This window comes from Rhinoraja longicauda, chromosome 27, assembly GCF_053455715.1.
Source record: "Rhinoraja longicauda isolate Sanriku21f chromosome 27, sRhiLon1.1, whole genome shotgun sequence".
NCBI lineage: Eukaryota > Metazoa > Chordata > Chondrichthyes > Rajiformes > Arhynchobatidae > Rhinoraja > Rhinoraja longicauda.
The window spans coordinates 27,686,293-27,830,471 of record NC_135979.1 but is presented as its reverse complement, the minus strand read 5'-3'; the positions used below and the strand labels follow the sequence as shown (position 1 = coordinate 27,830,471).

At 45.8% G+C, this 144,179-nt stretch overlaps 2 protein-coding genes, 1 non-coding gene and 1 pseudogene across 4 annotated transcripts; 1 reads left to right on the top strand and 3 right to left on the bottom strand.

Moving 5' to 3' along the window:
- Window positions 1-52,247: 52,247 nt before the first annotated feature.
- On the bottom strand, window positions 52,248-66,715 carry airim (AFG2 interacting ribosome maturation factor). The gene is made up of 5 exons (XM_078422867.1): window positions 66,495-66,715; window positions 59,267-59,557; window positions 57,111-57,290; window positions 55,314-55,432; window positions 52,248-53,494 (listed from the first exon to the last, which is right to left on the bottom strand). The coding sequence occupies exons 2-5, from the start codon at window positions 59,536-59,538 to the stop codon at window positions 53,445-53,447; spliced, it is 621 nt and encodes a 206-aa protein (XP_078278993.1). The 5' UTR covers window positions 59,539-59,557; window positions 66,495-66,715; the 3' UTR covers window positions 52,248-53,444.
- Window positions 66,716-67,439: 724 nt separating this feature from the next.
- LOC144606821 (borealin-like) lies at window positions 67,440-95,383 on the top strand. 2 transcript variants are annotated; one of them, XM_078423221.1, is made up of 12 exons: window positions 67,440-67,478; window positions 73,336-73,441; window positions 75,747-75,875; window positions 80,799-80,839; window positions 83,878-83,965; window positions 86,797-86,876; window positions 89,804-89,877; window positions 91,982-92,068; window positions 92,253-92,352; window positions 93,470-93,556; window positions 95,145-95,196; window positions 95,325-95,383. In XM_078423221.1, exons 2-11 carry the CDS (start codon window positions 73,342-73,344, stop codon window positions 95,178-95,180), a joined length of 822 nt encoding a protein of 273 aa, XP_078279347.1. In that variant the 5' UTR covers window positions 67,440-67,478; window positions 73,336-73,341; the 3' UTR covers window positions 95,181-95,196; window positions 95,325-95,383. The 2 variants fall into 2 exon arrangements, with proteins under 2 accessions (XP_078279347.1, XP_078279346.1); XM_078423220.1 differs by lacking the exon at window positions 67,440-67,478 and adding an exon at window positions 67,497-67,615.
- Window positions 95,384-101,129: 5,746 nt separating this feature from the next.
- Window positions 101,130-101,267, bottom strand: LOC144606952 (U1 spliceosomal RNA; annotated as a pseudogene).
- Window positions 101,268-115,618: 14,351 nt separating this feature from the next.
- On the bottom strand, window positions 115,619-115,782 carry LOC144606962 (U1 spliceosomal RNA). The gene has a single exon (XR_013549024.1). It is a non-coding gene; the product is annotated as a U1 spliceosomal RNA (small nuclear RNA).
- Window positions 115,783-144,179: the final 28,397 nt, after the last annotated feature.

Genomic DNA, 144,179 nt, shown 5'->3' with positions numbered 1-144,179 from the left:
TTTACATTTACCAAGCCAATTAACCAACAAACCTGCACGTCTTTGGAGTGTGCGAGGAAACCGAAGATCTCGGAGAAAACCCACGCAGGTCACGGGGAGAACGTACAAACTTTGTACAGACAGCGCACGTAGTCGGGATCGAACACGGGTCTCCGGTGCTGCATTCGCTGTGAGGCGGCAACTCTACCGCTGCGCCACCGTGCCGCCCTTGTGACGATAATAAACCAATACCACATCAAACATTAAATATTGCTGAGATGCAGTAAAAATTGTGATGCCAATCATGAGAAATAAAGTGAGAGAAATCGGACTTTGGGATAAAACCTTTGTTGCAAGAAGAAACTTGTACGGAGTTTGTACGTTCTACTTGTGACCATGTGGGTTTTCTCCAGGTGCTCCAGTTTTCTTCCACATTCCAAAGACATGCAGGTTTGTAGATTAATTGGCCTTGGTAAAAAAATTTAAATGATCCCTAATGATTCGGATAGTGCTAATGCACGGGGTGATCGCTGGTCGGCCCGGACTCAGGGGGCATAATAGCCTGCTTCCGTGCTGTATCTCTAAAGTCTAAAATCTGAGGAATATTCCTCGTGCGCTATGAATTCAGAGAGAGAACTCTTTACTGAAGAGTGATGAGGGTAGCGTTTGGAATGACTGAGCGGGTTAGCTTAAATGCATTTGGAGGAGAGCTAAATGAAGTAGATAGGAAGAATGGAATAGGTTTTGCAGATAGATTTTAGATGGAGAGCATGGTGCTCAAAAAAATATATTGACATGGATCATTTGGCCTGAGCAATGTGTCCTTGAGGTGTAAAATATCCCTTGTTAGCTGCGGCAACCGTGACTGGCATCATTAAGACTGGGAGAGCTCTCTCGTGTAAAGGAATGTCACGTCAATGTAAAATAAGACACGTCCCCTCCCAAACCTCCCCCCCCCCCCCCGCTACTCCAGATGGAGCTGGCACTGCATGCCAACATGAATCTCAGCCGCGGAGTTTGGTTATTACTGAAATGCAGCTGTTTTAATTACATCTCCCGAAATTTAAGAGGGAAGGGCACAAAGTGTCACTTATGGCACAGACTAATGACAAGTGTTTCACATCAACTTGTTTTCAACTTACTCCCACCCTTACAACTCTTGTAATTTTAAACTCCTTTTCATGTTGTCAGTTGATCGTGAATTTTATAATTGCTTATTAGGCTGCCCTGCCGTGTAATGAGCAATGTTTGATTTTTCTTGCTTTTGCTCATTCTGTTTTCCTCGTCCATTCATCCTTCACTTGCTCGTCTTCTTTACTTTCCCCATTTTTTTTCTTCCTCCATTCCCCTCTTCTATCTTTCTTTCCTTCGTAATTTAGTTTAGAGATATAGGCCCTTCAGCCCACCGAGTCCGCGCCGACCAACGATCCCCGCACACTAACACTATCCTATGCACACTAGGGCCAATTTACACTTATACCAAGCCAATCAACCTACAAACCTGAACCTCTTTTGCAGTGTGGGAGGAAACCGGAGCACACGGAGAAGACCCACGCAGGTCACGTGGAGAACGTACAAACTCCGTACAGACAGGATCGAACCCGGGTCTAGATTTGTTTATTTATTTAATTATTTAGATTTTAGAGATACAGCGTGGAAACAGGCCCTTCGGCCCACGGGGTCCGCGCTGCCCAGCGATCCCCGCACGCTAACACTATCCTACACACACCAGGAACAATTTTTACATTTGCCCAGCCAATTAACCTACAAACCTGTACGTCTTTGGAGTGTGGGAGGAAACCGAAGATCTCAGAGAAAACCCACGCAGGTCACGGGGAGAACGTACAAACTCCGTACAGACGGCGCCCGTAGTCAGGATCGAACCTGAGTCTCCGGCGCTGCATTCGCTGTAAGGCAGCAACTCTACCGCTGCGCCACCGTGCCGCCCTGCGTTTGGTTTTCAGCATTCTCTCTTCTCTTAGTTTCCACCATTCCATGATTTCTTTCTTTCTTTCTCTCCCACTTCTCTTGTCTCTCTCCCTTTTTCCCAACTCAGACTGTGTGACGTGTCCTCCAGAACAACTCCCCTCACACTCACACTTACAGGTGCACTGCAGACGGCTTGATTGCAACCACATGTCGTCTTTTCTTTGACTGGAGAGCACGCAAACACCTCGATACACCTGACAATAATGAATGGAACTAAGCTAAGCTAAACTGAAACTCTGAAGGCTACACCTTAGAGAAGGGATCATTGACATAAAGAGAGAGATACAGCACAGAAGTAGGCCCTTCGGCCCATCGTGCCCTCACTGACTACCAACCACCCATTGACACCAATCCTATTAATCTCATATTTTAAAATCTTCCTATATTCTCATTAGTTTCTATCACTCACCTACACCAGGATTAATTAACCCACCAACCTGCACATTTTGTAGATGTGGGAGGAAACTGAAGCACCTAAAGGAACCCCACATGGAGACAAGGAGAATGTGCAAGAAGGAACTGCAGATGCTGGTTTACACCGAAGATAGACGCAAAATGCTGGAGTAACTCAGCGGGACAGGCAGCATCTCTGGAGAGAAGGAATGGGCGACGTTTCAGGTCGAGACCCTTCTCCAGACCCTTCTTCTGTAGAAAGGTCTCCACCCAAAACATCGACCATTCATTCTCTCTGGAGATGCTGCCTGTCCCGCTGAGTGACTCCAGCATTTTGTGTCTATGGAGGATGTGCAAACTCCACACAGACAGCACCCAAGGTTAGGATTGATTCGGGGACTCTGGAGGCTTCCCCTCATTCCTCCAGCACATCCAGAACATCTGAAATGAGTCATCCTTGCGACACGATGTACCAGGGGTCCTAACTGCTCCTCTAGTCATTCAGTGACAAAGTTGTGAACATCGCCCAGTCCATCATGGGCTCTGACATCCCCTCCATTGAAGTGATTTACCGGAGTCGCTGCCTCAAAAAGGCAGCCAGCATCATCAGAGACCCACACCACCCTCATTTCACCCCTGCCATCGGGAAGAAGGTACAGGAGCCTGAAAACTGTAACGTCCAGGTTCAGGAACAGCTTCTTCCCTATTGCCATCAGGCTGTTAAACACTACAACCTCAAATAAGCTCTGAACTACAATAGACTATTATTGTTATTATTGCACTAATGTTGTTTGTTTGTTTGTTTGTTTGTTATGTGTAGGTATACTTGTGTGTGTATACACACACTGAACTTTTTTTTTCTCGTTTATCATATTGTTTACAGTGTACTGTGTTTACATATTCTGTTGTGCTGCTGCAAGTTAGGATTTCATTGTTCTATCTGGGACGTCTGACAATAAAACACTCTTGGCCCTCTTGATCTCGCCATTGTTCCCTCCCTGCACTTAATGGAAAGTTGCACTCTTGCTCTGCAGAAGCTGTGACAGAAAATCTTTTGACGGGACCGGCAACATTAAAGGAATCAATAGTCCATTTTACTTAAGAGTCCAAGTGTGATGATAATGAGACTGAAGTGTATGGGGCAGCAGGATAACACTGGGCAGAGCTGATCATTTCAAAAACAGGTTATTAATGTTACTTTTTTCATTGCGTTTGTTCAGCTAAGACGTGGACACATTTAAATCTGATGAAATATCTTCTGCCCTGGTATCTATTTATCACTTATATCTTGGCTTGTGTTTTGGCAATGAAGAAATGTTATCGCATTTATTTTTATATTTTTGTAGTTTAAAGATACAGCACAAAAACAGGGCCTTCGGCCCACCGAGTCCGCGCCGACCAGCGATTCCCACACATTAACACGATCCTACATACACTCGGGACAATTTTACATTTATACCAAGCCAACTAACCTACAAGCCTGTACGTCTTTGGAGTGTGGGAGGAAACTGAAGATCTTGGAGAAAACCCCACAAAGGTCATAGAAACATAGAAACATAGAAAATAGGTGCAGGAGAACGCCATTTGGCCCTTTGAGCCAACACCGCCATTCATTGTAATCTATAATCAGTAACCTGTGCCTGTCTCCCCATATCCCTTGATTCCACTAGCCCCCAGAGATCTATCTAACTCTCTTTTAAATTCATCCAGTGAATTGGCCTCCACTGCCCTCTGTGGCAGAAAATTCCACAAATTCACAACTTTCTGGATGAAAAAGTTTCTTCCCACCTCAGTTTTAAATGGCCTCCCCTTTATCTTAGACTGTGTCACCTAGTTCTGAACTCCCCGAACATTGGGAACATTTTTCCTACATCTTGCTTGCCTAGTCCTTTTATAATTTTATATGTCTCTATAAGATCTCCTCCCATCCTTCTAAACCTCAGTGAATACAAGCCCAGCCTATTCTTTTTACGGGGAGAACGTACAAACTCCGTACAGATAGCACCTGTAACGGGGATCGAACCCAGGTCTTCGGTGTTATAAGACAGTAGCTCTACCGCTGTGCCACTGTGCCACCCAGTCTGTTGATCATGTAAAGTGAGATCCCAGACTCTGAGGATATCCATTCTGTTAATAGAAAAAGGTGACATTTCTTGACATCCACTTAGCACCAGGTAGTTCTATGTTAGGAATCAGTCCTCAAGTCACAAGCGCATCACAGACAAAGGAAGTCACTGTATTGTTACAGTCCCTATCTTGACCAAATGGTATATTTTAGACTTCAGATGTCAGAGATACAGTGCAGAAACAGGCCCTTCAGCCCATTGAGTCCGCGCCAACCAGCGATCACCCGGTACACTAAGACTATCCCACACACGGGGGACAATTTTACAATTTTATCAAAACCAACTAACCTACAAACCTAGGCGTCTTTGGAGTGTGGGAGGAAACCGGAACACCCGGAGAAAACCCACGCAGTCACGGGTAGAAAGGTACAAACTCCATACAGGCAGCACCCACAGTCAGGATCTCTGCCACTGTAAGGCTGCAACTCTACCACTGTGCCATCTTATATCCCGGAATATTATATAATGTCGAACATGATGCCATGATAAACTAACCTCATAATTTTATAGACATCTATCAGAACATAGAACAGTACAGCACAGGAACAGGCCCTTCGGCCCACAATGTCTGTGCTGAACATGATGGCCATTTTCCCTATCAGTCACCTTTAAAATATGTATTTGTGATTTGTGCACTGAAGTAGATGGTTGTGCATTTCTCTACCTTGTTTATCACCTTACATGTCCCTGCCGGCTTAGTCAGTCTAGCAGCAACCTCTTGAGGCCTTTGGGTTTTGCATCATCAGCAAACCTTAAAAATATATATATTTGGCCCCCTCAGCCAAAACATTGTATGAATGTTTGCCTTCATGACCATACTGTTGCCATATTGTTGATCCCCATCCACATAGAACATAGAATAGTACAGGAAACACAAGGAACTGCAGATGCTGGTTTATAAAAGATAAGCAAAGAGCTGGAGTCGCTCAGGATCCCTGAGTTCAGAATAAAAGTCAGCTCTTAAGGTATAAGCCCGTCAATCATGTCAGAGTGGTTTACCCATTAAAAACATTGGGTAAATTGGGTAAAGCACGGTGGCGCAGCGGTAGAGTTGCTGCCTTACAGCGCTTGCAGCGCCAGAGATCCGGGTTCGATCCCGACTACAGGCGCTGTCTGTACGGAGTTTGTACGTACTCCCCGTTACCTGCGTGGGTTTTCTCCGAGACTTTTGGTTTCCTCCCATACTCCAAAGACGTACAGGTTTGTAGGTTAATTGGCTTGGTAAATGTAAAAATTGTTCCTAGTGGTTATAGGATAGTGTTAGTGTGTGGGGATCGCTGGTCGGCGCGGACCCTGTGGGTCGAAGGGTCTATTTCCGCGCTGTATCTCTAACCTAAACTAAACTAAAATGAGACCTGTTTTTAATTTGCAAATAGAAGCACTGGAAATGCACAGAGGTTGAGTTGGTGTCTGAAGCAGAGAGTAAATTTAATGAATGTAACTTTACCCAATGGTGTAATCTTTGACTGATCCACTGTGAACCTTCAGGACATTTTCGGTCTTATACCTGGTTTCTAGTGCTCATTATTTTTAGCTCAATATTTCTGATCTATAACAGAGTCTAACAGCATTTGGGATGTTGTGATTCGGAGCAAAGATCAGGACCATAATGGGCGCAAATTTGAACTTACCAGCTGAAGGTTCTGGAAAATGCCAAAAGGGACATTTGGTGATGGTTTGCCTGGATAGCGCAAGACAAAGTTTATCAGAGTATCTCGGGACACGTAACAAGAACAAACCAATACTAATCAAGTGTAAAAACGGAGTGGAGGGCATTGGCAGATTAACAGTAGTCACATCAAATGGCAGACACCAGTCCTACGTCTGTTTCCTTGTGTTCAGCTTTTTTTTTATTATGGAAAGACCCGACAAATTCTTGGGAGGTCGAGCACAGTTGAGCGGAGGCTGACGATGAAGAAGTCACTCAGTTCTTTCAACGTAACTCCAGAAGCAAAGGGAAGTTGAAGCTGAGAAAGCAAAGTGAAGTACTGAGTGGAGCAAAATGAATGGGGGTGTCGCACAACAGAGGGTGGTCATGGAGAACATGAACATGGTGGCAGCATGATGGTAGAGTTGCTGCCTTACAGCGCCAGAGACCCCAGCTCAATCCAGACTATAATGCTGAGAACTATATTCTGCACTCTGTATCCGCCTGTGCTCTACCTATTGTACTTGAGTATGCATGATTGTATTTATGTATAGAGTTTACAGTATTATGTATGATTCAATCATATATACTACTATAAATACTTTAGTATTGTCAGAAGGCCCCAAAAAGGAAAGGATTCAAATGCAAGCTCACTGAGGAGTACTGAAGAAAACCCAAAATCCAGACGCAAATGGAACCGAAAGATATAGACCTGGAACCGACAGAACTCAGAACTGCTAACGAACAGACTAAATGCTGAACGGATTAGTCGGCACCCAATAGGTGATGATCTCAGGTGATAGATACCAAGTGATAGATTAAAGGAGCAGATTAAATGCAGGTGTAACTCCTAATAGCTCTGGGGAGGAGTGTGGATAGAGTCTCAAGTGCCTGGAGGCGTGGCAAGTGTGACAAGTGTGTACAGTACAGTATACCTGATGTATACCTGATGTGATTGGATAGCATGCGAAACAAAGCTTTACACTGTGCCTCGGAAAATAAACCTAAACTTAAACCTTTGAAATAAAATGATGAAGATATTCAACAGGTCAGGTCGCATGGGTTGAAAAACAATGAATGGTCAACAACTTGAAGTGTTAACTCTGTTTTTTTTCTGTCCTTCTGAGAACTTCCAGCATTGTCCATTTCCATTGTGGTACATTTATGACCATTCTATGTACAGAAGATAGCCACAAAATGCTACAGTAACTCAGCGGGTCAGGCAGCATGTCTGGAGAGAAGGAATGGGTGACATTTCGAGTTATTAGACAATAGCCAATAGACAATCGGTGCAGGAGTAAGCCATTCGGCCCTTCAAGCCAGCACTACCATTCAATGTGATCATGGCTGATCATTCCCAATCAGTACCCCGTTCCTGCCTTCTCCCCATACCCCCTGTCTCCACTATCATTAAGAGCTCTATCTAGCTCTCTCTTGAAAGCACTCAGAGAATTGGCCTCCACTGCGTTCTGAGGCAGAGAATTCCACAAATTTCTGACTCTCTGACTGAAAAAGTTTTTCCTTATCTCCGTTCTAAATGGCCTACCCCTTATTCTTAAACTGTGGCCCCTGGTTCTGGAATCCCCCAACATTGGGAACATGTTTCCTGCCTCTAACGTGTCCAACCCCTTGATAATCTTATATGTTTCAATAAGATCCCCTCTCATTCTTCTAAATTCCAGTGTATACAAGCCTAGCCGTTCCAGTCTTTCAACATATGACAGTCCCGCCATTCCGGGAATTAACCTAGTAAACCTACGCTGCATGCCCTCAATAGCAAGAAAATCCTTCCTCAAATTTGGAGACCAAAACTGCACACAGTACTCCAGGTGCGGTCTCACTAGGGCCCTGTACAACTGCAGAAGGACCTCTTTGCTCCTATACTCAACTCCTCTTGTTATGAAGGCCAACATTCCAGTGGCTTTCTTCACTGCCTGCTGTACCTGCATGCTTCCTTTCAGTGACTGATGCACTAGGACACCAAAATCTCGTTGTACGTCCCCTTTTCCTAATTTGACACCATTCCGATAATAATCTGCCTTCCTATTCTTACCACCAAAGTGGATAACCTCACACTTATCCACATTAAACTGCATCTGCCATGCATCCGCCCACTCACACAACCTGTCCAAGTCACCCTGCAACCTCATAGCATCTACCTCGCAGTTCACACTGCCACCCAGCTTTGTGTCATCTGCAAATTTGATAATGTTACTTTTAATCCCTTCATCCAAGTCATTAATGTATATTGCAAATAGCTGCGGTCCCAGCACCGAGTCTTGCGGTACCCCACTAGTCACTGCCTGCCATTCTGAAAGGGACCCATTTATCCCCACTCTTTGCTTTCTGTCTGCCAACTAATTTTCTATCCATGTCAGTACCCTACCCCCAATACCATGTGCTCTAATTTTGCCCACTAATCTCCTATGTGGGACCTTGTCAAAGGCTTTCTGAAAGTCAAGGTACACGACATCCACCGGCTCTCCCCTGTCCATTTTCCTAGTTACATCCTCTAAAAATTCCAGAAGATTAATCACCCTGCATCCTCATAGCATCCTCTTCACACTTCACACTGCCACCCAGCTTTGTGTCATCTGCAGATTTGCTAATGTTACTTTTAATCCCTTCATCTACGTCATTTTTATTGCAAATAGCTGCGGTCCCAGCACTGAGCCTTGCGGTACCCCACTAGTTACTGCCTGCCATTCTGAAAGGGACCCGTTTATCCCTACTCTTTGTTTCCTGTCTTCCAACCAATTTTCTATCCATGTCAGCACCCTACCCCCAATACCATGTGCTCTAATTTTCCCCTTCTTCAGACTCTGAGTCAGGGGAGAGGTCAGGAGAAGAGTCTTGACCCGAAACATCGCCCATACCTTCGTCCAGAGATGCTGCCTCCAACAGTTACTCCAACATTTTGTGTCTATCTTCAATGTAAACCAGCAATTGCAGTTCCTTCCTACAAATTTTGTCTGCTGCACTGCAAAGTCTCCTCAAGGTATGTCTGCTTTGAAGAAGTTCTCTTCTTCTCTCCAATGAGAGTTCTGCAACAGCCTCGCTCGCTGCTCCCCCTCTGTTTCACACCTGACATGCTCTTTGTCTCCTTCCACACCTCTAGTTTCCCTCTCCCCTGACTCTCAGTCTGAAGAAGGGTCTCGACCCGAAACGTCACCTATTCTTTTTCCCCAGAGATGCTGCCTGACCCGTTGAGTTACTCCAGCATTTTTGTGACTATCTTCAGCGTAAACCTGCATCGGCAGTTCCTTCCAACACTGCACAATTTTCTATGGCTTCATCCAGACCAATAAATGCAAAGAAAGTTAATATTTTATGGAGAAAGCTGTCTTGAGACTGCATGCCTTTCTCCGCTCCTTAGGGTGGTTATCGAGGCAGCTTGCTGGCCCTGGAAAATAACTTTCACCACACCTCCCTCATCCCCACCCTAAAAACAATGAGACAAAGGGAATACAAGATGTATTTTACTGAAGGTTAGGATTGATTAATTGCTCCTACTTCATTCTGTCAGTCTGTGTCATGTTGTTCAGCAGACAGGACCACTGTGGTCTATAATTGATCCCTTAGAGAGGTACAAGGGTGACTTGGAGGACACTGCATGGTTCCTGCTGCTCAGATGCCTGTGCAAAACCTCCTGGCTACTCCCCAGTAACAGTCATTAAAGCTTAGACCTTGGACTCAATTTGCAGGCGCTGCACAGACAAACCAATGGGCCTGGGGCGTGCAGTAGAGCAGAGGGATCAAAATTGTCCTTGCCCCATTTTAGGACTTCAACTTTTGGACCAGTCTGATACTTTTCCACAATGAGCATAAGACTGTAATATAAGAAAATAACTGCAGATGCTGGTACAAATCGAGGGTATTTATTCACAAAATGCTGGAGTAACTCAGCAGGTCAGGCAGCATCTCAGGAGAGAAGGAATGGGTGACGTTTCGGGTTGAGACCCTTCTTCAGACTGAAGAAGACTGTAATATGGTCACTGGTCTCAAAGTGCTCCCCCACTAACACTTCAGTCACTGCCTTGCCTTATTTCCTAAAAAGAGACCTCAGAGCCACCTTTCGCTGACTAGGTAAAGAAGAGCAGAGATATTGGTGGGTGGATCAGGCCGAATCAAATCATTTTTCTCACTCAAGTTCCTCTCAGCATTTGTATCCATGTACTCCCTAAGTGCTTTTTCTTCAGTGTTCTGTTAGGAACGTCCTTTTCTCTTGATTGGTAAGTTCAACAGAATTTTGAGGCAAATATAATTAACTGCTGCTTCATGTTCTTTATTGCAAAGGGCACATGTTAAACGAGTTCACAGAGCAAACATTTTTGTTTTGTTTGCCAGAACCATTTCTCTAAAGGTAACTTCCAGAGTGGGAAGAGCCATTTGAAGCAGATATGTATACAGTCTGCCATCTAATGGTCACAGCGCTTCATTGCAGCTGGGGAAAGTCAATGACGATCAAAGTCAATGTCAGGCAGCATCTCAGGACAGAAGGAATGTGTGACGTTTCGGGTCACCCATTCCTTCTCTCCTGAGATGCTGCCTGACCTGCTGAGTTACTCCAGCATTTTGTGAATAAATACCTTCGATTTGTACCAGCATCTGCAGTTATTTTCTTACAAAGTCAATGTTAAGGCTCTTTTTGGTGAAGGTCCAAACTGCCCTTTCACCTATCATCTAGTGCCACAATCATATCAATCTACAATTTTATGGAGGAAATATGTTCCTATTGAGGAACATCAATATTCCACTTGGGTAATTCACAATCTAACAGAGTGAACATTAAATTCTCCAATTTTAGATAACTAACTAACAACACCCCCCCTCCCCTTCCTCACACCTCCCTCACCCCACTTTCTCCTCTCTCTCCTCCCTGTGGCCCATTGGTTACGCACCCATTTCTCCCATTCCCAGTTCCCTCACCCCCTATCCACCCCCCCCCCCCCCCCCCTATCCATCCCCACACCCCATAACGGATAGCGGAGTCAGGGGGTATGGGGAGAAAGCAGGAATGGGGTACTGATTGAGAATGATCAGCCATGATCACATTGAATGGCGGTGCTGCCTCGAAGGACGAATGGCCTTCTCCTGCACCTATTGTCTATTGTTTATTGTCTATCCCACACTTTTTGCCTTTGTCCAGCCATCTGCTAGAAAAAACTGACCTGAATCCACCTATCACTCACCAGGGTTTGTCCCGCCTCCACCTCTCTTCCAGATTTCTCCTACCCACTATAATCAGTCTGAAGAAGGGTACCGCCCTGAAATACCAGCTATCCCTGTTCTCCAGAGGTGGTGCCTGACCTGCTGAGTTACTCCAGCTTTTTGAGTCTATCTTTGGTGTAAACCAGCATCTGCAGTTCCTTCCTAACATAGATAAGAGATGGTCTTGCCATCACGTTCAGCACAGATATTGTGGGCTGAAGGGCCCCTTTCTTGTGCTGCCGTGTTCTATATTCTAGGTCCAATGTGTCTTTTCACCAATCTCCTAGCACCACAATCAAAGCAAGCTATGGTTGTAGAAACAAAGAACTGTAGATGGTGGTTTACACCAAAGATAGACACAAAGTGCTGGAGTAACTCAGTGGGTCAGGCAGCATCTCTGGAGGAAAAGAATAGTTGATGTTTCAGGTCGGGACCCTTCTTCAGACGGAAGGTATCACTAAATGCTGGAGTAACTCAGCGGGTCAGGCAGCATTTCAGGAGAGAAGGAATGGGTGATGTTTCGAGTCGAGTCCCTTCTTCAGACTGATGTCAGGGGAGGGGCGGGTCCCATTCCTTCTCTCCTGAGATGCTGCCTGACCCGCTGAGTTACACCAGCAATTTTGTGATACCTTCGATTTGCACCAGCATCTCTAGTTATTTTCCTACACCTTTCTTCAGACTGATGTATTCAAGAGAGAGTTAGATATAGCTTTTAGGACTAAGGGAATCAAGGGATATGGGGAAAAAGCAGGAACGGGTATTGATTATGGATGATCAGCCATGATCATATTGAATGGCGGTGCTGGCTCGAAGGGCCGACTGGCCTACTCCTGCACTTATTTACTATGTTTCTATGTTTCTGTGAAAGTAGGGGGTGGGGGCGAAAAGCTGGAGGTGCGAAAAGACCAGAACAAATCAAGGTGGGCAACAAATGACCTGAGGCAGGGTGGTGCGTTGGTGGGCCCATTGTTGGCTTGGGAAGGTGTGATCTTAAGAGGGATGCAATGTGGTGAACTGTGGAATTGGTTCAATTACTCGGGTGGAGGAAGGGAGCAAGGAGGGAGGGAAGGGGAGGGGAGGGGAGTGTTAGTCAAAGTTACTTCAAATTAGAAAATTCAACCTTCATACCACAAGCCAAAAAAGAGGTGCTGTTCCTCCAATTTGTGTGTGGCCTCACTCTGCCTCCAGTAGCTTTGAGTTTGGGTTTAGTTTATTGTCAGGTGTACAACAAACTAAACTCAAAGCTACTGGAGTCAGAGTGAAGCCATGTGCCAATTTGAAGGAGCAGCTCCTTATGCCATGGTTTAGGTTGGCAGATGATACAGGCAATTAGTGTTGGGTGGCAGCAGAGCTTCAGCTCATTGTTTGCTTTGGCCAGCAACACTTGTCACTTTGATTTCCCTGATCCTCATGCCCCAGGCTGTTGGTTCAGTCCCACGGTGAAACTCAAGTGTTGAATTTATGCATTAGGAAGAAAATGCTCATGCCAGTGTTTTTCTGCAACGTGGCCAGTCTGCCTTTGTCTCACGCCTGCTGCTAAAACACAACTTGAGCCGGACCCTCTGGTACGTTGGTGACATGAGCAGGGTGTCAGAGGCTTTGGAGCGAACTACGGGTCAGTCCAAGAACAAAAGCCCAACCAATGAGCCTGTACAGACCCAGCAGACTGTACAGAAATGACAACAATGCCTCTGTTTGCTGGCTGTGTTGAGTTGCTCATAGACCTCACCTTAAAACACAGAACATAGAACAGTCCCTTCCCACCACTCGGCAAGCCCCTGTCTAACCTTCAGTAAGGTTTAGGTTTATTATTGCCACGTGTACCGATGTACAGTGCGAAGCTTTGTTTTGCATGCTATCCAAACGGATAGTGGGGTCAGGGGGTATGGGGAAAGGGCAGGAACGGGGTACTGATGGTGAATGATCAGCCATGATCACATTGACTGGCGGTGCTGGCACAGAGGGCCGAATAGCTTCCTCCTGCACCTATTGTCTATTGTCTATTGGATCAGTTAATACAATACATAAATTTTAGCGCAACAGTTCCAGAGATTAATTCTAACGTCTTCAATGAGGTAGAGGAGAATCAGACTGTACCCTAACTTATTTATGGACCATTCAGGATCCCGATAACAGAGGGGTGGAAGATGTTCCTGGTGGTGCTGGCTTTCAATCCTCTGTATCCTCTGCCTAATGACAGCAGGGAGAAGGAAAGACCGGGAGTGGGAAGTGTCTTGGTTGCTTTTCCGAGGCAGCATGATGTAGATGGGAGTCAATGGTAGGGAGGTTGGTCTGTGTGATGGACTGGGCTACATCCACAACTCTCTGGCTGAGCAACAACCTGATATTTTAGGGTCTCACCGTGCTGATGAGTCGAGAGACACCCCACATTAACAGCGCTGCATGGCTCTTGGGGGAGTTTCAGTGTTGGCTGTCCCCGAGGTTTTAACAATCTTTCAGATGTTTCGTCTTTCGGGAGAAGGAGTCGGGGGCGGCACAGTGGCTCAGCGGTAGAGTTGCTGCCTTACAGCGCCAGAGACCCGGGTTCAATCCTGACCTCCGGTGTTCTCTGTGAGAAATGTGCACGTTCTCCCTGTGACCGCGTGGGTTTCCCTAGGATGTTCCCAAAGACATGTAGGTTGTAGGTTAATTGGCCTCTGCAAATTGCTCCAGGTGTGTGTTGTACTTCGTGGTCCGGTATCTGTTATACCTTTGTTATGACTCTGGACGGACCACAAGTACACATGTTTAAAAGGTTAGAATGCTGGAGCTTAAATCCAGGCTGTTTATTCCACGGCCACCTGGAACCAGAGTGACCACCAAATCACCTCATTCTCTTATATACACGTTACTACACGGGCAAACAAAGTAGTCCTTGTGATACAACAAAGTAGTCCTTGCAATATCACAACAGTGTGTAGGGAGTGGATGAGAAAGTGGGATAAGGAAGAACTGTGAACAAGTTATCTGTCGGTTTGGACTCATTGGGCCAAATGGCCTGTTTCCATGCTGTATCTATCAATCAACCAAAACTGTCTTGGGATAACAACTGCACTGCCATTTAGAGGTCAGGCTGCTTGTTACCTCATTGTTCCCTCAACAGGTCTCTCTGTCCAAGAATGGTCATTGTTGCTCTGATCTTTCACCTTCAACCTTATCTTGCATTTTTTTTGCAGAATTGATCCTCTTCACCCAAACTAATCAAAACTCATGAAAATGGACACGCTTTATCTTCAATCATTAATATTTTAAAAAGTGCTAGAAATACTCAGCATGATAGGTAACATCAGGAGTGGAGAATGTTTAATTGCCACATGCACTGATAAAGGAACAGTGAAATTCTTACTTGCAGTAGCATAACAGGCCTGTAAATAAAATACGCATGTATAATGTATTATTAAAAATAAGTTAATATAATAATAACCACAATTCTAGTGCAAGACAAAACCCAAGCATCTTTAGAGCAACTAAAGACAGTCCATAGAAGTTCATAGATGAGAGGCTTAGTTTGGTTTAGTTCAGTTTAATTTAGAAATACAATGCAAAAACAGGCCATTCGGCCCACCGAGTCCACGCCGACCAGGTGATCCTCGTACACCAGCGCTATCCTACACACTAAGGACAATTTACAATTTTACCAAAGCCAATTAACCTACAAACCTGCCCATCTTTGGAGCGTGGGAGGAAACCAGAGCACCCAGTAAAACCCACACGGTCACGGGGAAAACGTACAAACTCCGTACAGTCAGCACCCATAGTCAAGATCGAACCCGGGTCTCTGGCGTTGTAAGGCAGCAACTCTACCGCTGCGCCACCATGCCCTGTTAGCGCGCACCATTTGCATCGTGTTGTGTAGTGTTGTGTCATGTTCAAGAGCCTGATGGTTGTTGGGAAGTAGCAATACTTGAAACTGGAGGTCATGGTTTTCTGTAACCTTCCTCCCAATTTTTGGAGTGATATGAGAAATATCTGTGAATACTCAAACAGAATGAATGTTTCAGGACAAAACCCGTTTTGTAATCTGTATTTATGATACCATCTTTGTTTATTTGTTTCAACAAATTACTCTGATAGTTTTTAACTCTTCTGGAACAAGCGACATTTTAAATGGTACGTTTCAACTCATGTTAACCTTTTATATCCCACTTTACATTCAACATTGCCTATCTTTTATAATTATATTATTTACTCATTCCTCCTGTGCTCATCTCCTACCATTTCTGCTCTCCGACCCTCTGCATTTCCCTTGGGATCCGCATCACACAGCTTTCATTGCTAAGATATATATTGTTAGAAGAATTAAAGATATGAGATCATGCATCAAGGTATTTATTCACAAAATGCTGGAGTAACTCAGCAGGTCAGGCAACTTCTCAGGAGAGAAGGAATGGGCGACGTTTCGGGTCGAGACCCTTCTTCAGACTGCAGAAGGGTCTCGACCTGAAACGTCACCCATTCCTTCTCTCCTGAGATGCTGCCTGACCTGCTGAGTTACTCCAGCATTTTGTGAATAAATACCTTCGATTTGTACCAGCATCTGCAGTTATTTTCTTACAATTCATGCATCAAAGTCATTCATCAGCCTCTGTTGGTAGTCAAGGATGGAGAGAGTCAAAAGTGTTTAATTGTAATATATACTGACAGCAGAAGGGGGTGGTGCAGTGATGCAGTGGTAGAGTTGCTTTCATACAGCACCAGAGACCCTGATTCAATCCTGACCGCGGGTGCTGTCTGTACGGAGTTTGTACCTTCTCCCCGTGAGTTTTCTCCGGATGCTCCAGTTTCCTCCCATACTCCAAAGACGTGCAGGTTTGTAGGTTAATTGGCTTCAGTAAAATTGTCCCTAGTGTGTTGGATAGTGCTAGCCCTCTGAAGAAGGGTCTGAAGAAGAGTCTCGACCCGAAACATTACCCATTCATTCTCTCCTCGATGCTGCCTGACCTGCTAAGTTACTCCAACATTTTGCGATACCAGGATACTGCTAACGATTGCTGGTCGGCGCAGACTCAGTGGGCCGAAGGGCCTGTTTCCATGCTGTATCTCTAAAGCCTAAAGTAAAGTAAAGGAACAGACAATGTTTTGGGTCTGCCACTCGACTTCAGAAGTGATAAAGACGCAAGTCAGTGTTCAGCAGGAGTGACGATGGGGAAGGATACGTAGCACAATGGGAATACCTTTGTGAGGATGTTAAAGTAGCATTAGTTGCCAACATGTCACAGTCCTTGGCCGCTGTAATGGGCTGAGCATGGTAAGGTGGTATAAATCCATTATGCCTGCCAGAATAGGCAGTGGAATCCTGCCTGATAATAATTCTAAATAACCCTCAATAATCCTGAAGAAAGAAGAAGAACGAAGGTCTGAAGAAGGGTCTCGACCCGCCACGTGATCTTTTCCCTTGCTCCAGAGATGCTGCCTGAACCGCTGAGTTGCTCCATCAGTTTGTGTCTATTTTCAATAATCCACGGAGATGGGTGCAAACTCCCTCATGGTAGTTTGGGAATTTTGGAATTAAACTTCATGATTGAAAATACAACTAGAAATAAGAGCATCTTGCGGAGCATCCTGGACAATAGAGCTCACCCCCTCCGTGACACACTGGTCAACCTGAGGACCACCTTCAGCAACAGACACAATGTGTTTAAGGGGGAGGTCATGGGGGGGGGGGAGGTGGTGTACACACGACAAGGGTGGGGGTTGGGGTCGGAGGAAGGCAGGTGGGTATATGGAGGCCGAGGCGATGTCTGGTGGAGGGATGGTGGGTGTTCAGAGAGGAGTTTTAAGGGGTCTCGACCTGAAAATCAGTCTGAAGAAGGGTCTCGACCTGAAACGTCACCCATTCCTTCTCTCCAGAGATGCTGCCTGTCCCGCTGAGTTACTCCAGCATTTTGTATCTACCTTCAGCAACAGACTGGTTCCACCAAGATGCAGGACGGAATGTCACAGGAGATCCTTTTTCCCTGTGGCTATCAAAGTGTGCAATTCCTCCCCCTTCTGTCCTGGGGTAGACTGACTCCCCACCCCCTCCCAGCGCCCCCCCCCCCCCTCCCCCTCGTCCCCAATCCTGGACTTTCCACCTGTCACTTTAATTTCAAGTATCATGCATCTTGTTGTGTTTTATGACTGTTGGCTGACCAACTTCCCTCCTGGGATAAATTAAGTTCTATCGTGTCGTATTGTCGCGTAAGGACTATCACAAATTATGAACTGGTTTAATGATGTTGTGCACAAACCACATAGTGCTGGAGGAGCTCAGCCAACAATAAGTGTACAGTAACTGTGAGTGTAATCTGGGATGAAGCTGGCTAACCAATGCCAAGTTTATTATAAAAATTTGCTTCCGTCAGGACCTGACAAAATCACATCAGATCACACCAGCTGAAGCCTGATAAACAATATCCCAAGGATATATACGTAAATGATCCCTTATAAAATTATTCTCCATCACGGCATTTGAACATAATGCATTATAATTGCCCGGTGACTGTGCTAAATACATTTATTAAATAGACACCAGTCAGAGGCTGCACTGTGATATGCCGGTTGCTTTATTATTAATGCAGCAGTTGGCAGAGTCTTTTGATCCACAGATGTTGCAAACTGGGCCTGACTGGGTGACAGTGCAGAGCTGGCAAATGTATCTAAGAGGCTGGCAAAAACAGCCGGCACATCCTCACTTTCACCATCATTGTTCTCGACTTGGCCTCTCATTAACAAGACAAGGCCTAGTTTAGCTTAGGAAAGAGGCAAGATGCTGGCGTAACTCAGCGGGGCAGTGAACATGGATAGCTGACGCTTTGGGATGGGACCTTTCTTCGAGTCTGGCTGAAGGAGGATACCGCCCTGAAACGTCACCTATGCATGTTGTCCAGGGATGCAGCTGACCTGCTGAGTTACGCCAGCACTCTGTGTCTTTCCTCGGTAAACCAGCATTTGCAGCTCCTTCTTTTGACATTTTCCAGTTTACTGACATTACAAGCTACCCCAGCCCCCACAATTAAAACACGTTACAAGCTGGGCGGCTAATGCAAGGGACTCATTGTTTTTGCTCACGTGCAGTCACGGACAAAGTCTGACTGAGGAATTAGTTAGGTGATTAACTGTGTGACCTCTTGCTGAAGAAAAAACAGTGCTTGGATGAATAATGGGTAATGATAAGTCAGAGTACAGGAGGGTGAGTGAAAATCTGATTGAATAATGCCAGGACACCAATCTTGATCTCAATGTGCAGGAAAGAACTGCAGATTATGGCGAGTCTGGAGGCTTGTACTTTGTTAAAGAAGTTTATTGCAGCAGCAATATTCAATTACAAAGGATAACAAACGAGATTACAGACAACCATTAACTCAAACTGTTCACATCGAAGTTCTCTTCCCACTGACTGGTTTTGGGCGCCAAAACCACCACGTGACCCTGCTGGCCAATCGGCGGGTTCGACTCTCAGGACCAATCTCTATGGTCGCATCACCATGTGACCTTGCTGGCCAATCCGAGGGTTCGACTCTCAGGACCAATCCCTATGGTCGCTACAAGATGCTGATTTAAATTGAAGATGGACACAATATGCTGGAGTAACCCAGCAGGACAGGCAGCATCTCTGGAGAGACGAAATGGGTGATGTTTCGGGTCGAGACCCTTCTTTAGACTGATGTCAGGGGAGTGGGCGGTACTGAGATAAAATGTAGGCAGAGACAGTAAGACTGGTGGGAGAACTGGGAAGGGGGAGGGGATGGAGAAAAAGGGAAAGCAAGGGCTACTTGAAGTTATAGAAGTCAATGTTCATACCGCTGGGGTGTAAGCTACCCAAGCGAAAGAAGGGCGGCACGGTGGCGCAGCGGTGGAGTTGCTGCCTTACAGCAGATGCAGCGCCGGAGACCCGGGTTCAATCCTGACTACGGACGCCGTCTGTACGGAGTTTGTACGTTCTCCCTGTGACCTGCGTGGGTTTTCTCCGAGATCTTCGGTTTCCTCCCACACTCCAAAGACGTACAGGTTTGTAGGTTAATTGGCTTAGCAAATGTAAAAATTGTCCCTAGTGGGTGTAGGATGGTGTTAGTGTGCGGGGATCGCTGGTCGGCACAGACCTGGTGGGCCGAAGGGCCTGTTTCCGCACTGTATCTCAAAAATAAATTAAAATGAGGTGCTGTTCCTCCAATGTGCGTCAGAAAGGTCAGTGTGGGAATGGGAGGGGGAGCTAAAGTATAGAGCAACCGGGTAATCTTGATCTTAACATTGGGAAGAAGGTACAGGAGCTTGAAAACTATGACCACCTGGTTCAAGATAGCTTCTTCCCAACATCATCAGCGCTTTGAACACCACATAACACTAATCTTAGCAAATATGAACTTCTATGTACTGCCTTTGGTTGCACTATGGAATTTGGTCTTTGCACTCATAATCCCATTGTTAATTTATTGAATTAAAAAATATATATTATATATTATCATTCATGTATTGCATTTATGGGCCATTTATGTCAACCATTGCTTTGTTTGTGTCATTGGGGAGCAAGTCTGCTGTACTATACATGACTCCAAACCAACATCTAAGCAGTTTAGTTTAGTTTAGTTTAGAGATAGAGTGCGGAAGCAGGCCCTTCGGCCCAACAAGTCCGTGATCCCCGCACATTAACACTACCCTACACACACTAGGGAGAATTTAATTTTTTATATACCAAGCCAATTAACCTACAAACTTGTATGTCTTTGGAGTGTGGGAGGAAACCGAAGATCTCGGAGAAAACACACGCAGGTCAAGGGGAGAACAATAGACAATAGACAATAGGTGCAGGAGGAGGCCATTCAGCCCTTCGAGCCAGCACCGCCATTCAATGTGATCATGGCTGATCATTCTCAATCAGTACCCCGTTCCTGCCTTCTCCCCATACCCCCTGAATCCGCTATCCTTGAGAGCTCTATCTAGCTCTCTCTTGAATGCATTCAGAGAATTGGCCTTCACTGCCAGCGAATTCCACAGATTCACAACTGAAAAAGTATTTCCTCATCTCAGTTCTAAATGGCCTACCCCTTATTCTTAAACTGTGGCCCCTTGTTCTGGACTCCCCCAACATAGGGAACATGTTTCCTGCCTCTAACGTGTCCAACCTTTTAATAATTTTATATGTTTCGATAAGATCTCCTCTCATCCTTTTAAATTCCAGTGTATACAAGCCTAGTCGCTCCAGTCTTTCAACACATGACAGTCCCGCCATTCCAGGAATTAACCTAGTAAACCTACGTTGCACGCCCTCAATAGCAAGAATATCCTTCCTCAAATTTGGAGAGCAAAACTGCACACGGTACTCCAGGTGCAATCTCACTAGGGCCCTGTACAACTGCAGAAGGACCTCTTTGCTCCTATACTCAACGTGCAAACTCTGCTTGGCTCTCAACTTCCATGCTCTGACAGCAGACCTGGCTCGCCCGCCATAGAAACGGGTGAGGGAAGCCAGGCTCCTGCTTGACCTCGAAGACCGGGACCCAGAGGGGAGATGGCGAGAGTCGGCGACAGCGGCGGATGCTGGACAAGGACGGTAAGAAGAACCGAGGGTCTTACTCTCTGCGCCCTCAAGGTCGGCTGTGGGAGGCACTCCTGGGACATGAAGGTCTGAAGAAGGATCTCGACCCGAAACATCATCAATTTCTTCTCTCCGGAGATGCTGCCTGTCCCACTGAGTTACACCAGCTTTTTGTGTCTATCATGAAGGTTGAAGATGGCCGGGCGAGGAGAGGGACGACGGTTCACGGGACAACCGTCAGAAGGCGATGGCTGCAATGGCCTTTATGGCCAGCTGCAGCTGGGAAATGGCACCGAAACCTGGCGACTCTTGCAGATAGACTCAGTGGACTGGTTCCATGCATTATGACTTAATCGGAGATTGTACTAATGCAAGGCAATAACCCTATTGATTTTAATGCAAAAATAAGAATTTCACTGTACCTTGGTGCACATGATTATAATTAAACCATTGGTAGACACAAAATGCTGGAGTAACTCAGCTGGTCAGGCAGCATCCCTGGCGAGAAGGAATGGGTGACGTTTCGGATCGAGACCCTTTTTCAGTCTGAAGAAATGTCTCGACCCGAAACGTCACCCATTCCTTCTCTCCAGAGATGCTGCCTGACACGCTGAGTTACTCCAGCATTTTGTGTCTACCTTCGATTTAAACCAGCATCTGCAGTTTTCTTTCCTACACATAATTAAACCATTGAACCATAGTGAAGGTAACTTTAAGGTCTTGCCAGAAGAGGAAATAAATAGATTTAGGAAGTGTTTAGACAGCAAGCCGGAGTAAAGATAAACGCAGGCAGTCGTAAACCAGACAGAGGGCAATATAACTGATCCAGAAATAGAGTTGTCCTTTTTTCCACACATTTGTCAGACAAATGAAAGAATAACTTTCTAAGTAATGGGCAAAGAAGCAACAAAGATGAAAGGCTGCAAAGAGACGTGGATCACAGTTAAATTATTCCAAAAAATGTAAAATCCACATGTAAAGATTGTGTCACAAGTGTATAAAAGCACATGGATGCTGCATATCACTTTGGGTTCTCTCAGATAGTTTCCCCATATCTCGAACAGCTCCGTACCAGAGGACTCTGTGATTTACGGACTGTTCCCAGGGACACATTCAGACTGACATAGAGTGCTGCTGGCAGCTCATCAACTCGGTGAAAGACGCTCTTTGCTCAGCCCAAAATTTGTTGACCTCCCAGCAGAGTGAGATGTCTGTCGGGGAATATTGCCGACTGGCCTGCTGCAGGCTGCAGGAGTACGTGCTGAGGGACGCACTGAAGCTCGGTGCAGCCAACGCCAAGGCTCTGTGGGGGAGGACCACAGTCTAGGGTCCCTCCACTGCTGGACATTGGGGGGGGGGGGCAGGGTGTGGTGGAGACACCCCTCAAACGAGGGAAGGGATATCACCCCGGGGAGCCACATGAGTGGCAAAGGTGCCAGGTGAAATTATGGATTTTAGAAACACTACCAAATATAAAGCTAATTAATGAATGTACAGCCGTGGAGAATGTCAGAGGAAATGTGCACAGTTCTTGATTTAGAGAACTTTTTTATTCTGAATAAAGTTTATTTTGATTAATTAAAAATACATATATGCTGTAGGCCTTGATTAAACCGACTTGTTTGAGAAACTCACTACTGTTCCACGAGATGTTCTTTGTGTCTATTCCTATTTGAGGCATAATAAAGGGGACAATTGGGCCCCACGTGAAAACCAGATTCAGGGTACAGGTCAAACGGAACGGCATGGTGGCGCAGCGGTAGAGTTGTTGTCTTACAGCGCTTTCAGTGCCAGAGACCTGGGTTCGATCCCGACTACAGGTGTTGTTTGTACGGAGTTTGTACGTTCTCCCCGTGACCTACGTGGGTTTTCACAATGTAAATTGTCCCTGGTGTTTGTAGGATAGTGTTAATGTGCGGGGATCGCTGGTCGGTGGGCTGATGGGCCTGTATCTGCGCTGAATCGCTCAACTAAACTAAACTAAACTAAACTAAACACATAATTCCCTCCATTTCTTCCTACAACTTGCTCCTATTCTCCTGTCTCAACTTTATCTTTTCCTCTGGCTTCACATTTCACGCCCCTTCTTTCCTTATCTGACACCCTTCTGTCTCCTTTTCATCTCGACTCTTTGTCCACCCATCTGCCAATTAAACCCTTCCCTCCCCAACTGTAACCACCCATCACTTGCCATGCTTTGTCCTACCCCCACCTCTTTTCCAGCTTTCTCCCCCACTCTATAATCAGTCTGAAGAAGGGTCTCAACCTGAAACGTCCCCTGTCCATGTCCTCCAGGGATGCTGCCTGACACACTGTGTTATTCCAGGAATTTTTGGATTTTTTTGTAAACCAGCACCTGAAATTCCTTGCGGTTCCAAGTACTGTTTGCTTTCATCGTAACATGTGATGCAGCAGGTAGTGCTGTTGCCGCAGAGCTCTAGTTTTGGGATGGGGTTGAGGAGGTGGTGGTGGGGGGGGGGGGGGGGAGGGGGAGATGGAGGGGGAGATGGAGGGGGGGGGGGCAGCAGAGGGGAATTCAATCCTGATGCTGGGTGCTACTCATAAGTTCATTTCAGAATTTAGAGTAGGAAAATGAGGTCATTTGGCCCATCGAGTCTACACCGCCATTCAATCTATCTTTCCCTCTCATCCTCATTCTCCTGCCTTCTCCCCATAACTTCTGAACACCCGTACTAATCAAGAATCTGTTAATCTCCACCTTGAAAATATCCATTGACTTGGCCTCCACAACTGTCTGTGGCAGTGAATTCCACAGATTCATCACTTTCTGACTAAGGAATTTCCTCCTCATCTCCTTTCTAAAGGTATGTCGTTTAATTCTGAGGCTGTGACCTCTGGTCTTAGACTCTCCCACTAGTGGAAACATCCTCTCCACATCCACTCTATCCAGGCCATTCACTATATGATACGTTTCAATTAAGTCCCCCCTCATCCTTCTAAACTCCAGCGAATACAGGCCCAGTGCCGTCAAATGCTCACCATATGTTAACCCGATTATTCCCGGGATCGTTCTTTTACAACCTCCTCTGGGCCCCCTCCAATTCCAGAACATCCTTCCTCAGATATGGCGACCAAAACTGCTCACAATATTCCAGGTGCAGTCTGACCAGTGTCTTATAAAGCCTCAGCATTACATCCTTTCCATTACATCCATCCTGTCTGAGTGAACGCTCTCCCTGAGGCCGTATGCATTTCCCCAGGTACCTTGGCTTCCTCTTCTATCCCAAAGACAAGCTCCCGGGTTAATTAGTTACTGTAAGCTATCCCTTGCGCAGGTGCATGAGAAGAGAATTGATGTTAAGTTGAGGGGCAGGTGAAAGCAAATAGAGCACAGGGAAATAATGTAGCTGATGGGAATATATTAAAGCCCACCAAGGTTTGATAGACCAATTGGCTCCTTCTGAGTTTGGAAGAAAATATGAGGAACATCCTTCCCCAGGGATATGTTCCACATAGGGAGTAAGGAACTAGATAAAATAGGTTACAATATTGTTGCTAACACTTTAACCCAACAGTGCATTCAGTTCCCTGGGTAAAGCCTAAATAATAAATCTAATAGCTGTTCCTTTGCCTCAAACTCAATGCAATTTCCTTGACAGTGTGCAAAGTGAAAGGAGAACCAAAACCACTTTGTAAGGTCTAGGAGCAAAATTAGGCCATTCGGTCCATCAATTCTACTCCGCCATTCTATCACGGCTAATCAACCTTTCCCTCCCAACCCCATTGTCCTGCCTTCTCCCCATAACCCCTGACACCCTCACATATCAAGACCTTAAAAATATTAATTGACTTCCTCCACAGCCTTCTGTGGCAATGAATTCCACAGATTCACCACCCTCTGACTGAAGAAATTCCTCCTCATCTCCTTCCTAAAGGTACATCCGTTTATTCAGAGGCTGTGACCCCTCCCAATAGTGGAATCATCCTCTCCACATCCACTCTATCTAGGTCTTTCACTATTCAAAATGAATACACAAAATGGCTACTTGACTCCCATGGCTTTTATTGTACCTCCTGTGCCTCTTCCCATCCCAAAACTGATAACGTGGCAGATAAATTGTATGCTGCTACTCTCTCATCACACACCGCTTGTAAAGGGCCTGTGGGTTAAAGCCTCCCCTTTTCCAAATGTAGTTTATTTCTCACAATAGACACAAAGTGCTCGAGTAGCTCAGCGGATCAGGCAGCATTCCTGGAAGAAGGGTCCCGACCCAAAATATCACCTATCCATGTTCTCCAGAGATGCTATCTGACCTGCAGAGTTATAGAGTCGCACAGTCATACAGTGTGGAAACAGGCCCTTCGGTCCAACTTGCTCATACCAGCCAACATGTCCCATCTACACTAGTCCCAGCGTTTGGCCCATATCCCTCTAAACCTGTCCTACCCATGAACCTGTCTAATTGCTTCTTAAACATTGCGATGGTCCCTGCCTCAACTACCTCCTCTGGCAGCTCGTTCCATACACCCACCACCCTTTGTGTGAAAAGTCACCCCTCAGATTCCAGTAAAATCTTTCCCCCTTCACCTTAAACCTATGCCCTCTGGTTCTCAATTCCCCTACGCTGGACAAGAGACTCTATAAGACCACCCCTCATCCTCCTGCACTCAAGGGAATAGAGTCCCAGCCTACTCAACCTCTCCCTATAGCTCAGACCCTCGCGTCCTGGCAACATCCTTATAAGTCTTCTCTGCACCCTTTTCGGTTACTCCAGCACTTTATGTCTTGTATTTTAAACCAGCATCTGCAGTTCCTTATTACATCTTAGTTTATTTCTCGCTTCACTACTTACAAACGGAGTTGGCAAGTGAGATTAAAAACAGAATATGATTCCGTTATCCTTTGCCCCACCCCGAGCCATTCAACCCCCAACCAGATTGTTATAATCGTCTTATCCTCATCTTTGCTCGGGTTAATTTCATTCTTTCCAATTCATCACACAGACCAAAGCCAAAAGAAAATGTCATGAATTGTTCATGAAATTATACATCTGCACGAGATGGAACATTATATCCTGTTTAAGGCACTCATTAAAAAATACCACGTGACATTCTCGCAGTTGCTTTTCTTGGACACACACTCTCACAGTTCTTGCAGTCTCCTTGACGCCAATAGCTTTTGTCGTATCTTCTGTGCCTCTCCCATCCCAAAACTCATAACGTGGCAGATAAATTATACACCCGCTACTCCTCCATCTGTACAGTGTCCGCCTAGTTTCATTTGATGCCACTTTTGCCTGTGAGTCAGAAGGTTTCAGGTTCATATTTACGCCTCATAGACTTCAACACTGAAGGGTGGCTTGCCCAACTGGTCATCCGTTGTGTTCTCCTCGATAATGTGTGTCCATTCCACTTGCTGGTGTAGCACGAGCCTGTGGACCTCTGGAATGAGCTTTGCCGTCTAACCCTGTGGTCCACTCAACACTCAGCATCATGTTGGAAAGGTCTCATGAGCTAACGCTTGTGCACGTTTCCTTCATTTAGACAATAGACAATGGACAATAGGTGCAGGAGGAGGCCATTCGGCCCTTCGAGCCAGCACAGCCATTCAATGTGATCATGGCTGATCATTCTCAATCAGTACCCCATTCCTGCCTTCTCCCCATACCCCCTAAACAAACAAGCTTTGAGGATTCGGATCAATGATGGAGAAAGGCTTTCTTCACCACCCTTTATACCTGTGTTGCCACTTTCAGGAAACTATGCACTTGCACTCCTAGGTCTCACATTTCTATGGCACTCTCCTGGGTCCTACTCTTTACTGTGTAAGTCCTGCCCCGGTTTAACTTCCCAAAACGCAACACTCCATAAACACTCCAGGATAAATTCCATTTGCCCACTTACTGAATTGATCTAGATCTTGGTGTACTTCTAGATAATCCTCTTCATTGGCCAAACCATATCATCTGCAAACCGACTAACCATGCCAACTACATTCTCATTCAAATCAGGAATTAGTGCTCTCCAATAATTTGCTCAATCTCATCCTGTGAGGCAGAGAGTGGCAAGTAATCCTGTTGAAGGGAGGTGAAAGGAAAGGGTTTAGGAAACCCCCTGGACCTTTCCCTCATGAGCCGCTGGTTGACATTGCCACATGGAATGAGCACTACTGTAAGCTGAGCTTCAATGGGCACGAACAAGAATTGACCCTGGGGCCTTTTACCATTTGTACTGTTTAGTGTGCAATGTGTGGCAGCGTGCTCTATGCAACTAGTCAACATTAAATGGATCTCACGTGACAGTCTATCTAAATATTACAACAATAGCTCTACTCTGCATTGGAAACTTGACGGAGTGGGAATGTGGCGCCTCTTGTGTACTCTACCATTCTTGCACCCTTGTACTTAGGTTTGATTGTGCTTAATTATCGTAAGATCTTTCTGAATTGTATGCAATTTGATTTTACCAGGGTACATGGGACAATAAAGTACTATTGACCCATTGAACCTTCTCAATGTGATCGCCATGGTGACCAGATCTGGAATGTAAGCACAGTTGAAGAATAGCCTTGGTGGGACCAGTTCTTGGAAGGGAAAAGTGATCGTAAATCGCTGCAATTGAAATGTCTCCTTTTCTTGCGTCCCTACCATGGGTGGATTTTCTAAATGCTGTTGATGCTTTGAACTTGCTCTTCACCCATGTGCCAATAGACAATAGACAATAGGTGCAGGAGGAGGCCATTCGGCCCTTCGAGCCAGCACCGCCATTCAACGTGATCATGGCTGATCATTCTCAATCAGCACCCTGTTCCTGCCTTCTCCCCATACCTCCTGACTCCACTATCCTTAAGAGCTCTTTCAAGCTCTCTCTTGAATGCATTCAGAGAATTGGCCTCCACTGCCTTCTGAGGTAGAGAATCCCACTTCTCTGCTTTGTGCCCAATCCACTGATGGCTCCATTTTTACAATTTCCGTGTCGTTTTCAAAATCCATCCACTGCCTTACGTCCCCTTGTCCCTTTCACCCCCAGTCCTCCAACTCTCTAAGGCACACGTCCAATTCTGCCTACGTGCACATCTCCTACTTTCACTGCCTACCAACTCCAGAAGGGAGATTTCAGTTCATTAAATATGTCGTGCTTTTCTTTTCAAATTCAGGGAGAATATTAGTTTACAATTTTGTCCCTATAAAAACAGTTAATTGGTTTAATTTGCATGAATTACATAGATAATGGAAGATTAGTGCCAGTAATATTTAATATATATTAAACGACATTCAAAATACTGGGTCATATTGCAGGCTGTATCATATTTTTAAGTGAATTCTTTACCGACTGCTGTTTGTTATTCCTGTCTGACAGAATTTCTATCAGCAATGAAGCAGAAATAGTGACAGAGGGATATATTAATCCCCCCCAGAAGTCATATTTCCTTATGAGTTTATTAAATCAATTTCTGTAATAAAAATGTAGGAACAGTAAAATTATTATTGGCCTTGTGCATCAGTGCACATTTGCTAGAATGGCTAACCTGAAATAATTATTGTAACTATATGAGTGAAACTGAATTAAATTTAATTCTCAAAACAATTCAAGTTAAAAAAAACCATAATGCCATTTTATTCAGTCCTTAACTGTTTCTGAGACCATAAAAATAAAGGACTTGCCAACGTTGGCAACTCTTGTTTGCCTGAGAACAAAGGGATGTATTCTTCAGCAAAACACATAGTGCTAGAGGAACTGGGGTGAATACAGAATACAGAGAATACAGAGCTTTATTTGTCATTCGGTACCGAGGTACCGAACGAAATTACATTGCAGTCACACACACAAAAAAAAAAAAAAGAACACAAGACACATGACCCCAACACAAACATCCATCACAGTGACTCCAAACACCCCCTCACTGTGATGGAGGCAACAAAACTTCCACTCTCTTCCCCACACCCACGGACAGACGGCTCGTCCCCGATCGACCCGCACAGTCGCCGCAAGGGGATGGAAGTCCCCGCGGCCTAGCCGCACCGGGCGCTGAAAAGTCCCGCGGCCGAGCCGGGCGATTGAAGGCCCCGCGACCGAGCCGCGCCTGGCGCTGAACCGTCCCGCGGCCGCGCCGGGCGATGTTAGGTCCCGCGGCCGAGCCGCACCAGCGATGTAAAGTCCCGTGGCCTAGCCGCACCGGGCGATGTTAGGTCCCGCGGCCGAGCCGCACCAGCGGTGTAAAGTCCAGCGGCCGAGCCGCACCGGGCGATGGAAGGCCCCGCGGGCGATGGAAGGCCCCGCGGGCGATGGAAGGCCCCACGGCCGAGCCGCGCCCCACGCCGTGAGGAAGAGACCTAAAAAGGAAAGGTTTCCCCCACCCCACCCCCCACCCCCCACATACACAGCCAAAAAACAAAAACAAAAACCATCCCAACACCGACACACAACAAAAAAAGGAAAAAAGACGAACAGACTGCCAGCGAGCCGCAGCCGTTAGGCGCCGCCACATGTGGCACGGTGGCGCAGCGGTAGAGTTGCTGCCTTAAGGGCCTGTCCCACTTAGGCGATCTTTTTGGCGACTGCCGGCGACTGTCAAAGTCGTAGCAGATCGCCGCACTTTTCTTTTACCCGACGACAATGACCACGACAATGCCGAGTCAGGTCAAGATTACAGCGTCTTCTGAAATATCGCGAAAATTCCCACGCTGTCAATACTTCTCTGGCGTCCTAATTTTCGCTGAAATCACTGACAAGTCGGTAAGTGCTTGAACGTTTTGAACTATAACATCTTGTATGGTTTACTTAAAAAACAAGCTTCACTGTAACAAGGAATAAACAGGATTTACTTCCAGTTTACTAATAGCTGTATTTAAACAAATAATTTAAAAAGTGGTTCAGTGGAGTTTTGTGAAAAGTGTGTGGGCATTCTTTGAAAATGTAACGGAGATGTATATCTGGTTTCTGGGTTGCATATCTGGGTTGGGAGCCCACTTTAAATGTAATGGCTGAGGCCAAAAACATCGCAAAAATTCCCACGCTTACCTGACCGTCAAACTGTCACCTCCAATCTACCTGCCAAATGTCCTGACGGTAAATAAATTGGTTAATCACAAGCATTTTATGGCATTTTGAAATGACTTTACTTATTTTAATATTACGTGCTTCTAAATGTATCTTAAGAGAACCTATCAAACCTGGGGACAGCATGCGACACCCCCCGCAATAAGCAACGATACCTGGCGACAAGCCAGCTGTCGCCGAGAAATTTCAAACCGTTTGATTTCTCGGCGACGCACTGAGATCCACTACGATCCACTACGACCTTTGGAAGACTCCTCACGATCATGCCCGCGACACCCCGGCCAACGTTCGGCGACAGCCTAGTCACCGGCAGTCACCTTAAAATCGCCTAAGTGGGACAGGCGCTTTAGAGCGCCAGAGACCCCGGTTCGATCCTGAGCACGAGTGCTGTCTGTATGGAGATTGTACGTTGTACGTTCTCACTGTGACCACGTGGGTTTTCTCTGGGTGTTCCGGTTTCCTCCCACACTCCAACGATGTACAGGTTTCAGTAAAAATTTGTAAATTGTCCCAAGTGTACAGGATAGAGCTAGTGTGGTGGGTGATCACTGGACTGTTGTTGGGGACTCAAGAGGGCCGAAGGGCCTGTTTGCACACTGTATCTCTAAAATAAACTAAAACTAAACTAAACTAGAGGAACTCAGCATCTGTGTTGGGTAAAGGACAGGTGACGCTTTGGATCAGGAACATTTTTCAGACTGGATGGACCTAATACAAAATATCGCCTGTTCATTTGTCTCCCAAGAAGGTGCCTGTCCCATTGAGTTCCTCCAGCACTTTGTGTTTTGCTCAAGATTCCAGCATCAGCAGTTCCTTGAGTCTCAATGTACTGTGATCCATCAATAGATGCAGTGTGGGAACAGGCTCTTCGTAGTCGCTGGTACAATTTACAGAAGCCAATTAACCTACAAACCTGTATGTCTTTGGAGTGTGGGAGGAAACTGGAGCACCTGGAGAAAACCCACGCAGTCACAATGAGAGAACAGACACAATGTGCAAAGACAGCACCCGTAGTCAGAATCAAACCAGGGTCTCTGGCGCTGTGAGGCAACAATTCTACCACTGCGCCACCATGCTCTGCTCTCATTGTCCTATACCCTTTCAATGTTTAAGAGTCATCTAGATAGACATAAGAACAGGCCAGGAACAATGGAACCATGTGCAGACAGCTGAGTCGGAAGGAACTGCAGATGCTGGTTTAAACCGAAGATAGACACAAAAAGGTGGAGTAACTCAGCGGGTCAGACAGAATCTATGGGGAAAAGGAATAGGTGACATTACGGGTCGAAACCTGAAACGTCACCAATTGCTTTTCTCCAGAGATGCAGTCTGACCCGCTGAATTACTCCACCTTTTTGTGTCTATCTGTAGGAAGCTGAGATTAGATTGGCATCACTGTTGGCACAGCCGTGTGGGCCGAAGGGCGTATCTCTTATCGTTCTATGTTCTTTGTTCTTTGTACCTCTGTTCAACTGCTGACTGGACGGATTGACAAAAAAATCCCTCCCTAAACAGGCACGGTTTTCACATCTGATCTCTGTGATTTGTGATCCAATCTTGCTGAGTTGGACAGATTGAATAATGCTTTGAAATGGGGTTGTTACGTGGAGAACTTTGTTTTGCCTCCACAGTGCAGGTTGACATATCAGCTACAATCCAGGTAAGCTCGTAAGTGATAGCAGCAGAATTAGGCCATTCGGCCCATAAAGTGTACTCCGCCATTCAATCATGGTTGATCTATCTCTCCCTCTCAACCCCATTCACCTGCCTTCTCCCCATAATCACTGACACCCAGGTATTGGCTACTAGGCGAGGTTGGATCGACTTGGATGGTTTTCCCTGAAACACCAGTGGTTGAGGGGAGATCTGATGGAAGGGCGGCACAGTGGCACAGTAGTAGAGATACTGCTTTACAGCGCCAGAGACCCGGGTTCAATCCTGACTTCGGGTGCTTGTCTGTACGGAGTTCATATGTTCCCCACTTGACCTGCGTGGGTTTTCTCCGAGGACTTCGGTTTCCTCCCACACTCCAAAGAGGTTCAGGTTTGTAGGTTAATTGGCTTGGTATAAATGTAAAAAGTTGTCCCGACTGTGTGTGGGAGAGTGTTAATGTGCAGGGATCGCTGGTCGGTGCAGACTCGGTGGGCCGAAGGGCCTGTTTCCGCGCTGAATCTCCAAACTAAACTAAACTAAGTATATAGAATTATGAGAGGCATAAATAAGGTAGACAGTCAGGACCTTTTTACCAGAATAGAAATATCAAACACTAGAGGACAGCTTTAAAGTGAGGTGGGGCAAAGCTGAAAGAGGCAGTGCAGGGCGTTGTTGACACAGAGGGTGGTGAGTGTCTGGAATGCATTGGCAGGGGTGGTGGTGCAGGCAGATATGATAGTGGCATTTAAGAGACTGTTGAATAGGCACATGGATATGCAGGGAGTTGGGAGATGAGGATTATGTGCTGGCAGATGAGAAATAGTCTTGGCGTTATATTTGGAATGGACATTTTAGGCCGAAGGCTCTTTTGATCTAGGTGACAGATTTTCACACCCACGACATAATTTCAGATTCAGAAAGCCCCAGGAGCCACGGAGAGGCTGGGTGGAGGGTCAATAGACAATAGGTGCAGGAGGAGGCCATTCGGCCCTTCGAGCCAGCATGTGGAGGGTCTCTGGGTCGGCGGGGCCGGTGGGTTGAAGCCGACGGTGGTCTAGGTCATGGATGCCGGCGGTCAATGAAGGGGCTGGAGGTCGGTCCCGGCCACTTGGGTGCCGGAGATTGGACGCACCGCCAAAAACAAAGGGGGACCTGGCGTGGGGGGGGGGGGGGGGGGGGGGCGCTGAGAACTAAGGGGACCATTGGATGCAAAATTGAATACTTTGTAACTTTGTCGGCATCCTCTATGTGGCGGCTCTTTGCATACCTTGGGGGCATGCTAAACAACGAATCTCACTGTGGCTTGTCACGTGTGATACATTCATCATTCGGAAAAGGCAAGAAGGTGGAATGTAAAATTATTGTCTTGAAAAGTTTGTCATCCATTTCTGGAACTCTAACTGATGAGTGAGCATAGAACATAGAAGAGTACAGTACAGTAGCAGGACCTTTGGCCAAAATGTCCATACCGAGCATGATGCCAGGTTGAGCTAATCCTTTCCGTCTGTGCGTGATCCTTATCCCTCCATTCCCTGCATATCCGTGTGCCTATCTAAAAGCCACAAACCAGTCTCTCTGGTGGTTGCTAAGTGAATAGAGATCATGCCCTTGCATACGTTCCAGTGAAACCAGTCTGCTTAAACCATCCATCACTTAGCATTAATTGTCAATTAGAAAGACACTCGCAGAATGAGCAAATTGTACAAGGCTTCAACATCGCACTTTAGCGCCATAAAGCATACTTCAGACTGTGAGGGTAGAGGCAATTGTAAAGCCACTGTTTGTGGAAAACCTGACGTGGAAGCGCTTAATGGAAGAGGAGAAGGGAGACATTAAGTTACAAAACCTGTCAGACATACGGCTCTTCCAGTCAATACAATCTCTCATAACATAAACAGTTTGGGCATCTCTTGTCAGTTTATGAAATTGTGTTATTTTTCCAAATGTCACACATTGTGGCAATTGCAGAGTTAGATCCACTTTGTCTTGAATTGGTTTTATGCAGTTCTTTCATTAACGGACAGCACAGAACGTAAGTTCATAGTTGATGAAAGCAGAATGAGGTCATTCGTCCCATCATGTCTCCTCCGCCATTCAATCATGGCTGATCTATCTTTGCCTCTAAACCCCATTCTCCTGCCTTCTCCCCATAACCCCTAACATAGAACAGTACAGCACAGGAACTGGCCTTTAAGCACTGAGGAGGTCTTCCTGGACTCTTAGTAACAGACTTCTCCTCATTCTCCATTGCAGCAATCTAAGGTGGTGATCTTCACAATCTTTCAGGATTATATTTTGTAGAAGGTCCAAGATAAATTGTAATGGCCATTTTAGGTGAGATGTGCCAGTGAGCAGCAATCACAATGCCAGGCTATGAGCTACAACAGTTGAAGAAGCTAGTTCACCATCTTCTCAAGGATTCTTTTCCAATAATTGAAAAAAACTCCCGCCTCACACCCAAAAATATCTAATGTGTTTGTCTATCTAGAAAGCCTCTTAAACACTGTTATGTCTGCCTCCACCTCCACCCCTGACACCCGCCAATGTTCCAGGCACTCGCCAATCGTTGTGTAAAAAATGTGTCCTGCATATCTCTTTTAAATTTCGGTCACCTCACTGTAAAGCTATGCCCTCTAGTCTTCGATATTTCCACCCTAAGATGAGGTTCTGACTGTCAACTCTATCTCTGTCTCTGAGAATATTATATATTTCTATCTGCTCTCCCCTCAGCCTCTGACACTCCAGAGAAAACAGTCCAAGTTTGCCCAACCTCTCCTTACGTTGAATAACCTCCAATCCAGGCAACATTCTGGAAACCCTCTTCTGCACCCTGGTCAAAGCCTCCACATTCTTAACGTAATGGGAGACCATAACTGCATATAGTACTCCCAATGCGGCCAAACTCAAGTCCAAGTTTGCCCAACCTCTCCTTACGTTGAATAAAGGGTTTCGACCCAAAACATCACCTGTCCCTTTTCTCCAGAGATGCTGTCAGACCCGCTGGGTTTCTCCAGCATTTTGGGTCTACCTTCAGTGTAAACCGGGATCTGAAATTCCTACCTACAGATCTAGTCATTGACTTCAGGAAGCATGGAGGAGTATATAACCCAATCAGCATCAATGGTGCCAAAGTGGAAATGGCCAAGAGCTTCAAGTTCCTAAGTGTAAATATGACCAACGAGCTGTCCTGGGTCAACCACATTGAAGCAACAGCCAAGGCGGCACACCAATGCCTCTACTTACTTACAAACTTCTATAAATGCACTATCGAGAGCGCATTGCTAAGTTGCATCACAGCTTGGTTTAGGAATAACTGCCCAAGACTACAAGAGCTTGTGGACAGCTGTGGATGTGGCACAGTCCATCACACTGCCCCAGTCTCTCCACCACTGACTCCATCTACACTTCACACAACTTCGCAAAGCAGCCAACAAAATCAAAGACCTTTCCCACCGTGGTCATTACCTTGCCAAAGGGAAGGCACAGAAGCAAGAAACCACGTACTACCAGACTCAAGAAAAGCTTCGCCCCCTTTGCTATCAGTATACTGAACATTCCTTCCATAAGATGGGGTACTGCTAGTTTCACCTCCACCTCATTGTGGACATTGGATATTGTCTCTGAAACTGATGAGCTACAATGCTGACTATTTTGTCCTGATCTCTACCTATTGCAATTGAGTTTGGCTTGATTGTATCTATGCAAAGTATTGTCTGATTTGATTGGATGACATACAGAGCTAAGCTTCTCACTGTACCTTGGTTCACGTGACAATAATAAACTTAAACCTGTGGCATTCTCCCTGGTTAGTACTGCAATTCCTCCTCCACGTTTACTTCCCTCTCTATCTGGAATGCTCAGTTGTTATTCCTGTCTCTCGGCAGCACTTCTCAAAGCAGCCACCCTCAAAGTGGCCGCCCGCCAGAGCCTACCTGGTTAGAATTTATTTTTAAAGTTTAGAGATACTGTGCATAAATAGACCCTTCAGCCCACCGAATCTGCTCCAACCAATGATCTATTTTTACTAGCATTATTCAACGCATGAGGGACAATTTACAAATTTGCAAAAGCCAATTAACCTACAAACCTGTACGTCTTTGGTGTGTGGGAGGAAACCGGTGCATCCAGAGAAAACCCACTCGGCCAAAGGAAGAACGTACAACCTCCGTACAGACAGCACCCGTAGTCAGGATCGAACCCCGGACCCTGGTGCTGTAAGGCAGCAACTCTACCGCTGCACCACTGTTACGCCCTAAATGCTGTTACTTGCTGTGAAGACCTTAGGGCCTGAAAACAAGTCCTTACTGGTCTAACTCTGCTTGTCTGCAGCAAAGGCATCAGTTAACATCTCTGTCATTGCTTGTTGTGAATCTCACCCATCAGCACAAATGCTCACTTCTTCTCTGGACCCTGCCATCCCTGCCTGAGCATGATTGGAGGAAAATATCCTGGGTGCACCACTTCATAGCTACAACATTTCCACGGCATTGACCCAAAGGCATTCATTGATGCCTAATTAATGTCAGAAGGCATAACTGAGATGGGATGACTGTATTCATGAGATACTTACAGCACACATCCATATTTTATAGAAACAAAACCGAGTTTACTCAAGTAGACGTATGAATTGCATACTTTGCCGTTTGCTTGGAATAATCAAATATTACAAGTCTGGGAACAGAAGGGTATTAAACCTATGGGAGATTGCTACGAAGGAAATAATTTTTTGACATTTTCTCAATTGAGAAACAAATATCAAATTCCAGGGAATAGTATTTTTTTCTATTATCAATTACAATCTTATTTAAGGGAAAAGTTAGGTAATTCAATGTTTTTATTTCAAATTAAAGGAATTGAATCCCTGATTCAGGGCAAGGGAACTAAAAAAATTATATCTTCAATGTATAAATTGTTACAAAAATCTAGTCCAAAGACAGGAATTCAAAAATCAAGACAAAGATGGGAAACAGATCTGAATATTAGCATTGATGAACCAAGTTGGGAAAGATTGTGTTTAGAAAGTATGAAAAATACTATTAATGTGAGATATAGTTTAGTACAATACCATTTTTTACATCAACTATATTTAACTCTGAAAAAATTAAACAATTTAAATCCAAATTTACCTGAAATTTGTTTTAGATGCAACCAGGATGTGGGTACTTTTTTACACTCCACATGGGCATGTCCTAAGGTAACTCCTTTTTGGAAAGACCTAAAAAACTTTTTGGAACAATTGATGAATAAGACCATACCATTGGATTCAAGGTTGTTTTTATTGGGAGATACTAAAGGAATATTACCAAGATTAATTTTAGATAAATATCAGGAAAGATTTCTCAAAATACCAATAGCAATAGCAAAAAAATGTGTGGCGGTCACTTGGAAAGATCACAATGAAATAAGAATTGCAAGATGGTATGCAGAAATGCGTAGTTGTATCCCATTAGAAAAAGCTACTTATAATCTGAGAAATAAATATGATTTATTTTTGAAACTTTGGAACCCATTCACTTTAAAACTAGGATTAAGAATTGGAAATATTTAATTTCAGGATTGTTTTGATACCCCTAAAAAGAATTTAATAAGAAATTAGCCGGAAGTGTTTCCTTCTTGTCTCCAGGTTCCCTTCTTTCTTCTTTCTTTCTTTCTTTCCTTTTTAATTTTTTTTATTTCTTTATCTTTCTTCTTCTCCTTTTTCCTCTTTTTTCTAACTGGGGGGTGGGGGGTTGTGGGTGGGGAGATAATACAGAACAATACAGGTATAATCGAATTTAAATGTATAATCGAATTTATAATGTAGGTACCATCGTGTACTATGAGTTCATACATGTATTTGTTTTGTTAAAATTTAAATTTAAAAAAAAGAATTGCATACTTTGGGCAGTTTAAATTATTTAGTAGCTCGTGTGCACAATTTATGCTTTCCAATTTGGGGAATGTTAGAAACAGGAAGGATAGTTTCATACCATATTGTATTACCTCTCTTCTATCAGACTTTTGAATGGTTATCCACCACGCTAGAGTGTAGTTCCGATCTTCCAACCTACCACATGGCGGACCTCCCCTGGAACTTAATGTTTTAAGGAGCAGCTCACTGGCGCAGCTGATAGGGCAGCTGCTTCACAGCGCCAGAGACCCGGGTTCAAGCCTGACCTTGGGTGCTGTCTGTCTTGAGTTTGCACGTTCTACCTGTGGCCACATCGGTTTCCTCCGGGTGCTCCGGTTTCCTCCCATATCCCAAATACATGTGGGTTGCCCGGTATAAATTGCATCTTGTATTAGGTGAGAGGTAGAATCTGTGGTGAGTTTGTGATGTTATGGAGTGAACAAAGTTGGATTAGATTAATGTAGGGTTTGTGTAAATGGGTGGTTGATGGCCAGCATGGGTTAGGTGGGCCAAAAGGGCTTGTTTCCATGTTGTGTCTCTCTATCTCTATCTAACTGTAATGCTACAATACTGAAAAATATATTGTGCACTCTGGTAGGTTTTTTTTCTCTGCCTGTTGTATTTGCGTATGGCTTGATTGTATTCATGTATATTATCTGATTTAATTAGATAGCAGGCAAACAAAAGTTTTCACTGTATTACGATACGCATGACAATAATAAACCAATACCAATACTAATATCAGAGCCTGCACCAAGCCCAGATCAAATCCAGAACGTTGTTCTTCAGCCCTGAGCTATCTCCTTTGTTGTTTCACATCATGAACTACAATCTCTCACCACCTCCATCCACACATTTCTATCACGAGACATCTGACATGTCCATCTTTATGGCAAAGCTTGTTTTGGGACCTTTTGAAAGAGAATATGCCTAAATGCCTCAAAGATCATTCTTAATTGTTAGTTGCAGAGCAATGTTCCCACCGTGGAACTATTCATTGTGAGTAATCAAAGAAAATCAGGGTGAAAACACAATTCTGTTATCAGTTTCAGTTCAGTGTAGTTGATTGTCAAGTGTACCGAGTGAAGAACTTTTGTTGCGTGCTATCCAGTCAGCAGAGAGACAGTACATGATTACAATCGAGCCATTCACAGTGTATAGATACATGATAAGGGAATAACGTTTAGTGCAAGGTAAAGCCAGCAAAGTCCGATCAAGGATAGTCCAAGGGTCTCCAATGAGGTAGATAGTAATTCAGCACTGCTCTCTGGTTGTGCTCTCTGATTCCGTTGCCTGAATTTGCCGCAGCATGTAAGATTTCCATTGGACCTGGACCTCATCGTACTTGTGCATCGTATAATAAACTTGACTTGACAACTTGAGATTCTGTTCCCAAGGAGGTCACAAGGTTTGTCATTTGAGGGGTTTCATGACATAAAACAATACACTTTCAAATCAGGATCTTGAGTGAGAACAACGTACTGATGGAAACTGGAGATTATTTGCCCCATTGGGTCCCTGCATCTCACATGGAACAATCCCATCAGTCCCATTCTCCCTCTTCTTCTTCAATAGGCCTGAAACTTATTCCCATTCACACTCTCCTTAATTCTCCTTCGATTCTTTTGCTGCAGTAAGGGGTAGATTATAATGGTTAATTAGCCTACCTGTGCATCTGTGTGATATGTGATGATACAGGAGGATCGCGTGGAAACCATGTGACCACAGGAAAAACATTGAATCTGTACTCTCTATATATACCTATATGGGGTTTTTTTCTGAATTAATTTTACTAGTTTGGTGCAGTTTTGTGTTATATACTTTTGCACAGTTTGAGCTAGAACTGAATGCCATTTCCAGAGATGAGAGCTTATAGACAATAGACAATAGGTGCAGGAGTAGGCCATTCGGCCCTTCGAGCCAGCACCGCCATTCAATGCGATCAGAGACACAGTTCTCACAGTTGCCTTGTGAGAATAAAATGATAAAGAACAATTGCTGGGCTGAAATAGAGGGTCTATGTTTTGTTACCTCTATTACTGATTGATATCTTCAAATAAAGATGTGATATGTTTTTAGTGTTCATGCACTAAAATGTTGATGTAATTTTGAAGATCAGAAATGCTAAATGGTGCTGCTAGTCTGTAAATATGTTTGAATTATTGTTTTCAATACTTAATGGGCTGAGAATTAGTTTTTAGTTTGTATTAGTAAATAATTATCTTTTTATAAATTTTGCAACTCTGAAAACACACAGATGTTTGTCATCGTGGCAGTGCAATTGACATCTTGATTTGAAAACATTATTTTTAAATTAAGGACTTTGAATTACTAGTGTTGATGAGTTTTGATTGATTGCATGAAACAGCATGGAAATAGGCCCTTCAGCACACGGAGTCCATGTGGTTCATCGATCTGCCATTCACATTAGTTCTATGCTATCCCACTTTCGCATCCACTCCCTACACACCTGTGGCAATTTACAGAAGAAATCACGCGGTCACAGAGAGAACATGCAAACTCCACACAGACAGCACCTGAGATCGGGATCAAACCTGGGTCTCTGGAGCTGAGGCAGCAGCTCTATCAACTGCATCAGTGCTGTGCTCGTGTTGATAAAACTTTTCTAAAATCAAGAGACTTTCTTGGTCAATTCTCTTCTCCCCTCTCCCATCAGGCAAGAGGTATGGAAGTATGAAAACGAACACCTCCAGATTCAGGGATAGTTTCTACCCAGCAGCTATCGGGCAACTGAACCATCCTATCAACAACTAGAAAACGGTCCTAACTTGTTTTCTACCTCATTGAAGACCCTCGGACTAGCTTTAATCGGACTCTACTGGACTTTATCTTGCACTAATCCTTATTCACTTTATCATGTATTTGTACCCTATGGATGGCTCGATTGTAATCATGTATAGTCCCAGCGAAGGATGGGCCTGGCGCAGATGCCACGCAATGTGCCAGTCAGCTGGACATTGCCAGACCATCTGTCACTCGTGGAAAGGTTCTTCCGGACCAACACCTTTGACCACAAGTCCATCGGGCAGTGGTCAGCACGAAATGTCCTGCAGGCACTACAGGGGAATGACTCCATGGATCCTGTGGCGTGGTTCCCAGAGCAGACTGCCCAGCTTGTCTGGCAAAATGCCTCATCGCCAGAACTCACCAACAAGCACCAAGACCTGGCTTGGCTGGCGGTGAGGGGAGCCCTCCCAGTCAGATCCTTCCTGCACCGCCGAAGCCTCACTACCAGCGCACGCTGCCTTCGGGACGGCTGCTACGGAGAGGAGACGGTGGCCCACCTCTTCACAGAGTGTGGATTTGCCAAGAGAGTCTGGAGAGGTCTGCAGGGGTCCCTGTCACGATTTATTCTGAGCAGCTCCGTCACAGAGGACTCTGTGATATATGGACTGTTCCCAGGGACGCATTCAGTGACTGACATCGAGTGCTGCTGGAAGGTCATCAACTCGGTGAAAGACGCTCTTTGGTCTGCCCGATCCTTGTTGACCTCCCAGCGGAGCGAGCTGTCCGTCAAGGAATGCTGCCGACTGGCCCGCTGCAGACTGCAGGAGTACGTGCTGAGGGACGCACTGAAGCTCGGTGCAGCCAACGCCAAGGATCTGTGAGGGAGGACCACAGTCTAGGGTCCCTCCACTGCTGGACATGGGGGGCAGGGTGTGGCGGAGAGAGACGCCCCTCCACATAAGGGGTCTGTGTAAATGTCTGTAAATTTGGAAATGAATACCTGCATTGAATGTGTAACCTCCGGAAATGTCGGATGGGGTTTTTGAAAAGAAGTCGTTTTGTAAATATTTATTACTTGAATAAAGTATTTTTTGATATAAAAATAAGTATTGACTTTCCGCTAACTGGGTAGACCTCGGTACACGTGACAATAAACTAACTAAACCAGTAGCAGGGGAGACATTTGTGTGTGGCTCATAGGTAGACACAAAATGCTGGAGTACCTCAGCAGGTCAGCCAGCATCTCGGGAGAGAAGGAATGGGTGACGTTTCGAGTCGAGACCCTTCTTCAGACCTGGAACGTCTCGACCTGAAACGTCACCCATTCCTTCTCTCCTGAGATGTTGTTTTAGAAACATAGAAAAATAGGTGCAGGAGTAGGCCATTCGGCCCTTTGAGCCAGCACCGCCAATCAATATGATCATGGCTGATCATCTAAAATCAGTACCTCATTCCTGCTTTTTCCCCATATCCTTTGATTTCTTTGGCCCGAAGAGCTAAATCTAACTCTCTCTTGAAAACATCCAGTGAATTTGCCACCACTGCCTTCTGTGGCAGAGAATTCCACAGATTCGCAACTGACTGGGTGAAGAAGTTTTTCCTCATGTCAGTCCTAAATGGCCTACCATTTGAGAACGCAGAACCAAGGAACTGCAGGTGCTATTTTATAAACAAATGACACAAAGTCGGTCGGGCAGCATCTCTGAGGAAAAGGATTGGTGACGTTTCGGGTTGGGACCTTTTTAGAATGGAGAACATGGCAAGGTGATGTTTCAGGTCGGGTCAGTGTTGCATTACCAGCTCTCTCCCCACCCCCACCACAATCAATCTAAAGAAGTGTCTAGACCCAAGACGGCACCTATCCACGTTCTCCAGAGAGGCTGCCTGACACGTTGAGTTACTCAAGCACTTTGTGCCTATTTTGGATTAGAATCAGTTATGACTTTTACCGCCACAAACTATTTATTATCACTTTTCCCTGCTGTGATATATCATCTCGCGGGAGCAACAAGTAATTTATTGGGCAGTACAAAGGCAATGCAACCAGATGATGCAGCCTTCTGGAAGAATAATGGTCAATATTCAGCATTGCAATGACACCATCTTCCCCTGGTGTTTTAATGTAATGAGTACCTGTAAAACTGAAACGAATGCTTCAAATGGTTCGGTTTCACAATTATTTCTGACTGGAGCTTCAATTTGTCTTTTCTCTTTAAAAACAAATGTGTCCATGCCACGGGTCAAAAATCGCCCTAGCTGCTCAGTGCTTTAGAACAGTTAATAACACCTCTCTAATTGGCAGTCTCTAGCCAAGGCTGACAGCAATGGTTTAGGAAACGGTGAAGTGGAGTTACTGCTTTAAGAATGAACGTTAAGCCATGATGTTGTGGCAGAGCAAAACACTGTTTAATTTCAGTTGAATCTAAGCTGTCTAATCAAGAAGTACTTGCTGTTGACTCTGACTACAGTGGAGGGAGGGGTAAATTCTATTTCCCATATCTCCATCACCATAGATATTTAATAAGGAGTAAAATGTATATTTTTAATTTAGAAGCTACACTTTGTTCTGCAACGTTTTCTTCATTTTTCTGCTGCAATTATATTAAATGTGCATTAGGCCAAGTAGACACACGGAACTGAGGATGCAGGAATCTCGAGCAAAACAAAGAGCTGGAGGGACTCAGTGGACCAGGTAAGGGAAATAGACAGACATCATGTGTCGAGACCTTTCTTCAGACTGGTTCAATCTGCAGTTCCCATCAATGTGGAGACCTGAAACGCTGTCTGTCCATACCCTCCACAGATGCTGCCTGACGCGAACGTGAGCAAAGGCCGGTCGGTAGGCTGCAGGAGGTGCCCATGAGACTCAAAGATAATTGGGCAAGGAGATGGCCAGGCGAGGAGAGGGACGTCGGTTCACAGGAACTGCTCCAGTACAAATAAAGCACTAACAAATGAACCTGCTGAGTTCCTCCAACACTTTGTGTTGTCATTAAGCCCTGGTGCAGAATATTCTCATATCACTGTCAGAAGGTTGTGGATGCCATTCTTACTCCAGAGACCTGAGATCATAGCCTAAGCTAAAGACCGCAGTGTTGTACTGGCTGACTACTGCACTGATTGAGTTGTTATTGTTCTCATGTCATGTTAAAATGAGGCCCCTTCTTCCTTCTCAGGCAAATTTTTAAAAAAACTTTTTAAGAGCAAGGTATCTTCTGGCAAATACTGTACATTTCTCTCAACCAACATCATCTGAGAAAAAGGGATGCTGGACATTAACTGTACAGTGTGGTACAGTGGCACAGCTGATAGAGCCACTGCCTCAGAGCACCAGAGACCCAGTTTCCATCCTGACCTCAGGTGCTGTCTAAGTGACAAGTGTCTGAGATGAGGAAAAACTTTTTCAGTCAGAGAGTTGTGAATCTGTGGAATTCTCTGCCTCAGAAGGCAGTGGAGGCCAATTCTCTGAATGCATTCAAGAGAGAGCTCTTAAGGATAGCAGAGTCAGGAGGTATGGGGAGAAGGCAGGAACGGGGTACTGATTGAGAATGATCAGCCATGATCACATTGAATGGCGGTGCTGGCTCGAAGGGCTGAATGGCCTCCTCCTGCACCTATTGTCTATTGTAAGTGGAGATTGCATGTTCTCCCAGTGACTGCGTGGGTTTCCATCGGGTGCTCTGGTTCCCTCCAACATCCCAGAGACATGCGGGTTTTTAGGTTATTTGGCCTCGGTAAATTGCCCCGTGGCGTATAAGGAGTGGACAAGAAAGTGGAATAACGTGGAACTAGTTCCGGTCCGGTATACTTGCCAAGCTAAAGAGACAGCCACACAATCCACCGCTACCTAGCATGTTTCTCACCAACGCCAGATCCATCATCAACAAAATGGACGAATTAAAACTACGAATATCAGCAAACAAACTCATTGAGGACTGTTGTATTCTCTTAGTAACAGAGACATGGCTTCATCCACTTATCCCGGACGGAGCCATTGAGCTAGCCGGGCGTACAGCGTTTCGCTGGGATAGAAACATTGGCTCCGGTAAGAGCAAGGGGGGGGGGGGGGGTTATGCATTTACGTGCACAACAACTGGTGCACTAACATCCAAATCATGGATAGCCACTGTTCTCCTGATCTGGAGTTCCTAACAGTTAAATGCAGGCCTTCTTACCTTCCTCGTGAATTTACAGTGGTTATAGTAACAGCAGTCTACATCCCACCAAATGCTAACGCTAGCACAGCTTTAGGCTACCTGCTCGGTGCAATAAACTCACAACAGAGCACATATACAGAAGCAGCCCACATCATAGCCGGGGACTTTAACCATGTAGACCTAAAGACAGTTCTCCCGAAATTTGAACAACATATAAGATGTACTACCAGGGGAAAAAACACACTAGACAAGGTTTATTCTAACATTAAGAAGGGTTTCAGGTCAGCACCACTACCACACCTAGGGCAGTCAGATCACTTGTCCATATTCTTAACTCCAGCATACACCCCACTCAGGAGGAAAGCTCCAGTCACCATATAGACTGTTAAGACATGGCCTGAAGGAGCTTCCTCGCAGCTGCAGGATTGCTTCGAAAGGACCAACTGGGATATTTTTGAGGATCAGGACTTGGAGGAGTACACATCAGCTGTACTCTGCTACATCCAAAACTGTGTTGACAATGTCACCGTCGACAAACGTATCCGGTTGTATCCCAATCAGAAGCCCTGGATGACGAAGGATGTCAGGTCTCTCCTCAAGGACCGTAACACCGCCTTCAGGTCTAGTGATAGAGCTCTATACAGTGCTGCTAAAACCAACCTGAAGAGAGGCATCAAGGATGCCAAAGCGTCCTACAAGAGGAAGATTGAGGACCACTTCACCAACAATGACCCACGGCGGGTATGGCAAGGCATCCAGCACATCACCAACTACAAGACCAGCAACCGCACGACTGCCGACGGCGACGCCTCACTGGCAGAGGAACTTAACTGTTTCTTTGCTCGTTTCGAGGTGAAAGCTACAGTGGCAGACATAACACCCTCTCCAGCACCTGACAGCAACACCTTCACTGTGCAGGAGAATGATGTTAAGCGAGTGCTCAGAGCAGTGAATCCCAGGAAAGCTGCAGGGGCAGACATAACACCCTCTCCAGCACCTGACAACCACATCTTCACTGTGCAGGAGAATGATGTTAAGCGCGTGCTCAGAGCAGTGAATCCCAGGAAAGCTGCAGGCCCCGATGGTGTGACGGGAAGAGTGCTGAAGGAATGTGCAGACCAATTATCTGAGGTCTTCACAAAAATCTTCAACCTGTCCCTTTTAAAATCCACCATCCCCCCCTGCCTGAAGTCCGCCACAATCATCCCACTGCCGAAAAAGTCTGTCATCAGCAGCCTTAACGACTACCGTCCGGTAGCTCTCACACCGGTCATCACAAAGTGCTTCGAGAGGCTGGTCCTGCAGCACATCAAAGCCAGCCTCCCACCCACCTTTGACCCATACCAGTTTGCCTACAGAGCAAATAGGTCTACAGGGGATGCCATCGCCACTGCTCTTCACACTGCGCTGACCCACCTTGAACACCAGGGGAGCTATGTGAGGATGCTCTTCCTAGACTTCAGCTCTGCCTTTAACACAGTCACCCCGAGCAGACTGGTCACCAAACTTTCTGACCTTGGATTTTCCCAAACCATCTGCCAATGGATCAAGGACTTCCTGACCAACCGCCCCCAGACCGTCAAAATAGGCCCTCACCTCTCCTCCACCATTACACTGAGCACCGGCTCACCACAGGGCTGTGTGTTGAGCCCCATCCTTTACTCCCTCTACACTCACGACTGCGCCCCCACCCATCCCACCAACACCATCATCAAGTTCGCGGATGACACGACTGTGGTTGGACTCATCTCAGGAGGAGATGAGACAGCCTACAGGGATGAAATCCAAAGGTTGGCAGCATGGTGTTCAGTGAACAATCTTGTCCTGAACTCCTCCAAAACAAAGGAACTTATAATAGACTACAGGAAAACCAGTGCAGAACACGACCCACTCTACATCAATGGGGTCTGTGTGGAAAGGGTACCCGCTTTCAGGTTCCTGGGTACGCACATCGCAGAGGATCTTACCTGGTCTACGAACACCATTACCACAGTGAAGGCACAGCAGAGACTCCACTTCCTGAGGATCCTCAGGAAGACCAACCTGCAGGAGAAGCTCATGATGTCCTTCTATCGCTGCTCCATCGAGAGTGTGCTGGCATACTGTATAACCACATGGTATGCCAGCTGCTCAGAAAAGGACAGGAAGGCTCTTCAGAGGGTCATCACGACGGCCCAGAAGATCATCGGCTGCTCACTGCCCTCCCTGGAGCACCTGTTCAGCCTGCGCTGCCTCAGTAGAGCAGGAAAAATAATAAAAGACCCATCCCACCCCGGCCACCGTCTGTTTGTTCTTCTGCCCTCTGGTCGACGTTTCAGGTCGATCAAATCCCGAACAGACTCAAGAACAGTTTTTACCCCAGGGCCATACGAGAACTGAACACTACTTTCTGCAATAGGTCACACTGTTAAAACTTTTGTATTTAATATATTGGTATTTATTTGTTTTGCATTTATTGCATATATGTTTTTTACGCACCGTCAGGATTGCTATTTTTTAATTTCGTTGCACTTGTTGCAACGACAATAAATGAATATTATTATTATTATTATTATACATTACCACAGAGACCGTTGCAATAAGTATTTTCTGGTTTAAGTTGCTTTAGCAGATTCTGAAATTGCGAAAAACACTGCATAAATGCACATGATAACTAGGGTCTGGCAATTTGCTGGTGATGTATTGCAATGTTTTTATAGTTTTACAACAGCACCATCTGCTGCTTTTCCTTGTTGAAGCATTGGACCAAGCAAATATCTAAAACCCTCAAAAAAAGTTTTTTTTTGCAAGAGATGTGTGAATATAAACAACTTTCATGTAATAAAACACGAAAGAAAATACACATCTAAATAGAAAGAACAAAGGGGAACGTTTTCTTGTAATGGATATTCCACACATTAAAAAGATGCAAGTATATGAGGAATGAGGAGGAGATAAGACTTTTCTTTGCCTTCCATCACAGTGAGGGTGTGCCTAGAGCAATCACTGTGATGGCTGTTTGTGTAAAAATTGTATCTGTGTGTCCTGTGCTTTTTGTTGTCTACTGCCGGACCCTGACGTGAGAGGACGCTGGCGCTGTTTATTCGCCGCTTCTCCGTTAGGATAGTTTGTCTGTTTGTTTTTATGTTATGATTGTTTATGTAAAGCGCTTTGAGCTTCTGGAAAGGCGCTATATAAAATAAATGCTTATTATATTATTATATTATATACATTAGTCAGTGTAGACCATTTTCAATACAATACAATACAATACATCTTTATTGTCATTGTACAGGGAGGGGTACAACGAGATTGGGAATGCGACTTCCATTCGATGCAATAAATTAATTAGCTAATCCACAGAAATTTAGACAACCCAGAGAAACAAAATTAGAAACAGTTAAAACAGTATAAAGTGCAAATAGGTCTGTGCCGGGTCGCTGTGGGACGTGACCATCCGAAGGAGACAGTTCATGGGGGGGGGGGGGGGGTGGGGGGCACTCAGCTGGACCGGTTCAGAGCAGCTATAGCCCTGGGGATTAAGCTGTTCCTAAGTCTGGAGGTGCGGGCGTAGAAGGCCTTGTAACATCTGCCGGATGGTAGAAGTTCGAACAGACTATTGCAAGGGTGTGAGGAGTCTTTATGGATGCTGGTGGCTTTCCTGAGGCATCGTGTATTGTAGATGCCCTCCAGGGCTGGAAGCTGCGTCCCGATATTCTTCTGAGCTCTGTAGACTACCCGCTGAAGAGCTCTGCTCTCCGCCTCCGTGCAGCTGAGATACCACACAGAGATGCCATGCGTTAGGATGCTCTCTGTGGTGCAGCGGTAGAAGGTCGTCAGCAGCTGTTGGGGCAGACGTCTTTTTCAGTGTTCTTAGGAAAAACAGTCGTTGCTGTGCCTTCTTGACCAGTGCAGCGGTGTTAATGGACCATGTGAGGTCCACCGAAATGTGTGTGCCTAGAAACCTGAAGCTGGACACTCTCCACACTGTCCCCATTGATAAAGATCGGGGCATATTCCCCACTATGTGATCTCCTGAAGTTGATGATCAGCTCCTTGGTCTTAGAGGTGTTTAGGGACAGGTTGTTATCTGAGCACCAGTCCGCCAGGTTCTGCACCTCCGCTCTGTAGCGTGTTTCATCACCACTGGTGATCAGCCCGATCACCGTTGTGTCGTCTGCAAACTTAACAATGGTGTTGGTGGCGAATGCAGGAACACAGTCGTGTGTGAAGAGGGAGTAGAGCATGGGGCCCAATACACAGCCCCTGTGGTGTGCCGGTACTAAGGGTGATTGTATTGTATTGTATTGTTTTGTATGTCGCTAAAGTGCGATGTTGAAGCCTTCTACAAGGCTTCTTCTCACATTCTCCATTTCAGCACCGTTCTGCCCGGACATTGATAGAATATTGATGAATATGAAACAACGTGAATGAATAGAATCAAGAGACAGGCCAGCCATAATCTAAATGAATGGCAAAGGAGGCTAAAGGCATTAAAAGACTACTCTCTGATTACATGTTTCTACTTCTCCTGATTCAGGTTAGCCAAACACAGTGCGCATAACTGTTGGATTACACAGGACCACCACCGATTTTCCAGCTACTGATGATCTGACATCTCCTTTAATCCAGACGGAATAATGGGAGCAGTGTGTGGGGTGCACACTTTCAGCGCACGTGCCTCCATCCTGAGTTAATTGTTTATAGAAACATAGAAAACAGGTGCAGGAGGAGGCCATTCGGCCCTTCCAGCCAGCCATTCATTGTGATCATGGCTGATCATCCACAATCAGTACCATGTGCCCAACATCTCCCCATATCCCTTGATTCCACTAGCTCCCAGAACTCAATCTCTCTCTTAAATTCATCGAGTGATTTGGCCTCCACTGCCCTCTGTGGCAGAGAATTCCACAAATTCACAACTCTACTTTTATGTTAATTCTTTATTTAGGTTTCTAGCAGTTGATGATGCTCCACACTCCAAAGACGTACAGGTATGTAGGTTAATTGGCTGGGCAAATGTAAAAAATTGTCCCTAGTGTGTAAGATAGTGTTAATGTGTGGGGATCGCTGGGCGGCACGGACCCGGTCGGCCGAAGGGCCTGTTTCCGCACTGTATCTCTAAATCAAAAAAAAAATCTAAAAAATCTATGGGTGCTGTTCGTACAGTTTTCACTTTCTCTCTGTGATCGTGTGGGTTTCCTCCGGGTGTTCCCGTTTCCTCCCACATTTGAAAGCCATGCAGGTTAATTGGCTTCTGTAAATTGGCCCCAGTGTGCAGGATAGAACTAGTGAACAGGTGATCATTGGTCGTCGTGGGCTCGGTGGGCCGAAGGGCTTATTTCCACGTCATAGCTCTAAATGTGACTAAGTCTAGGCAGCTGAATGTGACATGATTCATCCTTAGCTGATTAAACTGGACATTAAATTTGCTGGTCCCTTCTACCCACCGATGCTCCTCAACCACTTGCTAGGCAGAGTACAGACCCTCTGGTCCCATACATGTCTCTCCGAGACTCTGCCCGTTGAAACTAATGGCCAAGGATTAGAAATCAGAGAATGAAGGGATTGGCATTTCTTCTTGTGCAGCTTTTTGGCAAAAGCAGCACAGGAAGAAAACAAGCCATTAGGATCTGGAAGCAGCAAGGAGGCATTGGAGGCTGATTCAATCATGGCAGTCGAAAGAGAACTGGAGTTGGTGTTGGACATCAGAGGTTACCAGTAATCTCAGCTGGTAGAGCCGCTGCCTTGCAGCGCCAGAGACCCGGGTTCGATCCTGACCTCGCATGCTTTCTGTGTGGAGGTTGCACATTCTCTCTGCGACTGCGTGGGTTTCTTCCAGTTACTCAGGTTTCCTCCCACATCCCAAAGATGTGCAGGTTTGTCGATAAGTGGGCCTCTGTGAATTGCCCCTAGTGTGTATGGAGTGGATGCGGAAGTGGGATAACATAGAACGAGCATGAACGGATGATCACTAGTCGATGTGGACTTGGTGGGCCAAAGGGCTTGTTTCCATGCTGTGCCTTTCAATCAGTCAACAATCCTCTCTGCAGCCACTTCCACATTGCTGTCCGGTGCATCACAGCTAACTGAGGCGTGAATGCCTTTTTTTAACCTTCACCAGAGTTCCACCTTATGAACTCATTTCTTTCTCTTGAAGGGGCACCACCACAAATGTTTTTCTACCTTCCCAAAGGTGAGCTTTACATGATGAATGAGTGAACTCATTTTTTTGCAACAAGCCTTCAAAAATAAATAGCATCTGAAGTAACTGTTCCCTGTCAGAATGCTACACCGACTGTTTAAAAAAAAACCTCAAATGAAAAGCTAATGACAATGTAATGAAAGAAATACAAATGCATTACTGCAGCTACATTTGAAATTGGCTTGACATCAATCAAATGGGGCATTAATGATGGTTAAACTGCTGAACAGATAGTTACTATTTTATAACAGCCTGCACTCAGAATTTATTAGACATAAATATATCCAAAATGTCCGGCCACAAATTCCCCATGGCTTATTTTAATTCATTATGAGTGACATTCATTGCAGAACTCTTGGGGCAACTTGCCAAAGCAGAGGAAATTTTGATTTTGAAAACCCTGTCAACATGTTCTCCCCGTGACCTGCGTGGGTTTTCTCCGAGATCTTCGGTTTCCTCCCACACTCCAAAGACGTACAGGTATGTAGGTTAATTGGCTGGGTAAATGTAAAAATTGTCCCTAGTGGGTGTAGGATAGTGTTAATGTACGGGGATCACTGGGCGGCACGGACTTGGAGGGCCGAAAAGGCCTGTTTCCGGCTGTAGATATATGATGATGATGATAGCACATTAATAATTTAGGCAAGCAAACCCATTTCACTTAATTGTTGCAGTGGATTGAGATTCATGGCTTTCTGCTGGTTCAATGGAGCAAATGTGTTTTCATTAACTGCACTTCGGTATTCAAACCTAATTTCACGCAACACCTCGAGAAACCTCGATGGGTCAGATCCATCCACTTGCTGGAGTCGAACATTCTATCTACTAAAACACAGGAAAGATGACACACTTCTTATGGACACACAACCCACTAGATTGTCTTCCATATAATTTTTCCTCAAGATATTCTTCATGCTCAGCCGAATCAGGGGACAATTTGGTCCAACCATGGTTCTGATCACAAAGAAATCAAGAATGTATCGAGGGCCAATGGCTGTGTGTCTTTTAAAGGACAACGTCTATCTGTAGAATTTCCTTGGTGTTGTATTGTTAGTTTGAGACTGTAGTCTGGACCTGAAATGTCACCTATGTTCTCCATAGATGCTGCCCGACCCGCTGCATTACTCCAGCACTTTGTGTCCTTTTTCAATAAAAATTGGATTTTACAACCTTCTAACTCCGAGGCAGGATGCTACCAACTAGGCTTAAAAGTGCCCCGAGTCTATTACAGAAGATAGAAAAGTACAACACAGGAACAGACCCTTCCGCCCACAAAGTTTGTGCCGAACATGATGCCAATATAAACTAATCTCTGCCTGCAAATGGTTCAAATCCCTCCATGCATATCCATGTGTCTATCTAAAAGCATCTTAAATGCCACACGTATCAGCCTCCATAACCCCAAAACCAATATCCTCTAATCTAGCAGCATTCTGGTAAACCTCTTCTGAACCCTCTCCAATGTCTCCACATCCTTCTGTTGGTGGGGTTTCTAACCTTCTTTTGTATTCATATTTTTCTCAAAAGAAGGCCATTGAGATCATTGTCACCACTGGCTCGCAGAACAGTTCCATTCTCCAAATTATTTCATGGAGAACAAGTGTGGATGATTGTATAACTATATGCAGTAAATGTAACGTAATTTTTGTAAAGCCAGTTAGTTATGGGTTCACTTACCAGAAGATTGCAGAGTGCTTTCGAGGGAAGAGGAATCCCTGCATTGTTCAATGGGTCTTTATTGTCACATATGCACAGCACAGTGAAATTCCTTGGCACAACCCACAAATACTCAATTACCATATTTTGGCACCCTTTACAAAGACAAAGTCCAAAGTCCAGTCCACATGTTGAGATACTGGAGTAAGCCCCAGGCTGCTGCGGGCCCACAACTTGATGTCCCTCTCCTTGCCCGACAGCCTCTGTGCCCCGGGAGTGCCTCCTGCAGCCTACCTTGAAGTCCCTCTCCTACTGCTTCCCTCCTCGACCCTATGGTCTTCAAGGCATCCGAGCTTCCCCCTGCAGGCAGCAACCCTTTTTTGCAGCGGCAAACTAGGCCAGTCGCCGGCACAAGGGTCTTCATTTTCGGCAGCCGCCAGGTCTTCTCGTGGACAGCTCTGCTGTGGCCGCCAGGAGCTTCCCTTCTGCCCAAGTTCTGCCCTCCATTCTCTCCTTCCAAACCTCGTGACTGAAGGATTAAGCCCCCGTGGAAAAACAAGGTGCCCCCTGAACCAGATCTTTCTGGGTGGGTGGATGTATTCCAGAGTTTGGGATTACGACCACATTTGCACAAGGGGTAAAGTATTGGTGGAGCAGCTGGCCGCATTTTCCTTTGACCCGAGGAAATTCTGTTGAGGGTTGTCCACCATCTTTGAGGAAAGTTGCAGCCAGGGAATGATGTGATGCCACTGATGAGGAAATTCTTCCAAACACTGGATGAATCCCTTATATTGTTCAATCTGGATAATGAGCTTGTGCTCACAGTATAAACAGTGGTCAGTCTTCCTGAAATGGCTGGCTGGATGTTGAAGGCTTTTGTGCTGTTTTTTTAAATTCTGGGTAAGTTGGTGCTTTATCGATGTTCCGGTGGACATTTGAATTACAATAAATGGCAAGTGGAGCAACAAGGACTAGAACAATTTGCCATTTTAAATATCACCACTCACATGGCATTATTGCCCATTGCCTTAGTGGTGGCTGCAGGACTAGGAGACAGGGAAGTACTAGACAATGGGGCACACTAAGACAGGGACATGACAAACAGATTCTCAAGGCAAGGCAAACTATGCTTGCAGTCGAGGCTCAATTAAACCTTATTCGGGGCAAGATTGAGGATGTAAAAATCAATCCTACGGCCACCTTTTGCATCAGCACACTTCTTTTGGCATTAAGGAGCAAACTAAAGCCAGGAGTTCCAGTGACCAGGTGCAGCTATTAGGATCCTTGGTGAGACTCCAGGAAAAATGCCACCTTGAGCAGAGTATCTGCATCATAAAAAAAGGGCAATGTCAGTGACTCTTCACAAATCAAAGCTATGCAAACATCTTATTCCCCTCAGTTTCAAGATTTTCCACCAATTCCGTTTTAATAAAGTGAAACGGTTTGAGTTTCCCCCCACCCCTCCCCTCCCCTCACTTTGAGTGTATGGCCGGCTCTGCCAAGTTGGCACTTGTTTTGTTGACACATCTTGGTCACTTCAAATAGTTATTAGTCAACCACTTTGATTTGGGAAGTGGTTGACTAATACAGCTTACAGCCCAGTGGTATGAATATTAATTCCTCTCACTTCAGGGAGCCCTGGCATTCCCTCTCTCTCTCTATCCCTCCCCCACCCAAGTCACACTAGCTTCTCATTTTCACGCTACAAACAGCTTACAATGGCCTGTTTCCTTTATCATCATTACTTTTTTATTATCTTTTATTCATTGTTCTATATCTCTCCACATCATCGTTTCTCGTTTCCCTTATACCTAACCAGTCTGAAGAAGGGTCTCGACCCGAAACATCACCCATTCTTTCTCTCCAGAGATGCTGCCTGTCCCGCTGAGTTACTCCAGCTTTTTGTGATCTAACTATCCAAGATGTTTATCTGAGCCAGTCCCATTTGCTAACATTTGGCCCATGTACATCTCTAAACCTTTACTCTGTGTACTTGTCTAAGTGCCTTTTAAACATTGTAATTGTTCCTACCACTACAGCCGTCTGACAGCCCGTTCCATGTGACCACCACCATTAAACTGCTCAGGTATGTTTAAATATATCTTTAATTAATCCCCTTGCAGTGGTTCACCCAGTTATGGTGAAATGATAATGATACATCAGATATGACAGCCCCAAAAGGCTGGAACACGAAGGTTTCCTTGTAGATTGCTGAGTTTAAGTGGTGGAGAAATCATCCCAACTTTATATTCCCACTGGATCTGAGAGATGGTCTAATCACAGCAAATGCAGGAAACAGCTGAACACAACTTAAGGAGATGCAGTATCGGTGACATCTCCGTAAAAAAATCTGTCCCTTATTAAATTGTGTAATTCGGTGGTACTGGTTTCAGATTTAAACTAATTTCTGTCCTCTTAAAGACACAAAATGCTGGAGTAACTCAGCGGGTCAAGGCAACATCCCTAGAAAACATGGATAGGTGACGTGTCTGGTCAGGACGAAGGTATCACAAAATGCTGGAGTAAGTCAGCGGGTCAGGCAGCATCTTGGGAGAGAAGGAATGGGTGACGTTTTGGGTCGAGACGTTTCTGGTCAGGACCCTACTTCAGACTCAAAACCACTTCGTACCTCTCCCCCTTTCAACAGGGAACTGCCACCTGCCACTCCAACTACCACCTCTACAATGGAACCGCTAGGTCTTGCTTCACATCCCCCTATTCTAATCACGCTACCTCTCCTACCCCTCTCACACCCCCTACCATCAAGATTTCTATTATCCCCCCACATTATCTCGACCGAGCCTCTCTCCTCTGACCCGTCCTCACTCTTGTCCCTTGCATCATCCCGCCTGACCTCTCTCTTTCCAATGCAGAACGGTCAGCAAACATAGAACGATGGGTCTGAAGAAGGGTCTCCACTCGAAACGTCACCCATTCCTTCCATCCAGACAGGCTGCCTGTCCTGAGTTACTCCAGCATTTTGTCTGCAAAACAATGGAACTTCTGCCCTCTTAATTTTATCCCCAATGCTATTCAAAGTAGCAGTACTAGCTGCAGTAGCAGTTGCCCATCCAACTTGCCATTCCTTTGTTGTGATAGGGGCCTAAACAAGATGGGAACAGGCTGAAGGAATGTCCAAATTACCTTGAATTAAGTCTTGATCCATCTGTTCTGACACTCTGTTCCAGGACTGTGGGAGAGCTTGAATATTTTGCAGATTATCGTAGTTGATGTTCTGAAGCAAAGTTTTCCTGCCAAGATACCTTGTGTGATTGTTAATGGAAATGGTGTGATAGAATAACTAATTATTTGAGAACCAGATGAATCTTTAAATCACTACCTTCTACTCCATAACCAACTTAAATTTATTTTGTAGCTTTAGGACAAGGAATTAATATCAGACAGAGGCCAGGCTGAGTTATATGGATAATTAAGACAGACATAAAATGTTCTGTCAGGACAGTACAGTGGCTTAGCTGGTAGAAGTGTTGCCTCACAGCACCAAAGTCCCTGGTTTGATCATGACCTCGGGTGCTGCCTGTGCGGGGTTTGCGACTGCACAGGTTTCCATCGGGTGCTCTGTTTCCTCCCATGTCTCAAAGACATGCTGGAATTTCAATTGATTGGGCTTTGTAAATTGTCCCTATTGTGCAGGGAGTGGATGCTCAAATGGGATAACATAGAAAAAGTGTGAACGGGTGATCGATGGTCAGCGTGGACCTGGTAGGCCTATGGGCCACTTTCAGTCTCTCAAGAAAGTGAAAACTAAATTAAAAAACTGCCAGTGCTGGAAATCTGAAATAAAAACAGAAAACGCTGGACACACTCAGTGCGACGATGTTACCTGACCTGCTGAGTGTTTCCTGCATTTTCTACCCTGGGTAAGAAAGCTCTTGGTTGGAAATGAATGGCAAGATGTAGTGTGGGAACATTCTTAGGGAAAAAATGGGGGGAAACTTGAGAGACTGCTGCCTGGTAAAACAAGTTGCGGTGGACTTAAAATGGGGGCAGGACAGTGAACTCCATTACTACTGTCACTGGTATAATCTCCATAGTTCACTATGAAACAGGAGTGGGTGTCTCGAAAATAGTAAGATGGCAGTCATCTCTGTATTGTGGTCACTGACAGTGTCAATGGTGATGTGGTCGATGATAGGCTTAGGAAACTGCACCCAGAGATTGAGTGCGATTACAAAGTCACCTGAAAGCTCTGGCTCCAACATGTAAAATAGATCGAAGGTGGACACAAAATGCTGGAGTAACTCAGCGGGACAGACAGCAACTCTGGAGAGAAAGAATGGGTGAGACCCATTGGGTCGAGACCTGTGTTCAGACTGACCTTGATCATGACGTTTTGGGTCGAAACCAGTGTTCAGATCTTCAGTCTGAAGGGTCTCGACCCGAAACGTCACCCATTCCTTCTCTCCAGAGATGCTGCCTGTCCCGCTGAGTTACTCCAGCATTTTGTGTCTACCTTTGATTTAAACCAGCATCTGCAGTTATTTCCTACACATGTAAAACAGATCATTCGTCTTCCTGTTTCTATCTTGGGAGGGGAGCTACTGGCGGCTGGAAATCATTTCCATCAGTACAGTGGTAGAGTTCTTGTCTTACAGCGCCAGAGACCCGGGTTCGATCCCGACTACGGGTGCTGTCTGCATGGAATTAGTACCTTCTCCCCGTGACCACTTGGATTTTCTCCAAGGGGTTCAGTTTCCTCCCGCACTCCAAAGACGTACAGGTTTGTAGGTTATTTGGCTTGGGGTAAAAGTGTAAATTGTCCCAAGTGTGTGTAGGATAGCGTTAATACGCTGGTCAGTGCGGATTCAGTGGGCCGAATGGCCTCTTTCCCGAAACTAAACTAAATCTCCACCATTAAATGGCTTCACTGCATCGTACCATTTGCAGATTTCTGAACATTGGATATGCACAAAAGGATACTGGCTTTGGTAAAAACGCTCGATGTCCTGAAGCCATTCCAGCATATCTGCCACAGAAGGGTAGAGACTGGAGTGCTCAAGTACTGAAGTTAAACCAATTGTGTCAGCATGTAGCTCATACATTTGGAAGCACGTCGCCACTTGGTTACTTGTTGTGTCTCGCACTCTCTGCAGAACATTCCTTAAAAGAGGGGAGGAAAGCACACAGTTAATTCCCCCATTCTCATTCCAGTTAAAGCCTCATGGACAATTGCATGAATGAGTGGGTTAGCATATAATGAGCATTTGACAACACTGGGCCTCTAATGGCTGGAGTTTAGAAGGCTGAGGGGGGACCTCATTGAAACTTACAGAATAATGAAAGGCATAGATAGAGTGGATGTGGAAAGGATGTTTCCACTGGTGGGAGAGTCTTGGACCAGAGGTCATAGCCTCAAAATTAAAGGGCACTCTTTTAGAAAAGAAGTGAGGAGGAACTTCTTTAGTCAGAGGGTAGTTAATCTGTGGAACTCATTGCCACAGAGGACTGTGGAGACCGTCAGTGGATATTTTTTAAGGCAGAGATAGACAAATTCTTGATCAGAACGGGTGTCAAGGGTTATGGGGAGAAGGCACTAAAATGGCACTAGGAGGCACCAGCCATGATTGAATGGCGGAGTAACTTGATGGGCCAAATGGCCTAATTCTACTCCAATAACTTGTGACAATAGTGTTTAGAAGGAGCATTCCTTCTAGGCTCCCCATTCATGAGAAATAAGATGACTCAGCATCACTGGAAATTCATTTCAACGTTTTGAAACTGCTCAAAATTAAACATTTACAGTTCTTTTAGCACTGTTTGCATGCATTGTGAAATAATTTAATCTAGCAGTGCTGAAGACCAGTCAGATTCCAGGCCGAGGTTAATTTGAGCAGGAGCTGTATCAACAATCTACATCTTTAGGTGGTTCTGTATCATCATGTGTGTCTTTGCTCACATGTTTAACTGATTTTGAAGGAACTTTCTCAGTATTCAAGCCAACAAATGCTTTTCAGCTACCAAGGCAGACAATTGGCTTTTTTCCAGTTGGATTTTTAATTAAAATTCTCACCTTGCTTCCTGCCCATCGTCTACATGAAGTAGTTCTGTACATCTCAAAGGTGATAAAAGCTTTCTCAAAGAAATATACTAAAATAAGTTTTCTGTTTTGTTCTAAACATTATCCTGCATTAGTGATCTTTCAGTATATGGCCTGAGCAATAACTATTTCACATTGGGACCAAAGTTAATAGTATTGCCTTTTAGATTCAGCAACTAAAGTACACAGGGCAATGTGGCATTTTATGTGAAGTGCAAATCCCACAACTGATGGGATGAACACGGACTTTTTGTGCACAACACTTGCTTGGAGCACATTAATGGCCCCAAAAGTCCAAGAAGCTGAGCAAAATACAGCAGTTATAGGAGGCTTGTTGAACTTTGGGTTCATCCAAGTGTCAGGTAGGGGAACCGATTTTCAGATATGACAAATCAAAAATAAGATTAACCCTCTGAAGAGAAAAATGCCATTTAAAATAAATTCATTTGAGAACATTTCTCTGAGGGGAGAACTACCTCATGATCAAAGCTCACTTTAGATTGTAGTTAACTAGGCCATTTTGTTTTATGTACATCGAATGCCAATGGAATCATTCTTACTTGGGAGCCTCTTCCTTCAGAACACTTCACATTGCCTCCCAAATGGGGATTGTCATCCAGGTCATAAAGCTGGTGTCATGCTGGAAGTTGAGCTCCCTAGAGTTACGATTCAGGAAAGTATCTGCCACAAAACCAGATAGCTTTATTCTGTACTTAACCCTGCTGGCTGCAACAAGGAACTATGCATTTTCAAAAATGCTCAAAACAGAAAATATTTTCTTTCACCAAATCTAACATGACACTTGGATGAACACAAACTAGGTTCCTACAACTGCTGTATTTTTCTCAGGTTCTCCGGTCTTTTGGGGCCAGTAACTCATTCCAAGCCAGTTGCCGTGCATGAGACATCGGCGTCCCTCATCAAAATGAATTATTTCTCCCTTTGCTTAGTAGTCTTTGTCTAATTTCACCATTACACAAATAAACAGGACACTTCACTTTAGGCTTCATTATGAATCGTTGTTAAATATGTAGCGTACATTTTCTCTTCAAGTTTTTCCAAATTGATTTCCATTGCCTGGGTAAGTTTATACTTGAGGCGGTGTTTCAGGTCAGGAAACTCTCGAAAGGGTGTAGTCTTGAAGTCAACATTGTTGCAAGCCTGGAGCTGCTCGGCCAGATTACTCGAGGAGCTCAGGAGATGAGTGCATTCCAACAACGTGCTGTCCCACAAACTTTGTTGCTTCTCAATGGCCTTGAAGCTTTTCTCCAGGGCTTGATGAACAGCCAGCAGTGCTTGTTTCTGAGCCATTAATTTCTCTTGTAGCAACCTAAACAGAGAATTGTGCAGTAATAAATCCAACCTACCAAATCAACCATCTTGGGAATTAAACACCATTAAGGAAAATGCTTAATTAGCTCAACAATGTGAAAATGTTTGCCTAATGTATTGATTGGCACACTATAGATATATATTTTTTAAAGTGCATGGTTAAATAAACAAAAGCTAGTCATTTTTCATTGTGGGGAAATAAAAGTATGTAATTTGAGTTAAAAGGGCTAGTCTAAATGTTAATCCCACAGATGCTATCTGACCAATTTTTGTTGCTATTTAGCAACCCATTACCAATTAAATCATGAAGCGTTAATTAATTGAATTAATTAGTTTCACATGTTAAAAATTTATGCAAAAAATCAGCATAAAAATGCTATATTGCAAAACACACCAGAGCAGTGACTACATTTGTAAAGTGCTTGATTGGTAATGAGGTTGGTGCTTGGGGTAAACAAAGGAAACAAAGCTGCTATTTAAATGTAATCTCTTGAATTATTAAAAGCACTTCAAACAAAGATTTAAAAAACGGGTTTGTTTTAAATTGTTGGAATGTTGCAAGTCAAAATTAAATAAAACGATTATAGGATAAACACTTGATATCAGTGCTGTGCAAAGCTCCTCCATTGTGATTTGTCATTCAAACATAGATGTTGGTGCACTCCCCTTCCTTCTACTCCTCATGCACTGGTATTAATTTAATTCCTTTACCATAAAACAAACAATTGTTAATTAATTTAATCCCTTTAGCATAAAACAAACACATTTACACCACACCACGCAAAATATGAATCTAGATTTTGCCTTCCAATGTTTTCATCGCTGATGGCAAGCTCTCAAAGGAATGAACCACACATACAAATATTCACCTTTCACAGTTCTTCATACCAAAAAATTAACTCCAACACAAGAGCATGAACATTGAATTCTCCAATTTTAGGTAACTAACCTACAAACAATCCCCCCCCCCCTTTCCACCCCCTCTCTTCCCTGTGTCCTACATGGATGCACAGCCATTTCTCATTTATTTCCCCCCCCCCCCCCTTCCATCTATAATCATTCCTCTGGTTTCACATTTTGCACATCTTCTATCCTTATCTCCTTATCTCAAACCTTTTACCTTTTCATCTCTGGCTTTTGTCCACCTACCAATTCAAATAAAATCCTCACCTTTGTGCACCTACTACCAAACTTTGTCCTGCCTCTCCACCCTTCCAGCTTTCTTCCCATCACCATGACAATCAGTCTGAAGAATCCTGACCCAAAACGTCACCAATCAATGTTCTTCAGAGGTGCTGCCTGAGTTGCCGCAGCACTTTGTGCCTTATTTTGTAAACCAGTTCCTTGTGCCTACATTAATCACAAATGGATGGGAACATGAGACTTTTAAATTTTAGACTTTAAAGATGCAGCGTGGGAACAGGCCCTTCGGACAACAGAGTCTGCGCCGACTAATGATCACCCTAGCACTACCCTGCAGACAATTTACAACAGCCAAATAATTTGGCGTGTGGGAGGAAACCAGAGCACCCGGAGAAAACCCATGGAAACACAGGGGAAAATCACAATTTCCATACAGACAACACCCATAGTCAGGCTTGAATCTGGGTCTCTGATGCTGTAAGGCAGCAATTCTACCACTGTGCCACCCTTTAAAAAACATTGAATTCTCTAATTAAGAAATGCACATGGCAGACTCATAGCAAAATATAGAATTTGGTAAAAATCAAACTGCCAGAAGAAATCAGTGGATCAGGCAGCATCTGTGGAGGAGATGACTTTTTGTGTCAGAAACTTTACTCAGACTGATGGACAAGAAGGGAGATAGCTGGTAGAAAGTGGTGAGGCAAAAGCTCACGACATAGGTAGATTTAGATAAAAGTAGTAGATTGCCAGATGAGAGGTTGGGGGATGGATTTAGGAGAATTTGACACTGAATAATTAGGCTTGATACTTAATGAGGGACTATAAGATGAGTACGAATTAGAACAGATCACAAATAAATAAGGCTATATAAATAGGAAGGGTGAGATAACTATTCAATTTAAAACAAAAACCGCAAACAATTTAGTGAAGACAACAATATGAAAAGAGTAATAAGAAAAGGTAACACAAGGAACTGTAGATGCTGGTTTACAACAAAAGCACAAAGTGCCAGAGTAACAGCATCGGGCCAGGCAGCGTCTCTGGAGAATGTGATGACAACTTCTTCCGTTTTCAACATTCCTCCTCCTCCTCATTGACTCCCCCTGCCGGCCTCCTAACCACTCAGGACTTTATTTGCAACTGTCGATGTGACATCAACCGTATTGACTTCTCCCTTATCCTCTCCAATCTTAGCCCCTCTGAATGTACAGCCCTCCGCTCGTTCAGTAACAATTTCAACTTTGTTACAAAAATCTGACGACTAGAAAGGTGCCATGGTAGAGGTGTAGGCTGACCAAGGAGTCTGAAGAAGGATCTCGACCTGAAACATCACCTATCCACATTCTCCAGAAATGCTACTTCACCCATTGAGTCTACCCCAATTGCGTCACATGGTGTAGGCCATACTTTATCAAATGCTTTTTGGGTTCCCATCATCAAACTTCTCTTAATTTGTCAGAATAAGAATATAAAGTTTGCAAGACATGATCTCTATTTTTTTTTAAATCTTTGCTAATATTCTGTGATCAAAACACACATGTCCAGGTGACTAACAATTCAATGAATTCATTGTCCTATCCTTCTCTCCCCTCCCCCACTCTCTCTTTTCATTAAAACTATGTTTAACACCTTTACCAATCCTGACAATGGGTCTCAGACCTGACCTTTACCTCTCTTCCCTTGAGATGCTACAAAACCTGTTGATCATTTCCCTTTTTAATTAAAACTAGTCATTTTAACTTTGATTTTTGTTTCTAGAACATCTTCCCAGGGCTAAATTAATCAAAGACCCACAACACTCTGACCATGCTCTCATCCCACTATTAACATCGGGAAGAAGGGAACTGGAACCGCAAGTTCAAGAACAGTTTCTTCCCAGCGAGCATCAGGCTCTTGAATACTGCACAACACGAACCTCACAAAACTGTGATTAATTATGAACTTGTTTGCACTACGTATGTGAGTTTTGCACTATTATAGTCAGAATACCTAGTATTACTGATTATTAATTTATTGCATTATTAATTATTGCATGTTTTTTCTGTTATTGGAATTGATTTATTATTGCCACACCACTCAAGATGGTGGCAGCGGATGAAGGAGAGGATCAGTGTTGGTGATTGGCTTTTGGGCTTGCAGGCAGAGCAGTTGCTATGGAAGGCATCTTCATGAGTCAAGGTGTCTGTGGACTGCTAGGGATCCTGCAGCAGCTGAGGGATCACTTCAGCTCTGCCTTTAACACGGTCATCCCGAGCAGACTGGTCACCAAACTTTCCGACCTTGGATTTTCCCTAACCATCTGCAAATGGATCAAGGACTTCCTGACCAACCGCCCCCAGACAGTCAAAATAGGCCCTCACCTCTCCTCCACCATTACACTGAGCACCGGCTCACCACAGGGCTGTGTGTTGAGCCCCATCCTTTACTCCCTCTACACTCACGACTGCGCCCCCACCCATCCCACCAACACCATCATCAAGTTCGCGGATGACACGACTGTGGTTGGACTTATCTCAGAAGGAGATGAGACAGCCTATAGGGATGAAATCCAAAGGCTGGCAGCATGGTGTTCAGTGAACAATCTGGTCCTGAACTCCTCCAAAACAAAGGAACTTATAATTGACTTTAGAAAAACCAGTGGAGATTACGACCCACTCTACATCAATGGGGTCTGCGTGGAAAGGGTACCAGCTTTCAGGTTCCTGGGTACGCACATCGCAGAGGATCTCACCTGGTCTACCAACACCATCACCACAGTAAAGAAGGCACAGCAGAGACTCCACTTCCTGAGGATCCTCAGGAAAACCAACCTGCAGGAGAAGCTCATGTTGTCCTTCTATCGCTGCTCCATCGAGAGTGTGCTGGCATACTGTATAACCACATGGTATGCCAGCTGCTCAGAAAAGGACAGGAAGGCCCTTCAGAGGGTCATCACGACGGCCCAGAAAATCATCGGCTGCTCACTGCCCTCCCTGGAGCACCTGTTCAGCCTGCGCTGCCTCAGTAGAGCAGGCAAAATAATAAAAGATCCATCCCACCCCGGCCACCGTCTGTTTGTTCATCTGCCCTCTGGTCGACGTTTCAGGTCAATCAAATCCCGAACAAACAGACTTAAGAACAGTTTTTACCCCAGGGCCATACGAGAACTGAACACTACCTGTGCACTAGGCAACACCGTTAAAAAATCTTGTACTTAATTTAATTGTATTTATGTATTTATTTGTTTTTGCATTTATTGCATATATGTTTGTACGCACCGTCAGGATTGGCTGTTTTTTAATTTCGTTGTACTCGTTGCAATGACAATAAATGAATATTATTATTATTATTATTATTATTATTGGGCCCCGCTGGAGGATTGGGTCTCACAGAAGCCGAGTGTGTGGATCAGACATGGCTTGCAGAGGTGCAGAGCAACGCAGGACACGGACAACATCGCCAGGACAGGCTGGCCCTGCTACCCTGACCCAGTGCCGCTACCAGGACAATGGGTCTTTAAGACCAAGATAGGTCTCTATACTTTTAAGATCTTGAAATTTGAAGGGCACAAGATGGCACTGGAAACATAGTGATTCTGTGTACTGTCTCGATGAAGTCTAATATTTTTACATTACAACCTTTATACTTATTTATGATTGTGCTTAGGTCTAGTATGGCTTGCATAAATTCCATGGTATCAAAGTATTCCTCTGTACCATGGTGCATGTGACTAAATAAAGTACCATGTACTAAATAAAGTCCGTGGTCCCTGCATGCTTCAAAAGATCCATCATTGTACCGGTGCCAAAGAATGCCTCTCCAGCGTGTTTAAATGACTACCGACCGGTGGCCCTCACCTCGGTTGTCATGAAATGCTTTGAGAGGCTAGTCAAGAAGCACATCTGCGCCCTCCTTCCTCGCAACATGGACCCACTACAGTTCGCATACCGTCCGAACAGGTCCACGGATGATGCGGTCTCCCAGGTTCTACACACCGCTCTCTCTCATCTGGACACACATCTAGCTCCCTCACCCTGAACATAGGATCCCCCCAGGGCTGCGTCCTTAGCCCCCTACTGTACTCCCTGTACATACATGACTGTGGGGCCAGGTTCAGCTCAAACTCCATCATCAAGTTTGCTGATGACACTGTGGTGGTGGGCCGGATCTCCAACAACGATGAGAAGGCCTACCGGGAGGAGGTGGCTGATCTGGCACTCTGGTGTCAGGACAATAGCCTCCTCTTGAATGTCACTAAAACAAAGGAGCTGATTGTGGACTTCAGAAGGGCTAAACATCCAAGGACGTACACGCCACTGGAGATAAATGGGTCTATTGTGGATAGGGTGAGCAGTTTTAAATACTTGGGAGTCCGCATCGCAGAGGATCTGATGTGGGCAACGCACATTGTCGCACTGGTGGGTAAGGCTAAGCAGCGCCTTTACCACCTTAGACAACTGAGGAAATTCAGAGTGTCTCTGAGGATCCTTCATTGCTTCTACTCTGGGGCTGTCCGGCAACATTACAGTCTGGTTTGGGAACAGCTCTGCCCAGGACAGGATGGCCCTGCAGAGAGTAGTGCGTTCGGCAGAACGCACCATGGGAACTACACTCGTCCCCCTGCAGGACCTATACATCAGGAGGTGCAGATCCAGAGCAAGCAAGATCATGAGGGACCCCTGCCACCCCAGTAACGGACTGTTCCAGATGCTACGATCAGGCAAACGCCTCCGCTGTCACGCTGTGAAAACGGAGAGGATGAGACGGAGCTTCTTCCCACAGGCCATCAGGACTGTCAACTTTTATAACCCCAGAGACTAAATTTTTGTCGACACTAATAGTAACTTATTAACTTTATTTATATGCTGTAACTGTAATTCTTTTTGTGCACAACCCGCAGGCATTGCCACTTTCATTTCACTGCACATCGTGTATGTATGTGTATGTGACAAATAAATTTGACTTGACTTGACTTGAACCATACGAAGAAACAGATCATTCAGCAGTCTGCTCCTGAGTTTGGTGGTGTAGAAAGGAACTGCAGATGCTGGTTTAAACCGAGGATAGATACAAAAAGCTGGAGTAACTCAGCGGAACAGGCAGCATCTCTGGAGAGAAGGAATGGGTGACATTTCAGGTCGAGACCCTACTTCAGATGGCAGTATGGTGGTATTGCATTAATGGTCCTGTAAAGCTGAAGCAAATAAGAATTTCTCTGTTGCCAGTACACATGACATTTAAGCACTTTTGACTCTTGAAGGTTAAATTGGCTCATACAATTAGAAATGGACCGTAAATACCAGCCTACATGCAAACTTACATCCCACACCAACAACTGGTGGGTAAAACTTGAAGAGAAAAATTGTAAATTTTATAAATGTGTGGGGCTAGTTTTTCTTTACTCAGAGGACAGTGGGTGGCTGGAACTTGCTGCCTGAGGTAGTGGTGGAGGCAGATACAATAGTGGCCTTCAGATAGGCATATGGATATGCAGGAAATTGAGGGGCGTGGCTCACGTGCATGCAGATATGATTAATGTATCTTGGCACCATGTTTGGCACAGACATTGCAGGCTGAAGGACATGGTCGTATGTTGTACTGTTGTTTCTTCTATGTTCTAAAAGCCACTCTGTACTGTGGTGTCCAAGACATAGATGTGGGGTGGGGGGATGCAATGTGGTAGAGAGACGGGGCTGTGCCTGAGGTGGGGATATATGAGATACCACATAAAAACCCATCAATCACCCACTTGCACAAACCCTAGATGTTATTGTCGCCATCTCTCAGCCTCCCCCGGTTTCCCCACTCACCCACACAGCAGGGAACTAGAGCAACGCGGTCACAACACAGGGAGAACCTGCAAACTCCACACGGACAGCCCGAGGTGGGCACCGAGTCCGGGTCCGGTAGCAGTCGAGCCGCGCCGCACTAATAACCCGGTCACACGGCCGACAAGCCGGGCGGACGCGGCGGCAGCATCAGGGCGGTCAGTCAGTCAACGCCACCTCTCCATCCCGCAGGCCCAGCGGACTGCGCCTGCGCACTGACCACAACCTCTCCAATGGGACTACAACTCCCATCATGCCTTGCCCTGCCTCCAACTCCAATTCATTTCTCTCTGAACCCTGAGAAACGTTTGTTCGGTGTCTGAGAGAGAAAAACCAAGCCCAGAAAAAAAAGATGCAACTCCAACTCTGCGCACTTGTGCATTAGTGATCACAGATTTAATTTATTTGGACAAAAAATATATAGAATGCTTACGTGCGGAAAAAAAATTCCTCAGGCAAAAATTGATAATGAGACCATTGCTTGCCGAAACATGATCAATCGGTTACTACAATGGGAAACTGAGGGTGCACGAAAGAGACGACAATTTGTAAGGCGACATGAGCAGGGAAATGGGCGGGAGAGAAACGACCCGGGTTATGATTGGCGACTGCCGAGTGAGCCCGATTAGGATTGGATGCGGCAGGCGGGTAGTGATTGGACGCGGCGTCGAAATGCGTGCTGTGATTGGGTGTGACGTCAGCGAGCGTGCTGTGATTGGGCCTGACTTAGACTTACACAGCCGTGCTGTGATTGGACGTGACGGAGATATGTGTGCTGTGATTGGTTCTGACGAGCGCAGGCGTGCTGTGATGGGGCAGGCGTGCCGCGATTGGTCAGTACTGGGCCCACCTGCGGCTGTGATTGGTTGGGGCTCGGAGGTGGGCGGGGCCCGAGTCCCGGTTTGTCCGTTGCGTTTGAAATTTAAATCGTGGCGCGGGCGGGAGCGGGGCGGCCGGAGGATTGAGGTAAATAGCGGCGGGTAGAGACGCCACTCCGTCTTCCCGCAGGCCGCCGTGTGCCTCGGAGCGTCTGACTGAGCGCGGTCGATACTTTAATAGCACATGTGAGAGTCTATGTTATAGCCATTTGCAAAGTATGCCAGGTAAGGAGTCGCCACGTACAGGGCGCCGCGAAGGAGCTGCAGGTGTGGGTGTGAAGCGCAGGTAGACACATGGAGCTGGAGCAGCTCTGACAGATGCTGGCTGTCCCGCTGGGCTGCTGCAGCTTTTTGTGTCTATCTCTTGTTGCGAAGCCACGGTGTTCATTGGAGTCCCAATGGGTCCCCCTCTCGGCGGCCATTGCACTGCTGGCCCGTCCTTGTCCCCGGCAACTCCTGATGGCTCTGACTGTGGTGTTGAGCTGGATGGCCCTGGCCTGAGCCTGAGGTACTCGCCGCCGGTCCACCCTCCCTCCCTCCCCCCAGATGCTGTCTGAGTTCCCTCAGTACTCTTTGTTCATGGTTGATCTGTGACTTAACTACAGTGCCAATCTTTCCCTGTATCTCTTGATACTCTTCAAACAATGTGCCATTCTGATAGTTGTGATCCAGCAAGGGCGACGCAGCGGAGACCCGGCTTCGATCCTGACTGCGGGCGCTGTCTGTACGGAGTTTGTACGCCCTCCCTGTGACCGTGTGGGTTTTCTCCGGGATCTCTGGTTTCCTCCCTCACTCCAAAGACGTAGCGTAGCTGGCGTAGTGTATGTGTAAATACTTCCCAGCGTGCAGGGTGGTGTTAATGTGCAGGTGTCGCTGGTCGGTGCAGACTCGGTGTGCCGAAAGGCCTGTTTCTGTGTTGTAAAGATTCCAGCAGCTACCGTTCCTTCTGTGCCCAAAGGTGTAGGACACGGCGCTAATGTGGGCAGCACAGGCCTGAAGGCCCTGTTTCTGTGCTGCCCAGCTCTCCTGTTCACAAAATGGTTTGTAAATACTCCCTGTCGGGGTGGTATTGCCAGTGGAAGAAGGTAAAGTAAAGTCAGTGACCATGCCCCAGAAGTTTGAACAGAAAACCTTTAATAAAATGTGTAGGAAGAAACTGCAGATGTTGGTTTATACTGAACATAGACACAAAGTACTGGAGTAACTGGGTCACACAACATCTCTGGAGAAAAAGAACAGGTGTCTAGTAAAGGAATAGCCTTTAAGAAAACTTATCATTGTATCAGAGTCAGGAAATTGTGCTGCTGCTTTATAACGCTTTGGTTTGGCTGCATTTGGAGTATTGTGTGCAGTTCTGGTCATTCTATTGCAAGAATAATGTGCAAGCTTTGTAGAGGATGGAGAAGAGGAGGTTTGCCAGAATGCTGCCTGGATTAGAGGGTATTTGTTGAGAGATTGGGCACATCTTGGATTTTTTTTCTATGTGTTGGAGGTTGAGGGGAGATAATGCAAGTGTATAAAATTATCCAACTGTCAATGGATAGTGGCACTGTGATGCGGTGGTAGAGTTGCTGCCTTACAGTGCCCAAGACCATGGTTTGATCCTGACTATGGGTACTGTCTGTAAGGAGTTTGAACATTCTTCTTGTGACCTTCTGGGTTTACTCCATGTGCTCTGGTTTCCTACTGATTTGTTGGTTAATTGGCATTGGTGAAAATTGTAAATTGGCCCTAGTGTGCAGGATCGTTTAAGGGGCTCTGGTCTGTGTAGACTTGGTGGGCCGATGTTTCTAAACTAATAAGGAAAACTACATTATCTTCCCTACTGGAAATATCTCTGCAATGCCCTATAAATCAGTAGAACCATGATAAATTGAAAGTTGTTTGGTGATCACTTTGTACCTACTCCATTATTCAATAAGGTAGGCACAAAATGCTGAAGTAACTCAGCGGGTCAGGCAGCATCTCAGGAGAGAAGGAATGGGGGGTTTGAGGTCGAGACCCTTCTTCAGACTGAAGGGTCTCGACCCAAAACGTCACCCATTCCTTCTCTCCTGAGATGCTGCCTGACCCGCTGAGTTACTCCAGCATTTTGTGTCTACCTTCAATTTGAACCAGCATCTACAGTTATTTTCCTACACCATTATTCAATAAGATCAATACAATACAATATCTTTATTGTCATTGTACAAGTACAATGAGATTAAGAATGCCACTTCCCTATCGATTGCTATAAAATAAATAAATCATGGTGAAAACAAAAACAACGAAGGGAGGGGGGGAAAAGGAAACAAGGTAAAGTGCAAATATCAAGTCAAGTCAAGTCAAATTTATTTGTCACATACACATACTCGATGTGCAGTGAAATGAAAGTGGCAATGCCTGCGGGTTGTGCACAAAAATAATTACAGTTACAGCATATAAATAAAGTTAATAAGTTACTAAACATAGCACAAAAAGTGTCGACAAAAATTTAGTCTCTGGGGTTATCAAAGTTGACAGTCCTGATGGCCTGTGGGAAGAAGCTCCGTCTCATCCTCTCCGTTTTCACAGCGTGACAGCGGAGGCGTTTGCCTGACCGTAGCATCTGGAACAGTCCGTTACTGGGGTGGCAGGGGTCCCTCATGATCTTGCTTGCTCTGGATCTGCACCTCCTGATGTATAGGTCCTGCAGGGGGACGAGTGTAGTTCCCATGGTGCGTTCTGCCGAACGCACTACTCTCTGCAGGGCCATCCTGTCCTGGGCAGAGCTGTTCCCAAACCAGACTGTAATGTTGCCGGACAGGATGCTCTCTACAGCCCCAGAGTAGAAGCAATGAAGGATCCTCAGCGACACTCTGAATTTCCTCAGTTGTCTAAGGTGGTAAAGGCGCTGCTTAGCCTTACCCACCAGTGCGGCAATGTGCGTTGCCCACGTCAGATCCTCTGCGATGCGGACTCCCAAGTATTTGAAACTGCTCACCCTATCCACAATAGACCCATTTATCTCCAGTGGCGTGTACGTCCTTGGATGTTTAGCCCTTCTGAAGTCCACAATCAGCTCCTTTGTTTTAGTGACATTCAAGAGGAGGCTATTGTCCTGACACCAGAGTGCCAGATCAGCCACCTCCTCCCGGTAGGCCTTCTCAACGTTGTTGGAGATCCGGCCCACCACCACAGTATCATCAGCAAACTTGATGATGGAGTTTGAGCTGAACCTGGCCCTACAGTCATGTGTGTACAGGGAGTACAGTAGGGGGCTAAGGACGCAGCCCTGGGGGGATCCTATGTTCAGGATGAGGGAGCTAGATGTGTGTTCCTCCATCCTGACCACTTGGGGCCTGGCAGTGAGAAAGTCCAGGACCCAGGCACACGGAGGGGTGCTAAGCCCCAGTTCCAGCAGCTTCTCAACCAGTCTGCTGGGGACTATTGTGTTGAATGCTGAACTAAAGTCAATGAACAGCATCCTCACATAGCCCCCCTGGCTGTCCAGATGAGAGAGAGCGGTGTGTAGAACCTGGGAGACCGCATCATCCGTGGACCTGTTCAGACGGTATGCGAACTGTAGTGGGTCCATGTTGCGAGGAAGGAGGGCGCAGATGTGCTTCTTGACTAGCCTCTCAAAGCATTTCATGACAACCGAGGTGAGGGCCACCGGTCGGTAGTCATTTAAACACGCTGGAGAGGCATTCTTTGGCACCGGTACAATGATGGATCTTTTGAAGCATGCAGGGACCACGGACTTTGCCAAGGAGAGGTTGAATATTGTGGTGAGCACTGGAGCAAGCTGAGTAGCACAAGACTTTAGTACTCGCCCAGATATACCATCTGGGCCTCCAGCTTTCCTCGTGTTCACACGCGTCAGAGCCCACCTCACCTCATGCTCGGACACCGAGAATGTGTGCACATCCCCGGCGGTGGATCCCCCTCCAGCCTCGCTAGCCAGCGCCCCTTCGGTGCTGTTTTTAGATGGCGAGCTGGTGGTGTTACCCGTCTCAAACCGTGCGTAAAAAGAGTTCAGGTCATCAGCTAAGGAGGAGCCGGCACTTCCGGTTGAGGGGGTGCTGGACCTGTAGCTAGTTATAGTCCGTAGCCCCTGCCAAAGGCGCCTGGTGTCCTGCTGCTCCATCTGTGACTCCATCTTGTCCCGGTACCTCTTTTTTGCATCCTTCACTGCCCTTCGCAGTCGGTAGGACTCTCCCTTGTAGTCGTCCATGTTGCCGGATGCCAGGCCGGAGTTGTAAGCAGCGGTGCGAGCATTCAAGGCCACGCGAATAGACCTGTCCACCCAGGGTTTTTGGTTAGGGAAGATACTGACCCTTACCGTGGGGATGATGGTATCGGCTATTGTGGCAATGAAGTCCGTAACCGCTTCCGCAAACTCATTTACGTCTCTGGAACTTGCTTGGAACATGTTCCAGTCGACTTCGCTCAGTGCATCTTGCAGCATGGCCTCTGAATGGTCAGCCCACCGCTTTACGTCCCTCGTCACTGTCGCTTCCCGTACTATCCGTTGTTTGTACTCCGGCAGCAGGAAAATGGCAGCGTGGTCAGATTTCCCAAAAGGAGGGAGAGAAACGGCCTTGTAGCCTTTCCTGAACTGATATCCAGGACTGATATTTGACTCATTGGCTACAATCTGAATTCCAAAACTTGCCTCGTGTCGTCCAACCCTCTTACCTCTCTTGATAGACTATTGATTTGCATTAAAATTCAACTGATAAATTCATGTTATTTAATTTGCCATTTTGTTTGGTCTTTTAAATGAATCCAATGCATTGGACCTGTCCGCCTGAGGCAGTTGAGGTTTTGAATTTGGCATCTCAACATATAATATGGAAGATGTTGGGTGACTGATCACAATGTACATTGGAGAAGAATTGCCTCTTGCGGCTTGCAGCATGCTATCGTGCAAGATCTACATTGGATTCTGAGTCTGCAATATTGATGTCAAGTGTAAATGAGCCTCTAAGGGTACATGCATCTGGCATTGGCTTGCAGAGTAAGGATTGGTCAGTTAAGACCTTTAGCATCTTCTGCCACATAAAACCATGCTGACGTGCAAGTCAGTGTCCAGTGACAATATTCAGTAGGTTCCATTATTTTAATTATTCTTATACCTGCTGTTTCTAGATTTTCACTATTTAGAATGAGCTATGATTTTTTCTTTTAGTTTGAACATAGAGCATGGAAGCGGTCCCTTCAGCCTACCAAATCCATGCTGACCATTGATCACCCATTCACACTAGTCCTGTTATCCCACTTTCACATTCTCTCCCTACACAGTATGGACTTTTTACAGAGGCCAATTAACCTCAAGCCTGCACGTCTTTGGGTCGTGGGAGGAAACGGGAGCACACCGATGAAACCCACAGGGTCACGGGGAGAACGTGCAAACTCTACGCAGAGGTCGGGATCGAACCTGGGTATCCTGGGCTGTGAGGGAACAGCTCTACCAATTGTGCCACAGTGCTCCCAAATACCCTTTTGAGAACCAAAGTGGATATTGTGACTTTATAACTACATATTCCAATAGACTTGAATGTGCTGCCTGTTGCTGTCTGAGCTCCTGGGCTCTCTCACTTCAGCATCATGCTTACTGGCCCAAGATTCTTGATATCAATGGGATTTTTGGCTAGAAATAGCAAAGTTTCTATCATTCAAAAATGTTGCTGGTTTAACTTTGCAACAGACATATGGGAATTGTTTATACTATGTCTGGTGGAATTGTATTAAAGTTAATGAACTGCAGTAGGTATTGACTTTGAGAGGCAAGCTCACTGATGTTAATCTTTGAAAGTACAGGATTAACATGACCCAAAGCTCCAACATCTGAATTTTAAAGCTGATAAAAGTAAATCAGAATTTCTTTTTGTGTTCTTGGGAAGCTCTGTATCATTAATCCTTGAATAAAAGTCAGGGTTGCCATGGCTACTGTATCAGGTTATTTTTAATTTCTCTTTCAGGAAAGAATGCCTTCAAAGCGAAAAGCTCCCAATCACAAAAATAATTCTCTGGATTTGAAGAAGCATGAAAAGCATCAGGCTTTTCTGAAGGATTTTGACATTGAAGGTATTATTGTTAACTACAATCATATCTAAAGTCTGTGCAGACAACATCTTTAAATTTGCCCTGATCCGCTTCCTTTCTTTGTTTGAACTTGGTTAATCCTATGATCTTTTCTCCTGCAATAGTCTTTGTCACTCATGCTCGTTGTTGCCATATCTACAGTCACTGTTTTTGGTTTGTCAAAGTGAATGATGACTTTCAGCAAACTGATTCCACTTCACTATGCCGGATGGTCACAACGCATAGTGATCCGGCACAGATCAACTTACACTTTATCCTGTCTAAAACTGTTACAATTGTTTCGTTGGGTTGCTGTTGTCTAAATTAATTAAACTATTGCATTGTATGGGAGGCGCATTCCCAATCTCGTTGTACCCCTGGATACAATGACAATAAAGATATATTGTATTGTATTGTAATGCAAGATGTTCAACTTGAACGTTTAACTGTCTTTCTACAGATAGCCTAAATCTGTGGTTTTAGTGTTTTCTATTTTGCTTGCTGATTCCTTCATGAATTTTAACAAGTTTGCAATAACTTGGTTTTGCATGTACTTTTACAGTTAGTGTTGTGCACACAATTATAATTTATTTTATATTTGAGATAGACTTTCAACAATATTTTGTCTCTTTTAACCAGTCTTCACCATTCCACCTTGCCCCTTAGGGTAAATTAGTATAGTGTTTTTGAGTTTAGGGGCAAAGGTAAGTTGCATTTGATGTTGCTGTACCAAGCTTCATTAATTGCAATATATTAAAAAATCTTCTCTTAAGCATCAGAACAGCAAATTAAAATCGTATATTAAGGCGTGAGATTAATCTGGCTTTGGGTGTTACTTCTCGGAGGTTACTTTCAGCTCTTAAAGAAAGGGTGGCGCTGTGGCACAGCTGTAAAGTTGCTACCTTCCAGCACCAGAGACCCGGGTTCGATCCTGACCATGGGTGCTAGCTGTACGAAGTTTGTACCTTCTCCCCATGACCTCCATGGGTTTTCTCGGGTGATCTAGTCTTCTCCCACATCCCAAAGACGTACAGGTTTGTAGGTATATTGGCTTCATTAAAATTTAGTAAATTGTCTCGTGTGTGTGTGTATGTGTAGGATAGTGTTAGTGTGTGGGGATCGCTGGTCAGCGCAGATGGTGGGCCAAAGGGGCTGTTTCCGTGCTGTATCTGTAAACTAAGCTAAAACAGTGACCACAGCAAAACGTTTCCAATGTACTTGGTTGAGCAGGATGCCTTTTAATTTGCTTTTTGAAATATGTACCAAGTTCCCATTGATGTGCAATTTGGGGCCATTCATGTGGCGCACTGCAGATTGATCCCTATGGCCTCTTTCTTTTGGTTAAATTTTGGATAAAGTGTTAACTAGCAAATTAATTTGGGTCTCGAGACCTTGCCATATCACATCAGAAATTGTGCAATCTGCAGCTGCTAACATTGGACCAGAAGGGCCAGTGTCATTTGACTGGTATAATCGAGGATTCTGCATTGTTTGAGATTCCGAGGTTTGTTATCAAGTGGTCGCACTTTTCGATCATGTAAACTGTTAGTGGATGAATATGTTCAAGAGCAGAGCGCTATTCAATCTGAACTGAATCTAAAGTTTCAATGGCTATTCACATAGTTGATTCTAATTGGCTGCCGAGCGGGATTTGTGATTGAGCACTTCGCCCACACTTTCCTGCTGAGCTGACTAGTTACAGTAGGGCTGTTGGGACCCTCCTTGAACTTATTGGGGGGGAAAGGTTTGCTGTGTAAATGTTTGAAAAGGACTGGAGCAAGTTCAGAGCATATGTGGCTTGTTATCCTCCCAAAAGTAATCTTGAGGGCCTTGATTACTGATCTGAACCCAGTATTTTTGATATTTCTTTGACTATATGTCAAATGTAACATTTTGGCATACTCTGCTGCAAGCATTTTGGTCTCGCTAATGATAATCTTTTCACGAAGGAAGAAATGGCTACAGGTTTCCTCATATACAGCTAGAATTGGTGGCATGGCTGAGTCAAGGGATGGCTATTCTATTTAAGAAGATTTCAATGACTTTTTATATGGTTAATTGCAAGTTAATTGTTCTGTAACATTAGATGTTCTAAAAATATCACTACGGTTTCAGAATTGCAGCATTTGTGTCTGGTGGTGTTGCAGGAATACACTTTGGAATTCCACTAAACGCACTGCAATAACTGGGAAAATTGCTCACTTTCTCAAACAAGAATACAATTTTCTTCAGCATTCAATTCTGAAATGATGGCAAACAATTAATCTATTAGTGAGTAACTAATGTTATATCCACTGTTCTTTCACAGTTGATCGGCGGGAAAGAGAAATGGAGAAAGCATTGAACAGCCTACTCATTACAGTAGATGCCCGTCACAGTCGTGCAATTATGAAACTCCCACTGTCTGTTAGACAAATGAATTACTTTGATTACCTTGGTAAGCTATTGCATTCCAGATAATTACTATGTATTGGGGATATATTGTGCATATCCACAAATATATCAATAATGTCTTCTGATCTGTTCCACTAAGGATGTGAATCTTCACCACAAGTTTGAAGTATCTTCCTTCCGGGGCTTGGCAATCATAGAGTCCCAAATTTATTCTGTAGGTAGAATTGAGTGAAAATGTCTCCAGGTTATTCTGAGGCTTTTTATTTCTGTTTGGAGGCGAGAAAGAAAACTTCCATTTTGTTCCTTTTCTATTGTTTTAATTTACCCGATGACAATAACCACGACAGTGCCGAGTCGGGTCGAGATTACACCGTCTTCGGAAACATCACGAAATTCCCACTGTGCAAATGCTTCTCCGGTGGTTAAACACAAGTATTTTATGGTATCTTGAAATGACTTTACTTATTATAATATTATGTGCTTATAAATGCATCTAAGAGAAACTAGCAAAGCTGGGGACAGCATGCGACAGCGCCTGCAATAAGCAACGATACCTGGTGACAAGCCAGCTATCGCCGAGAAATTTAACTCCGGATGATTTCTCAGTGACGAGCTGAGATCCACTACGATTCTTGGAAGACTCCTCACGATCATGCCCGCGACACCCCGGCGAACTGTCGGCGACAGCCTAGTCGCCGGCAGTCGCCTTAAAATCGCCTAAGTGGGACAGGCCCTTAAGTGACTGAGAACACATCCTTGTGAAGGATCTCTGGAGAGAAGGAATGGGATTGCTTTCTCCCATTCCATCTCTCCAGGGATGCCTATCCCGCTGAGTTACTCCAGCATTTTGTGTCTACTTTCGAGTTAACTCAGCATCTGCAGTTCTTTCCTACACATTTTGTCTGCTCCACTGCTCCACATTTTGTCTGCTCATACCTCAAGGTATGTCTACTTTGAAGTATTTCTCCTCCTCTCTTTGACTTCAGCAACCCATTCCTTCTCTCCAGAGATGCTGCCTGTCCCGCTGAGTTACTCCAGCATTTTGTGTCACACATCCTTGTTATGCCCTATTTATTCACAAAATGCTGGAGTAACTCAGCAGGTCAGGCAGCATCTCAGGAGAGAAGGAATGGGTGACGTTTCGGGTCGAGACCCTTCAGACTGATGTCAGGGGGCGGGACAAAGGAAGGATATTGGTGGAGACAGGAAGATAGAGGGAGAACTGGGAAGGGGGAGGGGAAGAAAGGATTTCTCCTTTGACTCCTCCCACTTCCTCCAACCCAGAGGTGTAGCTATGGGCACTCGCATGGGTCACCTGCCTCTTTGTCGGGTACGTCGAACAATCCCAGTTCCGGACATGGATGGATCCCATCCCCGAACTCTACCTCCACTACATCGACGACTGCATTGGTGCTATCTCTTGTACCCATGCAGAACTCACTGACTTCATACACTTCACTACCAATTTCCACCCTGGTTTTAAATATACTTGGACTATCTCCGACATCTCCCTACCGTTTCTGGACCTCACCATCTCCATGACACGAGACAGACTAGTGACTGACATCTACTATAAACCCACTGACTTGCATAGCTATTTGGACAACACTTCTTCCCACCCTGTCTCCTGCAAAATGTCTATCCCCTACTCCCAATTCCTCCGTCTATGCCGCATCTGCGCCCGGGATGAGGTGTTTCACACTAGGGCATCAGAAATGTCCTCATTTTTCAGGAAACGGGGCTTCCCCTCTTCCATTATAGATGAGGCTCTCACTAGGGCCTCTTCTATATCTCGCAGGTCCGCTCTTGTTCCCCCTCACCTCATTCGTAACAAGGACAGAATCCCACTCGTTCTCACCTTCCACCCCATCAGCCAGCGTATCCAACAAATCATCCTTTAACATTTCCGTCACCTCCAAGGGGACCCCACTACTGGCCACATCTTCCCATCCCCTCCCCTTTCTGCGTTCTGCAGAGACCGTTCCCTCCGTAACTCCCTGGTCCACTCGTCCCTTCCTACCCAAACCACCCCATCCCTGGGCACTTTCCCCTGCAACCGCAGGAGATGCAACACCTTTCCCTTTACCTCCATCCAAGGACCCAAACAGTCTTTCCAGGTGAGACAGAGGTTCACCTGCACCTCCTCCAACCTCATCTATTGAATCCGCTGCCTTAACCAACCTGATCTCCCGGTGGCTGAGCACTTCACCTCCCACTCCCAGTCTGACCTTTTTGGTCATGGGCCTCCTCCAGTGCCATAGTGAGGCCCACTGGAAATTGGAGGAACAGCACCTCGCATTTCGCTTGGGCAGCTTGCAGACCAGCGTTATGAACATTGGCTTCTCCAACTTTAGATAGTTCCTCTGTCCCTCTCTTCCCCTCCTACTTCCCAGTTCTCCCTCTATCTTCCTGTCTCCACCTATATCCTTCCTTTGTCCTGCCCTGACATCAGTCTGAAGAAGGGTCTTGACCCATTCCTTCTCTCCTGAGATGCTGCCTGACCTGCTGAGTTACTCCAACATTTTGTGAATAAATACCTTCGCTTTGTACCAGTATCTGCAATTATTTTCCGACACTAGTTATGCCCTATCCTCGCTAATTGAGGTCTTGGTCAGAAAGCCGAGGTTCATGGCAGAGGGGGATGCTGATTCCCAGGTTCAGGACTTTGGATGGGATTATTGTGTTGAAGGCTGACCTGTAGTCTATAAATAAATCCTTGTTATCTTGGTGTTCCGGAGATGAGTTTAGGGCCAGGGAGAAGGCATTTGCTGTGGATCTTCAAACTGCCTCCAACCCCTCCACTACAACCCACTCTTCTTCACTTTTGTAAAGTACAATCTTATAATTTTAATCAGAGCTGAATTCCGGCTTCCTCTCAAGGCATGGACGTCCTGGGTTCAACCACTGCTTCAGGATTTGAGGGTACAAATGACTACTCTTCTGTCAGATTGGATGTTAGCCTTGTTACATGTCCTTTGTTCAAATATTAAATTGGTGGCAAAATGACCTGAAGAATTGAGATGCTAGTAAAGGGCCTGTCCCACTTTGGCGATTTTTTTTTTTTTTTTAGGCGACTGTCAAAGTCGTAGCAGATCGTCGAAGAAAATAACCGTACGACAATGCCCGCAACAAGCTAAGACAACCTACCACATAGGCGACGGCAAGCTGACGAAAACCGGCGACTCAGAGGGCCTGTTCCACTTGGGCGATTGTAAGGCGACAGATGGCGACTAGGCTGTCTCCACAGTTCGCCAGGGTGTCGCTGGCATGATCGTGGGGAGTCTTCAAAGAATTCTCGGCGCGTCGCGAAGATTTCAACTGGTTTGAAATTTCTCGGCGACAGCTGGCTTGTCGCCCAGTACCGTAGCTTAGTGCGGGCATTGTCGCATGCTGCCCCAGGTATGCATTGTCGCCTGTACTTTTTCATGACATATCATTCACAGATTCTCGTCGCATTCATTTTGACCGTTAACATCAAACGCTGACACACGCTCTGTGCTATGAGAACTCTTTATTTGTTTAGATCAATGAGGCAAGCACATACACAGGCATTTCACGACATTTATTAAATGCCAAAGCTCAGACATAGACAGACACTACTGAAAAGATGTACTGAGTTTTACTGCTGTGTTGTTTGTAGGGGAAATGCACACCTGACCATGAGGACAGCAAGGCCAGCCCTTTTCACACGTCAATGGCGCCTCCGAGCATGACATCTGTGGTCTAAACCGTCCACTGAAAAGCAGCTGCAGCAGCCAGGTGTGGATTGTGGGCGGAGTCCGCGATGCATACCTGGCTGTTGCAGCTCCTTTTCAGTGGATGGGTTTAGACCACAGATGTCATGCTCGGAGGCGCCATTGACATGTGAAAAGGGCTGGCCGGGCCTTGCTGTCCTCATGGTCATGCGTGCATTTCCCTTACAAACAGCACAGCAGTAAAACTCAGTATATCTTTTTAGTACTAGCTGTCTATGTGTGAGCTTTGGCTTTTAATAAATGTCGTTCAATGCCTGTGGATGTGCTTGCCTCATTGATCTAAATGAATGAATGAAAAAAGTTCTCATCATGCAGCGAGTGTGTCAGCATTTGATTTTAATGGTCAAAATGAATGCGACGAGAATCTGTGAATGACATGTCATGAAAAAGTACTTAGAAATTCAATAAATTCCGACAGCTATTTTTTAAGAAAACAACAAAATCCACTTTATTCAAAAACAACATATTCCGATGAAAGACGGGTAATTGCATGCAAATTTTTTTTTTTAGAACGGGCACTTCAAACAAATGCAAAATATACCTAGAAATTTCACTGGATGGACCTTGCTGTCGGTTTGGTCACGTTTGAGTTGTGCTTGTGACACCTCCACATAAGCGCAGGTTTTCGTTGGTTGTCTTGCTTGCCGTGGTCCCTGTCGTAGTGGACGTCCTAGGTAGCGAAGACTGAGTCACCGGTTTTCGTCAGCTTGCCGTCGCCTATGTGGTAGGTTGTCTTAGCTTGTCGCGGGCATTGTTGTGGACATTGTCGTACGGTTATTTTTTTCGGCGATCTGCTACGACTTTGACAGTCGCCGGCAGTCGTCTAAAAAATCGCCAAAGTGGGACAGGCCCTTAAGAGGCAATGAAAGCAGAAAAATCTTATCAGGTCAGGCTTTAATAGATAATGTTTGACCACAAATATTACCAGTTTCCCTTTCCAAAGATGCAGCCTAACCTGTTCTTTCTGCTTTTTTTCATTTCATACATTGAGCAGTTCTGTACAGCTGGAAATTATTTAGACTGATGGAGCTAAATTAATGAAAGGGCTTGCAATGCTGCATCTTAAAATTGCATTTAACTTTGATATTCTTTCTTGTTTGTTTATGGAACATGTTATCATTTGCATTTTTGGATATGTCAGTAATTCTCTTTTATAGATCTAATTTTATAGGTACCACTGAGTTCCTATTTCTATTTTTTCCTCCTTACAGACTTGGGTGGAAGTGCAGAGGCAGTGGCTCGTGTTGAACAAGTAAGATTTTTCCTGATCTTGTCGCATGGAACCTGTGTGTGCCTAGTGAAAAATAAATTCTCAATGCAATATAATGCTGCCACAAAAGGCAAGATCTGAAGCTTCTTGATGGTTTATTAAGTAAATAAGAACTTTCTTGTTTGGTCCTAAACTAGCATTGTCCCAGTTATTTAGCATGCATTGGGCTTTGAAATATCTGTGCAACAAAAATGAAGAGCTTCAAGGAAGTGCAGATGTTGGCTTACAAAACAAAAGACTGCTGGAGTAACTCAGCTGTTCAGGTAGCTACTCTGGAGAACATTGATGGCTGATGTTTCAGCTCGGGTCTCTTTCAGACTGAAGTTCCTTTTGAAAATGTAATTAAGATGAGATATTAGCCTGAGAGGACGATGAAGGGAAATGTTTATTACGTTATGTCTGTTTTTAGCGGGTACATTCACAATCTGCTGATTGGTCTCCTGTATTATTAATTTCTATCATAAAACTTGGTTGATATTTGCTTAGCAAATTAACAGGTTATTCAATTGAAGTAATTAAAATAATGAGATGGAAGGAGGAAGCATTTCCCATGGTGGAATTGGGAACAAAAGACACAATCTTAAAAATAAAGTTTGGTAACTCTATCAAAAGAATCATAACACATTTTCCTCAACGCAGTTTTGTTTTGTGCCCTCTGATAATAAAGGTAAGCTTAGCGCATATGAGTCGGAGAAGTAAGGCTTGAGTCCACTCGTGTTGGGAACAAAATTCCAAGTTCCAGGACACTGCCTGATTTACATAATAAACATAGCACAAAAAGTAAGGAAATTTGTGTTTGGTAGATTATTTCTTTGTTGTAACAATGCTTCTTGGCAATAAATCTTATACCGTTGGAAAGCCTGTTTATTTCCCTTTTAAATGGTGCCACATTTGTAAGGAACATGCATTTGTGGGATGAGCAGCAGAGCTGAGTATGTGGGTTGCGCCCATGAAAAATCTGCCAAATCTTCTCTGCCAATGCCAAACAGCTTATTCTGCCATTGACTCTTGTTCGGTGTTGTTTGGTGGATTGGATGATTGAAGTCTGAAGAAACGAGACATATTGGCAATTTAACAATTTATTCATTTAATAAACAAGAGCCTCAGTAGCGTGTGGAAGAACCATACACAGCCACAACAGCCTGTCACCTCCTGGTCACCAGCCTGGTCACGCACTGTTGTGGGATGGCATCCCATTCTTCAACCAGCATTTGTCGCAAGTCAGCCAACGTGGTTGTGTTGGTCACTCTGGCACGAACAGCACGCCCAAGCTGATCCCACAAGTGTTCAATGGGGTTGAGGTCAGGACTGCTGGCAGGCCATTCTATCCTCTCCACTCCCAAATTCTGGAGGTAGTCTCTGAGAAACCCTGCTCTGTGGGGGCGAGCATTGTCATCTTGGAGGATAGAGTTCGGTCCCAGACTGGAGATATGGGATTGCCACTGGTTGCAGAATCTCATCTCGATATCACTCTGCATTGAGATTGCCTCCAATGATGACAAGCCTCGTTTTTCCAGTGAGGGAGATGCCGCCCCACACCATCACACTGCCTCCACCAAAAGATGTTACTCTATCGGTGCAGCAATCAGCATAGCGTTCTCCGCGTCTTCTCCACACTTTGACCCTATGATCCAACTGCCGTAGGCAGAATCTGGACTCATTGCTGAACATAACGTTCCTCCACATGTTCAGGTCCCAGTGCACGTGTTGCCAACACCAGCGCAAAAGGGCCTGACGGTGAAGGGCAGTCATGGCAGCCCTATGAGACCGGAGATCGGCTGCGTGCAGTCTGTTCCGAATTGTCTGGGCAGAGAGCCGTCGGCCATATCGTCCTGCAAACCTTGACTGCAAATCTGTAGAAGACAGCCTACGGTTCCTAAGTGCTGACAGGGTGAGGAAACGGTCTTCTTCGGGTGTCGTCTTCTTGGGACGCCCACTTCGCGGCCTGTCTGACATCCCCCGTTATATGGAACTTGGCCTTCACTTTGGAGATGGTACTAGGGCTCACTCCAAATAATGCCGCAACTTGGTTTTGCGGAACACCAGCTTGAAGTAGCCCAATCGCACGGGCCCTATCCAGATCAGTCAAACGTGGCATGCCGATTCTTGGAGCAGACACCTACTGACCACTGTAGCAGAGCCCATGCTCACAGATGCTGCCAATCAGGTGCCAATCAGGCATCTGATTGTCAGCACCTGGGGGTACCAGAAGCTCAAACAAGAGTCAATAGCAACAGCAGAATAAGCTGTTTGGCATTGGCAGAGAAGATTTGGCAAATTTTTCATTGGCGCAACCCATATACTCAGCTCTGCTGCTCATCCCGCAAATGCATGTTCCTTACAAATGTGGCACCATTTAAAAGGGAAATAAACAGGCTTTCCAACGGTATAAGATTTATTGCCAAGAAGCATTGTTACAACAAAGAAATAATCTACCAAACACACATTTCCTTACTTTTTGTGCCAAGTTTGTATGCACAAGTCTGAGCATGTGTGAGAGTGAGTACAGCTCATATACATGAATGACATGGATATTGTTACAGCAGTTGCAACAAGGAATTCCCTTCCTCTGTTGACTACGGATCCTGCAACAACTGATATGGTCAAAACAGGGTTTTATTGAACTGACAAGATCCTGAATAAATGACTCAAAGTGCAGATTAACCATGGTTGAACCTTTGTGACTAGACTAGGGACTGAATGTGCTACTACAGTTCATCTATCGCGTATTAACAAGGAAATCAATTGTGGGTAGACTGGACAAGGTTGAAATGGCTTGGCTACTTTAATTTTATTTCCCTTCCTTGTTAAGTTCACCACAGATTGCAGTTTGAGACTTTTTGAAACAATTGTAAAGTACTTTATTCTAAATCTACCTGGCTATCCTTTTTGAAAAAAGCAAATACATTATTGCTTAATGATTTTACTTGCTTGGTAATCCTGAATGGAATCTAATTTTCTAGGCAATAGGGACTCCATCATTGGAAATTGTACTTTTATTGTTTTTTTGTTTATGACAGAAACGTATTAATGCTATCTGTTTGGAAGTTGAAGCTATAGAGTCTGAGATTTTGAAAGATGCTACACAGTTGAAGACTACAAGAAAACGTAAGCTTGATCAAACGATTGCCAATGATTTCACAACTCTGCCATTGTAGTGCGGCTAAGCAGCTTATGGATGCCGTCCTGAATCAATCTATTCTAGTAGAATGTCAAAAAGTAAATTAAATGTTTAAATGAAATAAACTACTGAATGTTGTATTTTCATGGTTATTTAATTTTCTGCTTCAGTGCAAAGCTGACTGCTTACAAATTACTCTTGTAATGCAAATTAAGAACATGTTTCTCTCAGGCAGTGCTAGATTATTTGTGTTAAAGTCATTGCAGAACAGTAGAAAATGATGGAACTGTTGGTTTCAATAGGTTAGCAATTTCAGTTGGTGTTCAATTTGTATGTAGTTCTTGGGCTTTTAAGTTACAGTATGTAAAGGACCTCTGTGTACTGAAGGTTTCTGCTTTTTGTATTTTTTGGGTGGCAATTCAATAATTAGTGGTCCACTGTTTTAAGCTCCAATACCCTATAATTGTACCATCAGCCACTTTTTTTTTGTCTCCTGGTTATTGAGTGACTTCTATCTGTGAATTTGAAATTGTGGACGTCTTTTTAAATCTGTCAGCTTTTCCTGTTTCCAAAAAACTCTCTCCTCAGCCTACCTAATGTTTTCTAATAATAAAAAAACAGCCCTCGCAATGTGTAGGAAAGAACTGCAAATGCTGGTTTAAATCTAAGGTAGACACAAAAAACTCGTCCCTTCCCACCTAAACCACCCCCTCCCCAGGTACTTTCCCCAGCAACCGCAGGAGATGCAACACTCCTGTATCTCGGCGAGACCAAGCGCAAACTCGGCAGTCATTTTGCTGAACACGTCCGCTCAGTCTGCCTTAACCTACCTGATCTCCCAGTTGCTCAGCACTTTAACTCTCCCTCCCATTCCCAGTCTGACCTTTCTGTCCTGGGCCTCCATTGTCAGAGTGAGGCCTAGCGCAAATTGGAGGAACAGCACCTCATATTTCGCTTGTGTAGCTTACACCCCAGCAGTGTGAACATTGACTTCTCTAACTTAAAATAGCCCTTGCTTTCCCTCTCTCTCCATCCCCTTCCCAGTTCTGCCACGTCTTACTGTCTCTGACTACATTCTATCTCTGTCCTGCCCACTCCCCTGACATCAGTCTGAAGAAGGGTCTCGACCCAAAATGTCACCCATTCCTTCTCTCCATAGATGCTGCCTGCACAGCTGAGTTACTCCTGCATTTTGTGTCTACCAGTGCTAGCAATGTTCTATGAAATCTGTTCCCTAACATCGTGGGAAGCTAGCAAAGAAATTGTTGGTACACTGACAGAGATATTTTGCATCTTCAGCTATGACTGTACCAAATGACTGGTGGGATGCTAATTTAATTTAGTTTATTTAAGAAGGGCTGCAAAGACATACCCGAAACGCCTCCCATTCCTTCTCTCCTGAGATGCTGCCTGACCTGCTGAGTTACTCCAGCATTTTGTGAATAAATACCTTCGATTTGTACCAGCATTGGCTGTTATTTTCTTACACTGAGTAGGGATAGTCAGCACAAATTTGTGCGTGGGAAATCATGTCTCAAATTGCAGGTCTTCCATTGATTTTCCGGCAACTGGTGGTCCGAAACCATTTTTAATTCAAAGCGTACTTGAAATCCCCCTGATAATCCCCACCGATAATGTGGTGCCTAGGCCAGGTGAGGAGGCTGATGTTCCTGTTCCTTGGTATTCACACTATTCAGAAATGTGCTTAAATATTTACATTTGTTTCCATTCAACAAGAGATTTGCAATAAATACTCTCTTAGAAGCACAATATCCACTTTTCTTTTTGTTTCTTAGTTCAACTTGTAGTGGTAAATCTGATCATGTTAGCATATTCCAAAGACGTACAGGTATGTAGGTTAATTGGCTGGGTAAATGTAAAAAAAAATTAAAATTGTCCCTAGTGTGTGTAGGATAGTGTTAGTGTGCGGGGATCCTGGGCGGCGCGGACTTGATGGGCCGAAAAGGCCTGTTTCCGCGCTGTATATATATGATATGATATGATACCATTACTTTCACCACAAAATGTTAACGCAATTTTTCTACTTTATTTTCCATCTTCCGTTCTTTGTCAACTGGGAGCCCTGCAACCACGTTGGCCTCGTTTCAGTCATACTTATGGCATCGCTTCATTACCCTTTACTGTTTCCCTAGTTTGGATGATGCAAACCAAGAGCTGTTGACGGGACAATTCGCCTTTTCTGTTCTGCAGTTGGACCCATTTATTTCGAGTTGGTGGAGGGTCAAATTAGAATAGCATAGAAAATGAATCAGTGTATTCACAGCAAAATAAAACTGCCCATTCGGGTGTGTAGGGGAGAGAAGAGGTAAATGCACAACCCAGTATATCACTGAATGAAAGGCGCCCAATGTTTTTGAGATTAGGCCATGTAGGTATGTATTGTGGAAACTAGACAATTGATTCCTATTTCATTATTGATTTTGTGTTCTTTATGTGCATTTATTTACCAAAGGCAAACTGGCCTGTCTACAGGTCTTGTTTTGCATCATCCAAAATGGGGGAAAAACTAGGTAAGTAAAGAAAACACTCAAACAATATTTAGATTGGTTTATCACATATATTGTACATATCTTTAGGTTGGAGTACTCACAGGAAGACTGACAAGATTGATTGCAGTGTCTCTTGTCTGCCCAAGAGTTTGCATTATTAGTATTGGAACGCGTATCTCAGTAACTCAGTCATATGCTGGTTAGTGATTATTGATTTGTATTGATTGATTAGGACAGGTCACTTTTCTTCTGTTTAATAAAACCAATATTTGTCAATGTTTTCATTTTAAATGCTATATTCTCTCCAGGTAAACTGAAAACAAAGCCTGCCAGTGAAACAGTAAATGATGGTGAAAATCGTCCTCCATCAAGCAAAGTTCTCCGAACGGTGAGTGCCTTTATAACGGTGCTGAATTCTAACCAGAAGATCCTTGCTAACGTACTGCATCAGAGCTCGTGGAACGTAAAAGATCATGATGTAGGGAATATAAGAAAATAACTGCAGATGCTGGTACAAATCGAAGATATTTATTCACAAAATGCTGGAGTAACTCAGCAGGTCAGGCAGCATCTCAGGAGAGAAGGAATGGGCGACGTTTCGGGTCGAGACCCTTCTCCAGACTGATGAAGGGTCTCAACTCGAAACGTCGCCCGTTCCTTCTCTCCTGAGATGCTGCCTGACCTGCTGAGTTACTCCAGCATTTTGTGAATAAATACCTTCGATGATGTAGGGAATGGTGTATTGGCAGAGATGGAAGATTGGCTGGCTGGGCATCACTTGACGTAAACCTATTTTTCTGGTTTTCAACTGTATCAACAGGCACGGAAAGCAGGGTAGCCTGCATACCACAGACAGATACAAAATGCTGCCTTAACTCTGGATCAGACAGCATCTCTGGAGAAAAGGAATAGGTGCCATTTTGGGTCAGAACAGTCCTTCAGACTGAAAGATTTGGTTGGGGGGGGGGGGGGGGGGGGTTACTGCGGGCAAGAAAAGACCAGAACAAGTCAGGGCTGGCAACCTTTTCTCCCCTCTGGTTTTTCATTGCCCTCCCCCCCAGATCAGACTATCTTTCAGAAGGGTTCTGACCCAAAACATCGCCTATTCCTTTTCTCCAGACATACTGCCTGACCAGCTGAGTTACTCCAGTGTTCTGTCATCAGTATTAGGGCAGCATCTGCAGTTCCTTTCTGCACAGACGTCTCTTACCAGTTGACCGATTTTGTTAAAAGCCTGAGCAGGTTTGAGGGGTTGTCAAGTCAAGTTTATTTGTCACATACACATATACTATGCAGTGAAATGAAAGTGGCAATGCCTGCGGATTGTGCAAAAATAAAAGTTACAATTACAGCATATCAATTAAAATTAATACAGAAAAGAAAGTTTAGTCCCTGGAGTTATAATAGTTAACAGTCCGGATGGCCTGTGGGAGGAAACTCCGTCTCATCCTCCGTTTTCACAGCATGACAGCAGAGGCGTTTGCCTGACCGTAGCAGCTGGAACAGTCCGTTGCAGGGGTGGTAGGGGTCCCTCATAATCTTGCTTGCTCTTGATCTGCACCTCCTGATGTATAGGTCCTGCAGGGGGGCGAGTGTAGTTCCCATGGTGTGTTCTGCCGAACGCACTACTCTGCAGGGCCTTCCTGTCCTGGGCAGAGCTGTTCCCAAACCAGACTGTGATGTTGCCGGACAGGATGCTCTCTACAGCCCCAGAGTAGAAGCAATGAAGGATCCTTGGAGACATTCTGAATTTCCTCTGCTGTCTAAGGTGGTAAAGGCGCTGGCTTGCCTTACCCACCAGTGCGGCAATGTGTGTTGCCCATGTCAGATCCTCTTTGATGTGGACTCCCAGGTATTTAAAGCTGCTCACCCTATCCACAGTAGACCCATTTATATCCAGTGGCGTGTACGTCTTTGGATGTTGAGCCCTTCTAAAATCCACAATCAGCTCCTTAGTTTTTTTGACATTCAAGAGGAGGCTATTGTCCTGACACCAGAGTGCCAGATCAGCCACCTCCTCCCAGTAGGCCTTCTCATCGTTGTCGGAGATCCGGCCCACCACCACAGTGTCGTCAGCAAACTTGATGATGGAGTTTGAGCTGAACCTGGCCATACAGTCATGTGTGTACAGGGAGTACAGTAGGGGGCTAAGGACACAACCCTGGGGGGATCCTGTGTTCAGGGTGAGGGGGCTAGATGTGTGTTCCCCCATCCTGACCATTTGGGGCCTGGCGGTGAGAAAGTCCAGGACCCAGGCACACAGAGGGGTATTAAGCCGCAGTTCCAGCGGCTTCTCAGCAAGTCTGGTGGGGACTATGGTACTGAAAGCTGAACTAAAGTCAACGAACAGCAATAGAATGGCCTTCACAGCGATCCCTGCACTTCCAAGATTATCTACGGCAGTTCAAAGGATATCTATACCTTGGAATCCACTAGTAGGACAAACTCCTCTCCCAAACATATATGCCCATCCTCGAGGGTCTGCTTGGCAGCTCACACCCGTTGCATGTCTGACACCATAATCTAGACACATTCAGTGAGTTGTTAGTGGATAGTAATCTGGAGCAAAAATCAGATTGCTGGAGGAACTCGGCAAAGGATAGTCAACATTTTGCGTTGAGACTGCATCAAGGCTGGATACATTATTAGGGCACACACAACTTATTTTTGTGTCCACCTATGTTGCCTTATCTGCTAACTTCCTCCAGCTTTACACCCCTTGCTCCAGACTTCTGCCTCCACCATCTCCTGTGGCTTCAGTGAATAACAGTGTAATAAGTACTTACCACGACATTGTATAATGGCGACTCCAACTATCCCCTTGTTTACGGGCATAGAAATGAAAAGATCTTAAATATACCCCCAAATATTTATCCAGTTTGACCACCACTATATTTGAAAGTATCCCTAGAATGTAAGTAGATTGAGGAAATGACAAGTTTAAGAAACATTTTCCACCTGATACCGTGGTTGTGAATGGAATTGATTTCTTGACTGTTTGAGATGACTTCACCTTGGCGAGTTTTCCAGTGAAGTGTTAACAAGACTCTTTTAGGTGTTGGCAGTATGGACCTCGAAGGTCGCAGGTGAGATCACGTTTTGTAGTAGACAACTTCTGCTGTGCTTCTGTAATCCAAGGCTTTGATAGAACTTGAACAATGGTGGTCCCTAGGGCTCTTGTTTGAGTTTAAGAAATGTAATCTCATTGGAGATGTCAATATTTGCCTCGTAAAAGCCATATTTTTGGGCTACATAACATATTCTCATAAGTTTGTAATATGAACTTGAGCTATTATTTTAAAACTTCTCCGATAGACCAAGCATGGAGTTGCCGCCTCACCTAAACGTAGACCTCCCTCAACATCTACCACCAAGGGCCGGGTGAAAAGGTAAATGTTCATCATCACCACTCATACAAAAGAGAAATGTTATATTTTATCTTTGGATAATTACAGTTAGTGATTTTACCAGTTTGAGAATGCAAATTGACAGGTTTTACTTTTAATTTTTTTGGCATTTTACAACCTAGCTGTAGTTTTACTGCAGCAATGCTGAGCTTTGTAATCATTTTGGTCTCTTTAAGCAACTACTATATTTGGGTCTGATTCACCTTTCCCCAGTAAATAACTGAGGATGGGAATATAACCCAATAAATCCCTGGAACCCATCCACCATTCAATGAGTTCATGGTTGATCTGTGACCTGACTACAGTACCAATCTTTCCTTGTATCTCTTGATACTCTTTAAACAATGTGCCATTCTAATAGTTATGATCTAACAAGGGTCGGTGTACAGTGGTAAAATTACGTTCTTACAGTACCAGAGACCCAGGTTTGTTACTGACTACGGGTGCTGTCCGTACGGAGTTTGTACGTTCTCCCTGTGATTTTTTGTTTTTGTTTCCCCCGTATCGTATCTCCGTCCGCACTGCGGCCTAACATCAAGGAGTTGGTGGCATTTGCTGGAGACAGACTTCGAGCTCCACCGCGGGAGCCTGCGGATCCCTTTGCTGGAGACAGACCTCTGAGCTTTACCGCGGGAGCCTGCGGACTTTTACATCTTGAAGCTCGCAGTCCCTGGTTATAGAGACCAACATCGGGAACTCCAAACCGCGGGGGCTTCCGCCGGCTGCGGGAGCTTCGATGGTTCGACTGCCCCGACCGCGGGAGAAAAATCAGGGAACAAGATTAGACTTTATTGCCTTCCATCACAGTGAGGAATGTGGGGAATCCGCTGTGGTGGATGTTTATGTTGACTTTTATGTAGTTGTGTGTCTTGTTGCTTTTTTCGTTATGGCTGTATGATAATTCGCATATCACTGTGCCTTAATTGGTACACTTGACATTAAAAAAATATTGATCTGCGTAGGGTTTTTCTGGGACCTCCGGTTTCCTCCCATACCCTAAAGGCGTACAGGTTTGTGGGTGAATTGGCTTGGTAAAAATTGTAAATTATCCCTAGTGGGTAGGATAGTGTTAGTGTGCGGGGATCGCTGGTCAGCCCGGAGTCGGTTTGTCAAAGGGCCTATTTCCACGCTCTCTCTCTAAACTAAATTGAAAGCAAACTAGGGTTCCACACTTCTATCGACCTTTGTATCACAAATGTTTGTTCATTTTTACACTCCGCAAGGATTCCCTGCCCACCTTATCAGTTGCCCCTTAATATTAAGTATTAAATAGACCCTTGTACTGGGTTTCAATCTTAGTGTATGGAAAATTTCTTCATAATTGAGCTTGCAAAGCAGGTGAGATGCTGCTAATTCTGCATGGCATTTCTCCCAAATCTCCACAGTATTTCCCGAGTGTATTGCCCAGGATAATACTGGCTTGGCTGGATTTTAAAAAAAAACATCTTAGCATAGACACCACACATTTTCTTTAGCAATTTTCAATGTATGCTTTAGTTTGTGGAGTTGTAGCGTACAACTGGTCCGTCAGCTCCCCGAGTCTATGCCAACTATCCATCACCTGTTCGCAATAGTTCTGTTAGTCCCACCTGCCCGTGTTTGACCCATATCTCTAACCCTTTCCTATCCATGTACCTATCCAAACTCTTTTAAATGTGATCGTATCTCCTCAACTACCTTCTCTGGCGGCTCGTTCTGTATACCTACCACCGTCTGTGAAAAACATTGCCCCTCGGGTTCCTATTTAATCCTTCCCCTCTCACCTGGGGAGTGTTTTGTTTTTAGTTTAGAGATACAGCGCGGAAACGGGCCCTTTGGCCCACTGACCAGTGCACCCTGCACATTACACATGGGATAATTTTATCTTTATACCAAGTCAATTAATCTACAAACCTATACGTCTTTGGAGTGTGGTCTTGGAGAAAACCCACGCGTTCACGGGGAGAACGTACAAACTCCGTACAGATGGCACCCGGGACTCCGCGCTGTAGCACTGTAAGGCAGTAACTCTACAGCTGGACCCGACTGTACCTTTGACAGTAAATGTTTGTGCAGTTTAGCTCTAATCGTCTCTTCATTTCTACAGGACAAGTCGGACCAAAGGGCAGAGCTCTGCAAATACGTTTGATATTTGGGGACCCACACCACTGATAACACCCAAGTTTAATTCACGGTCAGTTTATTAAATATTGAACCAAGTGAGCTAGAAGCTTTGTTTTACGGTCCATGGGATTATGTCATTGGGATCAAAACCGAAACTCGTGCTACTTTACTCTGCCTCAGGAATTTTGAACAATATTTCTGATTGCATATGAAAGCTCTTGTTCAAGTTTCTGTTGTGTATGTTGCTAACATAGGCTGCCACCGACGACAGCCCGCGTACGAAAGATGGGGGAGCGTGTGTTTAGCTTCACAGGAAGCCCTCTCATTGATGCCACAGAAGCAGCGAATGGGCAGGTGAGCTGACTGACGGGTTTTAATACAAGCAAAACAAAGTACTGCAGAAACTCAGCGGGTCAAGCAGCATCTGCGGAGGGAATGGACAGGCAAATTGGCGTTGGCACACTTCAGACTGTTTGTAGTCTGGAAAAAGATGGGTGCAGGACATTGCCTGGCAAGTGATAGGTGGATAAGGGTGGGGGATTTGATTAACAGATGGGCGCACAAGGGCCAGAGATAAAAAAAGGGGGGTGTCTGATAAGGAGAGAAGGGATGTGAAATGTAAAGCCAGGGGTGGGGATATAGGTGGAAGGGGACGTTCAGAAGAAGAAATATGGAGGATAAAGGGGTAGTGAAGTAGCAGGGAACTTATAACTTCTATAATATCTTTGGCCATTTAATTATGGATTCTGTTTGGTTTGGTTTAGTTTAGAGATATATCGTGGAAACAGGCCCTTTGGCCCACTGAGTCCACGCTGACCAGTGATCCCCGTACACTGGCACTATCCTACACAGAAGGGCCGATAAACAATTTTTACCAAAGCCAATTAACCTACAAATATGTACATCTTTGGAGTGTGGGACAAAACCGGAGCACCCAGAGAAAACCCATGGGGAGAATGTACAAACTCCATACAGGCAACGCCTGTAGTCACGGCGGCACGGTGGCGCAGCGGTAGAGTTGCTGCCTTACAGCGAATGCAGCACCACCGGAGACTCGGGTTCGATCCTGACTACGGGCGCCGTCTGTACGGAGTTTGTACTTTCTCCCTGTGACTTGCGTGGGTTTTCTCCGAGATCTTCGGTTTCCTCCCACACTCCAAAGACGTACAGGTATGTAGGTTAATTGACTGGGTAAATGTCAAAATTGTCCCTAGTCTGTGTAGGATAGTGTCAATGTGAGGGGATCGCTGGGCGGCGCGGACTCGGTGGGCCGAAGGGCCTGTTTCCGCGCTGTATCTCTAAATCTAAAAAAAATCTAGTCCGGATCAAGACAGTGTCTCTGGTGCTGTAAGGCAGCAACTCTACCGCTGCGACTCCGTGCTGCCCTTTTATTCTACCAATTTATTCTACATTCCAGTTTAAATTGATTTAATCTTAACAGGAGCTCTATTTTTTTTCCCCCCTCTTGTAGAACATCCAAATTCTGGCCAGCAAGATTAGCAGCACAGATATAAATCAACTTGATGACCAGTCATTGAAAAGTATTAAACTGCTATCTGTAAGTATCGCATTCTTAAATGTAATGCCATAAATTTTTCAAACATGCCTTGATCACGCTATAATGACTGTAGTTACAACTAATTACTAATGGTATTCTGCCAGGTTGGCTGGAATAAATTATGGGAATCTTACTTAAATATCAATTATCTGAAATTGAAGGATAAATACTTGTTTCTTCAAAGGTCCAAATATTAATCTCCTAGTGCTATAAGGAGTTATATTTACTCCTCTAGAGTTGGAAGGATCCAATTTGTGAATCCTGGCATCTCCAGTTATTTGGCTACACTTGGTGAGATTACACTATCTGCATGAAAAGGGAGCACTTTTCAAATGGAAATTTGGATGGATTGGAATAGAAACCAAATGCTATTTCCCTATAATTTCCGTTCACCCATTCTCTCTGCTGGTCTGGGATAAACTCCACCAATTTTCTCTTATTAACTGTCATCAACTAACTCTACTCAGGACCGTAACTCCGGTTTTAAGTTGAGCGTGGACTTTAACTTCCATCTTCTTGCAGTTCATAAACTCATCGCCTCTAGGAGCAGATTAAGCCCATTCGGCCCATCAAGTCCACTCCGCCATTCAGTCATAGCTGATCTATCTTTCCCTCTCAACCCCATTCTCCTGCCTTCGCCCCATTACCCCTGACCCCCGTACTAATCAAGAATCTGTCATCTCCACCTTAAATATCCATTGACTTGACCTCCCAAGCAGTCTGTAACAATGAATTCCACAGATTTGCCGCCCTCTGATTCTTCTCTCCTTTTTAAAGTCGCTTCCATTCATTCCGAAGCTATGGCCTCTGGTTCGAGACATCCTCTGCACATGCACAATAAGTTCATAAGAGATAGGAGCACAATTAGGCCATTTGGTCCATCAAGTCTTCCGTCATTCAATCATGGCTGATCTATCTCTCCATCCTAACCGTATTCCCCTTCCTTCTCCCCATAACCCCTGATACCCGTAATAATCGAGAATCTACCTCTGCCTTAAAAATATCCAATGACTTGGCCTCCACAACCTTCAGTGGCAATGAATTCCACAGATTTGCTGTGGAAGAAATTCAGCTGTGAAAGGGTTAATCCTGATGGGTGTCTTGCTTAAGAGACTGTCTGCTTAATAAATGGTTGCAATGTTTGTGAAGAAGTGAGTGTTCTTATCTAGTCCCAGATCTAACTGTATCCTGTGTTTGTTTACTTGAGGAATTTGCTCACTGACACATTGTGTAGCTTGTTATCAGGGTTAGATTGTACTGGATGAATTATGGTGAACAATGCTGTATAAAGTACCTTAGACTCTGTCCTACTTCGGAGCTGTAGCTACCTCGCGCTAGAGAGCTGAGTTCCCCGTGATACCACGCTAATAAAGACTGGTGCAGAGAGCCTCCTCCGTGTCAGTCTTATTTTCTCAAGCAGGAGAAAAATCCGCAACATTCACCATCCTCTGACTAAAGAAATTCCTCCTCATTTCCTAAAGGAATGTCCAACATTCTTCAATTATTAAATTATTGGGTGGATGGGTTGGGTAAAAAATAGTGTAACAAACGGAGTGCGGCATACTAATTTGTCTCTTTTGTTCTGTAGCGTCAGCTCAATGACGTATTGAAATCGAGAACATGAAAGCAAAGATGACAATGTAATTAATTCATATGACTTGTTTAAAGTTTGACATTATATGGTTTGATAGTGAATAAACTTTTGTTAATAAACATATAGATTTTATGTTGGACTGTGGCATACTAATGTGTCTCTTTTGTTCTGTAGCGTCAACTCAATGACGTATTGAAAACGAAAAGATGAAAGCAAAGATGAAAATGTAATTAATTCATATGACTTGTTTAAAGTTTGACATTATATGGTTTGATAGTGAATAAACTTTTGTTAATAAACATTATAGATTTTGCAACTGGAGGTTGCTAGTTTGAGTTAACAACTACACACAGGCTGTTCCTGCCTTTGAATTTCGCGTAATCCCTTTTTTTTTCAGATTGGAGCTGCATTATTAATTTAGTGGCTATGCAAAAAGTAAGTGCGGAATGACTCAGCGGGTCAGGCAGCAGCTATGGTGGAAAGCAGACAAATAACATTTTGGGTTGGAACCCGACTGAAGTAGGGGCCTGACCCAAAATGGCACCCATCCTTTTTCTCCAGAGATGTTGCCTGACCTGAGTTACTGCAGCACTTTGTGTCTTTCCTCGGGACACTTCTTGAGACTGAAGAATGCCTCCTCGCCTCGTCCTAAAGCAAACTACACCACCCCTTTTCTTATGAGTCCATTGTTGCTGCCCTATGATCTGATGTCTGGCCCCAACCCCTGCCATGTCTTTACCCTGACCTGCTTGCCAATGCTCGACGGCCTAACTCCAGATCATTCCCTTTGTATGTCTGTGCTGACTCCTTGAGTTGCAAGCCCACCATCAAGTTGAACAGTCTCTGATCTCCTCTTTGTGATTATCCTTGGTTGTCCTTCACATGGAAGAGCATCTTTAGATCTCTGCAGTCCACATAGTAAAGTATGGGGTTGTGAGAAACTTTATCTCTTACCTCGATGGAGGTGCCATTTTTTTCCGTATTGTATCTCTGTCTGCACTGCGGCCTAACAACGAGGAGCGTCCAGAGGAAATCCAAGTGGTCATAGGGAGAACGTGCAAACTCCACACAGACAGCACATAAAGTCGGGAATCAACCTCGTGTGTCTGACATTGAGGCAGCAACTCAACCAGCTGCCCTGAATAAATGACCATGGAATCCCTTTCACCTTAATACACTATTCTTCATTTAAAACAAAAAAAATGGATCCTGTAAACTAGTGGCTGGGAATCTAACCTGGGCCAACTGCCCGGAAGGCAGATGTGAAAGGTACATTTATAATAATACCAAGAAAAATTGCTGGAAAATCAGCTTTTAATATTCCATGTCAATTAAACTGAAAACAGCATAATTCATCCCGCTTCTGTTGGGAATTGATGCTACGGGATTAGTATTGGAGGAAGGGGGTAGATTTTTAAAAAACATTTAGTTTAAACCTTGCCTAATTATAAACTCTTTATTCCCCCAAAAAAGGTGCCACTGGTCCCATATCGGTTGTACTGCTTTATGAAAAGATGCAAATATTTCAATAAATCTGCCTTGCAATTAATACAGCTAGAGTGAATGGAAGTAGGGATGCCATGTCAAGAGTCCAAACAAAATAAAATGTGGTGAAAATAAATTGTTTCTAAGACATTTTTAACAGAGGACTTTAATTTTGGACTAATCTTGTTTAACACAATCAAAGCTGAGCCTGCAAGTGTTTATTGAAGAACAATCCATAGCACCGAAAATATTTGCTGCCCTGAACTCGGTATGAGAAATCACTGGGTGGTGCCAGCAATGGCTGCCTTGCCAACAGTCTGCCTGTCCTTTTCTTTGTGTTTTAATTGTATTTGTTGAATGTGTGTTTTTAGTGCTTAGCTTGTTTTATGTGGGGGGTGGAGAGGGGGTTGTCGGAAACTTTTTCTAATCTCTTATCTCGACGGAGATGGGTTTTTTTTTCTTCCCCCCCCCCCACTCCGTCCACACTGCGGCCAAACATCGAGGAGTTGGTGGCCTTTGCTGGAGACTGATTTTGAGAGCTCCACCGCGGGACTTTAACATCGCGGAGCCTGCAATTCCTTTGCCAGGGATCAACCTTGGAGTTCCAACCGTGGGTGCTTGCAGACTTAGCATCACGGGCCCCGCCGTCTCTGCTCACAGGCCGACTTCAGAACTCCAAGCTGCGGGAGGTTCAATCGCCCTGACGCGGGGGCTCTGACCACCATGCGAGATCTTCAATCGCTTGGACGGATGGTTCGACTGCCCTAACCGTGGGAGAATAAAGAGGAAGAGGACTTTTTTGCCTTACATCACAGTATGTGGGGAATCTGCTGTGGTGGATGTTTCTGTTAACTTTTATGTAGCTGTGCATCTTGTTGCTTTTTTTCATATGGGTGTTTGGTAATTTGCATATATCACTACCTTAATTGGTACACGTGACCAAAAAAGACCTTTGAAACCTGCGAAAAGAACTTTCAATTCGGTAGTGGTTTTCATAACCATGGGAGGTTCCCGAAGCAATGAAATTTCAGTGATATTCAAGTGTGAGCCATTATCTACAGGCAAACTTGCTCAGTGTGCAATCCCTGCAGGCTTATGACCCAAATTGTTGACAATCCCTTTCCAGCCCACTGCTATTACTCTATTCACTGAGATCCACCAGCAGATTGTTTGTTGTGCCAAGTGTATCTCCCTTCCTCAACATAAAGGTGGTGCATCGGTTGACCTACTGTCTTACAGCGCCAGAGAGCGGGTTCGATCCTGACTATAAGTGCTTGTCTGTACGGATCATGTACGTTCTCCCTATGACCTGCATGGGTTTTCTCTGAGATCTTTGGTTTCCTCCCACACTCCAAATACTGTATGTACAGGTTTGTAGGTTAATTAACTTGGTATACAGTAAATGTAAAATTTTGTCTAGTGTGTGTAGGGTGGTGTTAGTGTGTGGGGATTGCTGGTCGGTGCAGACGCGATGGGTCAAAGGGCCTGCTTTTGTGCTATATTTCTAAACTAAACATTCATGGGGAGGGCAGGGGGTCTGTACTGTACTTTTTGTGGCTCGCAGAGTACTCCAAAATCTAACATCACAGGTTGTCAAGAGAGAACAAAGTGTTCTGTGCGTGTCCAAACCCTGAAAGGAGACACAGTATTGAAAAACAGGAGAGCTGATGGAGGAATTAACAGTTGATGTATAGTGTTCAGATCCCACATCTTGCTGGCAAAAAGAGACCAGGTGCATCAATGCAGTTTAGTTTAGAGATGCAGCGTGGCCCACTGAATCCACATCAACCAGTGAACCCTGTAGATTAACACTATCCTACACACTAGGGACAATTTATAATTTTTACCAAGCCAATTAATCTGTACGCCTTTGGAGTGCGGGAGGAAAGCGGGGCTCCCAGGGAAAAATCCATGCAGATCACGGGGAGAACGTACAGACTGCACCTGTAGTCAGCATTGAACCTGGGTCCCTGGCGCTGTAAGGCGGCAACTCTACCGCTGCGCCACTGCTGCCTTCCTGCTGTTCTTGTGAGAGGAGTCCTGCGAATCTGCAAGTTTGCATGCGGCGACCTTTAACACACAATACAAATAGCAGTGGGAATCTTAATTTGAAATCTCATCTCCAAAAAGACAGCACCTTTGGAAGTGCTGAACTCCCTCAACAGTGCACTGGAGTGCCAAGAAATACTTGCTTCCAGAGTTCTCTGGTGGAACCGGAGCCAGAAAAGAATTGTGTCAAGCCTGGTGTATTAACCTCCAAAAACTAAATATTCAAATTATTAGAATTTTTAAAAAGATTGCTAAAGTAAAATATATTAAATGATGCAGTCATTGTGTGTTAGAAAGAACTGTAGATGCCGGTTTATACCAAAGATAAACACACGGTGCTGGAGTAACTGAGTGGGTCAGGCAGCATCTCTGGAGAAAAAGAGAAGGTGAGGATTTGGGTTGGAATACTTCATGCTGTAAGTAGAAGGCTGGGAGGGAGAAACTGGAGGTGAGAAAAGGCCAGACCAAATCAGGGCTGGCAACAGATCTCAGGAAGGGTGGAGTCCATAAAGACCGTAAACAGCTTAAGTAATTTATAGGACTGTGATCTACCATACATACCAAAAGCAAGGAACGTCATGCGTACCAGCATCTTTGTTGTCTCAAGTAAAGGACTGAATAAAATGCATAAAAGATGTCTAAAGAAAATTTAATTCAAATTTATGTTGGTGGCGTAAGATGGATACTAAATACTGGAGTAACTCGTTGGGTCAGTCAGCATCTCTGGAGAAAAGGAACGGATAACATTTCTGGTCGAGAGTCAGGGGAAATGGAAACTAGAGATATGAAAAGGTACAAAGAACAAATGAATGAAAGGTATGAAAAGAACAAAATCAAAGGCAGCAACGATGATCAGTGAGAGGTGGAGCCCACAATGGCCCATTGTTGGCTGTGGAAAAGATGATCACAAGTAGATGCAGACATTGAAACAAAGCAAGACCATTTCTCACTATTCTAAGAATATTTCCCAGATTATAAAGACATAGAAAATAGGTGCAGAAGGAGGCCATTTGAGCCAGCACCACCATTCATTGTGATCATGGCTGATCATCCACAATCAATAACCCGTGCCTGCCTTCTCCCCATATCCCTTGATTCCACTGCCCCCTAGAGCTCTATCTAACTCTCTTAAATCCATCCAGTGATTTGGCCTCCACTGCCCTCTGTGGTAGAGAATTCCACAAATTCACAACTGGGTGAAAAAGTTCCTTCTCTCCTCAGTTTTAAATGGCCTCCCCTTTATTCTAAGACTGGCCCCTGGTTCTGGCCTCCCAACATTGGGAACATTTTTCCTGCATCTAGCAGTCTTTTTATAATTTTATGTCTCTATAAGATCCCCTCTCATCCTTCTAAACTCCAGTGAATATAAGCCTAGTCTTTTCAATCTTTCCTCCATCATCCCAGGGATCAATCTCGTGAACCTGCGCTGCTCTGCCTCAATTACAAGGATGTCCTTCCTCAAATCAGGAGACCAAAACTGTACACAATACTCCAGATGTGGTATTACCAGGGCATACAATTGCAGAATAACCTCTTTGCTCCTATACTGAAATCCTCTCGTTAGGAAGGCCAATATGCCATTAGCTTTCTTCGCTGCCTGCTATACCTGCACGCCAACTTTCAGTGACTGGTGTACAAGGACACCCAGGTCTCGCTGCACCTCCCCCTTACCTAACCTGACACCATTGAAATAATAATCTGCCTCCTTGCTTTTGCCGCCAAAGTGGATAACCTCACATTTATCTATATTATTATACTGCATCTGCCCACTCACTCAGCCTGTCCAGGTCACCCTGCAACCTCCTAACATCCTCTTTACAGTTCACACTGCCACCCAGCTTTGTCATCCGCAAACTTGCTAGTGTTACTTCTAATTCCGTCAAAATTATATTAACCAATATTCCATAGTTAATCAGCCAGTTGGGGTACAACAGGGTGGCACAGCGGTAGAGTTGCTGCCTTACAGCGCAAGATACCCGGATCCCGACTATGGGTGCTGTCTGTACAGAGTTTGTACGTTCTCCCCATGACCACGAGTTGACGGAGCTGGGGGCTGGGTCGACCCCCGGAGAGGAGCTGGCAGCGTTAGTGAAGAGGTCGGAGCGGTTGTCAAAATATAGTACATATAATTTGCACGCACACTATATATATATATGTGTATTTACATGTTCTGTTGTTGCTGCTGCAAGTAATAATCCCATTGTTCTATCATTGACAACAAAACACAATTTCACACTAATTATTGGAGTAGAATTAAATCTCTTGCTTTCTCTCACCAGTTCTAATGAAGAATTTGTCTGTGCCTTAAAAATATCCACTGGTTTGGCATCTCCAGACACACTTGTCGCAATACCCTCCATACTGAACCATTTATGGAGAAAGAAAGATGGGCGATTAAACCATCAGATCACTACCAATATTTCATTCTGTTTTTATATTGTAAACCAGGGGAGAGCGCGAACGCAGTCCCCCACTACCACAAATTTTGCAGTCGAGTATCACGCATTTGGGGACATCGCAGGCGTCAGCACACCCGAAGTGCAATGGGATAGCCTCGTCCTGGGCGATCAGCCATCTTTTTTTAAATTTTTTTAATATTTTTTATCAAAAAATACTTTATTCAAATAATAAATATTCACAAAACATATTTTTAAACAAGCCCATCCGACATTTCCGGAGGTTACATTTGATACAGACATTCCCTTAGACATTTAGTTACATTTAGGCATTTACCCAGCATCCCTTATTTGGAGGGGCGTCTCCCTCCACCACACCCTGCCCCCCATGTCCAGCAGCGGAAGGACCCTAGACTGTGGTCCTCCCCCACAGGGCCTTGGCGTTGGCTGCACCAAGCTTCAGTGCATCCCTCAGCACGTACTCCTGTAGTCTGCAGTGGGCCAGTCGGCAGCATTCCTTGACGGACAGCTCGCTCCGCTGGGAGGTCAACAAGGATCGGGTAGACCAAAGAGCGTCTTTCACCGAGTTGATGACCTTCCAGCAGCACTCGATGTCAGTCTCGGAATGCGTCCCTGGGAACAATCCGTAGAGCACAGAGTCCTCTGTGACGGAGCTGCTCGGAATGAATCGTGACAGGGACCCCTGCAGACCTCTCCAGACTCTCTTGGCAAATCCACACTCTGTGAAGAGGTGGGCCACCGTCTCCTCTCCGTAGCAGCCGTCCCGAGGGCAGCGTGCGCTGGTAGTGAGGTTCCGGCGGTGCAGGAAGGATCTGACTGGGAGGGCTCCCCTCACCGCCAGCCAAGCCAGGTCTTGGTGCTTGTTGGTGAGTTCTGGCGATGAGGCATCTTGCCAGACAAGCTGGGCAGTCTGCTCTGGGAACCACGCCACAGGATCCATGGAGTCATTCCCCTGCAGGACGTTCCGTGCTGACCACTGCCCGATGGACTTGTGGTCAAAGGTGTTGGTCTGGAAGAACCTGTCCACAAACGACAGATGGTTCGGCAATGTCCAGCTGATTGGCACATTGCGTGGCATCTGCGCCAGGCCCATCCTTTGCAACACCGGGGACAGGTAGAACCTCAGCAGGTAGTGGCATTTGGTGCCCACATGCCTTGGCTCAATGCTCCGCCTGATGCAGCCACACACGAAGGTGGCCATCAGAATGAGGGCGACGTTGGGCACGTCTTTACCCCCGTTGTCTGCCGACTTGTGCATTGTGGCTCGTCGCACCCGGTCCATCGTCGACCCCCAGATGAAACGGAAGACGGCCCGGGTGATCCCCTTGGCGTGGGAGAGAGGGACGGGCCACACTTGCGCCAAGTACAGCAGCCCCGAGAGCACCTCACACCTGATGACCAGGTTTTTCCCCGTGATGGAGAGGGAGCGCTGTTTCCACAGCTCCAGCTTCTTCCCCACCTTGGCTATCCGCTCCAGCCAATTTTTGTTATGCCTCAGCCTTCCCGAACCAGATCCCCAGCACCTTCAGGAAGTCAGGCTTGATGGTGAAGGGGATGGAAGATCGGTCGGGCCAGTTGCCAAAGAGCATGGCCTCGCTCTTCCTGCGGTTTACCCTGGCCCCCGTGGCCAACTCAAACTGGTCGCAGACGCTGATCAGTCTGCGGACCGACCCTGGATCCGAGCAGAAGACGGCGACATCGTCCATGTACAGGGAGGCCTTGACCTGAGTGCCCCCACTGCCTGGCAATGTCACTCCTCTTATGCTCGCATCCTTCCTGATGGATTCGGCAAAGGGTTCAATGCAACAGACGAACAAGACGGGAGAGAGGGAAACCCTGCCTGACTCCAGACCTGACGGGGAAACTGTCTGATTCCCACCCATTAATTTGGACTGCACTACAGATATCGGTGTAGAGCAGGTGTATCCACTTCCTGATTCCCTCCCCAAAGCCCATTTTGGAGAGCACGTCCCTCATATACGTGTGCGATATCCTGTCGAAGGCCTTCTCCTGGTCCAAGCTGACCAGGCAGGCATCCACCCGTCTGTCCTGCACGTAGGCAATGGTATCTCTCAGCAGCACCAGGCTGTCTGAGATTTTCCTGCCAGGTACAGCACAGGTTTGGTCCGGGTGGATCACCCGTCCCAGAGCAGACTTGACCCGGTTGGCGATGGCCTTAGACAGGATTTTGTAATCTACATTCAACAATGTGATGGGTCTCCAATTCCTTATGTCATTCATCTCCCCCTTCTGCTTGCAGATTAGGGTGATGCTGCCCTTCCTCATAGAGTCTGACATGCTGCCGGCTAGAAGTATGTCGTTGTACAATTCCAGCAGGTCAGGGCCCACCCAGTCCCACAGAGAACCCCTGCCATCGTGACCACTGATTCTCCCCCGCCAGGTAAGTATGCTTTGTTCACTAAATGCTGAAGGATCTCAGCAGGTCAGGCAGCATCTCGGGAAAGAAAGAATGGGTGACGTTTCGGGTCGAGTCCCGAAAAGTCACCCATTACTTCTCTCCCGAGATGCTGCCTCACCTGCTGAGTTACTCTTTGTGTCGGCTGCTCACGCCCTCCCAACCACTGTCACTACTCCTTTACCCCAACACGAGCCGCGATTACAAACCTTAGATCGCATCTTCTTAGGAACTCACTACCTATAAACATAGTATAACTTTATGTATTGCCATTCTTTCTCGTCTAAACTACTGTCAGGTTTCACAAATTAAAGCTTTGTGTTCGTCCTTTTATATTTGCATATCTTCCCTAAATGGAAGTAACCTGGCTGGCCTCCAGCCTGCAGTTCTGCAGTTCTCCGCTGGATGTCAGCATCAGCCTGCCTCTTGGTTTCATTCACAAATAAAAGACACCCAGTGCTGGAGTAACTCACAGGGTCAGGCAGCCTTCAGTTTAGTTTATTTTGGTTTAGTGTAGAGATACAACGTAGAAACAGGCCCTTTGGCCCATCCAGTCCGCAACGACCAGCGATCCTTGTACAATAACAATATCCTACACACACTAGGGACACTTTTTACTTCTATACCAAGTCAATTAACCTACAGAAATGTACGTCTGGAGTGTGGGAAGAAACCAAAATTCTTGGAGAAAACCCACGCAGGTCATGGGGAGAATGTACAATCTCCATAAAGACGGCACTCGTAGCCAGGATCGATCCCGGGTCTCTGGCGTTGTAAGGCAGCAACTCTGCCGCTACGCCACCCTATCTGTGGAGAACAGACTGAACTGAAGAAGCACCCTGACCTGAAACGTCACCTATCCATGTTCCCCAGAGACGCAGCCTGACCCACTGAGTTACTCCAGCACTCTGTGAAACGTCACCTATCCATGTAAGGCAAAGGCAAAGGTAGACACCTCACATGCTCTCCTTCTCCTCGATAACTTCCGGTTTCCAGGCCCCCACTCCCTCATCTTTACCATAAAAGGATGTCCAGTCACTCTACACTTCCATCCCCCACAAGGATGGTCTTGAAGCCCTCTGTTTCTTCCTCGACCGTAGAACCAGCCAATCCCCATCTATTAACACTCTCCTCCGCCTAGCAGAGCTGGTTCTTACCCTTAACAACTTCTCCTTTGACAAGTTCTGTTCCGGACGTACACCGGCCCCATCCCCGAACTCTACCTCCGCTACATCGACGACTGCATTGGTGCTACCTCTTGTACCCATGCAGAACTCACTGACTTCATACACTTCACTACCAATTTCCATCCTGCTCTTAAATATAATTGGACTATCTCCGACATCTCCCTCCCGTTTCTGGACCTCACCATCTCCATCACAGGAGACCGACTAGTGACTGACATCTACTATAAACCCACTGACTCGCACAGCTATCTGGACTACACTTCTTCCCACCCAGTCCCCTGCAAAAAGTCTATCCCCTACTCCCAATTCCTCCGTCTACGCCGCATCTGCAGCCGGGATGAGGTGTTTCACACTAGGGCATCAGAGATGTCCTCATTCTTCAGGAAACGGGGCTTCCCCTCTTCCATTATAGATGAGGCTCTCACTAGGGTCTCTTCTACATCCCACAGCTCCGCTCTTGCTCCCTCTCCCCACATTCGTAACAAGGACAGAATCCCCCTCATTCTCACCTTCTACCCCATCAGCCAGCGTATCCAACAAATCATCCTCCAACATTTCCGTCACCTACAACGGGACCCCACTACTGGCCAGATCTTCCCATCTCCTCTCCTCTCTGCGTTCCGCAGAGACCGTTCCCTCCGTAACTCCCTGGTCCACTCGTCCCTTCCTACCCAAACCACCCCATCCCCGGGCACCTTCCCCTGCAACCGCACGAGATGCAACACCTGTCCCTTTACCTCCCCCCTCAACTCCATCCAAGGAACCAAACAGTCTTTCCAGGTGAGACAAAGGTTCACCTGCACCTCCTCCAACCTCATCTATTGCATCCGCTGCTCTTCTTTATATCGACGAAACCAAACGCAGGCTCGGCGATCGTTTCGCTCAACACCTTTGCTCAGTCTGCCTTAACCAACCTGATCTCCCGGTGGCTGAGCACTTCAACTCCCCCTCCCAGTCTGACCTTTCTGTCGTGGGCCTCCTCCAGTGCCATAGTGAGGCCCACCGGAAATTGGAGGAACAACACCTCATATTTCGCTTGGGCAGCTTGCTTCTCCATCTTTAAATAGTTCCTCTGTCCCTCTCTTCCCCTCCCCCTTCCCAGTTCTCCCTCTATCTTCCTGTCTTCACCTATATCCTTCCTTTGTCCCGCCCCCCTGACAACAGTCTGGAGAAGGGTCTCGATTCGAAACGTCACCCATTCCTTCTCCCCTGAGATGCTGCCTGACCTGCTGAGTCAGACCTCCAGCATTTTGTGAAATAAAGACCATTGATTTGTACCAGCATCTGCAGTTATTTTCTTACACTACTCGTTATTGTACAAGGATCGCTGGTCATTACAGACTGGATGGGCCAAAGGGCCTGTTTCTGCGTTGTATCTCTACACTAAACCAAAATAAACTAAACTGAAGGCTGCCTGAGCCTCTGAGTTACTCCAGCACTGTGTGTCTTTTATTTGTGAATGAAACCAAGGGGCAGGCTGATGCTGACATCCAGCAGAGAACTGCTATGGATTAATAAAGAACTGCAGATGCTGGTTTTCATGTGTCGGAAGGAACTGCGGATGCTGGTTTTCACGTTGGTTTTAGGGTCCCAATCCAAAACACCATCCATCCATATTCTCCAGAGATGCCTGAAGGAGGGTCTTGAGCCGAAATGTCACCCATTCGGTCTCTCCAGAAGGTTGAGGGGAGACAGACCTGATAGAAGTGTGTCCCGCTGAGTTACTCCAGCAACTTGTGTCTATGTTTTTCAGAGATGCTGCTTGATCTGCTGATTACTCCAACACTTTGTGTCTGTTCTCTGTTCTATGATTGGCATTGTAAATATGTTTGTAGAAGACAAGGTCATTCTAAAATCATTGGTTTACTATCTGACTCTGGGGAATGAACAATGTTAGTCATTCTACATTCCTCTTAACTATCCACCAAAATTGATTTAAAAGCTATTTAGTTTTGTCAAGACAAATACCTGTGGTGTAAGAAGTAATAAAGTGGCATTTCTCAGCTGACATAATAATCCCACCATTACAGTGAAGCCAGCAATCTGATGATGAATAGACTTAAAAAATCACTAGATTTATCTGAGGATTAAAAAATTAATTGTGGGGTTAAAAATTTTAATCACACGTTATTCACAGTTTTAATCATTCTGTCAAACAATAATAGAACACAATCATTTACACTTTGTTTAATTAATGGAGCTCGGCAAAATGTTCCTGTATTTTATGTTCTAATTTTTAGCATTTTTAATATTCCTATTAATTTTAATATTTTTTTGGCACTTATGAATGATGGAGACTTTCAGGAACAGCCATTGTCTCTGGACTGCCTGAGTGCAGATTGATTTTCCTGCAGCTTTATAGGTGAATCTCATTCTCCCCTCTGTTCCACTCCTGCCCAACACTTGAGTCTGGCACGTCCAAACATGGAGGCATAAGAAACAGCAGGACTGTAGGTTCGATTAGTTTGTTTGTCATACCAAGCATCGGATTGTAACGGGATAGTGTCACAGCTGGTGGAGCCTTCTTTGTGGGGCTCAGAACCCCCTTTGTTCTGAGTTGCTGCTTGACATAAAATGCTAGCCTGAATTTTATGGTGGAGTTACTTGTGTGGGAACTAATCCCACAAGCCTGTGACTTGGGCGGGTCTCTGGTGCAGTGGTAGAGTTGCAGCGCCGGAGACCCGCGTTCGATTCTGACTACGGGTGCTGCCTGTACGGAGTTTGTACGTTCTCCCCGTGAACTGCGTGGGTTTTCTCCGGGAGCTCCGGTTTCCTCGCGCTCTCCAAAGACGCGCAGGTTTGTAGGTTAATTGGCTTTGGTAAAATTGTAAACTGTCCCTGGTGTGTATGACAGTGTTAGTGTGCGGGGGTCACTGGTCGGCGCGGACTCGGTGGGCTGAGGGTCCTGTTTCCGCGCTGTATCTGTGAACTAGACTAAACTTAAAGAGAAGCATACCCACAATTGAATCACAGTCTCGGCTTGTAGACACTGGAGAAAACCAATGGAACAGTTTATTCTTATCGTTAAAAACACTAATGAATAAAGAAATCAATACGTGGCACAGACTTGCTCAAGAGAAGATGTACGGATGTTGATAAAAGCAGCCACCACTTACTTCTAGGCTTCTTTATCTTAATCATTTCCGTAAGTTGGCGTGAGTCCAGGACTGGGCGATTCCACCACTTATACATGTGGGATTGTGCTGCGGATTGGTTAAATCTCTTTCACCTTTGTGGGGGTTTCAGACAATTACTCTCCTTCCTCGATGCGCCGAATATTAATCGCTCGGTGAGCCAGTGCTAATTGGACCTAAAGGCAAAAAAGACCAAGGAAGCAGAGAGAGTTTTGTTAATAGGAGTTATGAATTAATAGGATGACATATCTACAAGTAGGGTTGCCAACTTCCTCACTTCCAAATACGGGACAAGGTGACGTCACCGCCCCGCGCCCCACGTGACCTCACCCAGCCAGCGGCCACGTGCTCCCGCTCCACCAATGGCGGCCTCTGGCCGGGGGAGATCACGTGGGGTGCAGGGCGGTGACGTCACCCTTTGTCCCTTATTTGGGAGTGAGGAAGTTGGCAACCCTACTAATACGGGACAAGGGCGGTCCTGTATGGGACAAACTATTTAAGCCCAAAATATGGGATGTCCTGGCTAATATGGGACAGTTGGCAACCCTACTACAAGGGGACTGACTACAAGCTGGAAAGGGTATGGAGAATTTTTACGAGCATGTTGCCAGGATTAGAGGGTCTGAGCTATGATTGAATTAATGAATAAGTTTATTGGCCAAGTATGTGCATATACAAGGAATGTGCCTTAGTGCTCCGCTCACAAATGACAACACAAACATACAGTTAACAATTAAGAATAAAGCATAAAACCACAAGGATACAACTTTATGGTCTAAACATGTGGGTCAAAATAAACCAGAGCAAAAAAGAATCTATAGACTTTGGTTATTGAGTAGAACTAAAACTCGTGGAAAAAAAGCTGTTTTTATGTCTGGCTGTGGCTGCTTTGATAGTCCGGAGTCGCCTTCCAGAGGGAAGTGCTTCAAAATGTTTGTGGCCAGGGTGAGAGGGGTCAGAGATGATCTTGCCCGCTCGCTTCCTGGCCCTTGCAGTGTACAGTTCGTCAATGGGGGGAAGGTTGCAGCCAACAACCTTCTCAGCTGATCGAACGATTTGTTGCAGCCTCTGGATGTCGTGCTTGGTGGCTGAGCCAAACCAGACCATGATGGAGAAGGTGAGGACGGACTCAATGATAGCAGTATAGAATTGGACCATCATTGCCTGTGGCAGATTGTGTTTCCTCAGTTGCCGCAGGAAGTACATCCTCTGTTGGGCCTTTTTGACTGTGGAGTCGATGGTGGCCCCCCATTTAAGGTCCCTGAAGATGATGGTTCCAAGGAACTTAAATGACTCCACAGATGTGACTGTGGTGTTGTTGATGGTGAGTGGGGGGAGGGGAGGGGGATCTCTTCGAAAGTCTACATTTAGTTCCACTGTCTTAAGAGCATTGAGCTCCAGGTTGTTGCGATGGCACCAGGATGCCAGCTGTGTCACTTCTCATCTGTAGGGAGAGGTTGAGTAGGCTGGGTCTCTATTCCCTGGAGCGCAGGAGGTCGAGGGGCGATCTTACAGAGGTGTATAAAATCATGAGAGGAATAGATCGGGTAGATGCTCAGAGTCTCTTGCCCAGAGTAGGTGAATCGAGGACCAGGGGACATAGGTTTAAGGTGAAGGGGAAATAATAAGTTGAAGCTGGGACAATCCCAATATTTAAGAAGCGGGTACATCGATCGGATATGTTTGGAGGGATATGGACCAAACGCAGGCAGGTGGGACTAGTGTAGCTGGGAGATGTTAGCCAGTGAGGACAAGTTGGGCTGAAGGGCCTGTTTCCACACTCTAAGACTCTATGATTGTATGACTCTGTGACTCTACTGTATATCGACATAATGTGACTGAATCGTGGAACTAACTAGCGAGGGACAGTAACTTAAGCTGAAATTTCTGGCTAACATTTCAAGTTGTATTTCGCTCAAATAAAAACAGTAATTGCAATGGTTACCATGATAGTTTGTAGGTTTGCAACTTACTTATACATCTATCAGGTTAGCGGGCAATAAAAGCCTTTATCTGTACCTTGATACACGTGACAATAAACTAAACTAAACTATCTACTCTGATAAAATGTCAGGGCAGAAGGTTAACAGTGAATGGTAGGGCCCTGGGGAGTGTTGTAGAGTAGAGGGAACTAGTAGTAGACTTTAGACTTGAGAGATTGGGATGGCACGGTGGCGCAGCAGTAGAGTTGTTGCCTTACTTACTGTGGCCCGTTTGATTAAACCCGGTTTGATCCTGACTGTGGGTGCTGTCTTTACGGAGTTTGTACGTTCTCCCTCACATGTAGATAATGCGATAAAGAAGACTTTTGGTAAGTTGACCTTCATCAGTCAGGGTATTGAGTATAAAAGTCAGGACATTATGTTATAGTTGTGAAAGACATTGGTGAGGCTGTATTCTGTTCAGTTTTGGTCATCCTGCTATAGAAAGGAAGTCATTGAGCTAAAAAGGGCGCAGAGAAGATTTACAAGGATGTTGTCAGGTCTCAAGGGTCTGAGCTACAGGGAGAGGTTGGGTAGGCTGGGACTTCATTCCTTGTAATGCACGAGGCTGAGGGGTGATCTTATAGAGGTGTATAAAATCATTTAGGGGAATAGCATGCACAATCTTTTACCTAGGGAAGGAGAATCAAGAACCAGAGAACACAGGTTAAAGGTGAGAGGGGCAGGATTTAATAGGAATTTGAGGGGTAACATTTTCACTCAGAGGGTGGTGGGTGTATGGAACGAGTTGCCAGGGGAGGTAGTTTAAAATTTTTTATTTTTTTATTTTTTAAAATATCAAAAAATACTTTATTCAAGTAATAAATATCATTTACAAAACATCTTTTTTAACAAGCCCATCCGACATTTCCGGAGGTTACATTCGATACAGGCATTCACTTAGACATTTACTTACATTTACAGACATTTACCCAGTATCCCTTATTTGGAGGGGCGTCTCTTGAGTTGAGGCAGGGACTATCAAGATTTCAAGATCAATTTATTGTCACATGTACCAATTAAGGTACAGTGATATTTGAGTTACCATACAGCCATACTAAGTGAAAAGCAACAAGACACAAAGCCACATAAAGTAATATTTAACATAAACATCCACCACAGCGGATTCCACATTCCTCACTGTGGTTGAAGGTAATAAAGTTCAAGCATCTTCCTCTTTGTTCACCCACGGTCGGGGCTGTTGAACGATGCCGACTGTCTGATGTCCGAGCCCTCGCTGATCGAAACTCCGGCGTCGGGACGGTTGAAACTCTCTCCACAGCATGGAGCTCCAGAGTCGGCCTCTTCTTACCAGAGACCGCGGGCTTCACGATGTTAAAGTCCACAGGCCCCGCGGTTGGAGCTCTCCACAGTTGATCCTCAGCAAAGGATCGCAGCTCCGCGGTGTTAAAGTCCGCGCCGCGCCCGCGGCATGAAGTGCCGGGCCGGTCTCCAGGAAATAACAAAAACCGAAGAAAGGACAGACAGATTGTTGGCGAGGAAGCCACTGTGGTGACGCCACCTGGTGGACTATCCTAGCTTTTCAAACACACTTGGACATTTACATGGATTGGAAATGTTTAGAGGGTTATGGGCCAAACATGGACAAATGGGACTAACTTAGATTGGTCGGCATGAATGAGTTGTACTGAAGGACCTGTTTCTGTGCTGTGTGACTCTTGGCTCTATATCCTGTAACTCCCAATATTCCTTGGACTGTTGCTGTCCAGAAATGTTGGCCCCTTTTGTCACAGTCATTTTGATCACATCTTTTAATCAATGTTTGTCCGTTATTTCAACAGTTTACATTTGTTTCAATGCATAATATTGACACTAAATGCCCCCAAGGAGCGCGTTTCTGAAGCATTTAAATAAATTTAGTTCCTATTAGGAAAAGTTAAAAATATATATTTTCATTAGCGTTAATAGTGTCTTTTAAATGAGCAAATCAAGTGATGCCATTGCACAGAGGATTTGTGCAGAATATTGCATTTCACTGAAACTAGTAACTAATATTTTACTTTCAGTGAAATAACTATAAAAGATATTCAGAATCTATAAACAGCAAGTCCAGGAAATCTGAAACAAAACCAGAAAATCGTAGAAGTTTAGTATAAAATTGTTTATAAAGTTTGAAAATGCAGCATGAACACAGGATCCTAATCCCAGTGTGTCCAGGCCGACCATTGATCACCCATTCGCATTAGTTATGCCTCTTTCCCATCCACGACCACCAGCTGCGGGAGCTTCGATCGCTCGGACGGATGGTACGACTGCCCTGACCATGGGAGAATAAAGAGGAAGCGGTAATTTTGGCCTTCCATCACAGTATGTGGGGAATCTGCTGTGGTGGATGTTTGCTAACTTTCATGTAGCTGTTCGTCTTGTTGCTTTTTTTCATATGGGTGTTTGGTAATTCGCATATATCACTACCTTGATTGGTACACGTGACCAAAAAAGACCTTTGAAACCCACGAAAAGAACTTTCAATTCGGTAGTGGTTTTCATAACCATGGGAGGTTCCCGAAGCAATGAAATGTCACAGTGATATTCAAGTGTGAGCCATTATCTACAGGCAAACTTGCTCAGTGTGCAATCCCTGCAGGCTTTTGACCCAAATTGTTGACAGTCCCTTTCCAGCCCACTGCTATTACTCTATTCACTGAGATCCACCAGCAGATTGTTTGTTGTGCCAAGTGTATCTCCCTTCCTCAACATAAAGGTGGTGCATCGGTTGACCTACTGTCTTACAGCGCCAGAGAGCGGGTTCGATCCTGACTATAAGTGCTTGTCTGTACGGATCCTGTACGTTCTCCCTATGACCTGCATGGGTTTTCTCTGAGATCTTCGGTTTCCTCCCAAACTCCAAATACTGTATGGACAGGTTTGTAGGTTAATTAACTTGGTATACAGTAAATGTAAAATTTTGTCTAGTGTGTGTAGGGTAGTGTTAGTGTGTGGGGATCGCTGGTCGGTGCAGACGCGATGGGTCAAAGGGCCTGCTTTTGTGCTATATTTCTAAACTAAACATTCATGGGGAGGGCAGGGGGTCTGTACTGTACTTTTTGTGGCTCGCAGAGTACTCCAAAATCTAACATCACAGGTTGTCAAGAGAGAACAAAGTGTTCTGTGCGTGTCCAAACCCTGAAAGGAGACACAGTATTGAAAAACAGGAGAGCTGATGGAGGAATTAACAGTTGATGTATAGTGTTCAGATCCCACATCTTGCTGGCAAAAAGAGACCAGGTGCATCAATGCAGTTTAGTTTAGAGATGCAGCGTGGCCCACTGAATCCACGTCAACCAGCGAACCCTGTACATTGATGCCATCCAACACATACAATTTACCAATTTTTACCAAGCCGTTTAACCTACAAACCTGCCTTTGGAATGTGGGAGGAAAGTAGAGTTCCCAGGAAAAGCCCACGCAGGTCACGGGGAGAACATACAAACTCCGTACAGACTGCACCCGTAGTCAGCATTGAACCTGGGTCCCTGGTGCTGTAAGGCGGCAACTCTACCGCTGCGCCACTGCTGCCTTCCTGCTGTTCTCGTGAGAGGAGTCCTGCGAATCTGCAAGTTTGCATGCGGCGACCTTTAACACACAATACAAATAGCAGTGGGAATCTTAATTTGAAATCTCATCTCCAAAAAGACAGCACTTTTGGAAGTGCTGAACTCCCTCAACTGTGGTGGAACGTGAGCCAGGAAAGGATTGTGTCAAGCCTGGTGTATTAACCTCCAAAAAGTTGTAAAACTAAATATTCAAATTATTAGAATTTTTTAAAGATTACTAAAGTAAAATATATTCAATGATGCAGACAGGCCACAACCATCTTGAGTGTTGGAAAGAACTGTAGATGCCGGTTTCTAGCAAAGATAAACACACGATGCGGGAGTAACTGAGTGGGTCAGGCAGCATCTCTGGAGAAAAAGAGTAGATGAGGATTTGAAAGATTTGGTTGTTGGGGGGGGGGGGGGGGGACTGCAAGCAAGAAAAGGCCAGAACAAGTCGGGGCTGGCAACCTTTTCTCAACCTCTGGTTTTTCATTGCCCTCCCCCCAGATCAGACAATAGACAATAGGTGCAGGAGTAGGCCATTCAGCCCTTCGAGCCAGCACCGCCATTCAATGCGATCATGGCTGATCACTCTCAATCAGTACCCCGTTCCTGCCTTCTCCCCATACCCCCTCACTCCGCTATCCTTAAGAGCTCTATCCAGCTCTCTCTTGAAAGCATCCAACGAACTGGCCTCCACTGCCTTCTGAGGCAGAGAATTCCACACCTTCACCACTCTCTGACTGAAAAAGTTCTTCCTCATCTCCGTTCTAAATAGCCTACCCCTTATTCTTAAACTGTGGCCTCTTGTTCTGGACTCCCCCAACATTGGGAACATGTTTCCTGCCTCTAATGTGTCCAATCCCCTAATTATCTTATATGTTTCAATAAGATTCAGTCTGAAGAAGGGTTCTGACCCAAAACATCGCCTATTCCTTTTCTCCAGACATACTGCCTGACCAGCTGAGTTACTCCAGCATTCTGTCTGTCATCGGTATCGAGGCAGCATCTGCAGTTCCTTTCTGCACCGACGTTGCTTCCAGTGGGCTGCTTTTGTTACATGCCTGAGCAGGTTTGAGGGGTTGAGTGGCCTTCTATAGATAACTTGTATATTCATAGCCAGTTTGAAAGATGCTGCTACGATGGGTGTCCGTCTGTCCTGTCCGTACGGAGTTTGTACATTCTCCACATGACCGCGAGTTGACGGAGTCGGCGGCTGGGGGCTGGGTCAGCATCATGGAGGACCCGGCAGCGTTAGTGGAGAGGTCGGTGTGGCTGTCAAAATATAGCACATACATGCGCATGCAAACTATATATATATATAATTTACATATTCTGTTGTACTGCTGCAAGTAAAAATTCCATTCTTTCTATCTGAAACATGACAACAAAACACAAGTTCACACAAATTATTGGAGTAATGATGAATAGAATTAGGCCATTCAATAGACAATAGGTGCAGGAGTAGGCCATTCTTGCTATTCTTGCCTTCGAGCCAGCACTACCATTCAATGTGATCATGGCTGATCATTCTCAATCAGTACCCCGTTCCTGCCTTCTCCCCATACCCCCTGACTCCACTATCCTTAAGAGATCTATCTAACTCTCTCTTGAAAGCATTCAGAGAATTGGCCTCCACTGCCTTCTGAGGCAGAGAATTCCACAGATTCACAACTCTCTGACTGAAAAAGTTTTCCCTCATCTCCGTTCTAAATGGCCTACCCCTTATTCTTAAACTGTGCCCCCTGGTTCTGGACTCCCCCAACGTTAGAGCGTGTCCAACCCCTTAATAATCTTATATGTTTCAATAAGATCCCCTCTCATCCTTCTAAATTCCAGCCTAAGCGCTCCAGTCTTTCAACATATGACAGTCCCGCCATTCCGGGAATTAACCTAGGAAACCTACGATGCACGCCCTCAATAGCAAGAATATCCTTCCTCAAATTTGGAGACCAAAACTGCACACAGTACTCCAGGGACCTGTACACATGCAGAAGGACCTGTTTGCTCCTATACTCAACTCCTCTTGTTATGGGGGCCAATCTTGGTTGATCTCTGCCTTCGCCCCACAACCCTCCACACCCGTTCTAATCAAGAATTTGTCTCTGACAGGCACAATTGTAGCAGTGAGTTTTACCGATGAACTGAACTCCCTCCATACTGGAGCATTTCTGGAGAAAGAGATGGGCGATTAATGATCAGCCCACTACCAATATTTCATTCTATTTTTATATTGTAAACCAGGGGAGAGCGCGAACGCAGTCCCCCACTACCACAAATTTTGCAGTCGAGTATCCCGCATTTGGGGACATCGCAGGCGTCAGCACACCCGAAGTGCAATGGGATAGCCTCGTCCTGGGCGATCAGCCATCATGACCACTGATTCTCCCCTGCCAGGTAAGTATGCTTTGTGTTGGTTGCTCACGCACCCCCAATCACTGTCACTACTCCTTTACCCCAACACGAGCCGCGATTACAAACTTTAGATCGCATCTTCTTAGGCACTCACTACCTATAAACAAAGTTTAACTTTATGTATTGCCATTCTTTCTCGTCTAAACTACTGTCAGGTTTCACAAATTAAAGCTTTGTGTTCGTCCTTTATATTTGCATATCTTCCCTAAATAGAAGTAACCCGGCTGGCCTCCAGCCTGCAGTTCTGCAGTTCTCCGCTGGATGTCAGCATCAGCCTGCCCCTTGGTTTCATTCACAAATAAAAGACACCCAGTGCTGGAGTAACTCAGAGGGTCAGGCAGCCTTTAGTTTAGTTTATTTTGGTTTAATGTAGAGATACAACGTAGAAACAGGCCCTTTGGCCCATCCAGTCCGCAACGACCAGCGATCCTTGTACAATAACACTACACACACACACTAGGGACACTTTTTACTTCTTTACCAAGCCAATTAACCTACAGAAATGTACGTCTGGAGTGTGGGAGGAAACCAAAATTCTTGGAGAAAACCCACGCAGGTCATGGGGAGAATGTACAATCTCCATAAAGACGGCACTCGTAGCCAGGATCGATCCCGGGTCTCTGGTGCTGTAAGGTAGCAACTCTACCGCTACGCCACCCTATCTGTGGAGAAAAGAGTAGTATAAGATGATAACTGCAGATGCTGGTACAAATCGAAGGTATTTATTCACAAAATGCTGGAGTAACTCAGCAGGTCAGGCAGCATCTCGGGAGAGAAGGAATGGGTGACGTTTCGGATCGAGACCCTTTGAAGAAGGTCAGGCAGACACAAACAACTCACAGTCTGAAGAAGGGTCTCAACCCGAAATGTCACCCGTTACTTTTCTCCAGAGATGCTGCCTGACCCGCTGAGTTACTCCAGCTTTTTGTGTCTGCCTTAAGTCACAGATTTATCAACATTATCTGAATGGTGTCAAGTTAGGAGGAGGGGGAGTTCAACGAGATCTGGGTGTCCTAGTGCATCAGTCAATGAAAGGAAGCATGCAGGTACAGCAGGCAGTGAAGAAAGCCAATGGAATGTTGGCCTTCGTAACAAGAGGAGTTGAGTATAGGAGCAAAGAGGTCCTTCTACAGTTGTACAGGGCCCTGGTGAGACCGCACCTGGAGTACTGTGTGCAGTTTTGGTCTCCAAATTTGAGGAAGGATATTCTTGCTATGGAGGGCGTGCAGCGTAGGTTCACTAGGTTAATTCCCGGAATGGCGGGACTGTCGTATGTTGAAAGGCTGGAGCGATTGGGCTTGTATACACTGGAATTTAGAAGGATGAGGGGGGATCTTATTGAAACATATAAGATAATTAGGGGATTGGACACATTAGAGGCAGATAACATGTTCCCAATGTTAGGGGAGTCCAGAACAAGGGGCCACAGTTTGAGAATAAGGGGTAGGCCATTTAGAACGGAGATGAGGAAGAACTTTTTCAGTCAGAGGGTGGTGAAGGTGTGGAATTCTCTGCCTCAGAAGGCAGTGGAGGCCAGTTCGTTGGATGCTTTCAAGAGAGAGCTGGATAGAGCTCTTGAGGATAGCGGAGTGAGGGGGTATGGGGAGAAGGCAGGAACGGGGTACTGATTGAGTGATCAGCCATGATCGCATTGAATGGCGGTGCTGGCTCGAAGGGCTGAATGGCCTACTCCTGCACCTATTGTCTATTGTCTATTGTCTATTGTCAGACGTGCGAACAATTTTAAACATGGAAGACTGATAAGAATTAACTAGGTTTTAGCTACAAATGGTCAAATGGGACATACTTGGATTGTTTTCGGTGGAGCGCTGGAGGTTGAGGGGAGACCTGATAGAAGTGTGTAAAATTATGAGAGACAAAGATAGGGTAGACACTCAGAACCCCTTTCCAGGGTGGAAATGTTAAAAGACTAGAGGGTGTAGCGTTTAGTTGAGAGGGGCAAAGTTTAATGGAGATGTGTGTGGCACGTTTTTACACAGAAGGTGGTGGGTGCCTGGAACGCATTGCGTTGTCTAGGCGGGTACGACAGTGGTATTTAGGAAGTTTTTAGATACGTACGTGGATATGCAGGGAGTGGACAGAAATGGATCATGTGCAGGCAAAGGAGATCAATTTATTCAATATGATATTGGGCACAGACATTGTGGGCCCAAGGACCTGTTTCTGCGCTGTGGATTAATAAAGAACTGCAGATGCTGGTTTTCATGTAAGTTTTAGGGTCCCGACCCAAAACACCAGCCATCCATATTCTCCAGAGACGTCTGAAGAAGGGTCTCGACCCAAAACGTCACCCATTCCGTCTCTCCAGAAGGTTGAGGGGAGGCTTGATTGAAGTGAGTCCCGCTGAGTTACTCCAGCAATTTGTGTCTATCTTTTTCAGAGATGCTCCCTGCAAATTAAGGGCAATTTTAGAGACGACGTTTAACCTACAATTAACTGTCTTTATGATGTGGGAGGAAACCGGAGCACCCGGAGCAGCCAGATGCAGGTAGAACATACAAACCTCATGCAGACAACACCTGAGGTCAGGATCGAACCTGGGTCTCTAGTGCTGTGAGGCAGTGGCTCTACCAGATGCGTCTCTGTGCCGCCCTAATGTTAAACTGACGCTCCCACCACCCGATGGACATAAAAGACCTACAATTTCATTTGGAGAATATGGTCACTCCTTAATTTATCAAGGGCAGCACGGTGGCGCAGCGGTAGAGTTGCTGCTTACAGCGCCAGAGACCCGGATTCGATCCTGACCACGAGTGCTTGTCTGTATGGAGTTTGTATGTTCTCCTCATGACTTGCGCGGGTTTTCTCCAGTTTCCTCCCACACTCCAACGATGTACAGGTTTGTAGGCTAATTGACTTGGTGTAAGTGTAAATTGTCCCTTGTGTGTGTAGGATAGTGTTAGTGTGCGGGGATCGCTGGTCGGTGCGAACTCGATGGGCCGAAGGGCCTGTTTCAGTGCTGTATCTCCAAACGAAACACGAAGTCAACATAATTTGAGTATGTCTTACAGCATGTTCATGGTATGCACATATTTGCTGCTGTATGCCTTGCATTGTAACAGCAGTGTTAATTAAAAGAATATTTGAATGGCTGTAAATCACCTTGTGGCAATGACAGACGTGACACAGAAGCAATTTCTTTCTCTTTGATTTAAAATTTCATGTTCCATGTGGTGGCAGGTTCAAACTATGGACTTGGAATTAATTATTTACACACATCTGTCACCGTGTGCCTGAAATGTGTCGGGTAGGATAGTTTAGTATCCTGGAATCGTTCATGAAACTGGCAGTTTATGGTATGGTTTTCTTTAGTGGGTGATCTGCAATGTCCTCAGATATCCGCTTCCTACTTGTAAGCAGACACTGAGAATCAGCGTTATTTTGCTAGAGCCCCTTTCATTTTGTGATCTTAATTACTCAACTGTTTCTGCAAGGTTTGAAAAATAAGAATTAAAACAAAGGTATTTATTCACAAAATGCTGGAGTAACTCAGCAGGCTAGACAGCATCTCGGGAGAGAAGGAATGGGTGACGTTTCGGGTCGAGACCCTTCTTCAGACAAAGTCAACTGTCCACCCCTCTTTTTCTTGAAAAATAATTTTAATCAACTATTTACAATAATATTTACAGTATGAAATAAGTCAAAATAAAACCCACCACCATAATACAAGGAGAACATCTATATACTAAAACTGAAAGAGTTTTTCCTCATCTCCGTTCTAAATGGCCTACCCCTTATTCTTAAACTGTGGCCCCTGGTTCTGGACTCCCCCAACATTGGGAACATGTTTCTTGCATCTAGCATGACCAATCTCTTAATAATTTTATATGTTTCTATAAGATCCCCTCTCATTCTTCCAAATTCCAGTGAATACAAGCCCATGCTGACTTGGACCGATCCTGTTACTGCTATCCTAATGCGCTATTACATCTTTAATAATCAACTCCAGCATCTTCCCTACCACCAATGTCAGGCTAACTGGTCTATAATTCCCTGCTTTCTCTCTCCCTCCTTTCTTAAAAAGTGAGATAACATTAGCTAACCTCCAATCCACAGGGACTGATCCAGAATCTATAGAATTTTGGAAAATGATCACCAATGCGTCCACGATTTCTAGAGCCACCTCCTCGAATACCCTGGGGTGCAGACCATCAGGCCCTGGGGATTTATCAGCCTTCAGTCCCATCAGTCTACCCAACACCATTTCCTGCCTAATGTGGATTTCCTTCACTTCCTCCGTCACCCTAGGTCCTCTGTCTTCCTTAGTGAAGACAGAACCAAAGTACCTGTACAACTCACCTGTCATTTCCTTGTTCCCTATAATAAATTCACCTGGTTCCGTCTTCAAGGGACCCACATTTGCTGTAACTAATTTTTTCCTCTTCACATACCTAAAGCTTTTACTATCCTTTATATTCTTGGCTAGCTTACTTCATCTTTTCTCCCCGTATTGCCATTTTAGTTACCTCCTGTTGATCTTTAAAAGTTTCCCAATCCTCTGGCTTCCCGCTCATCTTTGCTATGTTATGCCTTCTCTTTTATTTTGATACTGTCCTTGACTTCCCTTGTCAGCCACGGTCACCTCTTACTCCCCTTAGAATCTTTCTTCCTTTTTGGAATGAACTGATCCTGCATCTTCTGGATTATTCTCAGAAATTCCTGCCATTGTTGTTCCACTTTCATCCCTGCTAGGGTCTCCTTCCAGTCATCTTTGGCCAGCTCCTGCCTCATGCCTCCATAGTCCCCTTTGTTCAACTGCAATACAGACACTTCTGATTTTACCATCTCCCTCTCAAATTGTAGATTAAAACATCATATTATGGTCACTACCTCCTAATGGTTCCTTTACCTCGAGTTCCCTTATCAAATTCGGTTCATTACACATCACTAAATCCAGAATTGCCCTCTCCCTGGTAGGCTCCAGTACAAGCTGCTCTAAGAATCCATTTCAGAGGCACTCCACAAACTCCCTTTCTTAGGTTCCTGTACCAAGCTGATTTTCCCAGTCTATCCTTGAAGCTTTCGTCTTCCCGGATGGACCACAGGTCATCCAGCTGCTGCTCCAGTTCCCTAACTCGGTCATTGGGGAGCTGCACCTGGACACAGTTCCCACAGGTGTAGTGGTCAGTGACACCAGCAGTGCCCCTGACTTCCCACATCCTGCAGCGTACACGCACTGCACCGGCGTCCCTGCCATTACGCTTAAATATTTAAATTAAACGCACAAGTGTAGCCTCCTCGCCGAAGACACGCACTTCACCCCAACAGGCCCCTGCTCCAGGAGCAAGCCCTACTTTTATTTGCTGTCCAATTCACTAATTTTACTAATAAGCTAATTTACATTCTCTGCCAGCCTTGCAGATATCCGCGTACCACCTCGACGGCAGCGGCCCTGTTGGAAAAAGTGCGTTGCCAGCACGTGCCACCTCCCGGATGCCCACAGCACCGGTATCTCTGCAGGTCCTGAGGCGGAGAGCCGCCAGCTGGGTACGGACGCACACCAGCGACTGACCGCCCTCCTCGATCGGGAGACTCAGGACCGCTGCAGAGACCCCGTGCTTCCCGTTGCCCCAGACGAAGTCCACCAACCACCTCTGGATGATCCTAGCAAAGGTGGCGGATGGGACCAAGATCCCAGAGCTTGTGGTGGCCGCCAGCTGGTTAATGACCAACACCCTGAGGAGACCCAACCAGCGGCCCAGCCGGGCGCCGACTCCCATTTCTAGTTCCTGCCAGTTGGCCGGCCATGTCTCCGCAGCAGGACTCGGGTAGACTCCCACGTAGAGGAGGCGCGTGGTGGTCCACGTGAAAGGCCACATCTCCTCCGGGAGGGAGTCCTCCTGCCAGGGATCCACCATGAATCCGCAACATTTCCCCCAGTTAATCCTGGCCGAGGAGGCGGCCGAGAAGACCCGCTGGCGCCCGCCCACGCATCCTCTGCACGCCGACGGGGTCGGTGACCACGAGGAGCAAGTCATCGGCCGAGAGGACCACCTCCTTGTCCACCTCATTCTCGATGGTCCCCCCTGCACCGTCAAGGCTTGGCCAAGCCGGCGGTCACAGCACCAGGCGCAAGAGGGCCGTGCCCGAGCCCGAGCCCGAGCCGGCTGCCTGTCCCTTTTACGGGCTACGTCCGTGCCCGGGTGATACTAGCGAGGGACCACGTCCCGTCCACGGGGGATTTCCGGGACCGCTGGGCACCGCTGGGGGGTGGAGTGTATCCTCATTAAGGATGGGGAAATAATGAGTTAATATTTTAAAATATCTGCTTTATTTTGTATTATGGCGGTGCGTATGTTTGTATTGTTTTGTATTGTAAATAGCGCTTTTGTAAATAATTGATTAAAATTATTTTTGTTTTAAAAAAACTCGCTGTCGATGGTCCCCCTCGCTCTTGACGGTCCATCTCGCTGGTGATGATACCCCTCGTTCTTGATGGTCCATCTCACTGGTGACGGTCTCCCTCGCCCTCGATGGTCCATCTCACTGGTGACGGTACCCCTCGTTGTCGACGGTCCATCTCACTGGTGACGGTCCCGCTCGCTCTCGACGGTCCATCTCACTGGTGACGGTCCCCCTCGCTGTCGACCATCCATCTTGCTGGTGACGGTCCCCCTCGCCCTCGATGGTCCATCTCCCTGATGATGATACCCCCCGTTCTCGACGGTCCATCTCACTGGTGACGGTCCCGCTCGCCCTCGACGGTCCACCTCACCAGTGATGATACCCCTCGCTGTTGCCGGCCCCCCAACGCTGTCGTTTGTTGTTTGCGGTCCCCTCCTCACTCTCGGTGGTGCGGGTTGCGGTGGCACCGGAAGGTTGGGGCTGAGTTCGGAGACCGCGGTGGCCGGGTCCTTCGTCCTCGGTGAGCGAGCCAGTCTCTGGTCCGCGGTGGGCGAGCCGGGGCCTGCTGCCACGAGATGCAACGTGCAGACGTTCAACACTCACAGTCTGCAGGCTGCACAGTAGCGCAGCTGGTAGAGCCGCTGCCTCACGGGACCGGGAGATCCGGGTTCGATCCTGACCTCGGGTATTGTTGGTGTGGAGTCTGCATGATCTCCCTGTGACACGATTGGTTCCAGTTGCCCTGATTCCTCAGACATGCGGGTTTGCAGGTTAATTGCCCTCTGGAACATGTCCCTTGTGTGTAGGAGGTGATTAAGAATGTGGGATAACATAGAACCAGAGTGAACAGGTGATCGATGGTTGGCTTTGACTCGGTGGGCTGAAGGGCCTGTTTCCTTGCTGGATCCTTCAATTCAAAGCATATTAAAACAAGAGCAAAATACAAAGTGCTGGAGGAACACAGCAGGTCAGGCAGCACCTGGGATGGGACTGGACAGGTAACGATTTGGGTCGGGACCTCTCGTCAGAACTTATGAAAAAAAGAGACTCAGTCCCTCAAGAACAGAAAGAAGGATTTACATTTCTCACTATTTTCAGAACAATAGGGCAGGGGTTTCACCAACATTTAAGTACCCCTAACCCTAACCCTACCCTAACCCCTACTCTTAACCTAACACAAGGGCTGTACCGTGACACAGCGGTAGATTTGATGCCTTCCAGTGGCAGATTTGATCCTGACTACAGGTGCTGTCTGTAAGGAGTTTGTACGTTCTCCACATATACTGCATGGGATTTCTCCGGGTGCTCCGGTTTCCTCCCAATCTCCAAAGTCATACAGGTATGTAGGCTAATTAGCTTGGTAAAATTGTAAAATTGTCCCTAGTGTGTGTAGGATGGCGTTAGCGTGTGGGGATTGCTGGTCGGCGCGGACCCAGTGGGCCGAAGGACCTGTTTCTGCGCTGTATCTCTAAACTAAACTAAACCAGGTAACAACTGCAGATGTTTTTTTTAGTTTAGTTTGGAGATACAGCGCGGAAACAGGCCCTTCGGCCCGCCGGGTCCGGGCCAACCAGTGATCACCGCACACGAACACTATCCTACACCCACTAGGGACAATTTTTACATTTACCAAGCCAATTAACCTACAAACCTGCACGTCTTTGGAGTATGGGATGAAACCGAAGATCTCGGAGAAAACCCACGCAGATCACGGGGAGAACGTACAAACTCCGTACAGATGGCGCCCGTAGTCAGGATGGAACCCGGGTCTCCGGCGCTGCATTTGCTGTAAGGCGGCAACTCTACCGCTGTGCCACCGTGACCGCCCTAAATGTTGTAAATGTGAACTAAGGGCAGATTATACTGGAAATCACAGGTCATACAGCGTCTGAAAAGAGTTCATATTTCATATATATAAACAAGTTCATATTTCGGACTGGTGACTTGTTTTTAAGTTTATCAATAATCGCCATCCCTCAGCCGAGCCTTGATCCTCAGCAAATCAAACTACTTAGAGGTGACATTGTTTGTCTGTGGTCATTTTCCATTAAAGGAATGATATTCACCAAGTTAAAAGAAAAAAGAACAAATCCTAGTTGACATGTTCTATTTACGGCCATATGACTGTGTGCCGACCATTATGGGTTTGATTGAAACAATTTAAAAACAAGCAGGACACATATTTGCTGATATGCAGCATCCTTTAGCGAATCCAATAACTCACTAAAAAATAAATAGTCAAACGCTCCCACAGAAAGGAAGAGGAGAAGGGAGAAAAACAAGTAACTCAAAAGGACAGTTGGGGTCACTTGTTAATGGGTGCCGGCCTCCTCTGTATTCTGTTTCTTGTGCAAATGCCAATCTTTGCCACCGGATTCAATAAGAAATGAAAGCAAGACGACAGCTCGAAGCGTATTTTGATACCTTTTCATCAATGTTTACATCTCAGGCCTGACAATGGTGTCACGGCTGATTGGAAGGCCACTCAGCTTCCTGATGTAGTGTGAAATGAGACCACTGCCTTTCTGCCTCTGTGACTTTTTATTTATCGTGCAGGAACATCGGGGCCTGTGCACGAGATGAAATAAAGACCACGGCTGGCAGATTATTTGTGAAGTTTTTGTTTTTCTTCGCTTTCCCATGAAAAAAAAAGATTTGAGAAAATTAAGTTCACACTGCAGTGGTTTTCAAAGGCTAAGTAATGTTCCTTGGTTGGACAGTGACTGCCCATCTCCCAGTGTAACTGAGAGATGATTTGTTGTTTATGAATTCTATTATATGCCATCTTGGAGTAGGCACAGGAGATATGCAGCTGGGTGACAATAGATGAATTAGTTTTGTACAGAGGGAATCCTGCTGAGTAATAGATGATCCTGTAAGCCTCTGAGAGTTGAATTTATCTTACACTTTGCAACACGCCATTCCAAAGTACTGAGAAGCAGACTTGCTTTGAACAGCCGACCTAAACAATGTGGAAGTGTCCAGACCCAAAACGTTACCTGCTCCTTTTCTCCAGAGATGCTGCCTGACCTGTTGAGTTACTCCAGCATTTTGTGTCTGTCTTCGGTATAAACCAGCATCTGCAGTTCTATCTGACACACAACAATGCCTCATCAGCTTAGACAATACCTGGTTAAACGGTTGCTCTTAATCTTTTTCCCCCCTCCCCCCCACACCTCACAATGTGCAAAGCTTTGATGCTATTAACCAAGTTTTTTTTAACGATTGGCCATGACCTGAGTATACTCAGGGGTGGCACTGAACAGGTTAAAAGTTATTAAAGGAAGGTTTTCATAATATCAACATCTCAAAAATAGTACAAAATAAAAATTTAGAATAAGTCGCCTAATTCAATTTCTCATAATTGATATATCTTAGTTTAGCTTAGTTTAGAGATACAGCACGGAAAACAGGCCCTTCGACCCACAGAGTCCACACCGACCAGCGATCCCCACACATTAACACTATACTACACACACTAGGGATTATTTGCAATTATACCAAGCCAATTAACCTAAGCAGGTCACGGGGAGAACGTACAAACTCTGTGCAGACAGCACCCGTAGTCAGGATCGAACCTGGGTCTCTGGCGCTGTGAGGCAGCAACTCTACCGCTGCGCTGCCACCGTGCTGCCCTCCCTTATAATGACCAGTTTTCTGCTCTCCATGCTACTACTTTTTTATTGATCGGTTGATTAAAAGACACAGCATAGAAACAGGCCCTTCGGCCCACTGTGTCCATGCCGATCATCGATCATCCGTTCACAATAGTTGTGTTATCCCACTTTCTCATCCGCTCACTCTGCACTCAGCAGCCAGTCCAACCCATAGCTCAAACATGTTTCCGCAAGAGCTAAAGTGCTGTACAAGAATTCCACAGTCCACGCCCTGAGTTCATCTGCCTTATCTGCGAGGTTTCTTGCACTGAAGTAAATGTAGTTTAGTCTGTCAGACCTTCCACACTCCCTGTCCTGCCCATCTGAATAACCTTCTGGATTTAAGAAAAAAACAAAGTGTTGGAGAAACTCAGCGGGTCAGGCCGCATCTGTGGAGAAAAAGACTCTGAAGAAGGGCCCCAACTTGAATCATCGCCTGTCCATTCTTATAGAGGAGTATTAAATCATGAGAGGAATAGATCGGGTAAACGCAAAGAGTCTCTTCCCCAGAGTAGGGGAATCGAGAACCAGAGGACATAGGTTTAAAGGGAAGGGGAAAGGTTTAATAGGAACCTGAGGGGTAACTTTTTCACACAAAGGGTTGTGGAATAAGCTGCTGGAGGAGGTAATTGAGGCAGGTACTATGATGCACTGGACTAGGTCTGAGAATCGGAAAGAGAGGAATAGGTCACACATCATGAAATAGATGCCCTGCTGAGGCATTGTATGGTTTTCTGTGTTGAATCCATGAGTGTGATATTATCCAACTATGTTTTGCTTGTGGACTGTTCCCTCCCTTCAGTGTCTGCACTCCCAGGGTCATGCTTAGGGTGGCATCACTAAATGCAGTCACAACCCTTGAGTCATTTCACATATTTTGTCAATGACTAGGCCTGCCCGATCTCCCAGTTACTAACCCCTTCCCATTCCCATTTCTGTCCTGAGCCTCCTCGTATTCCGCTCCGCTTGAGATGGTCTCCCCACCACCACGAACAGTCTGAAGAAGGGACTTGACCCGAAACATCACTGACCCCTGGCCCAGAAGAGATCCCAATGGTGCCGGGAGCTGAAGCCTTTCTGCGGGCACCATCTCCTCAGCCACACAGTCACTTGCCCCAACTCCTATTCCTACCCACTCTACCAGGTGCCACAGAGAGTAACCTGAGATGACAACCCTAGTGGTCCAGAGATGACAACCCTAGTGGTCCAGCTTCCGTCTGTCTCCAAACATTCACTTTGCAGGAACTCAAATACTGGAGGGCAAAGTTGTAAGGTGAGAGGGGCAAAGTTGTAAGGAGATGTGTGAGGCAAGGTGACACCTGGAATGTGCGATGCGACCAGTGGTGGTAATGGAGGCAAACATGATTGTGCCTTTTACAAACCTTTTCAATAGGCACATGGACGTGCAGGGAATGGAGGGACATGGATTATGTGCAGGCAGATAAGGGGATTGGTTTTGGCATCATGTTCGACACAGATGTTGTGGGCTGAAGGGCCTTTTTCTGTGCTGCACCGTTCTATTTTGTGTTCCTCCCTCCCTCTGCCTTTATCATTGGCACCAACATGGTCCACAACCTCTAGCTGCTCACCGTCCCCATTGAGAACGGCGGCACGGTGGGGCAGCGGTAGAGTTGCTGACGTACAGCGCCGGAGACCCGGGTTCGATCCTGACCTCGGGTGCTGTCTGTACGGAGTTTGCACGTTCTCCCCGTGACCGCGTGCTCCGGTTTCCTCCCTCATTGCCAAGACGTGCGGGTTTGTAGGTTAATTGTCCCTGGTGTGCAGGATAGAACCAGTGTGCAGGGTGATCACTGGTCATGCCCACGCCACAAGTTTACAGGTTGTAGGAGTAGAATTAGGCCATTCGGCCCATCGAGGCTACTCCGCCATTCAATCAATCCCTGATCACTGCCTCCTCGTCCCATTTTCCTGCCTTCTCCCTATCGGCCAAAGGCTGTAATGACATCTCCAAAGTTTGTTGGCACAGCGAGAGTTTTATACACAATGAAGATGACTCTTGCGATGAACAAGGGTTAAGTAGTCCAGCGGTGATGTACAAAAGTTCAGTATTCGTTCGTTCTGCTCGGCACACATCCGGAGATTGTTACTCAATTACTGAGTTTCCAACCATCACCCAAGTTTGCAGAATTGCACAAAATGCCCTGCAAAGCTACCTTTGTGTCAAGTATCTTTTTCCCTTTGTGAGATACAGCGCGGAAACAGGCCCTTCGGCCCACCGGGTCCGCGCCGCCCAGCGATCCCCGCACATTAACACTACACACTAGGGACAATTTTTACATTTTGCCCAGCCAATTAACCTACATACCTGTACGTCTTTGGAGTGTGGGAGGAAACCGAAGATCTCGGAGAAAACCCACGCAGGTCACGGGGAGAACATACAAACTCCGTACAGACGGCGCCCCTAGTCAGGATCGAACCTGAATCTCCGGCGCTGCATTCGCTGTAAGGCAGCAACTCTACCGCTGCGCCACCGTGCCGCACTTTTTTCCTAGCTGGAGTATTCAGGCGACCCGGCCTGCTTTGAACACTCTAATCTTTTCAAAGTAAAGTCCTGACAGACTTGGTGATAATAAAGTTCAACAGTTCAACAGAGCTTTATTTGTCACTCAGTACCGAGGTACCGAACGAAACTACATAGCAGTCATACACAAAAAAGAACACAAGACACATGACCCCAACACAAACGTCCATCACAGTGACTCCAAACACCCCCTCACTGTGATGGAGGCAACAAAACTTCCACTCTGGCTTCTCCAGCAACCCACTGCCGGTCATCCACACAGATCTGGGAGCGCCTGCAGTGTGATCACCTCCCTGCAGTGTGATCACCTCCCTGCAGTGTGATCACCTCCATTATGTGGTCTTTTGTCAGTCAGTCCAACTCCAGAGAGTTTAGAGTAATGAGTGGAGATCTCATCACACTAAATTCTTATAAGTTTAACAAGTTGGTTAGCTGGGAGACTGCTGCCCTGTCCTAGGCTAGACACAAAAAGCTGGTGTAACTCAACGGGACAGGCAGCATCTCTGGAGAGAAGGAATGGGTGACGTTTCAGACTGAAGAATGGTCTCGAACCGAGACGTCACCCATTCCCATTTCTTCAGACTGGAGAAAGGGTCTCGAACCAAAACGTCACCCATTCCTTCTCCCCAGAGATGCTGTCTGTCCCGCTGAATTACACCAGCTTTTTGTGTCTATCTTTCATTTAACCCAGCATCTGCAGTTCCTTCCTACACATCCCTGTCCAAGGAGCCTGGAATTATGCATCGCAGTCTCAGAATGAAGGGTGAATATTTTTTAAAGCTTCTTGACTCGTGGGAGAAGGCAGGAAAATGGTGTTGAGAGAGAAAGATGGATCTGCCATGATTGAATGGCGGAGAAGACTCGATGGGCGGAATGGCCTGATTCTGCTCCTAGAACAGATCATTTAAGACGAAAATGAGAAGAAGTATGAATAGAGCGGCACGGTGGCGCAGCGGTAGAGTTGCTGCCTTACAGCGAATGCAGCCCCGGAGACTCAGGTTCGATCCTGACTACGGGCGCCGTCTGTACGGAGTTTGTACGTTCTCCCCTTGACCTGCGTGGGTTTTCTCCGAGATCTTCGGTTTCCTCCCACACTCCAAAGACGTACAGGTATGTAGGTTAATTGACTGGGTAAATGTAAAAATTGTCCCTAGTGTGTGTAGGATAGTGTTAATGTGCGGGGATCGCTGGGCGGCACGGACTCGGTGGGACGAAGGGCCTGTTTCCGCGCTGTATCTCTAAAAAAAAAGTCTCTTCACCGAGAAACCTGTGGCTGAGATTGCTCAAATCAGAGATTGATAGATTTCTGCAGACGCAAGGAACTTCTGGAATGCTGAACAAAATACAGAGTGCTGGAGGAACTCAGTGGGTCAGGCAGCACCTGCGGAGGGAATGGACCGACAATGTTTCGGGATCGGACCCTTCTCCTGACTGATTGCAGTTGTTTAGTTTAGGTTAGTTTAGTTTAGAGATAAAGCACGGAAACAGGCCCTTCGGCCCACCGGGTCCGTGCCGCCCAGCGATCCCCACATATTAACACTATCCTACACACACTAGGGACAATTTTTACATTTGCCCAGCCAATTAACCTACATACCTGTACGTCTTTGGAGTGTGGGAGGAAACCGAAGATCTCGGAGAAAACCCACGCAGGTCACGGGGAGAACGTACAAACTCCGTACAGACAGCACCCGTAGTCGGGATCGAACCCGGGTCTCCGGCGCTGTAAGCGCTGTAAAGCAGCAACTCTACCACTGTGCCACCTACTAGGGGGGAGAATATTGGAAGAGACGTGTGGTGGGACAAAGCCCGGCAAGTAATAGGTGGACACAGGTGAGGGAGATGTTGATTGATAGATTTCTGGGCATTGAGGCTTTGAAGGTATATAGGGATAGAAACATAGAGAAACATAGAAAATAGGTGCAGGAGGAGGCCATTCAGCCCTTCGAGCTAGCACCGCCATTCATTGTGATTATGGCTGATCATCCACAATCAGTAACCTGTGCCCAATTTCTCCCCATATCCCTTGATTCCATTAGCCCCCAGAGCTCTATCTAATTCTCTCAGCATTTGACATTTTCTGAGGGAACAGGCTTGAAGGGCTGAATGGCCTGCCCCTGCTTTTACTGAATGGCCTGTCCCTGTTTCTTCAATAGAAACTGACTGATAATGGCCAGCAATTCTGGGACTTTATCCGTGGAGCAGTCAGGCTAAAAGCAACGTGCAAAGCCCATCAAAATCCAAACCAATGTGTTTAAGGAGCCATAGATTACTGTGTGGACAGACACAATCTGCCGGAGTAACTCAGTGGGACAGGCAGCATCCATGGGCGGTACGGTGGCGCAGCGGTAGAGTTGCTGCCTTACAGCGAATGCAGCGCCGGAGACTCGGGTTCGATCTTGACTACGGGAGCCGTCTGTACGGAGTTTGTACGTTCTCCCCGTGACCTGCGTGGGTTTTCTCCGAGATCTTCAGTTTCCTACCACACTCCAAAGACGTACAGGTATGTAGGTTAATTGGCTGGGCAAATGTAAAAATTGTCCCTAGTGGGTGTAGGATAGTGTTAATGTGCGGGGATCGCTGAGCGGCACGGACCCGGTGGGCCGAAGGGCCTGTTTCTGCGCTGTATCTCTAAATCTAAAAAAAAGACAGGCAGAAGGAATGGGTGACGTTTCGGGTTGAGACCCTTCTTCAGACTCTGAAGGCTGAAGAAGTCTGAGGAAGGGTCTCAACGCAAAACATCACCCAATCCTTCTCTCCAGAGATGCTGCCTGTCCCACTGAGTTACTCCAGCATCTTGTGCCTCTCTGCAGTGTAAACCAGTTTCTGCAGGTCCTCCCCACACATAGATTGCAGTAGGTTATACCGACATGATATTCGTTGGAGATCCTTCAGAAGTGTTGAATATTATGGACAGACTTCATCAGAAACATTTTATGACTATTTTCCGTCTTCAGAATCACCATGACTCCCCATCACTCATTGTAATGATGACTGCTCATCTGGATGATGTTTATTGGTGTAGAATCTGTGAATCAGCATAATGTTGGCAAACACTTTTGGCATCTAAAATGATCAAAATTACAGCTTTGCAGTCTGCATAACAATTTTTGCAGTGAAAACAGTTACATCCTGATAACTAATTCCTCTTCATTAGAAAGGCAGTGAAAATTATGTTTATGATATCTTATCTCACAACAAACACTCATTTATCCCTCTAGAGCTTTGAACTCCACCAGCTTCAAACCCTTCTTGTTGTAGAGTCTTAGAGTCATACAGTGGCCTTTTGGCCCAACTTGCCCAAGCCGACCCACACATCCCATCTACACTAGTTCCACCTGCCTGCATTTGGCCCATATCCCTTCAAACCTGTCCTATCCATGTACCTATCTAAATATCTCTTAAACATAGTGATAGTGCTTGCCTCAACTACCTCCTCTGGCGGCTCATTCCATACACCCACCACCCTTTGTGTAAAAACGTTACCCCTCAGGTTCCTGTTAAATCTTTCCCCCTTCACCTTAAACCTATATCCTCGGGTTCTCGATTCCCCTACTCTGAGCAAAAAAATCTGTGCATTTGCCCGATCTATTCCTCTCATGATTTTGTACACCTCTATAAGATCACCTCACATCCTCCTGTGCTCCAAGGGATAGAGTCCTAACCTGCTCAGCCTCTCGCTGTAGCTCAGGCCCTCGAGTCCTGGCAACATCCTGGTAAATTGTTCTGCACTGCTGCAATTTACAAACAAAAGTGCTGGTACAATTGATCCTTTCATAAACCACCGGAGTTCTTCCCTGCCACAGCCGTTCAAGTCCTGAGTCCGCATCGCAGAGGATCTGACGTGGGCAACGCACATTGCCGCACTGGTGGGTAAGGCTAAGCAGCGCCTTTACCACCTTAGACAACTGAGGAAATTCAGAGTGTCGCTGAGGATCCTTTATTGCTTCTACTCTGGGGCTGTAGAGAGCATCCTGTCCGGCAACATTACAGTCTGGTTTGGGAACAGCTCTGCCCAGGACAGGATGGCCCTGCAGAGAGTAGTGCGTTCGGCAGAACGCACCATGGGAACTACACTCGTCCCCCTGCAGGACCTATACATCAGGAGGTGCAGATCCAGAGCAAGCAAGATCATGAGGGACCCCTGCCACCCCAGTAACGGACTGTTCCAGATGCTACGGTCAGGCAAACGCCTCCGCTGTCACGCTGTGAAAACGGAGAGGATGAGACGGAGCTTCTTCCCACAGGCCATCAGGACTGTCAACTTTGATAACCCCAGAGACTAAATTTTTGTCGACACTTTTGGTGCTATGTTTAGTAACTTATTAACTTTATTTATTGTAACTGTAATTATTTTTGTGCACAACCCGCAGGCATTGCCACTTTCATTTCACTGCACATCGAGTATGTGTATGTGACAAATAAATTTGACTTGACTTGACTTGACTTGACTTGATCAATGGTGACGGGGTAACATTTAGAGGATCCTTGCACCTGCAAATAACAAACTGCTGGGGGGACCCAGCGGGTCGAGCAGCACCTGTGGGGGGAAAGGCATTGTCGACGCTTCGGTTGAAGACCCTGCATCAGGACCTCTTACTTCTACAAAGAATGCAGTTAACCTACGTGTGATTTAGATATCATTTTTGTTCTTGTGTGTTGTTGGAGTCTGTGTCTGAGATGCTGGGGCAATATTTCATCGCACCTGTACGTCGCTCTCTGTGCTCATCACAATAACTCGCTTTGACTTGAATTGTCCGATATTCTGGTTGGTATTTCCAAAAGCTGCAAAGAGGAGTCAAGAGTCAAGAATGTTTTATTGTCATCATGTCCCAGATAGAAATTCTTCCGTGCAGCAGCACAACAGAATATGTAGGCATAGTACTCAGTAAACAATATAAAAAACGAGAAAAAAATCTAAATATACGCACACACACACACACACACACACACACACACACACACACACACACACACACACACACACACACACACACACACACACACACACACACACACACACACACACACACACACACACACACACACACACACACCATACACATCAACAGTTCAACAGTTCAACAGAGCTTTATTTGTCATTCGGTACCAAGGTACCGAACGAAATTACATAGCAGTCACACACAAAAAAGAACACAAGACACATGACCCCAACACAAACGTCCATCACAGTGACTCCAAACACCCCCTCACTGTGATGGAGGCAACAAAACTTCCACTCTCTTCCCCACGCCCACGGACAGACAGCTCGTCCCCGACCGACCCGCACAGTCCCTGCAAGGGGATGGAAGTTCCCGCGGCCGAGCCGCACCGGGCGCTGAGACGTCTCGCGACCGAACCGGGCGGTGGAAGGCCCCGCGACCGAGCCATGCGCAGCTAAGTCCCGCGGCCGAGCCGCACCGGGCGATGTTAGGCCCCGCGGCCGAGCCGCACCGGGCGATGGAAGGCCCCGCGGCCAAGCCACACCGGGCATTGTTAAGTCCAGCGGCCGAGCCGCACCAGCGATGAAAAGTCCCGCGGCCGAGCCGCGCCAGGCGATGTTAGGCCCCACGGCCCGGGCACTGTTAAGTCCAGCGGCCGAGCCGCACCAGCGATGTTATGCCCCGCGGCCGAGCCGCACCGGGCGATGGAAGGCCCCGCGGCCGAGCCGCACCGGGCGATGGAAGGCCCCGCGGCCGAGCCGCACCGGGCGATGGAAGGCCCCGCGGCCGAGCCGCACCGGGTGATGGAAGGCCCCGCGGCCAAGCCGCACTGGGCACTGTTAAGTCCAGCGGCCGAGCCGCACCGGGCGATGTTAGGCCCCGCGGCCGAGCCGCACCCCGCGCCGTGAGGAAGAGACCTAAAAGAGAAAGGTTTCCCCCACCCACACCACCACCACCCCCCACACATACACAACCAAAAAAAACAAAAACCATCCCAACACTGACACACAACAAAAAAAAAAGGAAAAAAGACGAACAGACTGCTAGCGAGCAGCAGCCGTTAGGCGCCGCCACTTCCGCTTACACAAACACACACACACTCACATACACAAACACACATACACTCACACACACACACTCAAACACACACACACTCAAACACACACACACACACACACACACACACACACACACACACACACACACACACACACACACACACACACACACACACACACACACACACTCACAAATACACAAACACACACACAAATACACAAACACACACACAAACTCACATACACAAACACACACACACACACTCACACACACACATACACTCACACACACACACGTATATATTTATAGGAAGGAACTGCAGATGCTAGTTTAAACCGAAGATAGACACAAAATGCTGGAGTAACTCAGTGAAACGGGCAGCATCTCTGGAGAGAAGGAATGGGTGACGTTTCAGGCCAAGACTGAAGAAGGGGCTCAACCTGAAACGTCACCCATTCCTTCCCTCCAGAGATGATGCCTGTCCTGCTGAGTTACTCCAGCATTTTGTGTGCATATATATACACACATATATATATACACAGGCACACATACGTAATAACAATAATAGTCTATGTAGTTCAGAGCTTATTGGAGGTTGTGGTGTTCAAGAGCTGTAGGGAAGAAGTTGTTCCTGAACCTGGATGTTACAGTTTTCAGGCTCCTGTTCCTTCTTCCCGCTGGCAGTGGTGAAATGCATGTGTGGCCAGGGTGGTGTGGGTCTCTGATGATGCTGACTGCCTTTTTGAGGCAGCGACTCATGGATGAGGAGAACATCCTTGTAAGAAAAGCGTAGAATGTTGCGGTAGATTATTTGTCAAATCATCTGATTTGAGTGAGAATGATCAGCCATGATCACATTGAATGGCGGTGCTGGCTCGAAGGGCCGAATGGCCTCCTCCTGCACCTATTGTCTATTGTCTATCTCCACAATAAAGTCACCAGCATTGTCTGACATCTGCAAGCAACAGGTGAACAAGAAAAAAAGATCCTGAAACCTTGCCAATCCATGTTATCCGCTGAGTTACTCCAGCACTTTGTGCCGTTTTGTGTAAACCAGCATCTGCAGTTCCTTGTGTCTACAAGAAACAAAGATCAAAGCAGTGCAGATGCTGGAAATCTGAAATAAAATCAGATGATGTAGGAAACACTCAGCAGACCAGGCATATCTACAGAGAGAGAAATAATGAATGTTTTAAGTCTGCAGATACTATGTGTCACGATGTAGATAAGGAAGCCTGATTTTCAGCAGTGTGTTCTGTGTGCAGGTTGTTAATTGAATGCCCAGTATGTTTTATCCTAATGTCCTTTGTCTGCTAGTTATGTTCAGTCTTTCATATGCTAGTTTAGTTTAGAGATACAGCACAGAAACAGGTGCTCTGGCCCCCCTAGTCCGCACCGACCAACGGTCCCCGCACATTAACACAATCCTACACACTGGGGACAATTTTACATTTATGCCAAGCCAGTTAGCCGACAAACCTGTACGTTTTTGGAGTGTGGGAGAAAAACCGGAGCGCCCGGAGAAAACCCACGCAGGTCACGGGGAGAACGTACAATCTCCGTACAGACTGCACCCGTAGTCACGATCGAACCCGGGACTCTGGCACTGTGAGGCAGCAACTCTACTGATGCGCCACCGTGCCACTGTTGTAGTTCCATAATTTTTGTTTTGTTAGTTACAATATATTCAGTTTTTAGTTAAGGTCTGGGTATATTTTAATGCTCTGCTCTGATGCTGTATAACCATTATTAGACTCGGCAGGTCATTGAGAACTCAGTGATCCAACACGTTGCTAATGCAATGGCTTCTACTGATCCCGAAGGTAATGCCTGTCCAAGAATCAGTCCCTCACCTCTTCTGGAGCCCGTTACTGACACCTTACACAAAGGCCTTGCTCCTTCTGCGCCCTTTAGCAGATGGTTTGCCCGCTGAGCTGCCAGCACATTGTCTGTGGCTTCCCTCCAACCTATCAACATAATTAATGGGCACATTATCAAGATTGATAATGGATGCAGAACTCCAGGCAGAGATGGGAGTCTACACTGTCATTGATCAGGCAGTAGATGATTGATTGATGCAAAGTTCACACCATGTTGCTCTCCTCTACCCTCCTTCTGATGGATTCTGCACATTGTTCAAGTACAGAGGTAGATGGGGTGGGCAAAAAGGCTTCTGGCACATTGGCCTTCCTCAGTCGAGGCATCGAGTACAGAAGTTGGGAGGTCATGTTACAGTTGCATTAAGGGCCTGTCCCACTTAGGCGATTTTAAGGCGACTGCGGGTGACTAGGCTGTCGCCGACAGTTCGCCGGGGTGTTGCGGGCATGATCGTGAGGAGTCTTCAAAGAATCGTAGTGGATCTCGGCGCGTCGCTGAGAAATCAACCGGATTGAAATTTCTCGGCGACAGCTGGCTTGTCGCCAGGTATCGTTGCTTATTGCGGGCGCTGTCTGTCGCATGCTGTCCCCAGGTTTGCTAGGTTGTCTTAGATGCATTTAGAAGCACATAATATTAAAATAAGTAAAGTCATTTCAAGATACCATAAAACACTTGTGTTTAACCAATTTATTTACCGTCAGGACATTTGACAGGTAGATTGGAGGCGACAGTTTTACGGTCAGGTAAGCGTGGGAATTTTCACGATGTTTATGGCTTCAGCGATCACATTTAAAGTAGGCTCCCAACCCAGATATGCAACCCAGAAACCAGATATGCAACCCAGAAACCAGATATGCATCTCCCGTACATTTACAATGAATGCCCACACATCGCACAAAAATCCATTTAGCCACGTTTAAAATTAAATTTCTTAATGGAAGTCAATCCAATTATGCTTTGTTACCGTGAAGCTTGGTTTTCAAGTAACCCGGGCAAGATGTTATATTTCAAAACTCTCAAGTAATTACAGACTTGTCAGTGATTTCAGCGAAAATTAGGACATAGAAACATAGAAACATAGAAAATAGGTGCAGGAGTAGGCCATTCGGCCCTTCGAGCCTGCACCACCATTCAATATGATCATGGCTGATCATCCAGCTCAGTAACCTGTACCTGCCTTCTCTCCATACCCCCTGATCCCTTTAGCCACAAGGGCCACATCTAACTCCCTCTTAAATATAGCCAATGAACTGGCCTCAACTACCTTCTGTGGCAGAGAATTCCACAGACTCACCACTCTCTGTGTGAAGAAATGTTTTCTCATCTCGGTCCTAAAAGACTTCCCCCTTATCCTTAAGCTGTGACCCCTGGTTCTGGACTTCCCCAACATCGGGAACAATCTTCCCGCATCTAGCCTCTCCAACCCCTTAAGAATTTTATATGTTTCTATAAGATCCCCCCTCAGTCTTCTAAATTCCAGCGAGTATAAGCCTAATCTATCCAGTCTTTCTTCATATGAAAGTCCTGCCATCCTAGGGATCAATCTGGTGAACCTTCTCTGTACTCCCTCAAAGGCTAGAATGTCTTTCCTCAGATTAGGAGACCAAAACTGTACGCAATACTCCAGGTGCGGTCTCACCAAGGCCGTGTATAACTGCAGCAGAACCTCCCTGCTCCTATACTCAAATCCTCTTGCTATGAATGCTAACATACCATTCGCTTTCTTCACTGCCGGAGAAGCATTGATAAGCATGGGAATTTTGCGATGTTTCCGAAGACGGTGTAATCTCGACCTGACTTGGCATTGTTGTGGTTATTGTCGTGGGGTAAAAGAAAGTTTTGGCGATCTGCTACGACTCTGACAGTCGCCGGCAGTCGCCTAAAAAATCGCCTAAGTGGAACAGGCCCTTAAAACACTGGTGAGGCTGCATTTAGAGTATTGTGTTCCGTTCTGGGCACCATGCTAGAAGAAAATTTTTGTCAAGCTGGAAAGGGTGCAGAGAAGATCCTCTAGATTATGCTATCGACCTCTGAAATGTGGTTCAGAAAAGTTTTAGGAGCATGTTGCCAGGACTCGAGGGCCTGAGCTACAGGGAGAGGGTGAGCAAGCTAGGACTCTATTCCTTAGAGCGCAAGAGGATGAGGGCTGATCTTATAGAAGTGTACAAAATCATGAGAGGAATAGACTGGGTAAACGCACAGTCTCTTGCCCAGAGTAGGGGAATCGAAAACCAGAGGGTATAGGTTTAAGGTGAGGGGGGGAAAGATTTAATAGGAACCTGAGAGGTAACCTTTCCACGCAAATGGTGGTAGGTGTATGGAATGAGCAGTCGGAGGAGGTGGCTGAGGCTGGTGTTATCACAATATTTAAGAAACATTTAGGCAGGTACATGGATAGGACAGGTATAGAGGGATGTGGGCCAAATGCAGGCAGGTGGGATTAGTGTAGATTGGACGATGGCTGGTGTGGGCATGTTGGGCCGAAGGACCTTTCTCCACACTCTAACACTCTATGACTCTGACTTCCTTGTATTAAACAGTAGTCGCTAATGATTCATAGACTTCCAAAATCCTGTGTTGAACTGATTTGTATCCTATACCCTCTGGTTTTCGATTCCCCTACTCTGGGCAAGAGACTGTGCGTTTACCCAGTCTATTCCTCTCATGATTTTGTACACTTCTATAAGATTAGCCCTCATCCTCTTGTATACACTGGAATTTAGAAGGATGAGGGGGGATCTTATTGAAACATATAAGATAATTAGGGGATTGGACACATTAGAGGCAGGAAACATGTTCCCAATGTTGGGGGAGTCCAGAACAAGGGGCCACAGTTTAAGAATAAGGGGTAGGCCATTTAGAACGGAGATGAGGAAAAACTTTTTCAGTCGGAGAGTGGTGAAGGTGTGGAATTCTCTGCCTCAGAAGGCAGTGGAGGCCAGTTCGTTGGATGCTTTCAAGAGAGAGCTGGATAGAGCTCTTAAGGATAGCGGAGTGAGGAGGTATGGGGAGAAGGCAGGAACGGGGTACTGATTGAGAGTGATCAGCCATGATCGCATTGAATGGCGGTGCTGGCTCGAAGGGCTGAATGGCCTACTCCTGCACCTATTGTCTATTGTCTATTGTCTATTGTATCATTTTAAACTCTGGTCACCAGTTACCCCTCGTCTGGCATCTGAGAAACCATAGTCCAACCAATACTTGATCTTTGGAGATGCCAGAGAAAAACCTCCAGTACCTCGTTCCTGTGTGTTCACCTTTTATGTCTATGGGGGTTCAGTCCGGGGCTGTCTGTACAGAGTCTGTACGTTCTTCCTGTGACTGCATGGGTTTTCTCCAGGTGATCGGGTTTCCTTCCACACTTCAAAGACGTACAGGTTTGTACTGTAGGTTCATTGGCTTTGGTAAAACTGTAAGGGGGGGGGAAGGAATTGATAGGAATGTGGGGAGAATAATGACAAATAATTAGTGTTGTGGGATGCTTGATGGTCGGCCTGCTTTGTATTCAATGACTCTAATAAAATATTGCACATGAAATGAGACCCTTGCATCTGCATCCATTGTGGAAATGTGCCGGAAGGAACCGCAGATGATGCTGGTTTAAACCGAAGATAGGCACAAAAAGCTGGAGTAACTCAATGAGACAGGCAGAATCTCTGGAGAGAAGGAATGTGCAACTTTTCGGGTCGAGTCTAAAGAAGGGTCTCGACCCGAAGCGTCACCTTCTCTCCAGAGTTGCTGAGTTACTCCAGGTTTTTGTGTCTATCTCCAATGTAGAAACGACTGATTCATGCCAATGCGATCCTTTAGTCACATTTCCTGAGCAGAGCAACGTTGTATGAAAGCTGGTGCAATCACATTGCACTCCAGGAAACAAAACCAGAAGGCTGGAAGATCTCAGCAGGTCAGGCAGCATCTGTGGAAGCAAAAGGCGTGAGTCAACGTTCTGGGTCAAGTCACTGCATCTAGACAGAGGGGAATAGGAATGATAGCCAGAACATAGCATTAGGTATTGGGGTGGGATAGAGGCTGGTAGGTGAAAGGTGGACACTGATGGGGAAGAGATGATGAGCAGATGGAAAAGGTTAGGGGAGGGTGGGTGGGTCAGATCACAGTTTCTTCCCTTCTTTCGCAAGAGATAGGTTAGCTCCCAACGTCCATTACAAACCAGACATAGCCACAAAGTACTGGAGAAACTCATTCTATCAGGCAGCATCTCTGGAGAACAAAGATAGGTGCCGTTTTGGTATGGGACCCTTCTTCTGACCCGAAGCCTCGCCCATCCTTTTTCGCCAGAGATGCTGCCTGACCCAGTGAGGTACTCCAGCACTGTGTCTATTTTTGGTATGAACCAGCATCTGCAGTTACTTGTTGCTACATCCATTACTACATTGCTACGTTCCATAGTGATCTTGACTACTCTTTGTCCCACCCTATATCCTACAAGGACATCATTCTATTCTCCAGGTTCCTTTATGATGAAATCTTCTGAGCAGGTGCCACTAAGGGGTGGCACGGTGGCGCAGCGGTAGAGTTGCTGCCTTACAGCGCCAGAGGTCCGGGTTCGATCCTGACTGCGGGTGCTGTCTGTACGCAGTTTGTACATTCTCTCTGCGATCACATGGGTTTTCGCTGGGTGATCCGGTTTCCTCCCACACTCCAAAGAGGTGTAGGGTTGTAGATTAATTGGCTCCTTGAAATCGTAAATTGCCCCTAGGGTCTAGGATAGTGGTACTGTACGGGGTGATCAATGGTCTTCGTGGACACGCTGGGACAAAGGGCCTGTTTCCAAGCTGTATCTCAAAACAGATTTTTAGAGATTAAGGACATTTTGGGATTAACGTCAATGCAGGAAGGTTGTGCTAAGGCAAAATATCTAATTGAATGGCAGAGCAGACACGAGGGGCCGAATGGCCTACTCATCCATGCATGTCCTGTATTCTTGACCTGTTCCCTCGCTGTATCTCTAAAGTCTAAAGTCTGGCGATACCAGCAATGGCTGCCTTGCCAACAGTCTGTCTGTCCTATCTTCTGTTCCTGTTATTTTAAGTATGTGTTAAAAGTATGTTTTAGCGTGCCTTGGTTTGTTTTATGTGGGGGTGGGGGGGGCGCGGAGTTGGAGAAACTTTTTTTCAATCTCTTACCTTGACGGAGATGTGATTTTTCTCCGTATCGTATCTCCGTCCCCACTGCGGCCTAACATCAAGGAGTTGGCGGCCTCTCCTGGAGACCGGCCCGGCGCTTCATGCCGTGGGGGCAGCGCGGACTTTAACATCGGGAGCTGCGATCCTTTGCCGGGGATCGACTGTGAAGAGCTCCAACTGCGGGGCCTGTGGACTTTAACACCGTGAAGCTCGGTAAGAAGAGGCCGATTCGGGAGCTCCATGCCGCGGAGAGTTTTAACCGTCTTGACGCGGGAGTTTCGATCATCCCGACGCGAGGACTTGGACCGTCAGCAGCGGGGACTGCGGACGGTTCAACAGCCCTGACCGCGGGTGAACAAAGAGGAAGGTGATTGAACTTTATTACCTTCCATCACAGTGAGGAAAGTGGAATCTGCTGTGGTGGATGTTTATGTTAAATTTTATTTTATGTGGCTTTGTGTCTTGTTGCTTTTCACTTAGTATGGCTGTATGGTAACTCAAATTTCACTGCACCTTAATTGGCATATGTGACAATAAATTGATCTTGAAATCTTGAAATCTTAAAGTCTGAAGTCTAAATGTTTTCCTTCTTCCTGAACTGTGGCTTCCCTCTCTACCATTGTTGATGATGTCCTTGGGTGCATCTTACCCATTTCCCATGCCTCTCCTCTCAGCCCCTCTCCTCCGGGACAGAAGACGGATAGACTTGCCCATGTCCCCATATTTCATCCCACCAACCTTCACACTTGACAGATCATTGCCCTCAACTTCCACCACCTTCAAAAGGATTCCATCACTGGACTCAGATTCCCCTGATCTCCACCTCCAACACTTTTGTAAGAACAGTTTCTCGTGACTCCCTGGCCTCCTCTTCTGCTCCAACTAACAACACCCGCTCTTCCTCACATGTGTTCTTAATCAAAAACATTCAAACTATCCCACTTCTGGTTGAAGGTAAAGCAGTATATTTCTGAAGAGCAGGATAGCTCGTAGAGCTGCTGCCTCACAGCGCCAAAGACCCTGGTTCAATCCTGACCTCGGGTGCTGTCTTTGTGGAGTTTGAACGTTCTCTCTCTGACCGCATAGGTTTCCCCTGGGCTCTCTGGGTATATCCCACATGCCAAAGGCAGGTGGGTGGAGAGGTTAATTGGCCTCTGTAAATTGCTTCAAGTGTATAGTTGAATGAGAGAATCTGGACGTTGATGAGAATGTGGAGAGAACATGGACCTAATTAAATGAGCAGTTGGTGGTTGGCATGGACTTGTTGGGCTGAAGGGCCTGTGTCTGTGCTGTTTCGCTCTCTGACCATAAATACTCGTGCTGTTTCTGTGCGGTTGAACACATTAGAATAAGTGTTTGCCAATTTTTGAGGGGGGGAATTAGAATCTCTATTGTATATGTCCTTTTATAAAGATGTTGTACAGAGGAAGATATGTTTGTTTTTGTTTGAGCTGCCATTGCTGTTCATGTATATTATGCATTTATTTTTCTGATGTTGAATTATGACAAATCTTTCCTGGCTGTCAAAACAGGTTTGGCTCAAAATACTTCACCTTCAGTTACTGTCTTTTCATTTTTAGTAACTGGTTGCAACATCAGCAAAGATAAAACATATTTCATGCATTCATTCATGCACAATTAGCACTTCTACCAAGGCTGACATATTGATCGTTCGTGTCGACTTTCTCCTTGAAGTGAGTGGCACCCTAAGCCTTGTGAAGAGCAGTTCAGAGGTTATAGCGTTGGCCTACCTGATCTCCCGGTTGCTAAACGCTTTAACTCCCCCTCCCATCTACGGGTGCTCCCCCTCCCACATCCTGACTACGGGTGCTGCACTGTAAGGAGTTTGTACGTTCTCCCCATGACCTGCGTGGGTTTTCTCCGAGATCTTCGGTTTCCTCCCACACTCCAAAGACGTACAGGTATATAGGTTAATTGGCTGGGTAAATGTAAAAATTGTCCCTAGTGGGTGTAGGATAGTGTTAATGTACGGGGATCCCTGGGCGGCACGGACTTGGTGGGCCGAAAAGGCCTGTTTCCGGCTGTATATATATGATATGATATGATATTCCCACACTGACCTTTCTGTCCTGGTCCTTCTCCACTGTCAGAGTGAGACCCAATGCAAATAGGAGTAACAGCACCTCATATTTCACTTTGGCAGCTTACAACCCAGCGGTAGATAAAATAAGCTGGAGTAACTCAGCGGGTCAGACAGCATCTCTGGAGAAAAGGAATAGGTGACGTTTCCGGTCGAGACCCTTAACAATCCAGCAGCATGAATATTGACTTCTCCAACTTCAAACAACCCTTGCTTTCCCATCCTCTCCACTCCTCCGCATCCTAGTTCTCTGATTAGTTCGACTGTCCTCCTGATTAAATGCTATCTTTGTATGCCTCGTTGTCATCTTCCCCAGCTAACAATGATTTATTCTACATTTTCCTTGACCTTCATCCCCTTTGATCTCTCGTTGTCACACCTTATCCTTCCATATCTCTGTCTCCTTCTCCGCTAAACGCTCAGTCCTTTCCTTCTCCCCAGAGATGCTGCTTATTCCAGCTGAGTTACTCCAGCATTTTGTGTCTATCTTCCCTATGAGTTTGGAGTTGCACATAGACCAGAGGTGAGTAAACTCAATAAATTATCTATACTATTTGTGAACTCAGGTATTCAATTATAATTTTTAAGCAGTAAACAAATTCCAGCTGTGGAAACAAGGAACCACAGTTGCGGGTTAATACACAAAAGGCCACAACGTTCTGGACTGCCTCAGCAGATCAGGTAGCATCTCTGGAGAA

Coding starts and splice junctions, on each gene's coding strand:
- airim (XM_078422867.1), bottom strand. CDS start 59,538: ATGGCTCAGAAACAAGCACTGCTGGCTGTTCATCAAGCCCTGGAGAAA. Junction 57,291..59,266: donor GAAAAACTTGAAGAGAAAAT/GTACGCTACATA, acceptor CCCTCTTTTAAG/GAATGTTCTGCAGAGAGTGC. Junction 53,495..55,313: donor GGATCAAGACTTAATTCAAG/GTAATTTGGACA, acceptor TTTATGATGCAG/ATACTCTGCTCAAGGTGGCA.
- LOC144606821 (XM_078423221.1), top strand. CDS start 73,342: ATGCCTTCAAAGCGAAAAGCTCCCAATCACAAAAATAATTCTCTGGAT. Junction 83,966..86,796: donor GTTGAAGACTACAAGAAAAC/GTAAGCTTGATC, acceptor TATTCTCTCCAG/GTAAACTGAAAACAAAGCCT. Junction 89,878..91,981: donor ACCAAGGGCCGGGTGAAAAG/GTAAATGTTCAT, acceptor TCATTTCTACAG/GACAAGTCGGACCAAAGGGC.